The sequence below is a fragment of the Mesoplodon densirostris genome, chromosome 10, assembly GCF_025265405.1.
Source record: "Mesoplodon densirostris isolate mMesDen1 chromosome 10, mMesDen1 primary haplotype, whole genome shotgun sequence".
Lineage (NCBI taxonomy): Eukaryota > Metazoa > Chordata > Mammalia > Artiodactyla > Ziphiidae > Mesoplodon > Mesoplodon densirostris.
This window is the reverse complement of record NC_082670.1, coordinates 70,380,757-70,497,554: the sequence shown is the minus strand read 5'-3', so window position 1 is coordinate 70,497,554 and position 116,798 is coordinate 70,380,757. Positions and strand designations below refer to the sequence as shown.

General features: G+C 56.9%; 5 protein-coding genes across 12 annotated transcripts; all 5 read left to right on the top strand.

Annotated features, from left to right (window-relative positions):
* Positions 1 to 1,734: 1,734 nt before the first annotated feature.
* NCKIPSD (NCK interacting protein with SH3 domain) lies at positions 1,735 to 15,175 on the top strand. 3 transcript variants are annotated; one of them, XR_009533601.1, is made up of 14 exons: positions 1,735 to 1,990; positions 4,554 to 4,663; positions 4,890 to 5,094; positions 5,267 to 5,357; positions 5,612 to 6,102; positions 7,358 to 7,528; positions 7,672 to 7,758; positions 7,847 to 7,985; positions 8,069 to 8,149; positions 8,349 to 8,477; positions 8,584 to 8,676; positions 8,804 to 8,976; positions 11,527 to 13,470; positions 14,189 to 15,175. XR_009533601.1 is itself a non-coding variant. In XM_060110666.1 (13 exons), the coding sequence occupies exons 1-13, from the start codon at positions 1,820 to 1,822 to the stop codon at positions 11,728 to 11,730; spliced, it is 2,067 nt and encodes a 688-aa protein (XP_059966649.1). In that variant the 5' UTR covers positions 1,735 to 1,819; the 3' UTR covers positions 11,731 to 14,130. The 3 variants fall into 3 exon arrangements, 2 of the variants coding, with proteins under 2 accessions (XP_059966649.1, XP_059966648.1); XM_060110666.1 differs by lacking the exon at positions 14,189 to 15,175 and having other exon boundaries at positions 5,612 to 6,024; positions 11,527 to 14,130; XM_060110665.1 differs by lacking the exon at positions 14,189 to 15,175 and having other exon boundaries at positions 11,527 to 14,130.
* An 8,282-nt stretch (positions 15,176 to 23,457) lies between these two features.
* On the top strand, positions 23,458 to 63,543 carry LOC132497068 (cadherin EGF LAG seven-pass G-type receptor 3). Of its 5 annotated transcripts, XM_060109977.1 has the most exons (54): positions 23,458 to 27,457; positions 29,262 to 29,912; positions 30,343 to 30,568; positions 30,798 to 30,913; positions 31,254 to 31,342; positions 31,450 to 31,607; positions 32,120 to 32,283; positions 32,539 to 32,664; positions 32,755 to 32,924; positions 33,366 to 33,551; positions 34,108 to 34,224; positions 34,609 to 34,780; positions 34,934 to 35,075; positions 35,174 to 35,294; positions 35,611 to 35,794; positions 36,105 to 36,206; positions 37,545 to 37,639; positions 37,820 to 38,029; positions 38,263 to 38,458; positions 38,725 to 38,880; positions 39,205 to 39,379; positions 39,980 to 40,147; positions 40,373 to 40,499; positions 40,587 to 40,793; positions 41,000 to 41,174; positions 41,411 to 41,523; positions 42,254 to 42,333; positions 42,872 to 42,995; positions 43,431 to 43,547; positions 43,652 to 43,800; positions 44,056 to 44,171; positions 44,473 to 44,631; positions 45,125 to 45,325; positions 46,378 to 47,266; positions 53,342 to 53,500; positions 53,583 to 53,722; positions 53,963 to 54,073; positions 54,622 to 54,785; positions 54,983 to 55,147; positions 55,227 to 55,379; positions 55,688 to 55,770; positions 55,855 to 56,002; positions 56,275 to 56,388; positions 56,553 to 56,630; positions 56,964 to 57,059; positions 57,151 to 57,257; positions 57,426 to 57,495; positions 58,471 to 58,563; positions 58,649 to 58,753; positions 59,198 to 59,290; positions 60,100 to 60,279; positions 60,488 to 60,542; positions 60,798 to 60,934; positions 61,647 to 63,543. In XM_060109977.1, exons 1-54 carry the CDS (start codon positions 23,716 to 23,718, stop codon positions 61,782 to 61,784), a joined length of 12,312 nt encoding a protein of 4,103 aa, XP_059965960.1. In that variant the 5' UTR covers positions 23,458 to 23,715; the 3' UTR covers positions 61,785 to 63,543. The 5 variants fall into 5 exon arrangements, with proteins under 5 accessions (XP_059965960.1, XP_059965956.1, XP_059965959.1 ...); XM_060109973.1 differs by lacking the exons at positions 53,342 to 53,500; positions 53,583 to 53,722; positions 53,963 to 54,073; ... (15 more) ...; positions 60,798 to 60,934; positions 61,647 to 63,543 and adding an exon at positions 48,613 to 50,358; XM_060109976.1 differs by lacking the exons at positions 23,458 to 27,457; positions 29,262 to 29,912; positions 30,343 to 30,568; ... (30 more) ...; positions 46,378 to 47,266; positions 61,647 to 63,543 and adding exons at positions 51,407 to 51,479; positions 61,158 to 61,272 and having other exon boundaries at positions 60,103 to 60,279.
* Positions 63,544 to 63,551: 8 nt separating this feature from the next.
* TMEM89 (transmembrane protein 89) lies at positions 63,552 to 65,194 on the top strand. The gene is made up of 2 exons (XM_060109978.1): positions 63,552 to 64,185; positions 64,535 to 65,194. Exons 1-2 carry the CDS (start codon positions 63,892 to 63,894, stop codon positions 64,718 to 64,720), a joined length of 480 nt encoding a protein of 159 aa, XP_059965961.1. The 5' UTR covers positions 63,552 to 63,891; the 3' UTR covers positions 64,721 to 65,194.
* Positions 65,195 to 71,667: 6,473 nt separating this feature from the next.
* LOC132497313 (cytochrome b-c1 complex subunit 1, mitochondrial) lies at positions 71,668 to 80,283 on the top strand. 2 transcript variants are annotated; one of them, XM_060110405.1, is made up of 13 exons: positions 71,668 to 71,777; positions 72,028 to 72,171; positions 73,726 to 73,812; positions 74,920 to 75,049; positions 75,241 to 75,439; positions 76,017 to 76,096; positions 77,647 to 77,762; positions 78,005 to 78,148; positions 78,289 to 78,449; positions 78,571 to 78,656; positions 79,140 to 79,228; positions 79,575 to 79,650; positions 80,091 to 80,283. In XM_060110405.1, the coding sequence occupies exons 1-13, from the start codon at positions 71,709 to 71,711 to the stop codon at positions 80,153 to 80,155; spliced, it is 1,446 nt and encodes a 481-aa protein (XP_059966388.1). In that variant the 5' UTR covers positions 71,668 to 71,708; the 3' UTR covers positions 80,156 to 80,283. The 2 variants fall into 2 exon arrangements, with proteins under 2 accessions (XP_059966388.1, XP_059966389.1); XM_060110406.1 differs by having other exon boundaries at positions 71,672 to 71,777; positions 72,031 to 72,171.
* A 4,030-nt stretch (positions 80,284 to 84,313) lies between these two features.
* COL7A1 (collagen type VII alpha 1 chain) lies at positions 84,314 to 116,175 on the top strand. The gene is given in 120 exon segments (XM_060111165.1): positions 84,314 to 84,421; positions 84,424 to 84,446; positions 84,543 to 84,628; positions 85,096 to 85,276; positions 85,929 to 86,088; positions 86,174 to 86,267; positions 86,359 to 86,520; positions 86,686 to 86,849; positions 86,927 to 87,056; positions 87,159 to 87,275; positions 87,378 to 87,524; positions 87,610 to 87,726; positions 87,802 to 87,951; positions 88,034 to 88,162; positions 89,172 to 89,315; positions 89,404 to 89,529; positions 89,631 to 89,774; positions 90,370 to 90,489; positions 90,640 to 90,783; positions 91,145 to 91,270; positions 91,371 to 91,517; positions 91,776 to 91,901; positions 92,254 to 92,400; positions 92,629 to 92,763; positions 92,849 to 92,995; positions 93,077 to 93,213; positions 93,489 to 93,615; positions 93,701 to 93,847; positions 93,935 to 94,107; positions 94,205 to 94,240; positions 94,325 to 94,351; positions 94,446 to 94,490; positions 94,564 to 94,626; positions 95,067 to 95,138; positions 95,234 to 95,269; positions 95,414 to 95,449; positions 95,632 to 95,703; positions 95,806 to 95,883; positions 96,132 to 96,158; positions 96,241 to 96,294; positions 96,436 to 96,498; positions 96,590 to 96,649; positions 96,767 to 96,802; positions 97,002 to 97,046; positions 97,126 to 97,161; positions 97,519 to 97,563; positions 97,645 to 97,680; positions 97,802 to 97,834; positions 98,186 to 98,218; positions 98,377 to 98,430; positions 98,507 to 98,566; positions 98,662 to 98,697; positions 98,795 to 98,875; positions 98,976 to 99,011; positions 99,209 to 99,253; positions 99,490 to 99,561; positions 99,806 to 99,850; positions 100,099 to 100,125; positions 100,312 to 100,341; positions 100,472 to 100,552; positions 100,629 to 100,664; positions 100,740 to 100,775; positions 100,866 to 100,946; positions 101,205 to 101,240; positions 101,650 to 101,712; positions 101,981 to 102,025; positions 102,648 to 102,683; positions 102,759 to 102,794; positions 102,906 to 103,001; positions 103,110 to 103,145; positions 103,227 to 103,262; positions 103,379 to 103,426; positions 103,758 to 103,793; positions 103,925 to 104,047; positions 104,126 to 104,326; positions 104,417 to 104,452; positions 104,533 to 104,586; positions 104,770 to 104,838; positions 104,914 to 104,958; positions 105,094 to 105,156; positions 105,305 to 105,349; positions 105,683 to 105,718; positions 105,854 to 105,889; positions 106,036 to 106,080; positions 106,299 to 106,331; positions 106,409 to 106,471; positions 106,562 to 106,597; positions 106,676 to 106,756; positions 106,893 to 106,961; positions 107,094 to 107,129; positions 107,210 to 107,251; positions 107,407 to 107,451; positions 107,541 to 107,585; positions 108,115 to 108,150; positions 108,234 to 108,293; positions 108,435 to 108,542; positions 108,722 to 108,793; positions 108,948 to 108,983; positions 109,200 to 109,259; positions 109,382 to 109,426; positions 109,658 to 109,693; positions 109,806 to 109,841; positions 109,916 to 109,972; positions 110,109 to 110,180; positions 110,739 to 110,810; positions 111,037 to 111,072; positions 111,363 to 111,443; positions 111,694 to 111,747; positions 111,836 to 111,889; positions 111,964 to 112,026; positions 113,037 to 113,099; positions 113,204 to 113,320; positions 113,505 to 113,582; positions 113,680 to 113,733; positions 113,904 to 113,952; positions 114,647 to 114,679; positions 114,828 to 114,914; positions 115,142 to 115,231; positions 115,311 to 115,514; positions 115,827 to 116,175. Coding segments are annotated over 120 exon segments (8,961 nt in total). The 3' UTR covers positions 115,853 to 116,175.
* Positions 116,176 to 116,798: the final 623 nt, after the last annotated feature.

The following is a 116,798-nucleotide window of genomic DNA, read 5'->3' as shown; positions in this document are numbered from 1 at the left end:
TCCCTCTGGGATCTGTGCTGGTCTGTCCCAGCACCCCTTATGCAGAGAACTACACTTGACTCTTGATACAGGTCTTTCCCTACCCTCATGTAGCTTAAGCCAAAGTTGGACAGCAGGTGTGCCAAACCTTGGGTCCAGCTCCTGTGCCACTGGCAGCAGCTAATTGGCTGGACATTGTGATGTCAGACATCCTGGAGTCAATACTGGGGCCTCAGGTGGCTACCAGACCAGGCTTTGGTCTGTTGGCAGCCATTGGCTTTGTGGTCAGGGTCTTAGGAAGTCCAGAGGTGGGTGGCTTGATGGGAGGGGTTGTTCTGGGCAGTGTGGTCCTCTTGGCCACAGTACCTGTCACCACTCCTACCCAGCCCTGGACCCCACTGCAACCACGCCAGTGTCATCCTTCATGTGGCTCCAGCCACGGCAGCCCCTAAGAGAGCTACTTCTGCTCTGTGCTAGGAGGGTTTCAGGGAGAGGTGTGGCAGGAGGTGTTGAACTGCAGACCCAGACACCAGGGAGAAGGACACAGAACCAGTGCCAAGAAGGTAGGGTCTGGATGTCCAGTTTTAGCAGCCCCACACCTTGCCTTGCCTGAACCTCCTAGCACCTCCTCTCCAAGGTCCACTATGCCCGTATCCACTACGTCCAAAAACAGGCCAACTGCATACACTGGCCTGGTTGTGCCTACAGCCCCTGCTCCCTGGGCCCAGGCTTCCAGAGGGGAATGTGGCTGGACCAGCCCCTGGACAGGAATGAGAGGCCCCCAGGACCCTTAGGATATCTCCCCGGGTTTTCCCCCTTCCCTCCTAGGACTTCAAAGACCTCACCAGGTCAGGGCTGACCGGAAGGTGGGCCAAACAAGCTCTTAAGGCCACATGGTGCCCCACTCCCCATCCTCCACCAGCCCTTCTGTCTGCTCTCGGAAGGAAGCATGAGAAATAAGATAACCTGGAGTTGTAAGTCCCCAAAGACAACAGAACAGAGTGATGTGATAGCGATTGATAGGGGTGGGAGCCTGCGGACCTTACACCGTGAGGAAGGGAAGTGTGTCCCAGGCAGAGGAAACTATGCAAAGACCCATGTTACAGAGGACGAGAGAAGCTAGTGGCCGAAGAGAGGAGGTGGGGTGGGGAGCAAGGATGGGAGGACTTTGGACAGAGAAATGGCCCCCCGTGGTTTTTGTTTTTACCGTCCCCCCGCTCACTCTTGCTCCCCGTTGCCCACCACTGGGGCAGTAAGCGGGGGTCAGGAGGCCTAGAGACACCGAGCAGACCCGGGCCCCGCGGGCGCCTCCAAGTGTCTCAAGATCCAACAACGGGACTACCCTCACGGGTTCGCTGTCCTTATGTTAGTAGGTCAGGTCCCACTCCCCTGGGGTGGCAAGGACGCATGGGACTGTCAGCACAGGACAGAGGCTCTGTCTTTGGGCTGCGGGCGGAGCGCTCCTTCGGGAAGTAGGATGGGCCGCAGCACCAGGGCTTGGGCGGGTAAAGGGAGTGGAAGGCCGGGCGGGAAGGCTGGGTCTGGGGCTCTAGGGAGGGTGCTGGGGCCGGGAGTCGGGAGCTTGGAGACGCAAAAGTCCACGGAAGGGGCGGAAAGGGCAGCGGATTCTCGGGGGCTGCGCCGGGCCGCGCAGCCTGTGGACACTAGGGGGCGCCGCGCTTCTGCGCAGGAGCCGACACATCCCGGGGCGGGGCTGCGGCGCGCGCGCGCGCACGCGCTGTGTGTCACGGGGCAGGGCGAGCGCGGTGAGGCGCTCCCGGCCTGGCGTCCTGGTTCCGCAGACCCTGCCGTCTCTCCTGCCCCGGCCCGGCTCACCCTCATGTACCGCGCGCTGTACGCGTTCCGCTCGGCGGAGCCCAACGCGCTGGCGTTCGCCGCGGGCGAGACCTTCCTGGTTCTGGAGCGCAGCAGCGCGCACTGGTGGCTGGCGGCGCGGGCGCGCAGTGGCGAGACGGGCTACGTGCCACCCGCCTACCTGCGCCGCCTGCAGGTGAGTGTGCCCGTCCCCGGCCCGGCCTCAGCCGCCCCTAGACTGAGCTCTAACATAGGCTCGCAGGACAGACCCCGGCACCCCAGGCCCGCCGGGACCTCCAGCAGATAAGGAGTTTGAGAACCTGACCGTGAAACCCCAGGAGGACTGGGACCCTAAGAGCCCGCGCCCCCACCCAAGACCAGGGCCTTGACAGCCAACTCTGAGGATTCAGATCTACCAAAAGCCCAACTCTGGGACTGAGACTCCTCGGGATCCCAGAGCCATTTGGCCCCAACATCTGAACCCCCATCCGAATAGAATTCAAGAGTCAGTCTTGAGATTCCAGCACACCAAATTCTGAGCAGTTCCCCAGATCATTGAGACCCCAGAATTAATTAGCCCCTTCCCTGGATCACCAGGATCCCACACTTTTGCTTCCTTTTCCTCAGCTTCCACCACTGAGACCCGGGCAACCCTGGACACTGCCTGTTTCCCCACCATCTTCCATGCCTTTACACCCCCTCCCCCATTTGGACCTGAGAGCCATGGACACCCCCTTCCCCTAAATGACCCCCCAAGCCCTGAGACCTCAGTATCTTTTACTCTCCTGTACTCAGTCACCCGCTAAGCCTTTCCTAAGACACCTTCGTCAGTTCACTTTGAACCAGGGATCCCAGGCCCTGCCGACACTCCCTGGCACTACTCTCCCTAACCTCTTTCACAAGCCTCAGGCCCTGACTTTTCAGACTTCCTTTCTCTGAAGATGAGGGAGCTCCATCCCTCCTTGGCCCCCAGCCTGGGGTGGGGGCTGCTCCCATTGCAAGGAAGTGAGACCTCCCCATGGCGTCTCCTGGTCTGGCTTTGGCCCCATTTCCTTCCAGTGGAGTCTGCGGCCCCAGTTCCTGTTTCCCCAAGAATAGTCCTGGTGTGGGGGCTGGGATGTGTTGTCTCCAGCTGGTCTATTCTGATCACAGGGGGAAGGAGGGCCTGGAGCCTCCAGGTCTGCCCTGTGCCAGACACCCCCGCCCCATCCTAGTCCATAGCCTTTAGGAAACATCCTGTCCCAGCCCAGTTCAGGACAGAAATAACAGGATAAATTTGGAGATGTCATCTGGTCTTACCAGAGGGGATGGGCCCTGGTCCCTAAACCCTTGGCCTCAAGGCATCTAGGAGTGTCTGGGTAAGAGTGAGAGCCCTGGACACCAGGGCTGCTGCGTCCAGGGTGAGCACGTCAGACCCAGCCTCTCTGGAGCTGGGAACTTGTTGGAGGCCTCTGAGGAAAGTCCTGCCTCTTCCCCGAGGGCCCAAGAGGCCCCTCCCCTGCCTGGGCCACTGGGGCTGGGTGTTTGGGGAGGGCAGAGAGGCTACCATCTTGTCTATCTGTTGGTTTCTTGCTGCATATCTCCCTCTGCCTTCGTCTCCATGGCTCTCTCTGTGTCTCGGTGTCATTCTGACTCTCCGCTTGTGTGTTTCTTCCTCCGACTCTCTTCCCTTCTCTGTCTCCAAATCTCAATTTCTTTCTGCGTTGTCTCCCTCTGCTTCTCTCTCTCTCTCTCCCTCTCCCTCCCTCCCTCCCTCCCTCTCTCCATCTTTCTTGCTTTCTGTGTATCATCTGTCTTTCTCTCTCTGTCCCCCTTTCTGTCTGCTGTCTCCTGCACTCTGACACGCCCTGTGCTACCTGGAGGGCTTTGTTGACCTCTGAGTCCATCTGTCTGTCCCCATCAGAGAAGCTTCTCAAACCCACTCTGGTGTGATGTCACCTTAGTTCTGAGGCTCCTATGCCTGATGGACCATGTGTGCCCGGGGCAGCGAAGGGTGGGAGTGGCTGGTCCCACAGCTGCCACCCCCTACTCTGTACCCCATGCCAGCCAGGCTGGGTAGATTGGACCTCTGAGTTACTGCGGATGGCAATACAGAATCTGGGGCAGGGGCCAGGTCCTGCGCTCATGTCTGTCTTTTGCCACAGACACAGAACTGCTGCTTCCCGGTGCAGGTCTGGAGGATTCCTGGAACAGCTTGAGGGGATGGGGGCTGGCAGCAGGGGTGGAGAGAGGAGATCCCTTTGGCCTGTCCTCAGCTACCAGGGCCTGCAGAAGGCTCTCTGAGGACAGGGCCATTCTGGAGTGTGACCTTGGTTTTGTGAAGGATCAGCAAGATCCAGAGTGATTTGTTAAGACTTCAGACACTAGAGTCTCCCTGCTTGGCATCTCAGCCTGGGATCTGAGCCAAGCCTGGGGATAGACTAAGTGTGTACTCCTGGCCTCAAACTGAGGGTCCGTGGGCTGTGTTATTGCTCTAGACCCCAGGTTTTCAGCGACATCTTAGCTGAGAGCCTCACTTGAGGTAAAATCCTGAGCGGGGCCCCAATATATAAAGCAGCAACATGGGCCCTCCCCGTGGCCCAGCTCCCTGAGTGACGCAGTTTGAGAAGCCCATTTCATATTCTAGTTCAGCTTGCTGTGTTCACATCTGGCATTACAGGCTTTAGCTGTAGTGGTCCTTTGTCTGCCCCTGGCTCCATCCTGGGCTGGCTCTGGCTCACTTGGCCCCCAGGCCTAACTGCCCACCCCTGCCCCCACAGGGCCTGGAGCAGGATGTCCTCCAAGCCGTTGACAGGGCCATTGAGGCTGTGCACAATGCAGCCATGCGGGATGGTGGCAAGTACAGCCTGGAGCAGCGCGGGATCCTCCAGTGAGTGGGGCGGGAGAACCGCCCAGTAAGCACCATGGGGTGGGGTCCTTCAGTGAGTACTGGGGACGCCAGGGAGCAGTGTTGGTAGTGCAGAGTGGGGCGGAGCATGAGGGTGGTGGGAGGTTGGGGAGCCTGGGCTAGGGTGGGCCGCATCCCACGAGGAGCATGTGAGGACTTCGGGAGTCGTAAGGTAACTCCCCCAATAACCTCCCTGTCCCTCCCTCAGGAAGCTGATCCACCACCGGAAAGAGACCCTGTCCCGCAGAGGCCCCTCAGCCCCCAACCCTGCAGCTATGACCCCGTCCACCAGTGACCACCACCTGGATGCTGCTGCTGCCAGGCAGCCCAATGGGGTGTGTAGAGCTGGGTTCGAGCGGCAGCACAGCCTGCCCAGTTCTGAGTATCTTGGGGCAGATGGAGGCCTCTACCAGGTACATGGTGAGAACATCCTGGGGAAGGGAGGTGGGTGGAGCTTAAGGCTTTGTCCAGAGGCGCCAGGGGTCCACTGGGGTCAGCGATGCCACTCGGAACCATAGTCCTGCCCATGCCAAGCTCAGGGCGCTAGCCAGGTCGTACCCTCAGATCCCACTTCTGTCCTCCCAGATCCCACCACAGCCTCGCCGGGCAGCACCTGCCACGCCACCCCCACCTGTGAAGCGCCGAGACCGCGAGGCCCTAGTGGCCTCGGGGAGTGGTGAGAAGGCGGGGTTGGGGGACTGGGGGGGGCACCTTGTGCTCGGAATGGTTACTCTGCCTATGTCAGGGAACTGGGGGCTCCAGGCTTGCAGGGAAGACAGGGCACATGTCGGGGCAATTAGGGGCTCTGGGCTTGGTGGGAGGGTCTGACATAGGAACTAGGCCCTGTACTAGGGGGCGGGGGCTCTGGGCTTGGAGGGGTTGGGGCCCCCAGGGGGCTGCCCTAGCACAGCATCCCCTCTCTGCCCACAGGCGGCCGCAACACCACGCCCTCTGGGGGCAGTTCTGTGTCCAGCGGCTCCTCTGTCAGCAGCACCTCCCTTGACACACTCTATACCGGCTCCAGCTCATCGGAGCCAGGCCCCAGCTGCTCACCCACGCCCCAACCTGTGCCCCGCCGAGGCACGCATACCACTGTGTCCCAAGCTCAGCCCCCTCCCTCCAAGGTGCTAAACTCGGAGCCCCCTACAGAGGAGGTAGCAGTTGATGCAGCCCCAGCCCCTGATGAGCTGGAAGCCCTGGGTGCGCTGAGCCTGGGGACCACAGAAGAGAAGGCGCTGGCTGAGACTGCTGTGCCCAGGACCATCGGGGCAGAGCTGATGGAGCTCGTGCGGAGGAACACCGGCCTGAGCCACGAGCTGTGCCGAGTGGCCATTGGCGTCGTGGTGGGTCACATCCAGGCCTCCGTGCCGGCCAGCTCACCTATCATGGAGCAGGTCCTCCTCTCACTGGTAGAGGGCAAGGTGAGGGTGGGCAACAGGGCCAGGGGCCTCCCCATTCTGGGGCCACCATACAGCCCCTGCCCCTTCCCCACCCTCACACTGTGTCCAGCCTTTATCTGACAGGTCTTTGTTGAGCTCTAGCTCTTGGCTTCCTTGTGCTGGGTGCCGGGGACATTTGGGCTGATCCCTGAAGGAGAAAGGGAGGAAGAGTATTCCAGGCAGAGGCTCAGGCTGGACAAGGGCCATGAATCAGGACCGAGCTTGGCTCACAGGAAGAAGTGGAACAAGGCCAGCATGGTTGGAACACAGGGAGTGAGGGAGGGAGCAAGTGGTGTGGTTGGAGGTGAGACCTGGGGCAGGTGACAGATGAGACAGCCGTGGGTGGCCAGGAGTTCTCTCAGGCTGCAGGGAAGGAATGGACATAAGGCATGAGAGAGGGCAGTGCCATGCTGGCCTTGGCAGTGGAGAGCAGTGGGTGCTTCGAGAGCTATGATGGAGGCCTGAGTGCTGACTGAGATGTGAATGAGGTGTGTGTGCATCATGGGCGGGTGGGATCCTTTGCCAAGGTTGGGGCACTGGTCAGGGAGCAGGACTGGGGGGCATGAGCCCAGTCTACACGGTGGGGGCCAGATGGGCCAGAGGTCTGTCCTTAGGGCTCCATGGCTCCTGCAGCTCTGGTTTGGGGTGTGGGGAGCAGTGAGTCAGTGGGCTTGCCTGTGCTAGGACACTGGATCAAGAGGAACACGGGAGGTGTGTAGATGACAGGCCTGTCCCACTTTGTGTAGAATCAGGGGGTGGAGTCTCAGTCACATTCAGGCGGTGAGAAGTTGGTGGCCTTCCTCATGGAGGATGTTTATCCAGGTCTGGGGCAGGAGGCAAGTTGTTGGAAAACACCCCACAGATGTGTCTCATGCAGAATCCTGTCCCAGACAGTTGTTAAGACCTGGGGGCAGTGGAATTACTTGGGGAGGGGGTATAGAACTAGGTCAGTGCCCTTGGCGGCCTCGATGTTGGGGGATGGGCTGTGGGAGCAGATCTTTTGTGGGAGCTTGATGGGAGCAGCGGGGAGGAAGGAAGAGAACCGGGGGCTGGTCCCCTCACCCTTCCTGGGACGACGCTGGCTCCAGGCAGCTCTGGTAGGTGAGGCTGGGGCCCCCTGCCTGACACTGGCCTGGAGCTCATGCCATGACCTCAGGGTCTAGGTTGAACTCCAGGCCTTGTGGGCCTCCTGGAGATGGTGAGGGGCAAGTGTGCTGAGCCAGACCTCTTCCTCCAGGACCTGAGCACTGCTCTGCCCTCAGGGCAGGTCTGCCACGACCAGCAGCGGCTGGAGGTGATCTTTGCCGACCTGGCCCGGCGGAAGGATGACGCCCAGCAGCGCAGCTGGGCCCTGTATGAGGATGAGGGTGTCATCCGCTGCTACCTGGAGGAGCTGCTGCACATTCTGGTGCGGGCTGGGGGCCCCCAGGTGTCCCCCACCCCTGCCCCATCCCTCCCCAGTGCTTGGGAGTCTCCTCTGCTCGTCCTCAGCTCACTCACGTGTGGCCACCTCACACTGAGTGACTCCATCACACTTTGTCCTCCCCACAGACGGATGCAGACCCTGAAGTTTGCAAGAAAATGTGCAAGAGGAATGAGTTCGAGTCTGTCCTGGCCTTGGTGGCCTATTACCAAATGGTGTGTGGGAAACAGAGGGGAGGGGGCACAGAGGAACCTGGGTAGAGGTGGGGGTTCTGGGCACTGAGCACACAGGGTCCCCTGCCAGGAGCACCGGGTGTCACTGCGGCTGCTGCTCCTTAAGTGCTTCGGCGCCATGTGCAGCCTGGACGCAGCCATCATCTCCACACTGGTGTCATCTGTGCTGCCTGTGGAGCTGGCGCGGGACATGCAGACGGACACACAGGGTGAGTGAGGGGCAGCTTCCTGCCAGCTGGGGAGGTTCCCGCCATCTGGGGGGGCTCTGACCGCCTGCTTTGCTCCCCCGCAGACCATCAGAAACTCTGTTACTCCGCCCTCATTCTGGCCATGGTCTTCTCCATGGGGGAGGCAGTGCCCTATGCACACTATGGTAAGAAGGCAGGTCACTGACCAGCGGACCACAGGGAGCCCACAGCCCTCTGGAGGTGGGGCCCATGGCCCAAGGCGCTGGGCACCCACTGACCGTATGCTGACTGAATGTCTCCAGGGCTCACAGAAACCCAGGGAGCCTGGGCGGTGGGGGTGTGTGTGACGGGGGGCCTGCAGACTTCCACGTGCCCCTCTCCCAGAGCACCTGGGCACACCCTTCGCCCAGTTCCTGCTGAGCATCGTTGAGGACGGGCTGCCCTTGGACACCACCGAGCAACTGCCAGATCTCTGCATGAATCTACTTCTGGCTCTCGATTTGCACCTGCCAGGTGGGGGCAGGGCCTGACGGGGGTGGCTGACTCACCATAGAGGGGAGGAGGGGGGCTCTCCAGGCTTAGCACCTGTGCTGTTGTCTACCCCCGTGTCCTTCCTCAGCCCCTGACCAGAACTTCATCATGGCCGCCCTGAGCAAACACGCCAATGTCAAGATCTTCTCCGAGAAGCTACTGTTGCTCCTGAACAGAGGGGGTGAGGGCCCAGGAATCTGTGTGGGGCCCCTTCGATGTCCTGTGACTCCATGACCCCTGTAACTCGCTGGGGTGACTCTGGGCCCCCTCGAGGACTGCCCTGACCCCCTCTTCCTCCTGCCTTCTAGATGACCCCGTGCGCATCTTTAAGCATGAGCCTCAGCCACCACACTCCATCCTCAAGTTCCTGCAGGACGTGTTCGCCAGCCCCGCCACAGCTGCCATCTTCTACCACACAGATATGATGGCGCTCATCGACATAACCGTGCGGCACATCGCGGACCTGTCGCCTGGAGATAAGGTGCCTGGGGATGGCAGCTGTGTAGAAACTAACAAAAGGGGGGGACCTGACACTGAATGGAGACTAGGGCGAGGGGCACTGCTGGAGCCGGGTAAGTGTGGGAGGCCGGTCAACCATGAGAGGTGTGCCAAGACCCAAGGGAACCCACCATGAGGTGATCGGGGGTGGGCTGTCTGAAGAAAGCAGGAGTAGAGGGAGTGGTGGGAGGTGAGGAGGAGAAAGTAGAGTTTACACAAAGCCTTGGAGGCTGCAGCGGGAGGTTGTCACCTCTTCTCGGGGGCAGGGGAAGTGATCCGATTACCATCCTGAATGAAACGGAGACTGAAAGCACAGCAGAAGCGGGAGGCCGGTGAGGAGGCGGCTGCAGCCGTCCACGTGGCACGGATAGGGTGGGAGAGGAGGTCAGGCCGGGCTGTGTTGGTGGGTTGGCAGGGCTTGCTGCTGGATTGGTCTGGAGCAACAAGGTGGATGAAGTGCCGATTGCTCGGGTGGGGAAGAACTTTTGAATAGAGTTGTGTTTTGATGTGTCAAGACTGAAAGATACCTGTTGGACATCCAGGTACAGAGGACCTGGGGTGTGAGTTGGGACTGGAAAGAGACACTTTGGAGTTGGCTGTGCATAGATGTGCTGGGAAGCCTGTGACAGTGCGGTCACCTAGGGTGTGGGATGGATGGGACAGAGGGAAGCGCAGGCCTCAGCCCAGGGCACAGTCGGGGCATGTAGGGAGACACCCAGGAGGAAAACCAAGAGAGCAGGAGCCCAAAGCCACGTGTATGGAGGAGGAGGGGGATGAGCCGTCTCCACAGTTAGGAGCCCGAGTGAGATGAGGCCTGAGACTCATGAGCCACGGGATTCGCCACATGGCGATGAGGCGTGATTCACAAGCAGCGTCCATGGAGTGGAGGGAAGAGAGTCCGAGTGGGAAGTTGAAGAGAGGGTTTGAAGTTGGAGGGGAGTGGAAAGGGGGAAGGTGGGAGCAGTGAATGGAGACAACTTTCGTGTGTTTTTAAGTGAAGGGGAGCAGAAAAAGGTGGGGGATCACTGGAGGGAGACATGGGGTCAGGGAATGTCTTTTAAAGGTGGGGAAAAAAAAAAAAAAAAAGGTGGGAGATGCTGGTGCATGTCTGAGTCAGAGGGAATGATCCAGCAAGCCAATCGTGGAGAAACGGCTGATGTGTCGGGAGAGTCAGCCACCGTGGGTGTCAAGTAGGTCAGGCAGCGGGGTAGGGTCCAGGCCCCCGTGGAGGGATGGCCTCTGGCAGGAACCAGGACAGTTCATTCACTGGGGACAGGTGAGGTGTAGGTGCTGGGGGAAGACCAGGCGTTTCTGAAAGTTTGCTTGTTTTCTGCATGAAGCACAAAGCCAACTGATCAGGCAGTTTAGGTTTGGAAAATGGAGAGAAGGTGGGCAGTGGTCCTTTCAGGAGCAGTGAACGTGGCAGAGGAAAGTGGCAGGGGTGCCAGGCAGTGAGGTTTGTGGTGGGGAATGCTGTTCAAGCCTGTGCAAGGCTCTGTAATTGTCTGCTGCTTAGCTTCTAGGATTTGATTGGCAGGTGCTTTTTGGTCTGACCAGGGTTGGGAGTTAGCAGGGTGATGCTGCCTAAAGAAGGTTTGAGTATTGACTCCTCTAATCAGAGGTAAAGAGAAATGAGGGATGGTGAGGGGGGCAAATGGAGGAAAAAGTGCTGGTGCCAGGTCAATGGATCAGGGTCTCAGTGAGGATAAGGAGCAGCTGGGGTGTCAGATTGGAGTGGTTCTTGGAGCCATTAAAGCCAGAGGTGCTGGGAGGGTGGGTTGGCGGGGGGTGTTGGAGATGGATTCAGGGCACACGTAGAAGGTAAGACGGCCGGGTCTTACTGGGACGGATTGGATTCAGGGTGTGGGGAAAAAGGAACCGGAGGGGACATGTGCAGTTTTGGCTTGAGCACTTGAATGGACAACAGTGCTCTTTATTAAAATAAAGAACACGAGAAAGCCTGCAGCTTTGGGAAGATGGGGAAGATCACGAGTTTGATGGTTGTTATGTGAGTCTGAGTTCTCTCTGAGATAAGCAGGAGGTGACAAGTGGGCAGTTGGATTTTCTCATCTGCAGCTCACCGGAGAGTCTCTGCAAGAGGTTTGAGTGGGGGTCACTATTTGAAGCTGTGGGTGTGAATGATATCTTCCAGGGTGAGAGGATAGAGTGAGAAGCAGAGGGCCACCAATAGACAGACAGCAGCCCCACAGGGGCCCAGCATTACAGGAGGGATGGGGGCTCGCTCCTTCCCCTCGCCACCTCTCTGAGGCAGGACTTCCCTGGGCCGGCCGCGTTCTGAGACTGTGTGTGTCTCAGATGATTTATTTATTCACTTATTCAACGACTGTCAAAGACCAGTTCTGTGTCAGGTCCACTCTGGGTGCTGGGAATGCAACCCTGATCTTCAGTGGTGTGAGGTGGTCTACAGCCCTGGGGTCCATGTGGCTGCCAGGAGGCAGTAGTGGCCTGTCCCTGTCTGGTGGCAGTCTCAGTGCCTCCCTGGGGTCCCTGAGCTTGCCTGGTCTCCCCACAGCTTCGCATGGAGTACCTCTCCCTGATGCACGCTGTGGTCCGCTCCACACCCTACCTACAGCACCGCCACCGGCTCCCCGACCTGCAGGCCACACTGCGACGCATCCTAACCGAGGAGGAAGCCTCGCCCCAGTGCCAGATGGACCGCATGATTGTCCAAGAGATGTGCAAGGAATTCCCGGTGCTGGGCGAGGCCCCCAGCTAGCACCTTCTTTTCCTCCCTTCCCTGCAGCCTTGGGTAGGGTGCAGGGGACTCGGAGGCTTGGCCCTAAGAATGTTTTGCACTGACAGTGTGAGGGGAGGTGTTGGTGGAAGGGACCTAAGCAGGGGCCCCCACCTGAAATAGAGCTAATGAGAGGGGCCAAGCGCAGGATTAGGGACCATGCGCTGGGAGCTATGCTGGGGCAGGGGGAGTGTGAACTGAAGCCCCTCCATCTCCCGCTGGGCTGCCTATTCAGCATGCCTCCCCACGCCACACACATGCACACTCAGAGTCCTGCTGCTGCTCCAGGCTGGGCCAGAGCCCTCATCCCTTGCGCCCACCTGGTCTGTGTCCTGGGCTTCAGCAAGCTGTGTCCCTGGGGTGAGAGGAGGCACCTTCCGCCAGCTCCGTTCTTTGCCTTAGCTTCGCAGTGAGTGCTGCTCATGTGCTCTGTCCCCCCAGCTGCCACCCCGTGGGGGTCTCTGCCCCTCATTCCAACCCCAGAGGCCTTGGCCAAGCTGCTGCTTTGAAAGCAGAGTCTTAGAGACAGGCCATCCACCCTGGAGCCTCACAGAATGAGGTGATGGCACTGATAAAGTCAATGACAGAATATATTTTCTCTGTAAAAACGTAGACCGAAAAGCCATGTGTATTTTCCTATGTGCTGCAGCTCAGCTTGGAAATAAATCACAGGCATCTGGAAACAGGCTTCCTGTATGATCCTGAGTGGTGGTGGGAGAGGATGGTCAGGGGCACTGGGGCCTCAGGACCTGTCCTCTCCAGCCTGAGGAGGTGATGGTCCCTGACAGGCCTCTCCATTGAGGTCCCTTGAGCCCTGTTCCAGCCTCTCTTCCCTGGGTTCCCACTTCTCCTGGGCCACGGCCACAGCCACTGAGAGCCCCGTGGTCCATTTGCAGGTGACCTCTCCAGGCTTCACTTAATCTTTCTTTGCCTTGAATGCTGTGTCTGTCTCCCCTGTTGAAACCCTATATCCTTTACACCTGTTCTCAAATGAAGCGTCTCCTATCCAAGCCCTGGCCTCCCCGAACTCCTAGGCCTGCCCAGCTGTTTGCCTTCCTTATTTGCCTCCCCCTGGATCCAGCGATGTTCCCTCATTTTGCAGCCTTAGCGGTGATTTGGTAATTACGGTAGGACAAAAAGAATATCTCAACGAGTGTGGGGTTAGTTGTGCACTGTTTGAGGGGAATCAGAGGCCAAGGCTGGACAAAAAACTTTTTCCTCGTGGGCTCCGCAGTTAACGAAGCCTGTCACCATAACTTGGGGAAGAGAGTCAAAACCTGTAGGCAGACACCAGGCAGCAGTGGTTTCCATCAGATCCCTTCAGTTTGTTACCCAAGACGAGTTTCATCAGATTCCACACATCGAGAATCACTGATACTGCGACTTCTCGCCACGACTTTTCCTTTCTTAATGGGGTGCTGAAGGCAGAGGGCTGTTACTCTCCCAGCAGAACGCAATACAGCAAGAAGCCCAGCAAAGCCAGTCTAGGGGTGGGGTCCCAGGGAAACAGGTCCATGGGAGCAAAGCAGAGGAGGCCAGCAGGGAGATGTCCTTCCTGACCTGTTGACTCTTCCGGAAGTTTAAGTGCACAGGCTCACCTGGACCTGAGGAGGAGCTGACACAGTTGTCTGCAGGAAAGCTGTGTGTGGTACCACCTGGTCACTTCATCCTGGAGGCCTCTGCCTCCCTTCCACAGATGGAATCAACAATGCTGACTTCCAGGTACAGCTGCTTTCTCATTGGAGTGCTGAAGGCAGAGAACCATGGTTCTCCTCCTGAGAGCGAGTAACTCAGTGATAAGCACAGGTCCTCGGGAAGCTGAGGCAGGAACATTCGATAGCCTCTGCCTTGTTCTGTTTGCTGTTAGGCTGCACACGCTGACCTCGTGGGAAAAGCAGGGCAGTGCTGTGCCATCATTCCTAGTGCTGGCCCCCGTGAGAAAGAAAGTGCAGCCCCGTGGCTGGAAGATCAGAGCCCCTGCCCACTTCTGCGTAATTGTCCAAGAGGCCCTTGCATGTGTTTGTAAGGAGACACTCAGAGGGGCCAGGACTCCAGGACCGTCAATAAACACCTTGATGGTGTCTCACCGCACAGAATTAAAACTACCAAGGACAATGACTAGCCAGAGAATTCCTCAGGGAAGGAACTGTCTGAGAGAATACCTCTGACTGTTTGGAAGGATGGTAGACGTGGATGTGGTTAGGCAGGGGAAAGGGCAAAGAGGGAGAACTAAGGCACTCAAAGGAAGGGGAGTGATAGGGTGGGGTGCTGGAGTTCAACTCCAGCGAGTCCAGGGATACCCGAGGGATGGATAGCGTCGGCGAAGGAAATAATTCTATTACTTCAGCATTGCATGTTTCTTTCTCTCATGTCTTTTTTTTTTTTTTTTTGCGGTACGCGGGCCTCCCACTGTTGTGGCCTCTCCCGTTGTGGAGCACAGGCTCCAGACGCACAGGTTCAGCTGCCATGGCTCACGGGCACAGCCACTCCGCGGCATGTGGGATCTTCCTGGACTGGGGCACGAACCCATGTCCCCTGCATCGGCAGGCGGACTCCCAACCACTGCGCCACCAGGGAAGCCCCTCATGTCTTTATTCTTGATTCTCTTCTTCATTCTTCTTTTTTTGTTACAATCACAGGTTTATATATTGTAGTTGATTACGTTACCAGGTATGTGGCCAAACAATCTTAGCACAATCAAACCTCAAAATATTCTATAAAGATTTTTTAAAACAAATATCCCCTAGTTTCTAGATGTCCTATTAAAATATTTCCCCAAGTTCCCATTAATCACAGGTTGTTTCTTAGTAACCAAGTCAAGCAATTATATGATTATATCAATTGTAAAAGTTGGAGCTACTTGTTCCTATTTTTCTTCTTGCATGAGCAACCTTTTACAATGGTTCCATGAAAATATTTACAATGTACCTGCATGCTCTTTCTCGTTTCCTTCAACTGAGACAGTGTTTTCTCCCTATCCTGGCAATGAATTCTGCTCTAGTCATTTGTTTTTCTATAATTAATCTTCCTTTATAATAGAACCATAAATTTCCTATGTCGTCATCAGGAACTCCGGCCCATGGCCATAACTCCATACTAGAGGGTGTTTTTCATAAAAACATCCCCTTAGTTCCAGGGTCTTAATTCTTTACCTATTTCCCCGGGGCTTTAGTGGGTACTTCCCATTCTGTGGTAGTTTCAGGAGGGGGAGTCCTAGAGGAATTTTTCTTTCACGTGGAGCAACATCCCCCCAAAATTGCCCCTGTATGTAAATTTATCATCATAAAACATAACAACGGAGCTGTAGTCCACCTTCCTGGCACGACGCTGCCTTGCAGTTTCGCCTTCCGTTGCTCATGACTTTGTCATGGTGCAATGGCTCCAGGATGGCTTCCGACAGTGGGGCTGAGGATAACTCAAAATTTTTTTTTTTTTTTTTTTGCGGTACGTGGGCCTCTCACTGTTGTGGCCTCTCCCGTTGCGGAGCACAGGCTCCGGATGCGCAGGCTCAGCGGCCATGGCTCACGGGCCCAGCCGCTCCGCGGCATATGGGATCCTCCTGGACCGGGGCACGAACCCGTATCCCCTGCATCGGCAGGTGGACTCTCAACCACTGCGCCACCAGGGAGGCCGGAAAACTCAAATTTTGAGGGGCAGTGAGGGCTGGGTGTTTGGGCCAACCTCTGGGCTAGAAGTGGGTCCCTACAGGTGTGGCACCACTTCTGTGGGACATGACTGAGTACAACATGCTACACGTGCATAAGGCAACTCCAGGGTAAGGGGTTGGGTGAAGACCACCTGCCTGCTCAGTCCCCAAAAGATACAGACAGAGGCTCCAAGTATGTGAGGATAACCTTTTCTTTTTTTCTCTTATTTAATGGAAGAATAACATACTATGAAAACTACAGTATGCAAAGAGTACAGCTTAATGAATTATGACAGAAGATGCTAATGTAGTCACCACCCAGTGTCACTAGTTCCCAAAGCCCACTGTGTACCCCTCTCAATCACCAACTCCTTCCTTCTCCCCAGACCTCTTCCCTAGAGGTAATTACTGATAAATTTTGCCTGTTTTTGAACTTTATATAAATAGAATCATATAGACACTGGCTTCTTCACTCACCAAGTTTTTGAGGTTTGTCTATGTCATAGTATGTGGTTGCAGTTTGTTCATTCCCAGTGTCATGTGGGTTACACCCTCATTTATTCACAGTTAACGACTGGATAAATTTCAGTTTCCAATTTTTGTCTATTACGAATTGTGCTGTCAGGAGCACTGTTGTGCATATCTTCTTGTTGCTCATATGCCTTGCACCGGGAGGTATATCCTCAAGAGTGGAATTGCAGGATCACAGGCAGAAACTGCCAAATAGTTTCCCAAAGTAGTTGTACCAGTGTACTCTCCTCCACTGGTGCCTGAGTTCCAACTGCTCTATATCTTTCCCCAAACCTGGTATTGTCAGTCATTTTCATTTTAGTCATTCTGGTGCAGTATAGTAGTATTTACTTTTACACTTGCGTTTCCCTGATGACTAAAGAGGTTGAGCACCTTTTCATTAGTTTACTGGCTATTTGGATCTTCTCTTGTGAAGCACCTGTTCACATCTCTTGCATATTCATAGACTGGGTTGTCTCTCTTTTGTTGGTTTGTAGTATGTATTCAGGATATGAGTCCTTGGGTTGTATATCTTACTGTATCTTCTCTCAAAAGATTCTTAAACATCTTTTGATGAAAGGAAGTTCTTAATTGTAATGTAATCCAATTTTTCAGTATTTTCTTTTATGGTTAGTACATTTTGTATCCTATTTTAAAATATATATATTTGTGGGCTTCCCTGGTGGCGTGGTGGTTGAGAGCCCGCCTGCTGATGCAGGGGACACGGGTTCGTGCCCCGGTCCGGGAAGATCCCACATGCCGTGGAGCAGCTAGGCCCGTGAGCCATGGCCGCTGAGCCTGCGCGTCCGGAGCTTGTGCTCCGCAACGGGAGAGGCCACAACAGCGAGAGGCCCGCGAACCACCCCCCCCCCCACACACACACACAATATATATATATATATATATATATATATATATATATATATATTTGCTTAAAGTCATGAAGAACTTCTGTGTGCTCTTCTAAAAGCTGTATTGTCTTTCTTTTCATATTCACATGTCAAATCTGGAATTGATTATGAAGGTAGTATGAAGTAGGGGTCTCATGTAATTTTTTTCTGCATGGATGTCCAATTGACCCAGCACCATTTATTGGAAAGCCCATCCTTTGTGTTGGCTCTTAAGAGCCACCCTTGTCAAAATTCAAGTCTCCACACATCTTTAGGCCCCTCTCTGGATTTTGTTCCATTTATCTGTCTATTCCTGCACCAGTACCATACAGTCTTGGTTTCTGTAACTGTAGCTTTCTTGATCTCCTATAGACGAAGCTGTTCTCCTACTTGGGTTTTCTTTGGACTGTCTTGGGTATTCCTGGCCCTCATACGTTTTAGAATCCAGTTTGTCAGTTTACACACACACACACACACACACACACACACACACACACACACACACACACACACACACACTACACAGTATCTGCTGAGATTTCTATCGGAGTTGCATTGAATCCATTCTTTGGGAAGAATTAGCATGTGTGCAATACAGGCATACCTCATTTTGTTGCACTTCACAGATAAACTGCATCTGTTACAAATGGAAAGGTGTTGAAGGTTTGTGGCAAACCCTGTGTCAAGCAAGTCTAATTGTTGCCAATTTTCCAACAGCATTTGCTCACTTCATGTCTCTGTGTCACATTTTGGTAATTCTCATAATACTTCAGACTTTATCATTATTATATTTGTTATGATGATCTGTGATCAGTGATCTTTAATGTTGTTTTTCTTTTTTGGCCACGCCATGCAGCATGCGGGATCTTAGTTCCCCCACCAGGGATCGAACCCATACCCCCTGCTGTGGAAGTGCTGAGTCCTAACCACTGGACCACCAGGGAATTCCCTGGTGTTACTTTTCAAAAAGATTACAACTCGCTGAAGGCTCAGGTGATGGTTAGCATTTTTTAGCAATAAGGTATTTTTAAAAAAATTTTGTGCTCCCCCCGCCTTTTTAGGTTTTGATTTTCTCTTTCTTAAAAAAATATTTATTTATTTATTTATTTGGTTGCACTGGGTCTTAGTTGCGGCAGGTGGGCTCCTTAGTTGTGGCTCATGGGCTCCTTAATTGCGGCAGGCAGCCTCCTTAGTTGTGGCATGCGAACTCTTAGTTGCCGCACGCATGTGGGACCTCGTTCCCTGGCCAGGGATCGACCCCGGCCCCCCTGCACTGGGAGCACGGAGTCTTAACCACTGTGCCACCAGGGAAGTCCCAGCAATAAGGTATTTTTAATTAAGGTATGTACATTTTTTTTAGGCATAATGCTGTTATTGCACGCTTAATAGACTCTAGTCTAAACATAACTTTTATATGCCCTGGGAAACCAGAAAATTTGTGTAACTCACTTTATTGTGATATTTGCTTTATTGTAGTGGTCTGAAACTGAACCCACAGTATCTCCGAGGTATGCCTGTATTCAATCTTTCAGTCTTTGAACATAGTTTTCCACTCCATTTATGTCTTTATTTCTCTCAATAATGTTTTTTTCTTCCAGTGTTTCTTGAGATATAATTGACATATAGCACTATATAGGTTTAAGGTATACAGCCTAATGATTTGACTTACATACTTCATGAAATGATTATCACAGTGTTTAGTGTCAGTAATGTTTTATTGTGTGTGTGTGTATGTGTGTGTGAAGAGTCATTGCACATATTTCATTATATTTATTCCAGCATTTTATGTTACATGATGCTACTGTAAATCACATCATGAAAAAAAATTTTCTCACTTGTTGATATATAGAAGTTACAACTGATTTTTATATATTGACCTTGCATCCAATGACTGCTAAACTCTAACAACTTATCTATAAGTTCTTTTGGATTTTTTACATACACATTCCTGTTGCCTGTGAATAAGTTTTCTTTTTTCCTTTCCAATCCTTGTACCTTTTTACTGTTTTTCTTGCCTTACTGTGCTGGCAAAGCCCTTCAATATAATATTAAGGCTTGTTGTCAAGAATGTGAAATGTTTTCCTCTAGCAATGCTCTGCTGCTCCAGAGGTGAGGAATTCACAAGTAGTCTATTTTTTTTTCACAATTCACAACATTTTATTCAAGTTAATACATTTCATTCAGTAATCAGCCATATTATCCTTGGCACCATTAATAACCCCTTAATCACAAGAGAAACAGAGGGAAAGACTGAGATTTATGTGTAGAAGTTGATCTCCACCAAAACTAATTCATAGTCCATCATCTTTCATGGTTGTGCTTTTACTTGAGGCCTCTTTTTTGGGGCGAGGGGGCTGTTTCTCATAAGTGTTTGATTAAAACAAATAACATGACCTACATGGAAGGAAAATAAGGTCTAGTCCCTAGTGAACAAGCAGGGGGTCCTCCAGGAAAGGAGCCCTAAAGGCTCCTTGAGGTGACAGTAACCCTCCTGCCCCAACCAGTCAGTAGTAAGTTATAACCAGGTGAATGAGAGAGGTAGTAACTAGCTGGAGAACCCATGGTCTAGACTGTCTAGAACAGGAATGGCTGAGTGAGTCAGAACTGAAGGGAGACATCTACAGTGTCTGGAAAAAGTGACCAAGAATAGGAAAGTGTGAAAAAAAGATACAGGTTTCCCACCAGGGGACCCACAGAAGGATGGTGGTACCAGTCAAGGGCAGTCCTGTGCTTTTCTCTGACACAAGGTTACACTGAATGGGTTCTGCAGTTTTCAGATAAAAATTGGAATGATGCTGAACAAGTGCAAAGTGAAATCAGAGTTTCCCTCCTTTGTTCGGTAAACACTGATAGAACACCTGTGTGTGAGGCAATGGGACAGGTGCTAGAGGAAAAAAATGAAGCTGTCTTAAGATGTGGTCCTGACATGAAGGTGGCCATCAGACCCTGCACATACAGAGCACTATGTCAGAGGGTCCGAGTGGAGGGAAGCATCACTTCTGGCTGGCAGCAGCAGAGAAAGCATTCCCCAGTCGTTCCTTCTTGGTTCCCAGGATGTCCTCTGTGCCTCTGTGTCACTGCTTGGCCCGCCCCATTCCAGGCACTTGCTTGTCTTCCTTATCTTTCTCCATAATGTGAAATGCAAGCCTGGGAGGAGAAGAACCCGCCTCACAGGTGTCTAACAGATGTGGGTGGAGTTGATGTGTTACGGAAGTGTCACTCTATTTTGGTCCAGGTGGGTGGAAAGAAATTTGGGGAAAGGAGAGCTGAAAAGATGGTGGTGGTAAGGGTAAGGTGTTATAATCAGAAGGCGGCAGCAACGATATCCCAACAAGCAAACTTAGTGTGTGGCTTAAACCAGGTGATAGAACGCCAACACAGCCAAGGACCGCAAGAAGGTAGCTGGAAGCCCTCTGCCGAGGGCTAACCCTCGGCAGGATTCTAAAACGTATGAGGGCCAGAGACTAACCTCTGCAGGTTAGTCTGCAGAACTGGAAAGCTAAAATCTTTTCCTACTATCTACTCAAGTTTAACCAGAGCAGATGAAGAAATAATGAATAACTAGAGGGTCGTAACTTTCTAGAAAGATCAAGTAAACACAGCACCCCCCAAAAAAGGTGAGGCTGAATGTCAAAGTGTAGAGGAAGCTTTTGAACATCTTTTTTTTTTTTCTCCTAGGAACTTTATATGCTGTATTTTCTCTCTTTTTAAAATCGAAGTATAGTTGGTTTACAATATTAGTTTCAGGTGTACAAAATAGTGATTCAGTTTTTTTGGATATCTTTTTTTAAGTTTGTTTTTGGCGTCTTGGTCTGTAAGCAATCAAGTAATAGATGCCATCCCAAAAAGGAATTTGCAGGAACCAGAGTAGTTGAGTCCAACTATGCGTGATGCCTTTAGACTTGAACAATACAATGGCATACAAGGACTCTCCCACGTGAATCAGCCAGGCAAGCCAATACCAACTGTGCACGAGGGTGTGATGATGCTCCAGCAAGTATTGAGTGAAGGGGCCCAGTGGCCCTAGGCTCTGATAAGGAATAGTCTCAAGCTAGAAGATCATCCAGTTTTCAAGCAGAAACCTTAGGAGCCCACCAATCTTGCGCTTACGCCAATAACCTAGGCAAGCGCCAGGAGCGCAAGAGCAAGACCCCCCCCCCCGCCCCAAGTAATCTATTTTAAGGAGTTAGATTTTAGCCCAGTGAGTTTGTCTAAGAAGAGCAGGGCAGGAGAGTTGTTATAAGACTAGCTAATGGTTAAGGTAAGGAGCTGAGAGGAGGTGAGGAATGACAGATTGGAGGTCTTAGTGAGATGAAAGAACTGTTGGATAATTGAGCTGGATGGGTTGGCCAGGTCTTCTGGTCTGCTCTCCCAGCAAGGTACCCCTGACTTGACTGGGAGGAAGGAGGGGACAAACACAAGGTAGGGAGGAAAAGGCACGAGGAGAGGGGTTGAGATGTCCTAGAGGGAAGTGGAAAGAGGACTTGGAAAAAGGAACGACACTTGGTTTGTCTTTACGGGGAGCATTAGAAGCTGCCACTTGGGCTGGGGCACAGAGGTGAGTGCAGATGGAGAGGGAGAGGCTTCCATGGAACAGCAGCCACAAAGAGAGGACTACGGTGGAGGCAGAACAGCAGGGAGTGACACGGAGAGTCATCTGCAGTCAACAGAGGGGTCAAGGAGAGCCCTAGGTCTTGCTCTCCACAAGGAGCATCAGTTGAGGGCAGTGCTAACCCTAGTGGAGGGAGCTGGGCATGACTTCCTTTGGCCATGGTCCCTTTAAGCCTCAGCATATTTGTCCACACAGCCTCCATGACCTAGGGTGGCTCCTCCATCTCTTGGTTATTCAGAGCTCTGCACGGGCATCTTCTGCAGATAGCTTTCCCAGATCGCTACATTGGCTCAGGTGCCTCTTCTGGGACCCCAGCATCCCTCTCCGTAGCGTTCCACCTGTCTCCCTCCTTCGTTAAAGTTTTCTGCCCTCCATTCGCTAGATTGTGGACCCGGAGGGTGGGTGTGCGATCAGAACCATGTCTTTGGCTTCCCTCCTCCAGGCCCTACGCCGACTGAGCCCCCATCCAACCGAGTTCCGCCTTCGGCGCCTCTGCAGATGCTTCATCCTCACGCCCATAGGAACCCAGACCGTACATCCGGATCTGACCTTAGATGGTCCTCAGATTCAGAGAAACCAGAGGGCACCACTGGAGCCCACCCACCCGCTCTCCGTAGTCACTTGAGGCGCTTGAAGGAGGAACCCACGGGAACCCCGCCTCCTGGAAGCGAAGAAGTGGGGGGGGCTAGGAACGCGCCATTTGATTGGTTGGTGGTGATGTCATAGGTACCGTTTGGGGCGGGCCAGGAGCCTCAGCCGGGGGATCTCCGCTGGTTCCAAGCAGGAACCGCACCCCTTGGAGCGTTCCGTGTCCCAGCCCTAAACCCCTCCTCGGTCCAGGGACGCCTGCGTCCTCTGCTCGTGGCGCTGCAGCTCACTGTCGCTGCTGCCTTTGCAGGCTGGCCCGTAGAGCACTTCCTGGATTGTCTCTCCGGGTTATTCTGGAACCGGAGGAGCCTCCTTCCCCAGACAATGAGTCTGCCATGGGGGCGGAGCCACCCATTGTGCCAATAGAAACAGTGGCTTTCTGATTGGAACGCTCCTCGTTCACCACTCCCCCGCCCCCGCCCGTCCTCTGTAACGTCTGTTCCGCGGCGTCTGCCCATTGGCTAGCCTGGGTCTACTTGCGCCGAGTAGCATAACGCGGGCAAAACTGAGATTCCGTTAGTCCCTACAAGGGGTTAAGGGACGCAATCTTAGCGGTCGAGGGGCGGGGACCCTAGGAGGCCGGGCCGCAGCCGTGCATCAATGCCGGGTTCCACGTGGCATTCCAGAGCACTCCAGAGACCCGCGGCCTGGAGGCGGGAGTGTAGCTTCCAGTGGAGGAGCCCCCAACCCGGAGGACTGCTGGCGGCCAGCAAGGCAGGGAAGTTTGCTCCGTTGGGGCGCTCCAAACAAACAGATGGTCGCGACATGTTTCATGAGTTAAAACTCGCTGATCGGGACCTCCCTGGTGGTCCAGTGGTTAGTACTCCGCGCTTCCACTGCAGGGGGCACGAGTTCGATCCCTGGTCGGGGAACTAAGATCCCGCATGCCAGCGCAGCCAAAAAAACAAAAACAAAAAAGAAACAAAGCGAAGTTTTGCTCGAACAGTTAAGGCTGTTGTTTGGCCTGCTGGCACCCCAGGCCCCGTCCAGCCATCGTCCCCTCCGACCCCAGGATTCCACATGGTATCCCCGCCCAAGAGTCATGAGAACGCTTTCTCTGCACATCATGGGCACCAAATTTTCAGACCAAAATCCGGGACAGGGTTCGAAACTAGTGCTCAGGAAGGGAGACAAGAGATCCGCAAGCAGAAAGCTGGAAGACGGAGCTGAGACAGCGCCCTAGGGGGAGGGATGCTGGTGAGGGCGGTGGCCATGAGGAGGGTGGAACTAGGGGCAGTGAAGCACCAAGCCCGGTTCAGGACCGCGGGCAGCACTTATGCTCTGACCTCAATAAAGATGGCGGCAGTAACTTCGATATCCAGAGCTGCCATGCGCGACAGCCTGTACCATCGGATTTGGGGCTTCGGGGCGGAGGTGGAACGAACCATCGCAGCGGCCGGGAGCCATGTTGGAGCGGCGGGAGGCGGCAGCAGCGTCGGGGTTGCTGTGGTGGGGGCGGCAAAAGCCGGGGCCGCTCCCCAAAGGGACTCTGGCCGCGGAGTAAATGGTGCCCAGAGGGTGGCGGCGGCGCGGAGCGACAGGCCTAGAGGCGGGGACCAGGGCGGCGGCAGGGCCCCGGGTGGGGGCCCGAGCAGCGAGGCGGGCCCAAGGCCTGGACCAAGGCGGAGGACAGTGGAGGCCGTGTGGGGAAGTAAGGGGTGATGGCGAGGCGGCAGCCGTGGTGGGGTCTCAGGGGGCCGACCACCCGGCTACTCCTGCTCCTTCTCCTCCTCTCTTTGTTCCCTCCTAGCCGGGAGGAGCTGGGGGGCGGCGGGGGCCAAGGTTGGGACCCGGGGGTAGCTGCTGCTACGGGGCCAGGGGCGCGGATCGGCGGCGGAGCCTTAGCTCTTTGTCCCGAGTCGCCCGGGGTCCGAGAGGATGGAAAGCCTGGCCTGGGAGTCAGGGAACCTGTCTTCGTGGGGCTCCGAGGGGGAAGGCAAAGGGATCAAAGCGGTCGAGGGCCCCCTGAGCAGCCGGGGTTGGGAGCGGAATATGGAGTCAAGACATTTGGCAGCCGCGGGCAGGAGACAGGACAAGGACCAGGGTCTCTGTTATGCTGGCGTCCAGAGGTCTCCTCTTGCGGGCGGACAGGGCCGTTGCAAAGAGATAGTCTGTCGCCAGAACGTCTTTCCCCAGGGGTCCCGGGCCCAGAGAACAGCTCTCCCTTCCCTTCGGACCTTCGTATTCGGCCCCGTGGTTCCCACCCGGTGTTCTCCCAGAGGAATACTGGGACAGGCGCCCCCCAAAAAGTGGGAACCACGCGCTGCTGCGGGGAACTGTGGGCGCCGGGGCGCAGGGGTCAGAGCGAGAGAATCGCGACATCCCAAGCGAGGAGGACAGGGCCCCGGCTGGACCGCCCTCCCGGGGCCGTGGGATCCGGGCCCGGGCTGGATTCAGCACCTCGCAAGGAGAGGACAGCTTCCGCATCTGTTTCAGCACTGCGAGAGTCCCGGACAGCTCCCGAGCCAACGCCCGAGCGCATGCGCTCCCGCGTCCTCTTCCGCCCCCGCTTCCTCCCGCAGCGCCCGGGGCCGCGCCCTACTGGGGGCCTGACCGAGCATGGAGCCTGGAGAATACCCCCAACGAGCCGGGTTCGCCCCCGTCGCGCCGCGAACCGCCACCCACAGTTTCCGCAGTACAACTACCAGGCACTGGTGCCCGAGAATGAGGCGGCGGGGACCGCGGTGCTACGCGTAGTGGCGCAGGATCCGGACATCGGCGAGGCCGGACGCCTAGTCTACTCGCTGGCTGCGCTCATGAACAGCCGCTCGCTAGAACTGTTCAGCATCGACCCGCAGAGCGGCCTTATTCGCACAGAGGCTGCTCTGGACCGCGAGAGCATGGATCGCCACTACCTGCGCGTGACGGCGCAGGATCATGGCTCGCCGCGCCTCTCGGCCACCACCATGGTGGCCGTGACAGTGGCCGACCGCAACGACCACGCGCCGGTATTTGAGCAGGCGCAATACCGGGAGACGCTTCGCGAGAACGTGGAGGAGGGCTACCCCATCCTGCAGTTGCGTGCCACAGACGGTGACGCGCCCCCCAACGCCAACCTGCGTTACCGCTTTGTGGGGCCGCCAGCTGAGCGCGCCGCCGCCTCTGCCGCCTTTGAAATTGATCCGCGCTCAGGGCTCATCAGCACCAGCGGTCGCGTGGACCGCGAGCACATGGAAAGTTACGAGCTGGTGGTGGAGGCCAGCGACCAGGGACAAGAGCCCGGGCCGCGCTCTGCCACTGTGCGTGTGCACATAACCGTGCTGGACGAGAACGACAATGCGCCCCAGTTTAGCGAGAAACGCTACGTGGCGCAGGTGCGCGAGGATGTGCGCCCCCATACGGTGGTGCTACGCGTCTCGGCTACCGACAGGGACAAGGACGCCAACGGACTGGTGCACTACAACATCATCAGTGGCAACAGCCGCGGCCACTTTGCCATCGACAGCCTCACGGGCGAGATCCAGGTGGTGGCACCTCTGGACTTTGAGGCAGAGCGAGAGTATGCCTTGCGCATCCGGGCTCAGGATGCAGGCCGCCCACCACTGTCCAACAACACAGGCCTGGCCAGCATCCAGGTGGTCGACATCAATGACCATACTCCTATCTTCGTCAGCACGCCCTTCCAGGTCTCTGTCCTGGAAAACGCGCCCCTGGGCCACTCAGTCATCCACATTCAGGCAGTGGATGCAGACCATGGAGAGAATGCCAGATTGGAGTATTCCCTAACTGGTGTGGCATCTGATACACCCTTTGTGATAAACAGTGCCACTGGCTGGATCTCTGTGAGTGGTCCCCTGGACCGTGAGTCTGTGGAGCATTACTTCTTTGGTGTGGAGGCCCGAGACCATGGCTCACCCCCACTCTCAGCTTCAGCCAGCGTCACAGTGACTGTGCTCGATGTTAATGACAATCGCCCTGAGTTCACTATGAAGGAGTACCACCTACGACTGAATGAGGATGCGACCGTGGGCACCAGTGTGGTGAGTGTGACTGCTGTAGATCGTGATGCCAACAGTGCCATCAGCTACCAGATCACAGGAGGCAACACTCGGAATCGCTTTGCCATCAGCTCCCAGGGGGGTGTAGGTCTGGTGACACTGGCTCTGCCACTGGACTACAAGCAGGAACGCTATTTCAAGTTGGTGCTAACTGCATCTGACCGTGCCCTTCATGATCACTGCTACGTGCACATCAACATTACAGATGCCAACACTCACCGGCCTGTCTTTCAAAGTGCCCACTACTCAGTGAGTGTGAATGAGGATCGGCCAGTGGGTAGCACCGTGGTGGTCATCAGTGCCTCTGACGATGATGTGGGTGAGAATGCTCGTATTACTTATCTCCTGGAGGACAACCTGCCCCAGTTCCGCATTGATGCAGATTCAGGGGCCATTACACTGCAGGCCTCACTGGACTATGAGGACCAGATGACCTACACACTGGCTATTACAGCTCGGGACAATGGCATCCCACAGAAGGCAGACACTACTTATGTGGAGGTGATGGTCAATGATGTGAATGATAACCCTCCACAGTTTGTGGCCTCCCACTACACAGGGCTGGTTTCTGAGGATGCCCCACCTTTCACCAGTGTCCTGCAGATCTCAGCCACTGACCGGGATGCTCATGCCAATGGCCGGGTCCAGTACACTTTCCAGAATGGGGAAGATGGGGATGGAGATTTTACCATTGAGCCCACCTCTGGCATTGTCCGCACAGTGAGGCGGCTAGATCGGGAGGCGGTGCCAGTGTATGAACTGACTGCTTACGCAGTGGACCGAGGTGTGCCCCCGCTTCGGACTCCAGTCAGCATCCAGGTGACAGTGCAGGATGTTAATGACAATGCACCGGTCTTCCCAGCTGAGGAGTTTGAGGTGCGAGTGAAGGAGAACAGCATTGTGGGCTCGGTGGTAGCCCAGATCACTGCATTGGACCCTGATGAAGGCCCCAATGCTCATATAATGTACCAGATTGTGGAGGGGAACATCCCTGAGCTGTTCCAAATGGATATCTTCTCTGGAGAGTTGACAGCACTCATTGACCTGGACTATGAAGCTCGCCAGGAATATGTGATTGTTGTGCAGGCCACATCAGCCCCTCTGGTCAGTCGGGCCACTGTGCACGTCCGCCTGGTTGACCAGAATGACAACAGCCCTGTGCTCAACAACTTCCAGATCCTCTTCAACAACTATGTATCCAACCGCTCAGACACTTTCCCCTCAGGCATCATTGGGCGTATCCCTGCTTATGATCCTGATGTCTCTGACCACCTCTTCTACTCCTTTGAGCGGGGCAATGAGCTGCAGCTGCTGGTGGTCAACCAGACCAGCGGGGAGCTTCGACTCAGCCGCAAGCTAGACAACAACCGCCCACTGGTGGCCTCCATGTTGGTGACTGTCACAGGTGAGGGGCGGGGGTTAATCAAGTGAGCCAGTGACCTCAGCCTGTCAGGTCCTCAGGGGCCCCACAAGGCACTTCAAACCAACGAGGGATTTTCAAGCCTTCCAAGAATCCCTTAAGCTCTGGTTTCCTGCACCCCACAGGATCTGCTTCACAGGTTAGGGTCATATAGTCTCTGTTTAGGGTCTTGGGCAGTCTCCACAGAACCCCAAAGATTCTAGGGCATTAGCAGACCCCATAAAGACTGTAAAGAACTGTCTGCTGACTGTAAAGAAATGTCTGCTTGTTGGGCCTCCCTGGTGGCGCAAGTGGTTGAGAGTCCGCCTGCCGATGCAGGGGATACGGGTTCGTGCCCCGGTCTGGGAGGATCCCATATGCCGCGGAGCGGCTGGGCCCGTGAGCCATGGCCGCTGAGCCTGCGCGTCCGGAGCCTGTGCGTCCGGAGCCTGTGCTCCGCGACGGGGGAGGCCACAGCAGTGAGAGGCCCGCATACCGCAAAAAAAAAAAAAAAAAAAAAAAAAAAGAAATGTCTGCTTGTTAATCTAGGGATAGCTCCCCTCCCTCTGAAAGGCTAGAGGTCCTGGGGTAATGCTCTGGAGGTCCCAGGAGAAGCCAGCATAGGCCAGTCAGCCCACACCACATCCCTGTTCACATGAAGGGTTACTTTGGGTCTGGTATGACCCTCAGCCCATCTGTGGAGGAGAGGGAGGCCAGTAGTTTAGTGGTTGGGAACAGCAGTTTACTCTGGCAGCCTCAGGCAGAGAGCAGACCTGGCTGCTATTGAAGGGGCTGACTAAGGCCCTGCCCTTTGGGGAAATGTCCAGAGGTCCACCCACCTCTTTTCTGCAGCCATGTCCCCAGGCCTTCACAAGCTGTTCCCTCATAGGAGAGCACAGGCAGGAGAAGCTCTTGCAGTCCTGAATACTGGAGGCTGAAGGGATTGGGAGAGACTTTACCAGTGCTTATTTCCCAATTCTGGAGCATGGACTCCTGGCACTGCCAATGAAGGCACATTCATCCCTCAATTCACTGGACAACCATCGCTGTTGGCCACCCAGTGTGTACTAGGGTCTGGAGACAAGGCATATAAGCACCTCATGCTCATTTCTGGGGGTGGGCACTGAAATTGCAGGACCCAGGTCTGGGGTGATGGGCAGCTTGTGATTCAAGGATGCTGAGGAGGAGGCCAGAGTCCAAGGCCCTCCTGGAGAGAGGGAGCTTGCTGACCCAGGGTTCTGGGGGATGAGGTTGAGTGGTCACAGGGTTAGGGACCCTTCTAGTGCCCTGGGAAAGCAGGTGACTGACCAGAGATAGGGGATGGGTGATCCCTGACCTAGAGGGATATTTTTGGAGGGCATGTTTTGCTGGTTCTGCAATGCTGGGGATGAGAGGAAGGAAAGTCGGTGGTCAGTGGCCTTGGTTCCTCTTTCTGTCCTGATTGGCCTGCTGACCATGATAACGTGGGGAAGGGTGGGTTACTGATCACTTAGGGACCTTCTTGTGTGCTTTTGGAGGAATGACTTGCTGACCCATGGGCACTGTTGGGACAGAGAGGGGGTTGGTTGATCCCTGGCTCAGGCCCTTGCCTGTGTTGGAGGGAGGCAAGACGAAGCAGCAACTTGTTGACACCTTGATGCTGAGAGAGTTGGTGATCACAAGCTTCAGACCTCCTTGTGTCCTGGCATGGTCAGCCTGCTAACACAGAGGTGCTGGGGGACTGAGCAGTCACTGGTCCCAGCCCTCTTATGTCCCAGGGAGGAGCAGCCGCTGACCCCAGACTGACCACTTCCCCCACTTCCGCCTGCAGATGGGCTACATAGTGTAACGGCACAGTGTGTGCTGCGCGTGATCATCATCACGGAGGAGTTGCTGGCCAACAGCCTGACCGTTCGTCTTGAGAACATGTGGCAGGAACGCTTCCTTTCGCCACTGCTAGGCCACTTCCTGGAAGGCGTGGCCGCAGTACTTGCCACACCCGCCGAGGACGTCTTCATCTTCAACATCCAGAACGACACAGACGTGCGGGGCACCGTGCTCAACGTGAGCTTCTCAGCGCTGGCACCACGCGGGGCCGGGGCTGGATCTGCAGGTCCCTGGTTCAGCTCCGAGGAGCTGCAGGAGCAGCTGTACGTGCGCCGAGCCGCACTTGCCGCCCGCTCTCTCCTGGACGTGTTGCCCTTCGACGACAACGTATGCCTGCGCGAGCCCTGTGAGAACTACATGAAATGTGTGTCTGTGCTGCGCTTTGACTCCTCTGCGCCCTTCCTGGCCTCCGCCTCCACGCTCTTCAGACCCATCCAGCCCATCGCAGGCCTGCGCTGCCGCTGCCCCCCAGGCTTCACGGGAGACTTCTGCGAGACGGAACTCGATCTCTGCTACTCCAACCCTTGCCGCAATGGCGGCGCCTGCGCGCGGCGCGAGGGCGGCTACACCTGCGTCTGCCGCCCGCGCTTCACAGGTGAGCAGGGCGCGGGGCTGGGTGAACCTGCAGTGCAAGTGAGGATTGGGCACCACTCTTGAGCCAACCGGGGTCGATTTGGGCGCCGTTAGTCCAGAAGCGGTAGAACCTGGCCCAGAGGGAGCCTAAGACCGCGAAGAAATAGAGGCTTTGGTGGGGCCGAGGTAGCGAAGGAGGCGTGGCCCTGGGCAGAGGCGGGGCCCTGAGGTCCGCGGTAGTGGACAGGGCGGGACCATGGGAGGGGCGTGGTCGCAGCCAGGCGGGGAGGGAGGGCGGGGTCAGGTATAACTAGGGGCTGCCCACTTGAGGGAGCTGGACTTTTCAGAGGTCTTGGCGCTCGCCTGGAGCGCGTGGTCTTCGGAGGGGCGGGGCCCGCTGGCGCTTTGGCGGGCGCGGTCTTGACCGCCTCTGACCGCGGCTTGACCCCTAGGCGAAGACTGCGAGCTAGACACGGAGGCCGGACGCTGCGTGCCCGGCGTCTGCCGCAACGGGGGCACCTGCGCCAATGGGCCCGACGGCGGCTTTCGTTGCCAGTGCCCGGCGGGCGGTGCCTTCGAGGGTCCGCGCTGCGAAGTGGCGGCTCGCTCCTTCCCGCCCAGTTCTTTCGTCATGTTCCGCGGCCTGCGGCAGCGCTTCCACCTCACGCTGTCCCTCTCGTAGGTGCCCGCCCGCATCTGCGCGCCTGCACGCGGTCCCCACTACCTTCAAGACCCAGATTCCTGACGGCCCCACCCTGGCGTCCCATAGGACACCGCCCCCTCCCCTCCCTCTCTCACCACTTCCTCTCTCACCCTAGCCTGGGTGAGCTCCCTCAAACCTTCTTGTCACAGGGATGGTGGGTGTGAGGAGGGGTCCGGCTTGTGACGCGCCCCCCCACCCACCCAGGTTCGCCACGGTGCAGCCCAGTGGGCTGCTCTTCTACAACGGGCGCCTGAACGAGAAGCATGATTTCCTGGCCCTGGAGCTCGTGGCTGGGCAAGTGAGACTCACATATTCCACCGGTGGGTGCCCCCACGGACTAGTGTGGGCGCGAGTGCGTGCATGTATGGGTGAGATGGCTGAGGGGTGCAAGCCCCACGGGCACACCTGAACACACACCTCCACGCCCAACAGACAACAGTGAGGACCACTTTCCCTATGGGAAAGCCCATCTCTCCACGAAGTGTGTGCTTCTCCTACCTGTCCAAAGGCACTCTGGTCCAGCCAGCGTGGCCACCAGTGGGGGGAGTTATCTGATGCATCCAGGGTCACCCTGGGAGTAGCTGTGCCTTCACGACTGGGTGGGAGGAGAAGGGGGACTTAGCAGCTCCAGACAAGTCTCCATACACATCCACCCCACAGGTGAGTCCAATACAGTGGTCAGCCCCACAGTTCCAGGGGGCCTGAATGACGGGCAGTGGCACACAGTGCATCTGAGATACTACAACAAGGTGGGCACCACCCTTGGCATGGGAGTATGGGGGGAGCTGGGATGCCAGGTTCTGCCCCTCAGGGATCACCCTGGGGGTCCTGTTGAGTGGTGTGCCTGGGTCTCTAGCCCCGGACAGATGCCCTGGGGGGTGCTCAGGGCCCCTCCAAGGACAAGGTGGCTGTGCTGAGCGTGGATGACTGCGACATGGCTGTGGCTCTGCAGTTTGGTGCTGAGATTGGCAACTACTCATGCGCGGCTGCTGGCACACAAACAAGCTCCAAGAAGTGAGGCCCCCAGCCCCTGATCCTCAAGCCCTCTGCCTTCCAAAGCCCACTCCAAGCCTTCCAATACTGCCTACCAAAATCCCCATCCTTCCCCAAACCACCGTATTTCCCTCTCCCCACTAGGATGCTGAAACCCCACCTCACCTTAACCTCTCTCTCTGTGTTCTGCCCAGACTGCCCACTCCCACACAGTCCCCAGGCACCCACTCCCCCGGTCTCTCTAATGCCCCACAGCCCACCTGACCCCCAGCCACCCAAATGCCTCCCTTTTTCATCCTCATCCTCAACCCCAGCCTCTTCCACCTTTCCCCAGACCATCTGCCCATCATAAACTCTCCTTTGCACCCCCACAACTGAAGTAAGTCTCCAGTTCCTTCCTCAGCCTGATTTTACCCTCCCCACTCAATCACCATACTCTCTGAGTCCTACCCCCTCCATTTCCTATGCCCCCCACCAGGAGCAAACCTACCCTGGCCCCAGTCCCACCAATGACCTGGACCTCTGACCCCCAGGTCCCTGGACCTGACAGGCCCTCTGCTCCTGGGGGGTGTCCCCAACCTTCCCGAGAACTTCCCCGTGAACCACAAGGATTTTGTTGGCTGCATGCGGGACCTGCACATTGATGGCCGCCGAGTGGACATGGCATCCTTTGTCGCAAACAACGGCACCATGGCAGGTAGGCCATGTCCTCATCATAGGGAAAGGGTGGAAAGCTATGTGGATTAACTCAAAATCTGATCTCCTCCTTGTCTCCTTTCCTGGCAAGCAGAATGCTGCAGCCTAGCCTTTAGGACCTGAGTCCTACCAATTCTACCCGCTGAGAGAACATGGGGCTAAGATCATGGCCACTTTCAGCCCCCCTGGACCTCTGTGTTTTGCCCCCCACCACCACCTTGTGTTCTTACCTCCTCTATGTACCTTCCCCTCCCAGGCTGCCAGGCCAAGCTGCACTTTTGTGACTCAGGCCCCTGCAAGAACAGCGGCTTCTGCTCAGAGCGCTGGGGTGGCTTCAGCTGTGACTGCCCCGTGGGCTTCGGAGGCAAAGACTGTCGGCTCAGTGAGTGGGCAGCCTGGGGCAGGAGGAGCCTGCAGGGTAAATTCTGTTCTTGAGGTGAGGCCTGTGACCCTCCTCCTTTTATCCCACCAGCTATGGCCCATCCCCACCATTTCCGTGGCAACGGCACACTGAGCTGGGACTTTGGAAATGACATGGCTGTGTCTGTGCCTTGGTACCTGGGGCTGGCATTTCGGACACGGGCGAAGCAGGGGGTCCTGATGCAAGTCCAGGCTGGGCCACATAGCACACTCCTCTGTCAGGTGTGTCTGTCCTCCTGACCCCTCCCTAGACCCTCAGCTCTCAATCTCTAATGCACCAGCAACATTCCTGTGGTTTCAGGCCTGGTCACACAGCATACTTCTCTGCCAGGTGTACTGACTATACTTGACCCTGCTCTGGACCCGGGCCCTTGACCCTCTTCCCCACTATCATATCCTCTGCAGGTGCAGCACACCAGCATAGCTCTCTTGTGCCACCTGCACTAATCCATGACCCCTCGTCCTGACCTCTGCCCCCTAACTTCACTCTCTGCTGCATAGTGTCCCTGGGCACAGTGCTCTATGTGCCAAATATAACCTTGTCCCTGATGTACTGACCTCTGATATTCTTGACCTCTGAGCCCTCTGATCTCACCTCCTGATACTCCTAGCCCCAGCCAAACTTGGGGCTCTGACCCCAGGGCTGTGCCTCTCTACCTGCAGCTGGATCGGGGGTTGCTGTCTGTGACAGTGACCAGGGGCTCGGGCCGTGCTGCCCACCTCCTCCTGGACCAGGTGACTGTCAGTGATGGCCGATGGCATGATCTGCGGCTGGAGTTGCAGGAGGAGCCAGGTGGCCGGCGGGGCCACCATGTCCTCATGGTCTCATTGGACTTTAGCCTCTTCCAGGTCTGACCTCTAACCCTGGGGTGGTCCATTCTCAGCCTTCCGACTAGACCCACCTCATTTGACCCCACCTCTAGTCCTCTCACTTCCCTCCATTGCACATAGTCTGATATTCTCCCCCGAGTCCCCCTCCTCATGTCCTCGCTCTGAGCCCACCCTGCTACACCCTCCTCATGTCAGGGAGGCTACGCAGATTTCTGGCCTACTCTTGGGGTACCTCTGCAGCTAGCACTTTGCCAAACTTCTGGAAACCTCTTCTGGTCTCCTGATCTTCCCAGATCAAAGTCATGGAATTTTTGGGTCTGTTCTGGGTCCAGGAGAGAAGGGCCAGTCTGAGCCCAGCTCTGGACTGAAAACTTCCTGTCACCCGTCCGCCATGCTCCAGCAGGTCCTCCATACTCAGGAGCATCTCATTTCCAGACCAGTCCTCTGGGCCAGAGGGACAGAGCATGGTAGTGCAGGATAAGGTCTAGGATAAGGCCAAGACTGACACTGGGGTAGGGCAGGGGTCCATCAGGTCCCCACCACACCCCCAGTGCTGACTGTCCCCTTCCTCCAGGACACCTTGGCGGTGGGGAGTGAGCTGCAGGGCCTGAAGGTAAAGCGACTCCATGTGGGAGGCCTGCCCCCCAGCAGTGAAGAGGAGGCTCCTAAGGGTCTGGTTGGCTGTATCCAGGTGAGGGTCAGCATGCGAACATGATATGGGGCAGTAGGGTGAGTGGTCAGAGATCAGAGGTGCCTTGGGACCTGAAATGCTGCATTCACACGGGGGTTGGCATAGGGGTAGTGGTGACCCAGAGCCATCAGAGACAGGTCAAGCCTCTCTGTGCTGTTGGAGGTGAGAGTCTAGCTTAAATTATCAAGGGTCATTAGAGGCCTGTTTCAGGGACAGCATGATTAGGGGTCCCATGGGGCCACTGAATTGGGATCATTGGGTCAGGGTCTAGGGTTTGTAGGGAAATTGCATGTCAGGGGTCATCAGACCAGGTGGCTGGCTCTGCTGGACTTGGGGCTAAGGTGCTTTGGCATGGGTCTCACTCCTTGCTGGCTGTGTCCATAGGGAGTATGGCTTGGTTCCACACCTTCGGGCTCCCCAGCCCTGCTTCCCCCGAGCCACCGAGTGAACGTGGAACCTGGCTGTGTCGTGACCAACGCCTGTGCATCTGGGCCCTGCCCACCCCATGCTGACTGCCGAGACCTCTGGCAGACCTTTTCCTGTACCTGCTGGCCAGGTGGGGCCTGGGTTGGGGCAGGGTGATCTGGGGCTCGTGGTGAAGATTGGGGGACCTGGAGAGCCTGGAGGAGGCAGGGACTGAGAAGGACAGGTGCCTGCTTCCTCCCATGCTCTGTGGCCAGTGTCCTGAGCTCCCTGACCCAACCTGCAGGTTACTATGGCCCGGGCTGTGTGGACGCCTGCCTCTTGAACCCCTGTCAGAATCAGGGGTCATGCCGGCACCTCCCTGGGGCCCCCCATGGCTATACCTGCGACTGTGTAGGTGGCTATTTTGGGCACCACTGTGAACACAGGTAAGGGGCTGGGGGCTGAGATGATGGAAAGAGCTGGTGGGAGTTAGGGAGGGTCACTGAGATGTGGTGGAGGCGTCTCACGTGACTGTCCACCCCAGGATGGACCAACAGTGCCCACGGGGCTGGTGGGGGAGCCCAACGTGTGGCCCCTGCAACTGCGACGTTCATAAGGGCTTTGACCCCAACTGCAACAAGACAAATGGGCAGTGTCACTGCAAGGTGCGCCTGTCCCCATCCCCTGACCTTTTAACTCTTCTGTAGACATGTTTTGTGATTCTTATCCAGCTTGCTGACCTCTGCCACCTGATTCAGCCCCTGACCTCTTACCCCTATGCCGTGACCTAACTGCCATCTCTTGTCCTTGACATCTAACCCCTCTCTTACGTTTCATTTGAGGCCAGTCTTCCTTCTGGCTTGTGAGCACTGTTCTCCTGACCCTTTGCCCTTGATTCCACTCATTCCCCAAGCCCTGACCTGAGACCCCTACCTTAAGCCCTGACCTCTGACCTCAGGCCCCTGACCCATTCTCAAACAGGAATTCCATTACCGACCGCGGGGCAGCGACTCATGCCTCCCATGTGACTGCTACCCTGTGGGCTCCACCTCACGTTCATGCGCCCCCCACAGTGGGCAGTGCCCCTGTCGCCCAGGAGCCCTTGGCCGCCAGTGCAACAGCTGTGACAGTCCTTTTGCAGAGGTGACAGCCAGCGGCTGCCAGGGTGAGCAGGCTCCACCCAGCTCCATATATAGAGGGCTGGCTCTGGCACGCTGTCACCAAGTCCCATGGCATGCTTGGCTTCTTGGGTAGGGGCTCCGGGAGGCTTCTCTGAGGGAGACCACTTACACCCAGGCACTCCCACATTTGCCCCAAGTATTTTGAGGACCTGTCACAGAATCTAATGGGCCAGCTCCCATGAGGCCAGCAGCAGAGTGGTAGGCAGTGGGCCTGGGGTAGGTGGGGGGCAGTGGATGTAGCTTTCCCTTGCTCCAGCCCCTGGCTGCCTGGCTCAGTGCCTCCTTCCTCCCTAGTGCTCTATGACGCCTGCCCCAAGTCCCTGAGATCTGGTGTGTGGTGGCCTCAGACCAAGTTTGGTGTCTTGGCCTCAGTGCCCTGTCCTCGGGGGGCTCTGGGTGAGTACCTGGGGGACAGGCAAATAGCTGAGGGTCGGGGTAGGCCTGACCTCTGACTTGCTGGAGCCACCTCTTTTCTTGAGTTGGTTGGCCTTGTTCCTACAAAGAGGTGGGAGTTGGGTAGGGGTCGATGTGGCCCCCTCCCTACCTCTTAGGGGCTCTGGGTCCCTCCCCACATCCTCATTGAGCCTCCATCTGTTTCTCTTGGCTTCTGGGCAGGATTGCGGGGTGCAGGTAAGGGGTACGTGTTTGCTCAGGTGCGCTGCCCCCTCCCACTGCCAGAGCTTTTGCAGATCCCTCTTGCTGCCTGAAGTCCCTGCAGACCCCTCCTCACTGCCTGAGGTCTCTAAAAGCTACTCCCAACTTCTTGAAGCCCCTGGAGGCCTTCCTACTGTCTGAGGACCCTGGGGGCCCTTCTCTGATGCCTAAAGTCCTCAGAGACCACTCCCCACTGCCTGAGGACACCCCCTCCCCACACACACACTTCCTAAGGTCCTTGTAGACCCCTTCTCAGTTCCTGAGGTTCCTGCAGGCCTCTCCCTACTACCTGAGGTCCTGAAAGACCCCTGCCCTCTGTTTGAGGACCCCACAGACTCCTCTCTGTTGCCTGAGGTCCTCACAGAACCCTTCCCGCTGCTTGAGGTCTCTGCAGTGGCTGGACAGAGACTGTCTGCGTGTGCATGCTCTTGTGCGTGTCTTTCTGTGCCTGTGCACGCGTCTGTGTCTGTCTTTTGGGGAGGGGGTTCTATGTTTAAGTCAGGGGGCCTCTTGCTGGTGGCTACAAGCTCTCTTAAGGCCCAGGTCAATTCTCATTCAACTCTAATTCCAATCTCACAGATAAGGGAGAGATGGCAACAAAGTCACCACTGGGGCAGTTAAAATTTGTGTGAGAACGTTCACCCCCACCTCATTTTGGTCACAAAATTCTCCTGGGGGCGCACTGTGTATCTGTGTGTTTGTCCTGGGCCACACATCTACTCGTGTGAAGGTGTGAGCATTGGTTTGTGTGTTCTTGCCCTGGGCTACATGTCTGTGAAGCTGTCCTGGCCTGTGTGTGTGTGTCTGGGTGCACATGCACACACACAGTCCTGCCCTTGTGTTCTTCTTTATGTCATGGTGGTTCGAAATGGTCCATAGACCCCTCAGGAATTGACTGACAAGCTCCTGGGGCCCATCTGGGCTAGGGGCTGGGGCTTTTCTATCCAGGGGTCCAACCATGGATGCCTACTACCTGGTCTCTGCCTCAGAGCTCCCCCTGGGGTAGGGGAGGGTGCTGTGGTCACCTCCTCAATGAAGGTGTCCAGGCCCCAGGCCTGACAAGGGATCAAATGCCTTCAGGAGCTGCCGTGCGGCTATGCGACGAGGACCAGGGTTGGCTGGAGCCTGACCTCTTCAACTGTACCTCCCCTGCCTTTCGAGAACTCAATCTGCTGGTGAGACTGCCCAGACCTTGCCCTGCACTCAAGACCAGCCCTGGCTCTGGCCCTGGCCTCAGTCTCCCCAGGCCTGTGCTGGGCCCCAGACCTCATGCCCCAGCCCTTGACCTTCTTGTGAGGCTTTTGAGAAAGGCCTAAGGGACCACAGAGCGACCATCCCCATCTTTGTCCTGGCAGCTGGATGGCCTAGAGCTGAACAAGACAGTCCTGGATACTGTGGAGGCTAAGAAGCTGGCTCAGAGGCTACGGGAGGTGACTGGCCACACTGACCATTACTTCAGCCAAGATGTCCGAGTCACTGCACGCCTGCTGGCCCACCTGTTGGCCTTTGAGAGTCACCAGCAGGGCTTCGGGCTGACAGCCACACAAGACGCCCACTTCAATGAGGTGGGGTTACACCTTGGGCTCCCGATCCCCTGGCCCTGACCCCCACCTCTCTGCTCAGGCCCCTCCCGACCCCGGGGAAGTGAAGGCCCTGGATTCTCTCTCTCTCCCCTTGTTCCCTCCAGAGCCATACCCTACTGGGACCTCTCTGAGCACCTGGCCAGACCCCTCAGGCATGCCCTGTCCCCTCACACATCCTCACCTGGCTGGGCCCACTTTCACCTCCCTCCTCCCAGAACCTGCTGTGGGCCGGCTCTGCACTGCTTGCTCCAGAGACTGGGGACTTGTGGGCAGCGCTGGGGCAGCGGGCCCCCGGGTGTTCCCCAGGCAGCGCCGGGCTGGTGCAGCACCTGGAGGAGTACGCGGCCACGCTCGCGAGGAATATGGAACTCACGTACCTGAATCCCGTGGGGCTGGTGACACCCAACATCAGTATGTGGAGGGTAGGGTGGGGTGGGGCCGGGGGCCTTGAAAGGGCAAGGACCTGGAGGTCTGAGGGGCTGGGGGCTATTGATGTCAACATTAGTGGCAGGAGGCTGTGCTGCCACCCTCAGCGCTTTGCAGGGACAGGCTCTGCACTGGTAGCAAGGAGGCTGTGGGTTGTGGAACTTAGGTACAGGATGGGAGGAGGAGGGAGTGGGACCCTCAGCACAGGGGGGAGATCCTTGTTGGGTCTCACCCCTCTTCCTCCCGGGCAGTGCTCAGCATTGACCGCATGGAGCACCCCAGTCCCAGCCGGGGGACCCGTCGCTACCCTCGTTACCACAGCAACCTTTTCCGGGGCCAGGATGCCTGGGATCCTCACACGCACGTGCTGCTGCCTTCCCAGGCCCCACGGCCGTCCCCACCTGAAGGTAAGAGCCCTGGGGTGACCCATGGGCCAGATCCTGTTTCCTTGCCCCCCAAGCCAGATGCCATGTCGCCCTCCTGTCAATTCTCCCCTTGCCAGACCCTCCCCCTCACCATAAGTGATCTCGCCCAGGCCTTGATAGTCAGGATCCAGCACTGGGGGGACCCATGTGTCCTTCATGGGCTCCTGCTCTCTGCACCCACCCTGGTTCTGGACCTGCAAAGGGAAGAGATTCCCATGCTTGATGCTGGGTTGGGTTCAGAGCTGCGTTTGTGGGTGCTTGGGATCAGAGGTCACCGACAGTGACTCCTCCCCCCTCCTCTGGCAGCTCTGTCCACAAGTGGCAGCAGCATGGAGAACTCCACCACCTCGAGTGTGGCCCCCCCGCCGGCCCCCCCAGAGCCCGAGCCTGAGCCTGGGATCTCCATCATCATCCTCCTGGTTTACCGCACCTTAGGGGGGCTGCTCCCTGCCCAGTTCCAGGCCGAGCGCCGGGGTGCCAGGTATGAGTAGAGTTACTCCCAGGCTCCTCACCCTTGGGCTTCCCGCAAGCTTCTCCCCAGCCTAGCACCCCCTTTTTTGGTGGACAAATGAGCAGGTTCACAATCATACAGAGAGGCTCCTGCCCATGACTCTGGGAGCCTTGTCCATGCTCGGCTCTGTGTGAATCATGTTCTGGGCAGTTGTGCAAATGAGGAGATAGACACAGAGCCACAGCTGGGGTCAGGCACATAAAGGATACAGGAGCCAGACAGACAGGCAAACTGGCCGATGGAGATAGGCAAAGACTGGCTGACTGAAGGAGGTCAGCCAGGGGTGGAAGGGAAGGCACTGAGAGGCAAAGTCTGTAGCTGCTTGGGCTTCAGACTCCAGTGTGGGCAGCGGGTCCGAAGCCTCTCAGCTGCATTTCTGCAGAACCAAGCCATGGACCCCTGGTCTTGAAGCAGCCCAACAGAGGCTAAAAGGGTTCTCAGAAACAGCATCCACTCTAGGGCATCTCAGACTCTGGGTGGGCCATGGCAAGTGACATGAAGACAGTGAGGTGGGCAGCCAGAGCCTGGGGAGGTCAGCAGTGCCCAAGCCCAGGTGGGCTGTCTCCTCAGGCTTCCCCAGAACCCTGTTATGAACTCCCCGGTGGTCAGTGTGGCTGTGTTCCATGGACGCAACTTCCTAAGGGGTGTCCTAGAGTCCCCGATCAGCCTGGAGTTCCGCCTGCTACAGACAGCGAATCGCAGCAAGGCCATCTGCGTGCAGTGGGACCCGCCTGGCCCGTGAGGACCTCCACTCTGGAAACCCTTGGTCCCCCTGGTAGCCCCTGGGAGGCCCAGCCTTCCCCTGGGGCCCCCACCAATGCCCCTGTGCACCCAGACCCATGAGGAATGCTGCTCCCCAACTCCAGGCACCCTCGGCCCCTCCCACTGCCTCTCACAAACCCCTGCCTAGCGATGGGGCACTCCCCAGAGGGGATGGTAGGTCTGACTGCCCTGTGGCCACAGGGCGGACCAGCACGGCATATGGACAGCACGGGATTGTGAGCTGGTGCACAGGAACGGGTCCCACGCACGGTGTCGCTGCAGCCGGACGGGCACCTTCGGGGTCCTCATGGATGCCTCTCCCCGTGAGGTGGGGCTGTGTTCAGAGTCCCGAGGAAGTGGGAGGGTCAAAGGGCAGGAGTGCCCAATACCCCAGTGACCATCCCTGTCCCCACAGCGGCTGGAGGGTGACCTGGAGCTGCTGGCTGTGTTCACCCACGTGGTCATAGCAGTGTCTGTGGCCGCGCTGCTGCTGACCGCAGCCGTCTTGCTGAGCCTGCGCAGCCTCAAATCCAACATGCGTGGGATCCATGCCAATGTGGCTGCTGCCCTGGGAGTGGCAGAGCTCCTCTTCCTGCTGGGGATCCACAGGACCCAAAACCAGGTGCAGGGTCAGGGCCAGGGGACCTGTGTCCTGATGACCTCACCTGGCCCAGGAAGGCCTGGGGCCAGAGTTCAGGGTCAGAGATCAGGGGTGCTCAGGTTGGGGCCAGGGTTTGGGGCAGGATGCTGGGGTCAGGTGCAGTGGTTTAGGTGTCAGATGTGGGGCGTGGCAGGAGAGGTCCTGACGCCCCCCAACCCTGCCTTCAGCTGCTGTGCACCGCGGTTGCCATCCTCCTGCACTACTTCTTCCTCAGCACCTTCGCGTGGCTCCTCGTGCAGGGGCTGCACCTCTACCGCATGCAGGTCGAGCCACGCAATGTGGACCGCGGCGCCATGCGCTTCTACCACGCCCTGGGCTGGGGCGTCCCTGCTGTGCTGCTGGGTGAGGGCCCTGCTCACTGGCCTCAACCAGGCCTGTGACCCTTGACCTCCATCCATCACATGGCCTGACCCCTGCCCCTGCCCCTGCCCCCAATCCTGATCGTGACACCAACCTCAATCTCCCTTGCCATTTGCTCAGGGAGGAGCCTGCTCTGCCCCCACCCCAGCTTCTCCCCATACGTGAGAGTCAGCAGCTCTAGAATACATCCCCTCTGTCCTATCTCTTCTCCCCCACAGGCCTGGCTGTTGGTCTGGATCCCGAGGGCTACGGGAACCCTGACTTCTGCTGGATCTCGATCCACGAGCCCCTCATCTGGAGTTTTGCAGGCCCTGTCGTCCTCGTCATCATGGTGAGTGCCCTCCACTCAGTGCCACCTTGCACTCCCCTTGGTGGGGGGTCGCAGGAGGCGGCCCTGCAGCAGGTGTGGTGGTATCAGCTGAAGGGTGCCAGGTGGCAGTCTGCAGGCTTCCTGGGCTTAGCCTCCATTTCTGTTCCTGCCCAACTGGCATGGAGGTGGGAGGTGTGGGGTCAGAGACTCGGCTTCCTCTCCCTACCTCTGTCTCTCTCTCCACCTCCATCTTTCAGTCCCTCTCTCGTTCCCTATCTCTGACTTTTTCTATGATTCTAAGCTCCTCTGTTTCTCTCTCTCTCTCTTTTTTAAATATATTTGTTTATTTGGTTGCACTGGGTTTAGTTGCAGCAGGCGGGCTCCTTAGTTGCAGCTCACTGGCTCCTTTAGTTGTGGCTCTCCGGCTCCTTAGTTGCGGCTTGCTAACTCTTAGTTGTGGCATGCATGTGGGATCTAGTTCCCTGATCAGGGATCGAACCCAGGCCCCCTGCAATGGGAGCACAGAGTCTTAACCACTGCACCACCAGGGAAGTCCCCCTCTTCTGTTTCTCTTTGTTTTTGATCTATGTATTTTACGTGTGTGTGTGTGTGTCTGCCTGCATATGTTTCTCACTGGTTCTGCCTCTCTCTCTGAGTCTTAGTGTCTCTCTGTCCCTGTCTCTCTGTCTCTTTCACTACCTCTGTCTCTCTCTGCCCTGCCCCTGTTCCACATGTCTGGCCACGGGTCCAGATGAATGGGACCATGTTTCTCCTCGCTGCCCGAACATCCTGCTCCACTGGACAGAGGGAGGCCAAGAAGACCTCTGCGTTGTGAGTTGGCTGGCTGGAGGAAGTGGGGGATTCCCAGAATGGCAGTCCTCTCCTGGGTGGGGCTTGGGGGTTCCCAGAGCATCCCTGGTGCAGGCTGGGCTCCAGATTCTGGGTAGGGGGATGAAGTCACATCTGCCCTGGCCTGTAGTCCCTCTCTGGCACCCTTGCCTTACTCTGGCCCCACAGGTCTGGCTGTGCCCTGCTGTCTCTCCAGTATCTCCCAAGGCCTGGGTGGCTCACTTTGCCCTTTGCCCCGTGCATGTCCACCTACCTTCCATGCTTTCTCTTATGCCCCACCCCCCGCTTTCAGTCTGCTTTCCCCGTGTCCCCTCATGGTTCCCTGAGTACTCTCCTGGTTCTTTCTGTGACTTCCAGACTTCCCTAGTGCCCTCCTGAGACCTCCATGTTTCTGTGTGAGTTTCTTTCCCTCCACATCCCCTGTGTGTCCTCTTTGTGACCCTGCGTGTCCTCCCATGTCTCCCGTGTGAGCTCTGCGTGACCCTCACATGTCCTGTGTCCTTTCACGTTCCCGCGGCAGGACCCTTCGCAGCTCATTTCTGCTCCTTCTACTGGTCAGTGCCTCCTGGCTCTTTGGCCTCCTGGCGGTCAACCACAGCATCCTGGCCTTCCACTACCTCCACGCCGGACTCTGTGGGCTCCAGGTAACTCTGGCGCCCCTCCCTCACCCTGGACCAGATGGGGCTTCAATAGGGTGGGGCCCAGGGCCTTGACCCCAGGCCTAGAGCTGACTCCCACCTGATGACTGACACCAGACTACTGCTGATCCTGGATTGACCTTCACCAGTGCTGAGGCTCCTGGCCGCTTGCTGGTCCACATTGACCTTCACTGACCCCAGTCACTCATGCCACTCTGACCTCTCACTGCCTCTGCTGACTTTCCCGGATTCCCTTACTGGGTCCCCCCTTGAGCTTCTCACTGCCTCACTCTAATCTGCAATGACCAATCCCACTTGCTGACCCACAGTGACTTACACCAGCCCTAGCTGACCCCCTTGTGGCCCTACTCTGACTTCTGCCTCATTTCTGACCTCTCATTGACCTTTACTATCCCCTCAATGATCCTTGCTGACCCGCAGGGCCTGGCGGTGCTGCTGATCTTCTGTGTCCTGAATGCAGATGCTCGGGCTGCCTGGACACCAGCCTGTCTGGGCAGGAAGGCAGCGCCCGAGGAGGCCAGGCCAGCACCTGGGACGGTGAGGGGCTCTCAGGGCCAGGGAGTCAGGGTGGGGGCCCCGGGAGGCCCGGGTTTGAGGCTTCTCCAGGCTGGCTCACACTCCTGTCCTCACCACCTCCCCAGGGCCCCGGGGCCTACAACAACACAGCCCTCTTCGAGGAGAGCGGCCTTATCCGCATCACTCTGGGTGCCTCCACCATCTCCTCAGTGAGCAGTGCCCGCTCTGGCCGGACCCAGGACCAAGACAGCCAGCGGGGCCGCAGCTACCTCAGGTGAGGGGAGGGGCCTTCTCGTGAGGGGGGCACACAGCTCAGACCAGCCCCGCTTTACCAGGTCCTCGGGGTGGCTCCACCCATCTCGGCCATCTGGGCCTCTGCTGCTGCCTCTGCCCCAGATACCTCCTGCCACACACCCAGGGGTGCCTTCAGAGCCATACCACATGCACCTGACTGTTTACTCATGGACACACCTGCGTCCAAAGCACCCCATCACATCCCTCTTTGATGGGGGGGCTCCTGCATTTCCAGGGACAATGTCCTGGTTCGACATGGCTCGGCTGCTGACCACACTGACCACGGCCTCCAGGCTCACGCTGGCCCCACTGACCTGGATGTGGCCATATTCCATCGAGATGCTGGTGGAGGTGGGAGCCTGGCCCAGGGAGGAGGGAGGTAGAGGGTCTCTCCCCCATTCCTCATTTCTGCCCCAGATTGGGAGCAGCAGCTGACTATGCTGGGGTGAGCTCCCCCGAGGTCACGGCCCCAGGAAGCATCTACCCACCCAGGCCTGGTTCTCCTGGCAAGTCCCAGCCCTTCTGTCCCTACCCCCACTCCAAGCTCTCTCCCCAAGGCCCCAGCCCCCTTGCCATAGCCTTCCTTGAGACCCCCAAGTCCCTCACCTCCCCTGGCCACCACTGTGTCTTCCTCCTGATCTCCCAACTCCAGGTGCAGACTCTGACTCTGACAGTGACCTGTCCTTGGAGGAGGAGAGAAGCCTGTCCATCCCATCCTCAGAAAGTGAGGACAATGGCCGGACGCGGGGGCGTTTCCAGCGTCCACTCCGCCGGGCAGCCCAGAGTGAGAGGCTCCTTACACACCCCAAAGGTGATGGGGCCCTCTGACCCCATGGGCGACCAAGAGATACCCCATATTCCATTTGGTGTGACTCAGAAAGCCTGCTATCCCCTGAAGATTCCTGGAACCGACTTATTGGGAACCTGGGGTCATCACTGGTCCCCCACATACCTCTCCCCATCCAGCCTCCCAGCAGAGTTCTGCTGGCTAGAGACCCAGGAGTGGCCCAGGCAACAGAAGAACAAGGTCAGGGATGTTATAGGGTGACATGTCATCTCTCCAGCCCCTCCTCTTCCCCACCTCCAGGCTCTATCCACCTCCAGTCAAGAGTAGGGGGAGCTTACCAGTATCCCCCTCACTGGATGATTCCATTGATCTCTGAGACACACTCTCCTATTCCTACCTCTGCTCCATGAGAAAGACCCAGATTTCAGAAGTCATTAGGATTAGGGGGCCACTGAGTCTGGATCACAGGGGTTGTGAGTCACTGGGGTGACTCCTATTATCTGCCCTGGCTCCACAGATGTGGATGGCAATGATCTCTTGTCCTACTGGCCAGCCCTGGGGGGATGTGAGGCTGCTCCCTGTGCTCTGCAGACCTGGGGCTCTGAAAGGCGCCTGGGACTGGACACCAGCAAGGACGCAGCCAACAACAACCAGCCGGACCTGGCCCTGACCAGTGGAGATGAAACCTCCTTGGGTCGGGCCCAGCGCCAGAGAAAAGGTATGGATCCCTGACTTTGGCCTGTGCCTCAAGGACCCTGGGGACTGCCCATGCCCTGAGCCAGGGGATTTCATCCTCCTAATCCAGATAGCCTCACAGGGATCCTGAGAGCTTCTCTTGCTCTGATATGGGTGTTTCTGTTCCTCTAAGCTGCTTCACAGTCCCAGGGGACGGCCTCATCCTGACCTGAGAATTGCCTGCCCCGCATACCCTGGCCTGCACCACGGAGACCCCAGAGGCCACTCCTACCTCAACCCGGGGGATTCCTCCCCCTCCCCCAACCCTAGTCTGCTTTGCAGGGGCCATAGGGGCTGCTCTGCCCCAGATCTCAGAACTTTTTTTTTTTTTTTTTTTTTTTTTTTTTTTTTTTTTTGCGGTATGCGGGCCTCTCACTGTTGTGGCCTCCCCCGTCGCGGAGCACAGGCTCCGGACGCGCAGGCTCCGGACGCGCAGGCTCAGCGGCCATGGCTCACGGGCCCAGCCGCTCCGCGGCATATGGGATCCTCCCAGACCGGGGCACGAACCGGTATCCCCTGCATCGGCAGGCGGACTCTCAACCACTTGCGCCACCAGGGAGGCCCCAGATCTCAGAACTTTTGCTCTAACCTGGAAGGTTTCTGCCACCTTATCCTGCTTTACAGGGGCCCCAAGGGGTTGGCCCTGTCCCAACTCAAGGGGTTTCTCCCTTCACCCCTGCATCACAGGGACCCCAGGGACTGCTCTTGCCCCAACCCTGGGGATTCCTGCCTCTTTGACCCTGGCCTGCATTACCAGGACCTGTGGGCTGCACCTCCTCTGACCTTGGGGGGAGGTTTGCCCTGACCCCTTCACCACGGGGACTGCCTCTGTCCTGACCCCGGGGATTACTGCCTCACTCTTACCCCTATCCTGCAGCCTCTCTGGGATTCCCAGGAATGGCCTCTATACCCCCTCCCCAAAGGGTTTCTGCCCCCAACCCTGTGTCACAGGGATTCCAGAGGCTGCTGCATCCCTAGACCCAGGGAGTTCCTGGCCCCCATACACACACTGTCCCCGGTTTGTTCCTCCCACAGGCATCCTGAAGAACCGATTTCAGTACCCGCTGGTGCCACAGACCCGGGGCGCCCCTGAATTGTCCTGGTGCCGTGCAGCCACCTTGGGCCACCGTGCTGTGCCAGCTGCCTCCTATGGTCGCATCTATGCCGGAGCGGGCACTGGCAGCCTTTCGCAGCCAGCCAGCCGCTACTCCTCCCGAGAACAGCTGGACTTGCTCCTCAGGCGGCAGCTGAGCCGTGAACGACTGGAGGAGGCCCCTGCCCCTGTTTTGCGTCCCCTGAGTCGGCCAGGTTCCCAGGAACGCCTGGATGCCGTGCCAGGCCGTCTGGAGCCCAGGGATCGGGGCAGCACCCTACCACGGAGGCAGCCACCCAGGGACTACCCTGGTGCCGTGGCTGGCCGCTTTGGGTCACGGGATGCGCTGGACCTAGGGGCGCCCTGCGAGTGGTTGAGCACGTTGCCCCCGCCCCATGGTGCCCGGGACCTTGACCCACAGCCCCCACCTCTGCCCCTGTCTCCCCAGCGGCAACTCTCAAGGGACCCCCTCTTGCCATCCCGGCCCCTGGACTCTCTGTCCAGGAGCTCGAACTCAGGGGAGCGGCTGGACCACGTGCCTAGCCGGCACCCCTCGCGAGAAGGCCTTGGGCCACCCCCACAGCTGCTCAGAGTTAGGGGAGACCCAGCCAGTGGCCCTAGCCACGGCCCCTCCACAGAACAGCTGGACATTCTCTCCTCCATCCTCGCCTCCTTCAATTCCTCAGCTCTCTCCTCCGCCGTGCAGTCCTCAAGCACACCCTCGGGCCCTCACACCACTGCCACACCTTCCGCCACAGCCTCTGCGCTTGGGCCCTCCACGCCATGCTCTGCCACATCCCACAGCATCTCGGAGCTGTCACCCGACTCAGAGTAAGCAGGGTCCGGCCACCTGCTCAGACCCCCATCAGTTTAGGGCAACCTCCCACGCACCCTGCCCTGTATTCTGCCACAGAATGGGGTGGGGTTTGGCAGAGAGCATGGGCTACCCCAGGCGCTGCGCAGCCAGGGCGCCACAGCCTGAGGGCAGAAATCTGGCAGCGAATGGGGTGATTAGCAAGAACTTGCTGGCTGTATGACTGGGGCCTGCACCTCCTAGACTAAGGAGGAGAGTGAGGTGCCTTCCAAAGGGCTTGAGCTAGTGGAGGGGGGAAGGTAGGAGCCAAGGCCTAGAAGCGGGAGGTAGCCTGGTATGTGGAAGGAGCAGGGAGGCGAGGAGGCTTTGCTTGGGAGGCTTTGCTTAGGGTGTAGTATGGGATAAGGAGGGACCAGAAGTAGTGCCAGGATGTAGGTGCCTTACATGCCAGGCTGAAGAACTTACTTTGAGAGGAAATCATTCATTCACCTACACCTTCAGTCAATGTTAAGTTCCTCCTGCCTATGGGCACTGTGGGGTAGGACACACAGGAATTGAGTTGGGACCCGGTGCATCTCAGAGTAGGGGATGGCAGACATACCTGGGAAGCAGCTGGGTACAGGAGTCAGAGACGGAGTGGGGAGGAACCAGGAATTACCAGGTCTTGGAAGCCAAAAGCAGAGTTGAGTTTTAAGAAGGAGGAACAGCTAGGTCAGGCTCTGTGGAGGTCTGTAGGGTGAGAGGCTTTCTGTAGGTGGAGGGAAGGAGACCCTGGGTTTGGGGCAGGAGACCAACAAAAAACCTGAGCAGAGCTGGGGGAGAAGACAGGAAGGAGAGAGGGGCAGGAGATTTGGGGGCCTGGTGCCCAGGGCTCTGGAAGGATGCTGAGGTGGGGATGAGAGGGAGCTGTGAGCACCACCTGGGTCCTCCTGCAGCCCAGCCTTAGGGTCTGACTGTTGGGGGAGGGCTGGGGTAACTGAGCAGGGGTTCAGGCTCTGGACTCACACTTGACCTCTCTGAGCTTCAGTTTCCTCATCTGCAAGGTATGTCTGTGGTAGCAAACTCTTTGAGGTGTGGAGATTTTTGAGACAAAATCTGTTAGGTGCTTAACAGAGTCTGTACATAGTAGGTGCTCACTAAGTGCTTAGAGAAAAGATATAGGTGGCCAGCCAAGGGGCCTTGCTGGTGAGTCTGGGGGTCCAGAATAGGTGAAGTGCTCTGAGAACCCCAGAGTGGGCATAAGCACGCTAGGGACTGAGAGGCGAAGGTGATGGGGGAGGTTGCCCAGGTCCGGTTTGGTGGGGGAATCCAGAGGCACCTGACTCTCAGCAACCACCTTCGATCTCCACATTTATCTCTGCAGAGTTCCCAGAAGTGAGGGTCACTCCTGAGGGGCAGACGTGCAGGTGAGGACCAGCTGAGGGCGGTGGAGGATTTGGGCTAACAGAAGAGACTCCAGGGGTTGGGGGCTGACCCCATGGCAGCCTCCTATACCCCCGCCCCCCAGCTCTCTCTGCTGCTGCAGTGCTGACTGTCCATGCCCGTCTGTGAGCATGTGAGCAAGTGTGTAACAGGTGCACGGAATGAAGGAGCTGAAGGGAGGACTTTTATACGTTTTGTACCTTTGTAACCAGAGAAATATGCTTATGTTATTTTTCAGCTCTTCTGTCTCCCGGGGTTCTGAGGCTGGGCTGGGAGGGGGAGGGGGACAGAGGGAAAGAGATGCAGAGTTTCACCCCATTTGGGTCCCTGGCAATTTAATTGTTCTTTCATCTTATTCAGACAGGAGGGGTAAATGCTCCCTCCGCCCCATTCCCCGGTTGATCTGAATATTGTCAGGGCCCGAAGTGCAGAATTAGTCTTTGCTTTTTCTTGGATGTCCCACAGGCCAAACTTTTGGGACTGGGGGTTGGTCTTGGAAACAGGGGTCCTCTGACCTCCTCACAGGGGCTCGCTCATGCCGCCCCTCCCCGTGGATGTGTGTGTTTATTATGTGGAGTCCCTGCCACTTACTGCCTTATGACCCAGGACTGATGCTGTGGAGCGCTGGTGGAGCAGCAGATGTCATGTTTACAGATCAAGGCTTCCCTTTCTCCCATGGGGAGGGGCTCAGGCCTCTATTCAGACATTCCTGCAGCGGGTGGATGGAGGGGTCACAGCCCCTGCCCCTGCTGTGAACAAAAGTTGTCTGTGGTGCCATTTAATTCCCTGACACTGCCCCTGCTAGAATTTATTCTGAAGGGTGGGGTAGGAGGGGGAGCAAGGGGAGCAAAAACAAGGGAATTAAAGACTCAGAATGTAGGTGCCACTGCCTCCCATGTTTACAGGAGCCTCCCTGGCCCTAGGCACCCGGGCTGCAGGAAGTGACTCTTCCATCCCTCCTTTATTCCCTTGTAAAGGGAAAAATGACTGTTAGGACCCTGTTCACAAACTCTCACTTTTATTACTTTGTCTGATGTCCAGAACTGGGGACTTTTAAATTTTGTTACTTTGTTTACAGGTCAAGACTTAAAACATTCTTCAACTTTGTTTACAATTTAAAACTTTGAACTTTTACACTTTGTTTACAGTTGAGAATGTTTTTTTCCCTTCGTTTACAAGTGAAAGGTAGAGAAAGTGGGAGAGGGGCTTGGAGGACCCACCTGTGAGGACCCTGAGCCTGGCCATCTTGAGGGGGTTTCTAACCCCTAGCCCTAGCCCCAGGCCAAAGGTCAGCCCTGAGTCTCCTGCTGAACAGCAGGCCCAGAAGGCCTTGAGAGTAGGCATCCTCTTCCCACTGGGAACAGTGGCCATGCAGGGTTGTGGAGGGTCCCTGCAGACACCCACCTCCTTCATGCATACTCTTGGGAGGCAGTTTCCAAGGAGATTAAAAGTTCTACTTTACTGACTGGTGCCAAATCCCGCCAGCCAGGACCCCAGCTCTCCTTACCCAGAGTGACCCCAGCCCTTGAAGGGTTGAGGGGCCTGCTGTGGGGAGAGGGGGCTGTCCTTGCTATGTCCTAGGTTCTGTAGATGCCCCTCTCTGGGGGTACCCCCCCTCCAGCCCAGTGGCTCCTTTTCCTGTCTGTGTAAATTGTTCCGTGAAGCCGCGCTCTGTTTTGGGAATAAACTTCTATAGAAAATGGTTATTGCCTCATTCTGTTTGGGGGTGGGGGGTAGGAGAGTGGCTATGAATGATTCAGGCTGGGCTGACCTTTGGGAGAAATCTGAGCACTGCCCCCTCCCCCCTCCCCAAGAATATTCGGCTATTTTTAGCTCATTTCATTGGAGATTTGGACCCGGTTTCTATCTCTTTCATCCTGAATTCTGTCCCTTCGCCTTGAGGTTGGGCCTGAAGTGTGAGCACAGGTGCTGAGAGTAAGGCCTGGTCAAGGCAGCAACATGATGGCTTCCTCAGTCCGCAAGGCCTGCAGCCCTGACCTGGCATTTGCCCTGGCCTTCAAACCGACCCTAGGAACTGCCCTCAGCCCGTTGACAGCACTGACTCCCCGCCAGCCTCTCAGACTTGGAGCTGCCAGGACATCGCGTTCCTCAAGAACTCGGGCAGAACGGGCCTGTTGCCGGGCCAGTGTTATGTGCGGGGGAGGGGAACCTCGCAGCCTTTAAGGTCTGCGTGCCCAGCGTTGGAGGGAGGCTTTTGAGCCCCTTCGGTCTCAGAGACATCCCAGGTCTCGGGGGGAAAGCCTGAGTGAGGGTGCCGCCCTCAACTGGAGGCTTGAGAGGCCCCATGGACCTGGATACCCCACGGAGAGATAAGGCTCTGGTCACCAGCCGCAACCCTAGACATCCTGCTCCGCGTCCCGCGGGGACCCTCCGCAAAAAGCCGGGACCTGGTGGTATCGGCCCCACCCTACTCAGGGACCTGGGAACTTGGCTACGGCCAGGCCAGCTCGGGTCCTTAGTCCCACTTCTGCGGTAACAACCGGCTCAGGCAGGGGAACTAGGCGGGCCACGAGGGGGAGCACAAGCCAAGCCGCAGGGGGAGGAAGGGGTTAAATCTCCCTCCTCAGGGTTCGCAGCGCCGGGAGACCGCCCCTTAGGCTCCGCCCCGGAACGCTGACTGGCCCAAGCCTTCCCCGTCCTGCCCGGGGATTGGCCCCTGAGAGCGCGCCTCAGGCCTCGCCCCCGTCCCAGCCCCGCCTTTCGGGCCGCAGAGGCCGCTCGCTCGAGCTGTGGGGTGTACCGCCTCTCGGTTTGCCCACCCGCCATGGGGCTGTCGGAAGCGCCGGGGTGAGTGCAGGGCGCGGCCCTGGTTCCCAGTGTTCGAGTCCGCGAGGCGCGGGCCACCCCTTGGCCCCCGAGCAGGCGCCCGGCTTGCGTTAGCTCGGAAAGGGTACCGCCGAGTCCCGAGCAGGCATTTCCCGCCTGCCGCGCCTCGGTTTACCGCTTGGTCGATTTTCTGCAGGCGGCTGCCCAACCGTAGTGAGGGATGAGGCGGGAGCCGGCGCGACCCCAGCCCCTGCGGGCTGTGCGGAAAGCCGCTCGAGCGCCGTCCGAGGGCTAGCCGGGGGCCGCCTCCCGGCGGCTGTGTGCGGAGGAGCCCCGGCCCAGGAGGTGCGCCGGTGCGGCGCGTTGGGGCCCGGGACGTGGCTGCTAGAGTGTCCATAGCCGGGGCCTGGGTCCACCCAGGGATGCAACTGGTCCGGGAATGTGCGCTCCGGCCCTTCTGGCCTCTGGGCCCTCCTAGAGGGAGGGCTCAAAGATCTAAGCCCCTCCCTCCAAGCAAGGGTTCGACCGAGGGGAGGGGGAGGGGTGGCGGGAGTGGCAGCCCTTAAAGACCTCGAGTGACTCACAGAGGAGGGGCCCCGGGGCTCAAAGATCTCTGTGAGCTGGCAATGCCAAGAGTCTCTGAGGATCGTCCTTGCACCCACTCCACTCCACTCCACCCTCCAACGGAGACATCCAGGTTAGGGGTCCTTTCCAGGTGAGCTCCTGCCCCTCAGGTGGGAACCTCGCCGTAGGTCAGAGCTTCTCACAGATCAGAACTTTCCTGACAGGTGAAGCCTTTCCCAGCAGGGGAGAGCTTCCCTCCAGGTAAGATTCCCCCCTCTGAGATCCATTCCCAGGTGAGAGTTTTCTCCCATTACAGGTGGGAGCCTCCCCCAGGTCAGAGCTTCCCTTAGGTGAGAATACCCTCCAGATCAGAACTTTCCTGGCAAGTGAAAACTTTCCCTGCTAGTGAAAGCTTTCCCCCAGGTAAGTGCTCCCCCTCCAAGAGCTCCTATTCCCAAGTGATAACTATTTTGGGGACAGCTTCCCCCAGGTAAGAACTGCCCCCCCTTCCCCCCCAGATTTCCTATTCCCAAGTGAGATCGTTTCCCTTAATCAGGTGGTAGCCACTGGGCAGATCAGAGATTCTCCCCAGGACAGAACTTACCTAGCTGGTGAAAACTTTCCTGTCAGGTGAGAGCTTCTCCTTAGGCGAGATCCTCCCGGAGATCTATTCCCAGGTGAGATTGTCCCCCCTTGAAATGGGGGCTTCTCTTTCCAGGGGGAAAATTCTCCCTCCCAGCGAGAGCCATTCCCTGACTTTCCCAGATTAGGCCTGAGCTTGTCCAGGTCTACAACCTGGACCCTGTGGCTGGAGGCCCGGGGGCAATCTTAGCCCCAACATTTTCCTTCTCATAGAGCCTTCTCATATGAAGAGAGACTTGCCTGGTTTGCTGGATTCCTTCCTTGCGTGTGCTCTCCGACAGCATGCACTGGGCTCGTGGGGCAGCTGGATAAGGACTCGGACTGGACTGGGATTAGCTGGAGAAGAGTTGGGGCTGGGGGGAGGGGTCTGGAAGGGACAGTCAGCCTGGAACCTAGATTGGTGAACACTCAGGGCTGGACTGAAGTGTGGCTTGTGTTCATCCTGCTGCCTCTTTGTGGGAGACTTTGGCCCAGCAAGAGTCTTCCACCAGCCAAAGTTCAGGTCCCGCCCCTGCCTGGGCCTGGGCATAGGGCCTGCAGGAGCCAGCTGGGTGGCTGGACCTACCTAGATCTTGGGACCTAGAAAAGTCAGGTGGGTGACTCTGTGGTCCCAGGTGGAGGTCTAGGGGAGGTTGGGCCAGGAGTGCCCACACTGTGTCTCTGGCCTCACCACCCAGACAGAGGGACACACAGGCACTGCTGTCCACAACGCAGGCAATGGAGCTGAGGAGGCGAGATTACCATGTGGAGCGGCCACTGCTGAACCAAGAACAGCTGGAGGAGCTGGGGAGCCGGAGCTCAGCAACTGGGACCCTCCAGTGGCGAAGCTGGTTTCGGTAAGGCTGAGGTGGGAGGGACTGGGGGCACTGGCAGGACTCAGGTAGCCCCTGTCTGTGATACCTACCCTTGTGTCCCCAGGTGCTCCCATGCTCGGGCCCGAGCCCTTCTGTTCCAGTACTTCCCAGTTTTGGCCTGGCTACCCCAGTATCCTGTGCGTGACTGGCTTCTGGGTGACTTGTTGTCTGGCCTGAGTGTGGCCATTATGCAGCTACCACAGGGTGAGCCACCCTTGACCTGGAGACTGTACCCAAAACCCTTGGATGATGACCCCGACCCTGCAAGGCCCCGGCCTGTAATCTGTGAACCACTGCCTGCCCCTGCCTCCCCCAACCCCTCTGCTAAAAGCCAGAAGCATGACCCCTGCCCCTGGAACTATGGCCCATGACCCAGGGCTGGGATTTCCTCATCCTTTCAAGACCCTGGCCTCCAAGTCTACATTGCTACCATTCCACCTCCAGGCCTGGCCTATGCCCTCCTGGCTGGACTGCCCCCTGTGTTTGGCCTCTACAGCTCCTTCTATCCTGTCTTTATCTATTTCCTGTTCGGCACTTCCCGGCACATCTCCGTGGGTGAGTGGAGCCAGGAGGATGCCCACATTCCCCACGGAGGACAGGGTGAGGGAGGGCTGAGCAGGGCAAGGAAACGCAGGGAACAGGGAGGGAGGCATTGATGCCAGGCCAGTGGGAGACTGGCCCAAGAGTCATTCCAGGCAGGACAGGGCCTCTGACCATGGAGACAGATTCAGGTTACCTAGAGGCCCTGGCCCAGGAGGATACGGGTGGGTGAAGCAACTCAAGGGGCCCAGACTTGGCACAGACCTGAGAGCCTGAGGCAGGCCATGCCCCCTTCCCCATTCCACTTTTCACAGGGGGAGTGGTCCTGAGCCAGTGGACACAGGTGGGACAAGGTAGATGATGCAGGGCCAACATTTCTAGCCACACTCAAGAGCCTTTGAACTTAGAGTTCATACCTGACTGCCAGCGCTGCGTCTATTTGCACAACACGTCTGAGGATATTGGTCTAGAGCTGGGTGTCTCCTGGCCTCTCCCTTAAGACCAGGACTCCAGGGCAGGGCAGTGCCCCCTCCCCTTCAGACCACCCTGATCTGCCCCTGCAGGCACCTTTGCTGTCATGTCCGTGATGGTGGGCAGTGTGACAGAATCACTGGCTCCGGATGAAGCCTACCTGCAGGCCTCAAACTCCACTGTTGATGTGGCGGCCAGAGATGCTGATCGGGTGCAGCTGGCCTCCACACTCAGTGTCCTTGTTGGCCTCTTCCAGGTGCGGAGCAGTCAGGAGTACAGGCCCCTGACTGCCAGACCCACCCCTCACCCCATTTGCCAGGTCCCCTGAGTGTCTGGCCATCACCATCTTCCTCCTCCTCATCAGTCATCCCCCTCTGCTCCCACCTGCCCTGGGCTCTGCCCCAGCCACCCCTAGGACCCTCTCCTTCCCTGACTGCCCTGTGCACCCCACAGGTGGGGCTGGGCCTGGTCCATTTTGGCTTCGTGGTCACCTATCTGTCAGAGCCTCTGGTCCGAGCCTATACCACAGCCGCGTCTGTGCAGGTCTTCGTCTCGCAGCTCAAGTATGTGTTTGGCCTCCATCTGAGCAGCCGCTCTGGGCCACTGTCCCTCATCTATGTGAGTGAGGGTGGAAGGAGGGAAGGGTGGGTGGGCCCAGGACCTTGAGTGCTGGCTGTGACCCCCCACCTCCCCTCAGACAGTACTGGAGGTCTGCTGGAAGCTGCCCCAGACCGTGGTCGGCACCATGGTCACTGCAGTTGTGGCAGGGGTGTTTCTCGTGCTGGTGAAGCTGTTGAATGACAAGCTGCGGCGACAACTGCCCATGCCGCTCCCCGGGGAGCTGCTCATGGTTCGAATTCTGGTGGGGGGGGCAGGGGGAAGGGCAAGTGAGGAGTCCCTGCCGTGTGGGCGTCCCCCAGATAGTTAAAGACTAGTTGGCGTGGGCACTGAGGACTGGGGGGACCACAGCCGACAGTCCCTGACAGCATCTCTCTTTCCCCAAAATGGTGGTGTCCATCTCTTACCCTATCGCTGACTTCTGCCCACCCCTCTGAAGGTTTTGCTCCAGGCCTCTCTCTTTACGCCCAAAGTGATTTCTCCATCCCCCTCAACAGTGGTGCCAGCACCTACCTCCCCTGACTCTGTCCTCTCCCGCAGCTCATCGGGGCCACAGGCATCTCCTACGGTGTGGGACTGCAGCACAGATTTGGGGTGGATGTCGTGGGCAAAATCCCTGCAGGGTGAGCTCTGGCCCCTGTCAGGTCAGGGAGGGTTGGGTGGCCAGGGCCACAACGTTCCTTTGACCTCACAGATGCCCCTCACAGGCTGGTGCCCCCAGTGGCCCCCAGCCCCCAGCTGTTCGCAAGGCTTGTGGGAAATGCCTTTGCCATCGCTGTGGTTGGGTTCGCCATTGCCATCTCGCTGGGGAAGATCTTCGCCCTGAGGCATGGCTACCGGGTGGACAGCAACCAGGTCTGGGGAATGGGATGTGGGACACGGAGAGGGCAGGTGTACAGAGACCCCAGGGCCTGGGGGGTTGGAGTATCAGGTGGGAGACAGGGAAACAGCAAACAGATGTGCTGGGGCCACATGGGGGACTGAGGGTGGGAGAGCAGGACACATGGGACAGTGGCCAAGTTTTTGGGGGCTACTGAGTGCGGATGGAGGTTGGGGATGCATAGGCCTGGACACAGTGACCACGCACTGCTAGTGATGTGTCCTCACACTTGCACTATCCCTATCAGGAGCTGCTGGCACTTGGCCTCAGTAACCTCATCGGGGGCATCTTTCAGTGCTTCCCTGTGAGCTGCTCTATGTCTCGGAGCCTGATACAGGAGAGCACCGGGGGCAACACACAGGTGGGCTGCAGGTGTGGGCTTGGGTGTGCATCTACACGCACACTGCTTTGCCTGGGTGGTCCTATCCCCGGCTTCCCCCCCCCACCCCCCCTTTCCCCCTGCTCTCGCCTTCTTCTCCCCTACACTCCAGCCCACTCATCTGCCCGCTCACTCCCACTGTACAGCTGGCTGGAGCCATCTCCTCCCTCTTCATCCTCATTATCATCGTCAAACTTGGAGAACTCTTCCAAGACCTGCCCAAGGTGAGCCGCCATCCCGCACCCAGCCAGGCTTGAGGGCCTTGGCCAGGCCAGGGACTCAGATCAGTCAGTCAGGGCCTGGGTGAGGGGGAGGGATACAGGATCATGCCCTGTTTTTCAAGCTTGAGATCTCTGGGTTGAGATTTGGAGTCGACAGTCAGGGTTAAGAACCTTTGAGAGTCAGACCCAAGTTGTTAGGTTCGGGGGCAGGAGGTGGTTAGTGTCATTCGGGGTCATACCCAGGTGCTTGAGGACAGTCTGGCTCATGCCGGGTGGTCAGGGTTGTCAGCATCCCGCACCTCTCCGTAGCTCCTGGTGACCCTCCCCCTCCCCCAGGCAGTCCTGGCTGCTGCCATCATCGTGAACCTGAGGGGCATGTTGATGCAGTTCACCGACATACGCTCCCTCTGGAAGGCAAATCGAGTGGATCTGGTGAGAGGCCTGGGAGCCCAGGGGTGGGGTCAGGGCCTTCAGCCCCAGTGAACCTTCTAGACCCTGTTGACTACTACCCTTCTGTTTTTAGCTCATCTGGCTGGTGACCTTTGTGGCCACCATCCTGCTGAACCTGGACCTTGGCCTGGCAGTTGCGGTAGTCTTCTCCCTGCTGCTCGTGGTGGTCCGCACACAGCTGTGAGTCACCCCTTTGGTTCCCCCCTCATTCCAGCTGGTGAGGGAGTGAGGTCCATGCTGGTTTCCCCCAGCTTTCCCACATCTTGGGGGGTGACCCAAGGCTCCTTAGAACCCCCTCATTGCCCCCTCTCCTAATGCCCCCCTCTTCTCACACTCTCTCTTTCACAGGCCCCACTACTCTGTCCTGGGGCAGGTGCCAGACACAGATATTTACAGAGACGTGGCAGAGTACTCAGAAGTGAGTGGCAGGGGCTAAGCCAGAGGATGGCGTGGATGGGGTAGGACAGAGGCAGACGGGGCCGTCCCTTATCGGGTCCTTGCGTACTTGGCAAGGACACGGGGGTGGGGCGCTAAGGGTGCTTTGGCCCTTGGAATTTCAAGGGAGGAATTTGGGTCTCTGACCCCCATACTCCGAGTATGGGCCTTAGGGCCTGGGGGAGGAGTCTGTCTTAGAGGCAGGAGTACAAGCCCCATCCTGCAGAGTAGCCCTGGGTCAGGAATGTGGAGGGGCAGGATCTGGGGCACAGGACTAGGGGAGGCTGTTTGCTGACCCGATCAGTGGGGTTACTGAATCCCCGTCCTTTACCTCCTGAGAAGTCTCACGTCAAGCCCTGGGAACAAAAGTGGGGGCTCTGGAATAAAACAAGCTCATTTTCCCTGGTGGAGCCTTGAAGGCTGAGCATAGTATGATGAGGCAGAGTGAGGGAAGGACATGAGGGGAGAAGCTCAGCTGGATGGAAAGGAAGGTGGGGGGTGGCACAGGGACATCGTTCAGGCCCAGAGGCCGAGCAGAGACCTGGAGTGTCCTGAGCGGGGTGGGAGCCGGGGAAGGCTTGGCTGGGCTGGCAGTTGAGGAGGGTCTCTCTGTCCACATACAGAAAACAGACCCCAGTGCTGGGGTTGGAGACCCAAGCGGAAGCTAAGAGCCATTGAAACCTGGCCTGGGTATTGGCAGAAGGACAGGGGAGATGGGGTGGGAGAGGTTCAGGATGCCCTGGAGGAAGAAGCAGCAGCTCTGACAGGCCCAGCTGAGGGGTCAGGATGACCCCACCAGCTCCTGGGAGGGCATGGGCTGCAGGCCGGGCCTCTGTTAGCTGGGAAGCAGAGGGTTGATGATGTCAGGTACCGGGGTACACAGGGGAGGAAAGAAAGAGAGCAAGATGCAGCTAGGAGAGACGAGGGCTCAGCCACCCCCAACCTGACCCATCCCCAGGCCAGGGAGGTCCCGGGCGTGAAGGTCTTCCGCTCCTCGGCCACCATGTACTTTGCCAACGCTGAGCTCTACAGTGACACGCTGAAGCAGAGGGTGAGGCCTGGGGCCCACAGGGGGAGGGGCAGAGGGTCTCTCACCTCCCCAGTGTCCACATCCCCTGCCCTGCCCTTTGCTCTAGTGCGGTGTGAACGTGGACCACCTCATCTCCCAGAAGAAGAAACTGCTCAGGAAGCAGGAGCTAAAGCTGAAGCGACTTCAGAAAGAGAATAAGCTCCCGAAACAGGCAGGGGCCCTTCTGACCCCACCCGGCCTTTCTCCCAGCCTCCTGGCTTCTCACCCTCATTCTTCATCCCTCCTCCTGTCTCCCTGATGCCCCCAGTGACCCTGCAGGTCAGGGTTCTGTGGGCAGTTTTGTTTTTCTCCTGCCTCCTAAGCCAATGGTGGCGTGAACCATCACAGTCCTCTTCCCAAAGTAGGTCAAACCCCCACAGCCTTCTGATCCCACTGACCTGATCAGTGGGGTTACTGAATCTCCGTCCTTTACCTCCTGAGAAGCCTCACGTCAAGCCCTGAGAACAAAAGTCCCAGGACCCTGCCCTGGGTCCCAAGCTTCAGCTGCTAGTCCACCTGCCTGCCCAAAGCCAGGGGCGACACCAGGCCTGCCTGGCCTGGTTGTCATATGACAGCTGGGACACCTCTTTCCTGGTCCCCCTCTTTCCTGGCCTAGGCTGCCACCTCCAAGGGCACTTCCATTTCCATCAATGTCAACACCAGTGTCACAGACATCGAGAGCAACGATGTGGAGGGCTCCAAGGCCACGGTGAGGCTGGAGGTGGGAGAGGGGCTAACCATGAGCTGCAGGGATGAGAGTGCCCGTGTGTGGAGTGGAGTGATGGATCAGATGCTCTACAGGGAGACCTCTAGTGATACGCCATAGAATTCTGCTTGTGGCTCTCTGGTCTGTAATCTGAGGCCTAGCCAAAGACCTTGAATTTGTGAATTCTACAAGACCCTGCAGTCTGTGTTCATGGGCAGAGGGAAGGGACTGGGCATGTGGGAAAAATCTGGGATCAAAGGGGACATGAATCTCAATTAGAGTCTCAGGCAGGACTTCCCTGGCAGGCCAGTGGTTAAGACTCTACGCTCCCAGTGCAGGGGCCATGGGTTCCATCCCTGGTCAGGGAAGTTTCACATGCTGTGCAGCACCCCCCTCCCCCAAAAAATGACTCAGGCAGGGTGCCAGGATATCTGTGTGTGCGCGTGTGTCCATGTGTCTCTTTTGGTTTGTCCCCATCCTCAGTCAGTCACTCTGGCTGACTGAGGATGGGGTGTGGTCTCTGATGCCCTTCCTTCTTAAGTGTCCCTATTAAGTATGGGCCCAGGAGGTAACAGAGCAGTAGATGCATGTCTGTGTGTGCTCCCGGAGTCTGGGCACCCTCCCCTGTGTGTCCCCATGTTTCCCTCCTGTCTTTACCTACAGGCTCCCTGTCTCCATATCCTCATGTGTCCACTGCATGCCCCATATATGTGACCGTTTACACGTCTGATCCTGTGTGTCTCTGCACGTCTGTGTATATTCCCTGCCTTCACCCACCGTGGGCGGCCCTTGCAGTGTGTCTGGTTTCCCAGCAGGTGAGTGCAGGGACTGAGCTAGAGGATACAGCAGCCAGGGGTCAAGAAGATGCCAAGGCCCCAGACATGTCCTCACTGAAGACCCTGGGCCTGCCTCAGCCAGATTTCCACAGCCTCATCCTGGACCTGAGTTCCCTTTCCTTCGTGGACACTGTGTCTCTCAAGAGCCTGAAGAATGTAAGGGGCTGGGGGCACCCCTAAGAAGGGCCTTGGGGGAGGACGAGGCCCTTCAACCCTGACCCCATAACTAACTCCAAGAGCCCTCTGAGCCTAACCCCCAACCCTCTGAGCTCCCCCTCTGAACTCCCTTCCCCCCCAGCCTGCCCAAGTCCCCCTTCGGAGCCCCTGAGCCTCCCTCTGAGTCTGGCCCCCTTTTCTGCTGCAGATTTTCCATGACTTCCGGGAGATCGAGGTGGAGGTGTACATGGCCGCCTGCCACTGTGCGTGGGGTGGACACGGCAAGAGCCGTCCGGGGAGGGGGTGGGGATTCTGGCCAAGGAATCTGCCAGGCAGCACAAGGAAAAAGTCTTTCTCTGAAACTGGAGGTCAGAGGGGTCCTGGGAGGGAGGGGTCAAGGGTCAAGAGTTGGGGTTTAGCCATAAGCCTCAGGGGTGGTGGTCAGGGTGACATTCTGCCAGTGCCTGGGTGTTCCTGAGGGTTCTGCGGGTCAGGGGAGACCAACTCCTTGCCTACAGCTCCCGTGGTCACGCAGCTTGAGGCGGGGCACTTCTTCGATGCATCTATCACCAAGCAGCATCTCTTTGCCTCTGTCCACGATGCTGTCATCTTTGCACTCCAACACCCGAGGTCCAGCCCCGTCAACCCTGTTTTGGTGAGCTGACCTCTGTTGCTGAGCTGTTTTTGTTTATCTACTGTTTGTCCCATCCTGACCCCATTTCCAGGAAGTCCACCCTTCCTGGATGGCTCTGATTAGCTCTGCCCCCAGTGGATCCACTGCCTTCCCCTCCTGCCTTTAGAGGAAGCTGCTCCCGGGGGAGGGGGTAGTACGTGTCCTTCGGAAACTGACAGGAGCCTCTCCTCCTCTCCCTGCCCAGGTTACCAAACTCTGACCGTGCTGCCACCCTGCCTGAGACTGCCCACCTCTGGAGGTTGCGACCAGTTACCCGTGAGGACCCCCTACCCCTGGGCTGCCTCCACATGTCACCCAGGAGTCCCCTCCGTACGCACGCACATAACTCAGGGATGGAGGTCCTGGGACTCCACGTTCAGTGCTCTAGGCCTGGGATAAGGCACTGGCCAAGTTGGAGGAGCATGCATGTTTTTAGCCTCAGGAATAAAGATTTGTTTGCCCAATGCCAGGCTCTGCTGTGGCTTGGTGGGGGCTTGGCAGGGGCAAGGGTATAGTCCACAGCCCTGGCTCCTGACCCTTCTTATGCCCCAAAGTGGGAATTGGGGTTGGAAGTGGGGGGAAAGTTTGGGGAGGGCAGGGTCAGGCAAGGGGAGTGTGGAGCAGGAGGGAGAGCTACGGGGCTAGGCCCGGGGGGGCACGTCCCAGGTCCAAGTTCCTCCCCAGCCACATGCAGCCCTCGACACCTGTGTCCTCGGCTGTAAAATGGTTGGAATCAGAGCTGCTTCTCAGGAATGACCTGTTCTCAGGGACCCCTGATGAGGTGCAGGGCAGGCCTGGCACTACTGGGCAGCCCCTGGAGGGTGTGGTGTGAACACCTGAGCAACCAGCTAAGGAAGCACAGGGTATTCACAGGTGTTGCCGGTCTGCACTGAGAAGTAAGAATATGGGAATTCCCTGGCAGTCTAGTGGTTAGGACTCAACGCTTTCACTGTCAAGGGTGAGGGTTCGATCGATCCCTGGTTGGGGAACTAAGATCCCACAAGCAGCACAGTGCAGCCAAAAGAAAAAAAAAAGAAAAGAAAAGAAAGGAAAGAATGTGCATGATTGATTTACTTGGGAAAAATGCTTATTTGTATAATTAGATCACCTGGGCTTTGCAGGTCACTGTCAGCCAAGAACCACGTGTTGATTTCTACCATAAAACACCAACATCTGGGCATGTGGCCCAGTGGGCAGCAATGGGCCTTCAGGGCAGCTGATACTGAGTGACTGGGGGCCAGGGTGGGGAGGTCGAACCTTTCTGGGCCTCAGTATCCTCATCAGGAGAGTAGAAATGGTAATAGTACCCACTTCATGGGTTCCTCAATGAGTATTAAATGAGTAAATGCCACAAACAGCTTGCAACAGTGCTGGGCTCACGTCACCTGCCAAAACAAGTGAGCCTGCCATTCGCAGGTCCCGACCAGGTCCTGGGCTCTGTGCTGGACCAGTGGACAGAGGCTGCCCTGCCCTGCAAGTCACAGAGGCACCCCTTGCCTGGCTGTTTCTATCCTGGCCTGTGTCAGTTCCCTGCTCTGTGTTCACAAATCATCTGTCCTTTCCCCACCCCCAAAACCTTGCCCAGGAAATCAGGGCCCTTTGTCACACTGCCTCCAGGCACCAGGAACAGCACTGGGCACAAGCAAGTGCTTGGTAAATACTGGTTAAGTGAACCTATGTACTGGAGTGGAAGGTAAATCTCAAACATGAACTTGCAGATACAGGCAGACCTTGTTTTATTGCACTTCGCCGTACTGTGTTTTTTACAAATTGAAAGTTTATGGCAACCCTGAGTCAATCAAGTCTTTTGGTGCCATTTTTCCAACATCACTTGCTCACTGCATGTCGCTGTCACATTGTGGTAATTCTCAAAGTATTTCAAACTTTTTCATTATTATTTGTTAGGATCTGTGATCAGTGATCTTTGATGTTACTACTGTGACTTGCTGAAGGCTCAGATGATGGTTAGCAATTTTTAGCAATAAAGTGTTTTTTTAAATTAAGGTATGTACTTTTTTTTAGACATAATGCTACTGCACCCTTAATAGACTACAGTGTAGTGTAAACATTTATATGCACCGGGAAACTGAAAAATTTGTGCAGCTCGCTTTATTGTGGTGGTCTAGAACCGAAGCACAGTATCTCCAGGGTATACCTGTACTTGGAAATGCTTTGAAGAAAATGAAACAGGGTCAGGAATTCCCTGGCAGTCCAGTGGTTATGACTGCGCTTCCATTGCAGGGCGCACGGGTTCAGTCCCTGGTCGGGGAACTAAGATCCCACATGCCACAATGCGGCCAAATAAATAAATAAAACAGGGTCACGTGAAAGAGAAGGGACTGTGTTACCCGGGATGGTCATGGGAGGGAGACTCAGGGAGCAGGTGACACTTGGGCTGAAATCCAGCTGTGAGAGTTCTCTTTCTAGGACAGTGCTCCTAGTGTAGTGAACTGCAGGCGTGTTCAAGGAACACCAGGGAGGCCTACAGGAGGCAGCGGGGGAGACCAGAGCATAGAGCACCTCACAGGCCAGGGTGAGCCTTCAGGCTTTATTCAGAGAGTGCGCGCCCACATTTTTGAGTGCTCACTGTGCTGCGATGTGGACCATGGGGCTGAGTCTGGGCATGGGGGGGCAGGGAGCAGCTCTGTGTGCTTAGCTTGGTTGGCCTGTGGTTGATGCTGCCACTGGTGGAGAGCATGTTAGATGTATGTTAGATGATGAGGAGGGAGAGGGGGAAGGAGGCATTCTTTCATTGCTGGGCCCCAAGCCTGCCCTCCTCCCTGCCCTGGAATCCCACCCCGCCCCATATTTTCTGGCCAGGCCACCCCTCCTGAAAGCCATGGGCCCAGCTGGAACCTACTGCCTCACCTGCCCCTGGGGGAGGGGTGTTTGCCCGTTGCCAGGCGCCCAGGTTCCGGCCCCTAGTACTTGCAGCAGCCATGCTGCACACACAGTCCTTCCTGCCATGGCTGCTTCTGCTAGCAATGCCTGTCTGCGCCCACACCTGGTCACGGCCCCTGTGGTACCAGGTGGGGCTGGACTTACAGCCCTGGGGGTGCCAGCCAAACAGCCTGGAGGGTTGCAAGGACAGCCTGGGTTCTTCTGGCCATTGGATGGGCCTGGGGGTGAACTGCATCTACCCAGTGGCTGGGGTCACCGTTGCCACTACCATGGTGCTGATGCTCAGCCATGTGGTGATGCAATGGCGGCGCTCACAGGCCACTAAGAGTGAGGTGAGCATGGCACTGCTCTGTCCCCACAGCTCGTAATTCTCTACCCATCCTCCCACTCATGTCCTGTGGGCCTCCTGCTGCCCCTCCCCCTGCCCCTCCCCCATCACTCACACCCCAGGGCCCCTACATCTGTCCACACCCAACAGTCCCTGGCCATTTCCCATGGGTAGTACCCTGCCCCGTCCTCCCTCTTTAATATCCCTATTCCTCATCCAGCCTCCATGGGCCCCATGACCATACTAGGCCACAACAGACCCTCCACGATCCTCCATCACCCTAAGTCCCCCTTCCCACCACACCTCTGTCCTGTTCCTCTGTTCTCACTCCTGCCTCTTGGTCCTATCCTCAGCATCTGCAGGTGACGGCTAACCCCTGTGCACCCTGGAAACGACGGGCCCCGATCTCAGACCGTACTCTAGTCCTTGGGGTCCTGCATATGCTGGATGCCCTCCTGGTCCATATTGAGGGCTATCTGCAGCGTCTAGCCACCCAGCAGCGAACCCAAATAAAGGGGACTCCTGCCCAGAGCGGGTGACCCAACATACTCCTCTCTTTGCCTGGTGGCCTGTTGGGGTGGGGATGGCCTGAGGCTCTGGGCCAGGCTCAGGCCTGTGTGTCTTATTCTCTCCAGGCCTGTCTGGACCCTGTGCCCCTTTTCTACTTTTAGAGCCAGCACACCCATCGAGGCCTCGGTGCCCATTGATGGCTGGGCAGATGGGGCCCGGGCTGGCTCACACTGCTCCATTGCCCACACCAGCTGACCCCCTCCTCTCTAGGGATCCCACTCATAAATACAATTGCTCCTCTGGGGCTCCTCAGGGGCCCCCAGTGTGGTGGGAGAAGACTTGGCCAAAAGGGCAGATGTGGGTGGTCCAGAGAGGGCAGCCCAGAGGTGACCACCTGGCTGAGTCAGGAGCTAGAGCTCCTGGTTGAGCCTGTGGGGCCTGAGCTGGGGCTGGGGGTAGAGGGAGGGCCCTGGCTGCCTTCATCTTTGTGACATCTCAAACATGCTTTGGCACCTAAGTGGCCCTCGCTCTAAAGCCCCTGGAAGTGGGATGAGGGCTGAACCTCCTCAAGGGGGCCCTCACCTGCTTCCTCCCTTCCTTCTACCATAGGCATCAGGATCTGCTGATGAACAGAACAGTCTCCTCCCTCACCCACTCACAAATAGGGGAGGGTAGAGGTGGTGATGAAGCAGACTCAAAAACTCAATTCCTCTGCAGAGAGTTGTGCTGAGCCAGTTGGAGTAGGGCAGGTGTGGGCTGACTGCTGGTATCTGAAGGGTGAGTTGGGTGATGAGAGGAGGGGGAGAGTGCTCCAGTCAGAAGGATAAGCACATACAAGGGCCAGGTGGGGAAGGAGACCTTGACCTGTTCCATGAACTATAAGATGGTCAGGATTTCAGGGGAAAGAAGGAATTCTGGAGCACAGGAGAGGGCAGGCTGGGAAGGGACAGGAGTTAGTGTCTCCTAGGGAGTCTGTGGTAGGCAGGATAATGGCCCTCAAGATGTCCTTGGAGTCTGTGAATATTTTACAGTACATGGCAAAGAGGATTTTGCAGATGGAATTAAGTTAAAGACATTAAAATGGGAAGATGATTCTGGATTATTTTGGTAGGCCCAGTGTAATTTCATGAGCCCTTAAAAGTGGAAGAGGAGGGCAGGAGAGTTGGTCGGATTCAAAGTGTAAGAGGTACTAATAATACTCTGCTGCTGGCTTTGAAGGTGGTGGAAGAGATCTTCCACCACCCAAAGATCCAAGGAATTCAGATGGCCTCTAGAAGCTGGGAATGACCCTTGGGTGATAGCCAGCAAGAAAGCAGAAACCTCAGTCCTTCAACCACTGTGATCTAACTTCTGCCAATAACCTGAATGACCAAGGACACATTCTCCCCTAGAGCCTCCAGAAAGGAACACAGCCCTGCTAATGTCTTGATTTTAGCCCAATGACATCCGTGTTGGATTTTGGGCCTACAGAACTGTGAGATAATAAATTTGTTTTGTTCTAAGCCATTAAGTCTGTGGTGATTTGTTATGGCAGCAATAGAAAACTACTAAATATTGGTATCAAGAGTGAGAGGTACTGCTGTAACAAATCCTAAAAATGTGGAAATTGCTTTGGAATTGGGCAGTGAACAAAGGCTGGAAGAATGTCAGGGAGCATAATAGAAAAAGCCAAAACTACCTTCAAACAACTGTTAGCAGAAATTTGGACATTAAGAATGCTGCCATTGAGGGCTCAGAAGAAAATTAGGAACATGTTATTGGAAACCAGGAGTAAAAGGAATCTTTGTTAAATAGTTGTGGGAAGCTTAGTGGAATCATAACCCGTGTTTGGATGGAAAGCAGAACTTGTAAATGATGAACTTTAATGTTTAGCAGAAAAAATTTCCAAGTGAAGTGCTGAAGGTGCCACCTGATTTCTTCTTGCTGAAAAACATTGCTGAAAGAAATTTAAAAAGACCGAAATAAATAGAAAGACATTCCATATTCTTTGATTGGAGGACTTAATATTGTTAAAATGGCAATACTACCCAAAGTGGTCTACAGATTCAGTGTAATTAATCCCAGTGAAAATCCCAATGGTGTTTTATAAGAGAAATAGAAAAACCCATCCTAAAATTTATATGGAATCTCAAGGGACCCTGAATAGCCAAAACAATCTTGGAAAAAGAACAAAGTTGGAGGACTCAAACTTTCTGATTTCCAAAATGTACTACAAAGGCACTGTAATCAAAACAGTGTGGTGCTGGCATAAGAATAGACATATAGACCAATGAAATAGAATAGAAAGCCCAGAAATAAACCTTCACATATATATTCAGTTGATTTTCAACAAGAGTGCAAAGACCATTTAATGGGGAAAAGATAGTCTTTTCAAAAAATGGTGCTGAGAAAACAATATCCACATGCAAAAGAATGAAGTTGGACCCTTACCTTACATCATATACAAAATTAAGTTAAAAGTATCAAAGATTTAAATTTAAAAGTTAAAACTATAAAACTTTTAGAAGAAAACATAGATGGAAATCTTCATAATTTTGGAGAAGGCAATGATTTCTTTCTTTTTTTTTTTTTTTTTTTTTGCGGTATGTGGGCCTCTCACTGTTGTGGCCTCTCCCATTGCAGAGCACAGGCTCCGGACGCACAGGCTCAACGGCCATGGCTCACGGGCCTAGCCGCTCCGCGGCATGTGGGATCTTCCCAGACCGGGGCACGAACCCGTGTCCCCTGCGTCGGCAGGCGGACTCTCAACCACTGCACCACCAGGGAAGCCCGGCAATGATTTCTTAAGTATGACATTAAAAGAACAGGTAACAAAAGAAAAAATAGATAAATTGGACTTCATCAAAATAAAAAATTTGTGCATCAAAGAACACTATTAAGAGAGTAAAAAGACAGCTCACAAAATGGGAGAAAATATTTGCAAATCATATATCTAAGGAGGGACTAATATCCAGAATACCTAAAGAATTCCTACAACTCAACAACAACAAAAAAACAAACATTCAAAAATGGGCAAAGGACTTGAATAGACATTGTCTAAAGAAGATATACAAATGGCCAATAACCACATGAAAAGATGCTTAACATCACTAGTCATATGGAAATACAAATCAAAACCACGAGATATAATGTCAACCCCATTAGGATGGCTATTGGAGAATAACAAATATTGGTGAGAATGTAGAGAAATTAGAACACTTTTGCATTGCTGGCAGGAATGTAAAATGGTACAGCCACTACAGAAAACTGCTTGGTGGTTCCTCAAAAAGCTAAAAATATAATTACCGTATGATCCAGCAATTCCCCTCCTAGGTAAATACCAAAATAATTGAAAGCAGCATCTCAAACAGATGCTTGTATGCCAGTGAGTGTTCATTGTAGCATTATTCACAATAGCCAAAAGGTAAGAACAGCCCATGTCCACCAACAGATAAATAGATAAACATCATGCTAAGTGAAATAAACCAATGATAAAAGGCCAATGTTGAAAGATAAACTGAGGCATGTTTAAAAATTTTAAGTTTATTTGAGCAAAAATTGATTCAAATCAGGCACATCCAATCTAGCAGGTAGAAAAGAGCTCCAAGGTGCTGAACAAAAATGAAAGATTTTGGGCTTCCCTGGTGGTGCAGTGGTTGAGAGTCTGCCTGCCGATGCAGGGAACACGGGTTCGTGCCCCGGTCCGGGAGGATCCCACATGCCGTGGAGCGGCTAGGCCTGTGAGCCATGGCTGCTGAGCCTGCGCGTCCAGAGCCTGTGCTCCGCAATGGGAGAGGCCACAGCAGTGAGAGGCCCACGTACCGCAAAAAAAAAAAAGATTTTGATAGGCAAAAGGGAGTGGGAACAAGGATACTATAGTAGGCAAAAAAAAGCAGGTTGGTTATTGCAAAGTTACTTTCCTTTAGGGGATGTCACAGTATAACAGGCAGATGACCTGATCAAATAGTGTTGATCAGGAGATTCCTGATTGACTGGTTTAAGATTCCATTTCTGGGAAAGCCCAACTAAAATTAAGACTTGGTTTGGTGGCATGGGGCTTAGCATAAGTGACTCTATTTTGGGCCTGTTATTTTTTTTAACAACAAAACTCTATGATCCCAGTTATATGAGGTACCTAGAACTGTCAAGTTCATAGAGACAGAAAGTAGAACAGAAGTTGTCAGAGATTTGAGGAAGGGGGAAATGGCAAGTGATTGCTTAATGGATATAGAATTTCTGTTTGGGATGAGGAAAAAGTTTTGAAAGTAGACTAGATACTGATAATGGTTGCACAACTTTTTTTTTTTTTTTGGCTGCCCTATGAGGCTTGCGGGATCTTAGTTCCCTGGCCAGGGATCGAACCCGGGCCCGAGCAGTGAAAGTGCTGAGTCCTAACCACTGGACTGCCAGGGAATTCCCTGCACAACATTTTGAATGTAATTAATACCACCGAACTGTATAATGTTAAGATGTAATAATGGTTAAGGTGCTAAATGTTATGTATATGTTAGCACAATTTAAAAACTAAAATTAAAAGAAAAAGAAAAAATCTATAAGAATAAACTGAAGTGTATATCAAATATTGAGTGAGGAGAGTAAGGTGAGTGCCAGAGCCCTCTCAGGCAGCCCGCATGGACCTGCTTTTACAGTTTTGAGACTCTCTGGGGGGAATAAAGGGAGTCTCAGAGATGGATAGAGAAATGAGGCCTGGTCAAGAATTGTTACAAAATTCAGTGTGCAATTTAGGGGGAAAATGGGTATTTTGGTCTCACCTCACCCCATAGGCCAAGTAAATTCCAGAAGATCAATGAGTCATCAAAGACTCTTGCCAAATCATTGCAATGACCACTGCTTGTACTTGACCTTTTAGCAGCATTTCCTTTTTGACCACTCTCTTGAAACATATCCTTCCCTGGGCATCTACCACATCACACTTCCTGGTTGTCTCATTGTCCTTCCCTTCTCACCCCAGGGTAGCAGTGGGGGTGGGGAAAGGGGGGGTAGGTAACTGGATTAGAAATTATTGGATTTGCTAAAAGATTGGGTGTGGATTTTGAGAGAGAAGAGTCAAGGATGACTCCTAGATTTTTAGCCTGAGCAACTTGGTTAATGGAAGTGTCATTTACTGAGATGAAGACAATTATGGGAGGAACAGGTTTGGCAGCAGAAGTAAAGAGTTCAAGTTTAGCTTTTTTTTTTTTCCAGCCGTGCTGCACAGCATGCAGTATCTTAGTTCCCCAACCAGGGATCGAACCCACGCCCCCTGCAGTTGAAGTGCGGAGTGCAAACCACTGGACCGCCAGGGAAGTCCCAGCTTTAGCATGTTTAATTGAGATGTACAGGGAGGTAGAACAAGAACAGGAGAGCATGGGAAACTAAAGGTGGAGAAGGGATGAGGCTCTAAAGAGGAAAAAGTAGCCAATCACTTTAAACAGGACCGAGCACTGGCCATTAGATTTAGCAACATGGAGCTCATTGATTACCTTTACAGGTGTGGTTTTGGAGGAATGAATTGGGGGTGGGATTGGAGTGGGTTTGGGAAAGAGTGGGAGGAGAGGAATTGGAGGCAGTGAGCTCTTTGGGGGAGCTCTGCTAACAGGAAGGTGCACAATGCACTGGTCAGTGGAAGAGGTGTCACAGGCAAGAGGAGTCTTAAGGAGACATGACAACGAAATGGAATGTGGTATCCTGGATAGGATCCTAGAACGAAAAAGGATATTAGGTAAAAACTAAAACTAAGGGAATCTGAATGAACTATGGACTTTAGTTAATAATAATATGTCAACATTGGTTCATTAATTGTAACAAATGTATCACAATAAGGTAAGCTATTAATAGGAATAACTGTGCATGCCTGTATGTGGGCAGGGATATATGGGAAATTCTGTACCATCTGCTCAATTCTTCTGTAAATATAAAACGGTTCTAAAAACTAGTTTTTAAAAAACTAATTAGGAGATTCTATTTCACTTTATTTTTTCACGTCAAGATCACAACATAATTTTAGCTCACAAAATATTTGTCAGTGCACACTTAAGCATCTTCTGTCTGATTTTTATAAAAGAAAGTTCTGAGTGATAGTTTGAAAGATCACAGAAAACGTCATATACCTGTAAAAGGAAGTACAGTTCAGAAATATGCTATTATTTCAAAAGCAACAAACACTTTTTGTAAAAAAAATTATTTTTATTTTACTTTTTAATTTTTGGCTGAGACCCGCGGCTTGCAGGATCTTAGTTCCCCAACCAGGGATTGAAACCGGGCCACTGCAGTGAAAGCGCAGAGTCCTAACCACTGGACCGCCAAGGAATTCCCTAAAAATTTTAAATTATGTATTAAAATAATACAGAAGTGTAAAAATGGTAGCCTCTTTTCCCTTCCCCTGAATTCATTTTCTATAAGTCACCTGAATGAGAGTTTAGAGTGAGTTCCTCTGGATTTTTTTCTATGTAGCCTATTAGAAAAAGCACTTCGTTTTGTTTCGTGTGTTTTGTTTTCCAAACAAGGAATCCTTTTCACAAATTAGTCTCTAAAACTGTTCCTTTTTTCTTAGCAATATATTGCTAAATTCTTTCCATGTCAACCGCCTGAACTTTCTCCATTCCTTTAAAGAGAAAACCGTGACTTTCAGCAGCAGCCTCGTAGTCCCAGGTTTAGCCCTGGGGTTGCGATTCGCAAACATGCTGTGGCTGCGCTCCCCGCCCGCCCGGCCGCTCTGAGCACTCAGTGGAGTCGAGGCGCCCACTGTTCGCGAGAAACATCGCGCACTCTGCCCCCACGCCACCACCACGGGTGAAGAGGGAAGATGGACTGGATCCAGAACAGACCCGCGCAGGACGATGACTAGCCAGATGGATTAATGCGCACTGGTACCCAGGGACGCGAAGAACTCACGACCAGCAGAGAATGAATATCCGCGGCGTCCTCCGCCAGGGAGCAGCCGAGTGCCAAGTCTGCGGTACTGCGCCTGCGCCTCGCGCGCCGCTGCGTCCACTCTCCGCATGCGTGGCGCGGCTCAGCGTCCACTGGAGCTAGAAGATGGCGGCTTCTGCGGTTTGCCGGGCGGCCAACGCCGGGACGCGAGTGCTGGTGCGCAGCCGCTGCTCGGTGAGGTGTCAGCGAGAGCGCAGAGCTATGGGGAGCGGGTCTTTGGAACGCAGGCCGGGAGCGGGCTGTTAGCGGTGGCGGGTCGAGAATGGGGAGGTCGCGGGGTCAGAGCCGTGGGAAGGTCACGGCCGAGGGCACGCATGGGAGTCTCGCGGCTGGCCTGGGGGCGGGGACGGGGATCTCACTGCAGGCCTGAGAGCTAAGGAGCGATCCTCCAATCTAGTCCTCGGTACTGGTCGCCCCTTTCCAGCAGCCGGCCCTGCTCAGGTCGCCTGTCTTGCGGGGCATCGCCACCTACGCGCAGGCCCTGCAGAGCGTGCCGGAGACGCAGGTCAGCCAGCTGGACAACGGGCTGCGAGTGGCCTCGGAGCAGTCCTCCCAGCCTACCTGTACGGTGAGTGGGTCCGCTGTCGGGAGTGCATCTCCATATTGGGCATGGTCTCTTTTCCCAAGTCGGGGTGTGACCTTGGGCTCAAGTGTTCTGTGGTTTGGATCAGGCTCCTCTCAGCCACCTCGGGATTGACCCTCCTACCCCAATCCCTACCCTAGCCACGCCTTGACTTCTTGGGGGCAGTCCTCACCGTAACCAACACTTACTTAGCGTGTGATGCTTGCCAGTCAGGAGGCCAAGTCTTTTTTCAGCCTTTTCTTCAGCAGCCCATATGAGAGAAGTGATCCTTCAATGAGGAAAATGGGGTTCAGAGACATTAGGTGACTGCCAGCCTCACGGCCCAAAGTCATAATCCGTTGCCTAGAGTGGAAATGTATTGCAGAAGAAATCAACTAGAAAATTCCAGTTAAATGGATAATTTTCCTCAAAATTCACTCAAAGATAGAAATCTTGGCTAGATAAACAGAGAAGATTCTCAAGAAGCGAACCGTCTCCTCCCCACCCCAAACTTAACGTGATTTTATTGGTAAATTCTTTCAGTTTTCCAGGAACAAATAATGTCCTGTGATCTAAGTTGTTACTGAACACAGCAAAAGGTGATGGGCAACTTCCTTATTACGTGGCACTTGTATAAGCCGACCCACAGCCTGTGAAGAAAGCTTGGTAGAGAATGCTGTATTTCATGGACACTAAGATGCTCTAGATTATAAGGAGCATCACTGTGCTCTAGTGGCAGGAAAAGAATGCTGCCAATTATAATCAAAGGATACCATGGATTGTAAAATGTATCTTTCAAAGATGTTAGATGTGTAATAGATGTTCATGTAAAGAATTTATGGCATATAGTACGTATATCAACATCTCTTAGGAAAGTAGATGTGAACATTTTAAGTCAGCTGTGAAACAAATAGTAAATTAAAAGATTAGGTCTGTGTCACCATGGGGGTGAGTAGTGTGGTTTGTGTTTCACAGCACACCAGGAGGCTGTTAAGAAAATTATAAGATTCTCTCGTTGGGTGCCAAGGGGACACTTGGCAGTGTTAGGTGTCCAGCTCTGTTTAAAACTTTTTTTTAAGTGTGAACGAAGGCTACTTATGATGATAAAATGTTCAGTGTTTAAGGCAATAGCCTCTCCTTTAATGGCGAAAGGACACAATCACCAGAACAAAGGCAGGATATAATTTTTAGGAAGGAGAAAAGAAGTTATTTTCAAATGATTAGTTGCTTGCCTAGAAGAAACAAAGAATCAACTGAAAAGTGAGGTTGTATTTAAGAATTTCCTGTGGTGATGGGACAGGTGAACGTGCCTCGTTTGAAGCTTCCCTGTGAGTCTTGATAACCAGTCAGGAAATAGAGCAGGGAGGAGAGGTGATGCAGTGTGACTAGTCATTCAGCTGATGCCCTGTGCCTCTAAGCACAGGGGTCCTGCTGAGAAGTTCTTCCCCAGCGTGGGACTGTGAGCCCCTGTCTGGGGCTTGTGCTGGGTCATGCAGGGTGGGGTGTAAGGCGGGGCTGAGGTGGTTTGTTTGTTACCTTTGTTGGTGGTTTCTTGTCCAGGTGGGGTTGTGGATTGATGCTGGCAGCCGTTATGAGACTGAGAAGAACAACGGGGCAGGCTACTTTGTGGAGCATCTGGCTTTCAAGGTGAGGCTCCTAAAGTCCTGCATCTCCCCTGGGCTTAGGGCTTCCTGCTGTCCCTCCTGAGGATGCAGGTCAGAAAAGTCAGCCTCCTCAATTATGGGTTTTAGCAGGGTAGCGGGGGAAAGAGATCTCTGGATGGCTTTTCTGGGAGGAGTCATGTGGACTTGGCCTCTTCTGAGTGAGCGCCTATTTGGTGAACCCCTGCACAAGGCCCCCAGAGCCAGAAAAACCCCAGGGAGCCATAGGAACCCTGCTCTTCACCAGAGGCCAGGCCTGTGTTGTGTGCATGCATGGATGTAGAATTGTGGATGTACACGTGCACTGTAACAAACCCACAGATTTAGTTTTTGTAAAACGCTGTGCATCTCTTGTTTGTAGAAGTGAGTAGGAGCTTTCTTGAGGATGGGAACAGCTCCTAAGCCACCTCCTGTTCGCATGGAGTAGAGACTGAGTTCTTAAATGAATGAAAAAAATGGAGAAGATACGGGATAGGTGGTGTTGCGGAGCAGGAATGGGCAGCCAGCGAGGTCCAGCATCATAGTTGTGTGTGTCAGTCTCAACAACATAGATACGTGTGTGTGTCATTGGACAGCAGCACTGCCATACACGCACACGCATACATACACACACACTGGACTAAGGTTGAGTCCTACAGAGGCCATAGCACATACACAGAGTCATATAAATGGTATGAGGGAGAGTGGGTAGTGGTAGCATCACCTGAACACAGGTGTGAGCTTACCTGACCATGACTGTCAGTAAGAGGAGAGGGAGTGCTGGTAAGGTCAGGCTGGTATGGAAGGTCTCAGTCAAATGCTATACCCCCTCTTGGTATGGGAGCTCTGGATTTCAGGTAACACTTGCTTTGGCCATGCCCTTCTTTCCTGACCCCTGGATATCTTCATTCTCTTGGTCCACGATGCTGTGACGTTGATTGGCTTAAGGCCTGCTAAGCACTTGGTGAGCACAGCCTCTGGGCTGTATAACCCCAGAGTCTTTGCTGAGGGAGATATCTGTGGACCAGTGGTCCTGCTGGGACTTTAGCCTGTCAGGATGGGGTCCTGGGCTCCCATGTGGCTCCTGATTTGTCCTGTTGATGTGTGGTTCCAGGGAACAAAGAATCGGCCTGGCAGTGCCTTGGAGAAGGAGGTGGAGAGCATGGGGGCCCATCTTAATGCCTACAGCACCCGGGAGCACACGGCTTACTACATCAAGGCACTGTCTAAGGACCTGCCAAAAGGTACTCTGGAGGATGGGACCGGGACACCAGTAGGGCTCCAGGAGTGCAGAGGACAGGCACTCAGGACCCCCTGGCCTGGCTGAAGAATGGGGTTACCCTTAGAGTATGGCCTTGCAGCAAAGCAACCAGTGGCGTCAGGCCTGGGGTTCTGTCCTGTTACTGGTCTCCAAACCTGTCCTTCTTGCATCCAGCTGTGGAGCTCCTGGCCGACATTGTGCAGAACTGCAGCCTAGAAGACTCCCAGGTTGAGAAGGAGCGTGATGTGATCCTGCAGGAGCTGCAGGAGAACGATGCATCTATGCGGGACGTGGTCTTTGACTACCTGCATGCCACAGCATTCCAGGGCACACCTCTAGCCCAGGCCGTGGAGGGGTCCAGTGAGAATGTCAGGTGAGTGTTGGCTGGTCTGGGGTGGAATTCGTCCCCTCATTCCGGCATGGCCAGGCCATGTCCACATGAGTTTGTTTTTAGTTGATCTGCTGTCTGTGCTGTTTATTTTCCTACTTCACACAACTGGAGACATCTTCTATGTTGCCACGTGGTCCCTGTGAGTCTTTTTTAACACCTGTGTGGTTTTCACTTGACGGGCTTTGCTTTAGGGTACGTTTCCATGCATGTCCTGCCAGCCTGAGGGAGGGTGCTCTGGGTATCCCTCCACACGGCTTCTTGTCCTCTGGTAGGATGAGCTCTGCTGTTGCCCCTCAAGAGCCCCCACCGTCAGTTCTTACCCTCCTCAGAGGGGACTACAAGGCTGTCCTGAGGTGGGATGTGAAGGGGGCCCCAATGAGGGCTGCCCTCTGGGCCCCAGAGTGGTGGGTGGCAGAAATGGGGCAAGGACCAATTGGTGTGTGGGGTCCTGCTTTCAGAGAAGCCATGTCTCCTGGTCTGTCTCCTCAGCCCCTTTTTGTGTGACCCAGATCATTCTGGTTTGGGAGCGGTGTTGACCAATTGGCTGTATGTCTTGCAGGAAGCTGTCTCGGGCAGACCTGACTGAGTACCTCAGCCGGCATTACAAGGCCTCTCGAATGGTTTTAGCAGCAGCTGGAGGTGAGCGATGGGCTCGTTGAAGCCCTGTGGTAATAGGGGGGTGGGCTGTGGCCTTGGTTACCAGGGCCAAGTCTCCCGGTTCTGACCATAGGGATCTTCCACTCCTGGGGACACTGTTCCCACCCTGTCCTTGAGGGGAATGACCTCTCTTCCATACTCTTTGAGGTCGGGTGGGATTCTCCTCTGCTACCACCACTGAAACTGGCCACCCAGGGATGCTACTCCCCTCTTTAGTACAGGCCTCAGTTAGGCTGTTGGCCCCTCTAGGCCTCAGGGTTTTCTCAGCCCCACCTGGTCATAGGAGATCCAGGTTGTAGGCTGGTGGGAGATTCAAGCCCTCAGGCTTGTTTCTCTTGGCCTTGTCAGTGGGCAAACCAGATGTTGCATGACAGATGGGAAGTGCCTTGAAAGGAAGGCATAGAGTGGTAGGGGGACTTTAATGGGGGACTCAGAGTTAGAGGGTAGGGAGGTGCTTTTGAAGCATGTGTCGTTTAAACAGAGGCTTAAAGAGAGGTGGGATTTAATTCGGTGGGGAGTGGGAGGTCTGTGCAGAGGGGAAGAGCAGTGTCACGGGCTGGTGTGTTTTGAGGCTCGCTCTGCTGCCATGTAGGGGCCAGAGCGGAAGTGGGCAGGCGCAGGGAGTGCTTGTGGCAGGTGCCTGGTGGGGGACGGTAGGAGCCGGGAGAGAAGCGCGGGGACTCAGGGTGGCTTTTTAGGTAGACACCTGACAGAGGAGGGGATGTGGCGGGGAGGGGACGGGAGCAGGGCCAGGGTGCTTTCCCAACTTAGGTCGTGACAGCTGACTGGGCAAGAAAGATTGATAGGAAGAACATGATTGGTGACTTTGGGGCCAGTGAACCTCGGGACCAAGAGCAGCCTGAGCTACTGACACATCAGACTTTGTTGAGTCGAACAGGATCTGAGCTCAGGGAAGGAAAGAATAAAAGGCGGAGGCACCTAGCAGGCTGTACCTGGGGGAGGCTGCTTACTACCACAGCGCCCACTGGTCAAGGCGCTAGGGCAGCAAAGGCCTCCTCTTGCAGAGGTGAGGTCCAGCAGGGGTCCTGAGGCGTGAGTTTGTAACGTTACTGGTAAACGTCCCCAGCTCTCAGGGGACCCCGAAGCTAGTCACAGCCCTGCATAGCACCTCTTTGTGTCCTCTCACCTGCCAGCCCCCACAGGATCTGCTTGAGGAAGGGCCTCAAGCAGAGGGAGAAGGAAGGGCAGGTGGCCTTATGCCCAGGGAGCACCAGTCTTGTCCTTGGTGCTGGTGGGAATGTGTCACATGGGAACCCATTTTGAAGCTGAGCATGCTGCTGCTTCCCTGTGGCTGAGGTGATGGAAGCTGTTAGACCCTGAGGTGCCTGCCCTGCCCATGAAATAGGGTGTGTCTGTGAAGGGTCCTCTTCCCTCACCTTGTCCTGATGTCACGTCTTCCTTTTGGTGTTTCCCACCAAGGCAGGACATGGGGTCCTCTGCGTGTGTGTGATCTCCCCTACCCTGTGCCTTGGGCCCTGGCTGGCCAGTAACTCTGCTGTCTGTCTTGGCAGGGGTGGAGCACCGGCAGCTGCTAGACCTCGCCCAGAAGCACTTCTGCAGCCTCTCTGGGACATACGCTGAAGACGCTGTGCCCACTCTCACTCCCTGCCGCTTCACTGGCAGTGAGGTGGGCTGCTTGGTGGGCGGGGGTAGTGCCCTCAGCCGGGACCTCTTGGGGGCACCCTCATGTGCATGGGTATCTTCATGACTCCAGAGTTGCCTCGAGTTGGGCAGGTGTCCTGTGGCTGCTGCCTCACAGGCACACGTGTTCACACTTGCATGCACACTCTCCACCCACACTTGGTTGGCACCTTCGCTGGTCGCCTGGGAAGTCTGGCTGTCCCTCAGCTTTGCCATGTACTGTTTCAGATCCGCCACCGTGATGATGCCCTGCCTTTGGCCCATGTGGCCATTGCAGTAGAGGGGCCTGGCTGGGCCAACCCGGACAATGTGGCCCTCCAGGTGGCCAATGCCATTATTGGCCACTATGACTGCACTTACGGTGGTGGCACGGTGAGTGCCAGGGGTGCGCATGGGATGGGACCTTGTCTTCAGGGAAGAGAGGGAGCTGGGCTGTGGGCGCTTGTACTGTGGGGTTTGGGGTGTGGACCACAGACAGGAGGGTGGGTGCTGACGACCCTCATCCCTGGTAGCACCTGTCCAGCCCACTGGCTGCAGTTGCTGCAACCAAGAAGCTGTGCCAGAGTTTTCAGACCTTCAACATCTGCTACTCAGAGACAGGGTTGCTGGGCGCACACTTTGTCTGCGACCACATGAGCATCGACGACATGGTGTTCTTCCTACAGGGCCAGTGGTGAGTGGCGGCCTAGTGCTGCCAGGGAGGTGGGGAGGGAATAGGGCCCTTTGAGCAGGACGTGGGAGGCTCAGAGACAGCACCGTCTCTCAGGATGAATCCCACCCCACCCCTGCTCTAGGATGCGCCTTTGCACCAGTGCCACAGAGAGCGAGGTGGTCCGGGGCAAAAACATTCTCAGAAATGCTCTGGTGTCTCATCTGGATGGTGAGTCCTGCAGCCCTGTGGCAAGGGGTAGAGTGCATACTGGCAGTGACAGTCCCAGTGTTCCAAACCAAGATTGGAAACGAAAACTTTGAAGGTCACACCATACCCCACCACTACCCCTCTCACAGGGGCCTGGGGTTTTAGGTACAGGTGTGGGTAGGCTAGATCAACAGCCCATGGATACAGTGACAGGTGGTTGTACAAGTGAGGGTTGTGGTCTAGGTCAGACCAAGGTCCAGGTCAGCCCAGAACGCTGAAGGTTCTGTGTGTACCGTGAAGCACTTTGGCAGCATCTCTGGGACATATGCCGAGGACGCTGCACCCACTCTCACTCAGTGCCGCTTCACTGGCAGCGAGGTGGGCTGCTTGGTGGGCAGGGGTAGTGCTCTCAGCTGGGGCCTCTTGGGGGCACCCTTGCATGCATGGCTTGTACCCACGTGGATTGGACCAAGTGGACCTGTAAACTTCCCCCAACCCTTGCAGCCACCACTCCTGTGTGTGAGGACATTGGACGTAGTCTTCTGACGTATGGCCGCCGCATCCCTCTGGCTGAGTGGGAAAGCCGGATTGCGGTAACAAGGGTCCCTGGGAGAGGTTCTGGAGTCTTGGCCTGGCAGACTCCCAGAGGGTGGAGAGTTGAGGCAGTGCAGACTGCTCCTGTAGGCAACCCTGGTGTCCTAGGCAGCGTCACCTGCCTCGGTGATGTAACTGGAGGGCAGGGCCGAGGTACTGGTGGCTGTAGGGATGGGTGGGGCCCGTGGAAGTCTACAGTAGGGAGAGCCCTGCTGCATTTCCCCTTTTGGTTGAGGGGCAGCTCCGTGGTACGTGTGGAAGATCTTGGTCACCTGGATAATGCTGACTGGCAGAGGTGGTCCCCAGGTGCCCGTCACTCAGTGTGCCCTCTGCTTCATCTTGCAGGAGGTGGATGCCAGGATCGTGCGTGAGGTCTGCTCCAAGTACTTCTATGACCAGTGTCCAGCAGTGGCTGGATTGGGTGAGTGGCCTAGAAAGTCTGCTTTTTGTCCTTCTCAGGCTGTTGTCTTGGTCTCCCCTCTGCCTCTGCTCCCCCGTCCCCTAGCTTTCACGGGGAGCAGCACGTTGAGGCCCCTAAGAGACTCTGCCCAATAGCCTGGCTGGCAGGGAGTTCCTGCTCAGAAAACCTGTCCTAGCAGCTCCCTGACTCCCTGCCAAGGTGCCTCCATCAGTACCCCACAACCGCCAGGTAACGGACACCTCCACGTGTGGGGTGGGGCTCCAAAGGCCAGAGCATGAAGGGACAGGCTCAGCACCCCTTGGAGGAATGTTCTCTTCCCTCTTTCCACTCCAAGCCTGTCTTGTGCTGCTCTGGGCAGCTCTGGATGGGGTGCGGCGCAGGGCCAGGTGTCCCTGTACAGGCCAGGTACCTCACCCTGACGCCCCGCCCTATCCCCACAGGCCCCATTGAACAGCTTCCAGATTATAACCGGATCCGTAGCGGCATGTTCTGGCTGCGCTTCTAGGCAGGAAGCCTGTGCAGGCAAGAGGGCGGGGCCGGGGTCTGTGGTGCCCCCAACCACAAACATACCACCTCAGTCCTTCAAACCTGTGCTGCACATAACCACCAACCAATAAAGTCCTGTTTTGAGAACTGCCTCGTCCCTCTCTTGGCCTTGGCATGGAGTCCACTGGGCAGTGGATTGGGGAGCAGGGACTTCCTCCCGGTTCTGCATCTCCTAGATCCTTCTGCCTTCCCACGGGCTGATGTGTCCTTAGCGAGGGGCAAGCGTGGGGCTGCAGCACAGAGGCCGGAAGCCTTTGATGCCTGCAGGGAGCTGAGGCCAGCTGTTTCCACTTAGCCACATGGGCGATGCTCGTAGCCAGTCTGTCCCAAGAGTGAGGTGTGGGAGGCCATGGGAACTGCAGGCCCAGACTTTGCCCTGGTAGAGGTCCCAGCGTGGGAACTCAGGGGGCTCAGGTGGGAAGCCCCTTGCTGTGGGTCCTTTGCGGTCACCCTCCGGCGGACCCTGGTCCCCCAGACGGACCAGGAGAGGCCAAGGAATGTCCCTGAGGGAGCCTCCTTCATATGTTTACTCTGGATTCTGGGAGGAGGATAGCCTGGGGCATAGTGTTCCCATTTGGTTTCTAACTGCTGCCTAGACAGGCAAGGCAAGAATCCTTTGCCTTGATTTGCCGCTGACTCAGGCTCCAAGAATATCCCTGAGCTCAGTGGGGCCTGAGCCCCCTCCCTAGACTTGGTCTGTCCCAGGCAAGTTCTGAGCTGCTGGCCCGGCAGTCCCCTCCCCATCTCCCTGAGGACCTGTTGGAGCTCTCAACTGTCTAGTCCCCCTGCCACCTTTGGGCTCTGGTCCCCAAGGCAGGTGGGCAGGTAGGCCCCTCTTCCTGTGCCCCCCAACCCTTCCACAGTCAGGTTCCCTGGGATTCCAGTGGGGGAATGGAAGTGTGGGGCCCAATTTTGCTGTGAGGGAGGTGCTGCTGGCACTTGTGGACAGGGCTCTGGGACAAGGTTTCTTGAGAAGATGGCTGTTCAGACGTGCCCTAGCATCCCAGCCTTGCAGTGGCCAAAACAGCCCTCCGTTCGCTCCCACTCCACCCCAGTGCTTTTCCCTTCAGCCCTGTTTGTTGCCACAAGTTGTCAATTAGGAAATAACTGTCAAGTGCTTTCTAGAACCCAAGGCTGGGGGACTCAGGTCATCCTACTTTGTGAACAGCTGGAGAGAAGCTGCTGGACAGTGCAGAACCCTGACAGGCCCACCCCTGGATGGTTATAGACACAGCATATCCAGGCTGGGGAACAACAAGTGCCAAGTTTGAGCTCCTGGAGGATGGGGCTTGATTTCTCTGCTAAGGCCAGGCCTGACTCTCAAAGGCTACAGGTGTGCTGGACACAGAGTGCTCGAGCGGGTGATCTGGTCCTAACGGACCTTGCATGCCTAGCCAGGGAATCTTTACTTTGGAGGCATGCTGGGGGAGGTGTATTGGAAGTTAATGGGAAGAGAAGTGACTTGGTCAGCTGAGAGTTAGCCTGGGAACTCAGGGTGGGTTTCTGTGCAGTCCTGGTGAGCAGCTCTGTGGCAGAGCAGATACCGCAGCTATAGTAAGAGCTGGAGTGGGCTTCAGGGGACGCAAGCAGGGCAGCATCCCCAGCAGGGCTGGGGTACCACAGGGGAGGGGCAGGTTGGAGGAGGATGGCCTGCCCAGCTTTGGCCACGGTTCTGAGAAATTTGGAGGTGTTCAAGACAGTGGGATGTGTGGGGCTGGAATCCCCAAAAGAGGACCCAGTTGGAGACATGGTGCCATCCAGCAGAGGTGGTGACCGAAGCCAGAGGAGGAAATGTCCAGGGGAGTGTGGGAGGGAGAAAGAAAACTCTAGGGCCCCAGTGTGTTTATGGAGGGAGCTGGTGTCTGGGGTTGGGCCCTAGCTGTGCCTGCCAGGAGGCCACACCCCTGCTCATGAGCCTCCCCTGAGCGCCAGACCTGTGCTCAACCTCAACCTTGCTTCTGCCTCCAACGGCCTCTCCAAGCACGCTTTGAGTGACCCCCTCACAGCAGGCAGCCCTTTCTTTTGGGGGACTCCCTCATGGTTCTGAAGAGGTTTGCCTGAACACCCTCTCAGCTGGGCCTCCAGTCTCCCCTAAAGGACCCAAATGTGTATGTATGTCTGCACTGTATGTGCCAGCTCTGCCCTGCTCTCACCCACCCTTGCTGTACAAGAAGAGGTGAGGCTCTTGCAGGCAGGGGCTGCCTCTGTAATGAGAGCACGACTGGTTCTCTGTAGCCCTCACCTGAAGGACAGATTTCAAAGGGTTGGAGGGTCCTGGGAAATGGCTGAAGAGACCTTGACCTAGGGGAAAGGTTCTGGGCCCTATGGATCACAGTGCTGTACCTCATGATCATTTGGGGCTGTCCCTGTAGCTCAAGCCTTATGGACAATAGGAAAACAGGCAGTGTGGATGGTTCTCACTGCCCCCAGCTCTGGCCATACCAGAGGCCTCAGGCCCTAGAAGAGGACAAGGCAGACAAGTTTAACAGAAGTGCTGTCCCCTTTTGTCCCCCATTAGCCTATGGAGCCCCAGGAGAGGCTGGGGGGCCAGGCACGTTGGAAGGGGCCCTATGGCAGTGGTGAGTCTAGAAGTATTATCCAGGCTTAAAAAAATAACGGGACCTGGAGTATCTCTGCCTCGGTATCAACCCCTATAATGAACATATATGTATATACAAAGAGTGTCCCTGGCCTGCAGGTGTGTTGAGGGGACTGTCCATAATCACAGAAACCAGCTGAGGGAGACGGGCGGGAATTCAGCCTGGTTAAGGGAAGAGGAGTGAGGAAGGAGTAGTTATGAAGGTGGACACCACAGGTGGATCTTGAGGGGAGTGAGGAAGGAGTAGTTATGAAGGTGGACACCACAGGTGGATCTTGAGGGCCGTGAGGAAGGGAGGGAGGAGCCCAGGGTGACCTCTGGGCCTGGCAGAGATGATGGGTGGAAGGGGGTCTTCAAGAAGAGTAGGTTGGGGACTTCCCTGATGGCACAGTGGTTAAGAATCTGCCTGCTGATGCAGGGGACACAGGTTCGAGCCCTGGTCCGGGAAGATCCCACATGCCATGGGGCAACTAAGCCCGTGTGCCACAACTACTGAGCCTGCGCTCTAGAGCCCGCGAGCTGCAACTACTGAGCCCGCATGCCACAACTACTGAAGCCCGCGCACCTAGAGCCCGAGCTCTGCAACAAGAGAAGCCACCACAATGAGAAGCCTACGCACTGCAACAAAGAGTAGCCCCTGCTCACCACAAGTAGAGAAAGCCTGCGCGCAGCAACGAAGACCCAATGCAGAATAAGAGTAGGTTGGAGGAGGGGACTCTGAGGGGCCAAAATGAGAATGTGTGGGTAGGGGAGCCTGGCTGGAGGAGGACAGGCGTACCAGTGGGGGCATAGGCAGGAGGGGGTGGATTCCTGAGAGATGAGCTGTCACTGTGGGTGGTCCACTCTCCACACATGGATAACCCCTCCCTGCAGGCACAGCGGGATGGCATCTGCCTGGGGCTGGTTCAGAGCACAGCAGGGGGTCCAGGACACTGGGATGGACATGTATGCATAAGTACAATACAGATTTTCTCCCGGCTTCCCCTTCCAAAGTAGGGGTGGGCATTACTTGGATGCAGCCCAGTGGTGCCTTGCTTTCCCTGGCATGAGCCTAGAGCCCCTCATTTGCTGGGAGCTGGTCTGCCTGTTGAGGGGATTGGGGTGGGACACAGGAGACCCAACAGACAGAGGAAGGGCTGAATCACAGGAGAGGCCAGCGGGACTCATGGCCTGAGGGCTTGTCTGGATAGCCCTGTCGGAGGTGGGGGTGGGGTGGGGGGAGGGGGGTGGTGAGTCACCTCCAGCTGCACTTTCTACCCCACCAACATCCTGCTGCGTCTTTCATCCCCAGGAACCTGTCTGAAGTCTGGTCTCCAGCAGTCACTTCTAGTCTGTTTGACCTAAAGCAGCCAAGATCTCTGACCCTAGATGGGGTTGGAGAGGGATCCCTCAACATCCATCTGTAGAGAACCTCCTGGGGAAATCCCAGAAGCCATGGGAGGTGGGGGTCTTTACACTTAAGTGGAGTCAGATCATCTGTCCAGGGTAGGGGTGGCAGGGGCGGCGACTTCTGGGACGATGGGTGGGGGCGGGCCGCCTGGGTCCCCGCCCACTGCTCCGCCCCTGGGATCAGGGACTTTTCTCTGCTGTGGCTGCGGGACTGCGGCAGCGGCTGGCGATTGGAGCCCGATCGGAGCCGGTGGACCGGCAGGCAAGACCGGGACTGGGGGTGGGAGAGCGCTGGGCTCGGACCCGCTAAGGCCGAGGGACAGAGGCGGGGTCCTGGCTGACCGTTTCCCTCACCCAGGATGAGGCTGCGGCTCCTGGTGGCTGCGCTCTGCGCGGGGATCCTGGCAGGGGCTCCTCGAGTGTGGGCCCAGCACAGGGAGAGAGGTGGGTACGGCAGGGAAGGACCCCATCCAGGGCACTGCACCCTGCCACCCGCGGCTCCACTCGACCTTCATCCTGGATCCCGCCTCCCACCCTCCTCAACTCATGCATTTCTCCTAACTCTCCCTGGACTCCCCAAACCCTCCACGACCCACACTGCGTCTCCCAAACTGCATCCAGTTGTGCGTGGGTCCCCTACCCTATGTCACTCCGCGCTGGTCCCCAGACGCCAACCTCAGTCCCAGATCCACACCCGCTCCGGCGACTCTCCCTCCCCACTAGTCCTCCGCGGGAGAGTCCGCTCCGGGCCCCACCTCTGCTGCCTCCACCGCTCCCAGGCCCAAGCCAGCCTGGGCTGGTTTGCACAGTGGATGAGGCCAACTCCCCCTCCCCAGCCCCAGGGGACCACAGTGAGGGTAGAGGGTGGGTGGGCCCCAAGAAAAAATCGTGATCGCTCTTCCCTGCCCCAGTGAGCTGCACGCGCCTTTACGCCGCTGACATCGTGTTCCTACTCGATGGCTCCTCGTCCATTGGCCGAAGCAACTTCCGCGAAGTGAGGGGTTTCCTTGAGGGGCTGGTGCTGCCCTTCTCTGGGGCAGCCGGTGCACAGGGTGTGCGCTTCGCTGCCGTGCAGTACAGCGATGACCCACGGTGAGTGGTTCCCCACAGCTGGACCCACCAGGACCCCACCCCCAGAAAGAAGCAGAGAGCCCCCAAACCCCTAGGTCAGGCTTTAGGGAACCCAGAGGATCCCCCCTCCCACCAGCCAGGACATCTTCTTAAGACAGAAGCAGGGATCTCCTAGGTACAGCCCTCACATCTGAGACCCCTCCTGAATAGTGCCTTGCCAAAGATAGGAGCTGTGTTTTCTGATCTAGAGATGGAGAGGCCTAGAAGGGGACCCAGTGGCTTGAGATGCCCTGTGCCTGCTGGACTCTCCATGTTCTAGCCTCCTGATACCTTCAGCCTCTCTCACTCAGCAGAGGGCCTCCCTGTCTGGCCAGTGTCCACCTGCTTATAACTGGGCCCTTCCTCCTACCATTATTTAATTAACCAGACATCCTGGTACCTGAGCCTGGGAGCCCCAAGGGGTCCAGGCCTGCCCAGGCCCAGCCATAGGTGCGACACAGTTGGGTACCTAAGGAGTTTGTTAGCTTGGGAGCTTCAGAGATGGAAGGTAGGAATCGCAGAACCAAGTGGACCCTCAAGGGGGCCTGATACAACCCTCATTCTAGAGGCCTCGTAGAGGCCAGGACCGGAAAAAGTCCTTGCTCCTAGCCTGCTGCCACCCCCCTCCCCACAGGACAGAATTTGGCCTGGATGCGCTTGGCTCAGGAGGTGATGTGATCCGTGCCATCCGAGAGCTCAGCTACAAGGGAGGCAACACGCGCACAGGAGCTGCAATTCTCCACGTGGCTGACCGTGTCTTTCTGCCCCAGCTGGCCCGACCTGGTGTTCCCAAGGTGATCTCTCACCCTACCATGCCTTCCAAGGTGACCCCAAGTAAGTGTCTGAGGCAGTCCTGACTCGACCCTGCACCTGCCCCAGGTCTGCATCCTCATCACAGATGGGAAGTCCCAGGACCTGGTGGACACAGCTGCCCAGAGGCTGAAGGCGCAGGGAGTCAAGCTGTTTGCTGTGGGTGAGTACCAAGCTGGGGTGACAGGTCAGCTGGGGCAGGGATGAGTCAGAGGGCATGTGGTCAGCTGAGCCCTGATTGGGCATCACCTCAGGGATCAAGAATGCCGACCCTGAGGAGCTGAAGCGAATCGCCTCGCAGCCGACCAGCGATTTCTTCTTCTTCGTCAACGACTTCAACATCTTGAGGACGTTACTGCCTCTTGTTTCCCGGAGGGTGTGCACAACTGCAGGTGGCGTGCCTGTGGCCCTGCCCTGTGAGTTCCTGCCCACCCTGTGTGCCCTGACCTGGACCCTGACCCGAACCCCAACCTGGGAGTGCTGATTCCATCCCATGTGCTCCTGACCCTTGAGCCCAGCGCTGTACCATAAGTGCTGACCCCTGATCCTCTTGCCTGGTTGCCTGACTGCCCCTTTCCCAGCTGATGACTCAACCTCTGGTCCACAAGACCTGGTGCTGTCTGAGCCAGGCAGTCAATCCTTGAGAGTACAGTGGACAGCGGCCAGTGGCCCTGTGACTGGCTACAAGGTCCAGTACACGCCACTGACGGGGCTGGGACAGCCACTGTCGAGTGAACGGCAGGAGGTAAGGATGTCAGCAGTGGTAGGTGGAGGGCTGGGGACTTAGCTGGCCAAGATGAAGTGACCTCTGACCCTGGGCAGGTGAGCATCCCAGCGGGTGAGACCAGCGTGAGGCTGCAGGGTCTCCGGCCACTGACTGAGTACCAAGTGACGGTGGTTGCCCTCTACGCCAACAGCATCGGGGAGGCCGTGAGCGGGACAGCTCGGACAAGTGAGCAGTTCTGCTAACCTCTGACCCTGCTCACCTAACCACCCATCCCAGTAACCCCTCCCCACTCTGGACTTACTAATCCCTGGTGGGACCTTCCCCTAGCTGCTCTGGAGGGACCGGAGCTGACCATCCAGAACACCACAGCCCACAGCCTCCTGGTGGCCTGGCGGAGTGTGCCAGGTGCCACTGGCTACCGCGTGACATGGCGGGTCTTCAGTGGTGAGTGAGAGGTGTGGGCTGAAGGAAGTCCCTGCACCTCAGACAGGACTGTAGGGTGCTGAGTCTGCAAGACCCACTGACCCCTCTGTGCCCCCTGTGCAGGTGGGGCCACGCAGCAGCAGGAGCTGGGCCCTGGGCAGGGGTCAGTGTTGCTGCGTGACCTGGAGCCTGGCACAGACTATGAGGTGACTGTGAGCACCCTGCTTGGCCGGAGCGTGGGGCCTGCCACCTCCCTGACTGCCCGCACCGGTGAGAGGGCTGGGTGCTTTCTTCAGGCTGGGTGGGCAGGCTGGCAGGGCACAGAGGCCACTGACCTCCCATGTGCCCTGGGCAGACACTTCAGTTGAGCAGACCCTGCGTCCCATCATCCTGGGCCCCACATCCATCCTTCTTTCCTGGAACTTGGTGCCTGAGGCCCGTGGCTACCGGCTGGAGTGGCGGCGTGAGAGTGGTCCGTGTGTGGGGTGGGGGTGGGCAGGCTGGGTCTGGACCTGGCCTCAGCTGGCCTGACCCTGTCATCTTGCAGGCTTGGAGGTGCCACAGAAGGTGGTGCTGCCCTCTGATGTGACCCGCTACCAGTTGGATGGGCTGCAGCCAGGCACTGAGTATCGCCTCACACTCTACACGCTGCTAGAGGGCCGCGAGGTGGCCACGCCTGCAACCGTGGTCCCCCCTGGTGAGGGCTCTGTGGGCCCTGCCAAGTGAGAGGGGTAGGTACAGGGGCCCCAGGCTGCCTCTCAGGCTGTGCTGTCCAACAGGGCCAGAGCTGCCCGTGGGCCCTGTGACAGACCTACAGGCCACCAAGCTGCCTGGGCAGCGGGTGCGAGTGTCCTGGAGCCCAGTTCCCAGCGCCAACGAGTATCGGATCACCGTGCACAGCATCCAGGGTGAGGGGGACGCAGCCAGACCCGTACACACACTAAAGTTCCAGCCTTTCCAACCATTCCAGCCTTTCCAGCCCTTCTCCACTCTGGGGTCTCTACAGCCTCCTCCTCTCTCCTTGTCCATCCACCTCCCAAGATGGCACTGAACCAGACCCTGTCACAGGGTCTGTCTGCTCCCTGCCCTGACCCTGCCTGTCTCTTCATCTGGATCTGTCTCCACTCCCTGCCCCACCTCCCTGGCCATGGCTTTCACCCTTCTCCACAACCACAAGCTCAACCCCCGCCCTTCTATAACCTTAGCTGTGACCACTGTTCTCCCATGTCCCCATCCAATACTGACTCCACCTCACTGTCTGTCGATGACATGTTAACTCATGTCGCTGTCCGCTGACTTCTGACATCCTACATCTTATGTCCTTCTCCACTGACTCCTGTCATTATGTGTCCCCATTCATCACTGGCCCATTATCCTGTGTCGCTGTCCATCACTGACTCCTTTTACCCCTTGTCCTTAAATCTCACACCTTTCCGTCCCATGTCCCATCCCTCACTGACCCTTTTCTTTTTTTTTGTTTTACCATCTTTATTGGGGTTTAATTGCTTTACAATGGTGCGTTAGTTTCTGCTTTATAACAAAGTGAATCAGCTATACATATACATATGTCCCCATATCTCCTCCCTCTTGCGTCTCCCTCCCTCCCACCCCCCCATCCCACCCCCTAGGTGGTCACAAAGCACCGAGCTGATCTCCCTGTGCTATACAGCTGCTTCCCACTAGCTATCTATTTTATGTTTGGTACTGTATATATGTCCATGCCACTCTCTCACTTTGTCCCAGCTTACCCTTCCCCCTCCTCGTGTCCTTAAGTCCATTCTCTATGTCTGCGTCTTTATTTCTGTCCTGCCCCCACTGATCCTTTTCATCTTGTATCTCTGTCCATCACTGAGCACCTTCATCCCACATTCCCATCTCTCACTGACCCCTGCCTGCCTATCCTGCCTTCTCCCTTAGGGATCGAGCGGAGCATGGTGCTTCCCGGGAGTCAGACAGCTTTTGACTTGGATGACGTCCGGGCTGGGCTGAGCTACACAGTGTGGGTGTCAGCTCGAGTAGGCACCCGAGAGGGTGGTGCCAGCGTCCTCACTGTTCGCCGGGGTGAGCACTGCAGGAGGGCTGTGGGGCACAGCTGCCTGACTCACTCTGGTCCTGGTTTTGATCCCTGACCTCTATCTTTAATCCCCAGAGCCAGAGACCACACTTGCCATCCCAGGGCTGCAGGTAGTGGCGTCAGACACAACGCGAGTGAGGGTGGCCTGGGGACCTGTGCCTGGAGCCAGTGGATTTCGGGTTAGCTGGAGGACAGACAATGGTCAGTGTGGGATGTGCGGGAGGGTTGCTGAGGGGAACGATCAGGGTATGGGGGACCAAGGGGCAGGCAGGAGCCATGCCAACATTTCTCTCTGACGTTAGGTCTGGAGTCCAGCCAGACATTGCCCTCAGAGTCTACTGCCACAGATATCATGGGGCTGAGACCTGGAACCTCCTACCAGGTGGCTGTGTCGGCATTGCGAGGGAGAGAGGAGGGCCCACCTGCGATCACCATGGCTCGAACTGGTCAGGGCCTGACCCAGCCCCTTGGCTCTCTCTCTCCAGTGGCCCTTCAGACCCTCATGCCTTCCCTTTCAGACCCTTGCTTCTCCACAGAACTCCAGTCTCCCCCTTTAGATCCCCACTGCCTCCTCCCTCAGAGGCCCTGCTTCCCCCTTCAGTCTCCCTTGCCTCCTTTTAAGCCCCTGCCTTCTTCAGATTCCTCTGCCTGTCCCCTAACACCCCGCTCTTCTTGCCCTCAGGTTTCCACCACCTCATCTCTCAGACCCCATTGCCTTTTCTGCCGGACTTGACCATCCTCTGAGACTTACACTTTTCTTCTTTGTCAGACCCCCTCACTGCCTCCTAGTGCCTCCGTCGGAACCCTATTACCTTCTCTGGTCTCCCAGATTCCTGTCACCTGCCACCTCAGATTTCTACTATCCTCTCTGTCAGAACCCCCACTCCTTCCCCATCTGACCCATTCACTGCATCCGCTATCAAATCCTTGCCTCCCATTAGACTCCCATTGCCTTCCTCTATTAGATGTCCCCCCAACCCCTCCCCCATCAGACCCTCCACTGCCTCTTCCATCAGACTCCCCACTGCCTCTCCCCAGCAGACCCACTGGGCCCAATGAAGACAGTCCGTGTGACTCAAGTCAGCAGCTCATCTGTCACCATCACCTGGAACAGAGTTCCTGGTGCCACAGGATACAGGGTCTCCTGGCACTCAGGCCACGGTGGGCACCAGAGGTTTGGGAAGGGACCAGAGGTTTTGGAGGTTGTCGGGGGCAGGTCTGGGTGGAATGGGAGCAGGGGTTTCTTCGGGGTCCAGGTGGGACATTGGGGGCAGAGTCTGGCTAGTCCTAGAGCTACCTTCATCCTCCTAGGCCCAGAGAAATCCCAGTTGGTTTCTGGGGAGGCCACAGTGGCTGAGCTGGATGGGCTGAAGCCAGATACCGAGTACACAGTGCATGTGTGGGCCCGTGTGGCTGGTATGGATGGGACCCCTGCCTCTGTGGTTGTAAGGACTGGTAAGTGGACCCTGGCCATCTGCCAACCACATCTCATTGGCTACCCTGTCCTGCTGCGTATTCCTGACTGCTCCAGCTGCCCGCTCCATCACAGCTCTTCTCATGACTTCTCTCCCCACACTGACGTACCCCACATTGACTAGGAGTCCACCCACAGTGACCTCCTGGCTGCTCCACACTGCCCACTCTGAGGCACTGATCTTTTCCCACTCAGGAGTTGCGTACACTGACCCGTCCACAGTAACCTCATACTGACCTTCAGATAGACCTCCCTGCGTTGAACATGCCTGTTCTGCCACCTTGTTCTCTGCCCTGTTCTCTGCCAGTGGCCCCTGATCCTTTTCCCTGTGTCTTCCCCCAGACCCTCAGCCCGTGGGCAGTGTCTCGAAGCTGCAGATCCTCAATGCTTCCAGTGATGTTCTGCGGGTCACCTGGGTGGGGGTCACTGGAGCCACAGCTTACAGACTGGCCTGGGGCCGGAGCGAGGGTATGGTTCCCTGACCCTGCCCTTGCCCTTCCTGGCTGGGATTGGCCCCTTTGGTCAGCCACCCCTATCCCTGACCGTTGCCCTATGCTCGCCTGACCAGGTGGCCCCACGAGACAGGAGGTGCTCCCAGGAAACACGGACTCCACAGAGATACGGGGCCTCGAAGGCGGAGTCAGCTACTCAGTGAGAGTGACTGCACTTGTGGGGGACCGTGAGGGCGCACCTGTCTCCATTGTCGTCACCACGCGTAGGCAGAGCTCGGGCTGGCGCGAGCCTTGGATTGGTGCCCTGGACGGTTTGGGGGCGGGGTTTGTTCTCACGAATGGAAAAGGGTCCAGGGATTGGTAGTGAACCTGTGGGGGCGGGGTCTTCGGGGGAGGCGGATGTAGCCTGGAAGAAGGCAGTGGGGCCTGTTGGGGGCGGTGCGTGTTCCAGGGTTGGTCTGGGATTGGCACAGAGATCAGTGGGGGGCGGAGCCTCCCTGATTCTTGTGCTTTCTCTCTAGCACCTGAGGAGGCTCCACCAGCCCTGGAGACGCTTCGTGTAGTGCAGCGAGGGGAGCACTCGCTGAGGCTGCGCTGGCAGCCAGTGCCCGGGGCACGCGGCTTCCGCCTGCGTTGGCGACCTGAGGGTGAGAGGTGCTCCCGGTAGGGAGGTTAGGGACCAATGGGGCGGGGTTGGGGGTGGGGTCGGTGAAATCAGTGAGAGTGGGCAGGGTCTGTCAGTGGGGGTCTGCGGGATTGCTGAAGGTACCTGGTATCAGTCACCTAGGTGCGTGGGATCAATGAGGGTCAGTCGGGCAGGGTCAGCGAGAATGAGGAGATCAGTCAGGAGGGTGGGCCCCATCAGCAGGATCAGTCAGTGAGGCTGGCGGGGTCCTTGTCAGTAAGGTACGTGGGGCGTCAGTGAGGTGGGCGTGTCCATTAATGCCGGTCTGTAGCATCCTCCTACGTGCCCCTGCCCCCCTCTCATGCCTGCCCCAGGTGGCCAGGAACAGTCCCGGGTCCTGGGGCCGGAACTCAGCAGCTACGAACTGGACGGGCTGGAACCAGCGACCCACTACCGTATATGGCTGAGTGTCTTGGGGACAGCTGGAGAAGGGCCCCCCTCAGAAGTAACTGCATACACTGGTGTGCTCTTACCCCTACCGATGACCCACCCTGATTTCCTGTACCCCATGACCCTGAGTGACTCCTCCTGTAGCCCCCCCTACCACTCCTGACCCGGGGTGATCCCAGCATGACCTCTGGTGACACTTCCTTCACTAAGATGAATCTGCCCCAAGATCTCCTTAGATCTCTCTCCTCTGGGTTCTCGGGACACATACTCGGATCCCTAGTCCTTGATTCCTCTTTCAGAGTCACCTCGTGTCCCAAGCACTGAACTGCGTGTTGTAGACACCTCAGTCGACTCAGTGACCCTGGCCTGGACCCCGGTGTCTGGGGTATCCAGCTACATCCTATCCTGGCAGCCACTCAGAGGCCCTGGCCAAGGTGACGGGGAGGCCAGTGTTCGGGTGGGCTGGCAGTGGGGGCTCCATGGAGGGCCTCCTGTTTAACTGAGCTCTGTCCTCTGCAGAATTGCCTGGGGCCTCACAGACACTTCCGGGGATCTCAAGCTCCCAGCGGGTGACAGGGCTAGAGCCTGGCATCTCCTACATATTCTCCCTGACACCTGTACAGGAGGGTGTACAGGGTCCTGAGGCCTCGGTCACACAGACCCCAGGTATGGTGGGCCCAGTGGGAGGGGCCCAAGAGAGTAGCTAGATGGGCTGACTGCTTCAGTAACTCAGCCCCCTTCCTGCAGTGTGTCCCCATGGCCTGATGGACGTGGTGTTCCTGCTGCATACCACTCGAGACAATGCTCATCGCGCAGAGGCTGTGAAGCGAGCCCTGGAGCATCTGGTGTCTGCACTTGGGCCTCTTGGGCCACAGGCCATCCAGGTTTGGCCCCAGAGGCAGCCAGACTGCTACCTGTCCCTGCCCACCCCTGGTCCCACACCATTTCCCTGTCCCACCACTGGTCCAGGCTTTCTCCCTGCCCTTCCCCAGGCTCCAGATCACCTCACTTGCTGGGGCTCTGTATCCTACCATCACTGCTGACCCCCTAATAGATCAGGTTTAGTTACACACCTTGGGCTCTGTGTCTCCCACCAGGCTCTGTGTCCCCTGTCCCTGCTGTGTCATCCTCCCCAGGCTCTGTGGTCTCCCCACCCTAGGTTGGCCTCCTGTCCTACAGTCACCGGCCCTCCCCACTGTTCTCGCTGAACAGCTCCCATGACCTTGGTGTTATCCGGCAGAAGATCCGCAACATCCCCTACACAGACCCAAGTGGGAACAACCTGGGTAAGGACTACAGTGGACATGGATTCTTGGGGCTTTCCCATTGGGAGCTTGGTGCCCCTGGGTTCTGACATGACCTTTCTCCCAGGCACAGCTGTGGTTACAGCTCACAGATACCTGTTGGCACCAGATGCCCCTGGACGACGCCGGCATGTGCCGGGGGTGATGGTTCTACTGGTGGATGAGCCCTTGAGAGGTGACCTCTTCAGCTCTATCCGTGAGGCCCAGGCTGCTGGTAAGGAGCAGGGCTGGTGGGAATGGGGCCTGGGAATAGGGTTGGCCCCAGAAGGGTCGTCATGCAAGCTGATGGACCCCTTCTTAGGGCTCAAAGTGATGATGCTGGGCCTGGCAGGAGCTGACCCAGAACAGCTGCGTCGCTTGGTGCCGGGCATGGACTCTGCCCAGACCTTCTTCGCCGTGGATGATGGTCCAAGCTTGGACCAGGCAGTCGGTAGTCTGGCAACAGCCCTGTGTCAGACGGCTTTGACCACCCAGGTTTGGAAGGGGCCTCTGGGGGACTAGGTGGTGAAAAACAGTGGGTCTGGGGGCTCTTGGTAGAACGGCTGACCTCAAGGAGACCTTGTGTCCACAGCTACAGCCAGAGCCTTGCTCGGTGCATTGTCCAAAGGTAAGTGTCCAGGGTTGAGAGGGTGGGTGAGGGCCACTCTTGGAACTTGCCACTCTGACCGTCGCCCAACACATCTTTCCCCAGGGCCAGAAGGGGGAACCTGGAGAGATGGTGAGTGGCTCTGGTGGGGGGTAGAGAATGGCTTGGGGGCTCAGTGGGTCAGGGGGAGGTCAGCAGCACAGGGCTCACCAATCATCCTTCCTAGGGGCTGAAAGGACAAGCCGGGCCTCCTGGCCCCCCCGGCCTCCCGGTGAGTGCCTCCCCATACCTGTCCTCTGTCCCCTGACCGGCGTACTGCCTCCTCACCTGCTCTCTCCTCTCAGGGCAGGATGGGTGTTCCTGGCCCCCAGGGACCTCCTGGAAGTACCATTGTGAAGGGTGAGAGGGTGAGTGGAGAGACCATTGAGGTTCCCCTAAGACAATCCTCGAAGCTTCTTCAGGGTTTTTACAAGAGGGAATGAAAAAACAGAGTTAGAAACACAGAGTATTCCTAGAAGCCTAAGTGGACATTATCAACCACAGCAGAGATTTTGGGGAAGGATCTGAATTAGGGGGGACCAATGGGGTTTTGAGATCCCCTGGAGAGCCTGGGTGGAAGTTCCAAGTCCAAGAGGCAGGGAAGGCCCTGGCCTTATCACTGCCCTTGTGCCTGGGGTTCGGCTCCATTCAGCTCAGAGGGTACATACATCACTGCTGTACCCCCAGCAACGCTCAGGGGCCTGTGGGGTGAGGGCTTCAGGTGAAGAATAGTCAGTCGGGGCTCCTCCAGCGAACCAGGGGCACTGAGGGAGGGTCCCTTCCTGCCCTAACCTCTTTGCCTCCTTAGGGCTTCCCTGGGGCAGATGGGCCTCCAGGCAGCCCTGGCCGCCCTGGGACTCCTGGAACCCCCGGCCCGAAGGTGAGCAAGCCTTGCCCTCGCAGTTCACATGGTGGGACACTTTGCTTGAGCCGGTGGGGTGGTCTGACTGGTCTGACTCTGGCCTCCATTTACAGGGCTCCCCAGGGTGGCCCAGTCCTCGTGGAGAACCAGTAAGTTGCTCTGCCCCACAGTGTCTTCCCAGAGCCCTTTCTGCAGGGTGGGGAGCTGGGGTGGTGGAGCGGGGTTGGCTTGTAGGGGACCACCCTGAAATGTGCTGAGACCAAGCATCACCCTTTGCTCTGTTTTGTCCTCAGGGAGAGCGAGGGCCTCGAGGCCCAAAGGGGGAGCCGGTAGGTGAAGGAGGGAGGGGAGGGAACCAAGCCGGGATGTCCCAGGGAGGAACAGGGTTGCCCCAGGACAGACACTGTGTGAGGCCTAAAGCATGATGAGGAATAGCTGGGGACCTCTAGGGGCTTCTCCTACCTCAAGGCTCCTATACCCTGAATCCTTCCTGCTGTTCTCTGTCCTGCAGGGAGAGCCTGGACGAGTCATTGGAGGCGAGGGCCCAGGGCTTCCTGGGCAGAAAGGGGACCCTGGACCTCCAGTAAGTTCTAGAGTATGGTGTGTGGGGGGGAGTGATGTGTGATGGGGGAACCAATGGGGTGGGTCTATGGGGTTGTACTTTATATTTTGTCTCTTCCATCAGGGTCCCCCTGGATCTCGTGGCCCATTGGGAGACCCAGGACCCCGTGGTCCCCCAGGATTTTCTGGAACAGCTGTGAAGGTGAGGGCATGACCGCCATGTGGTCTCATCATCTCCATGTGATCCAGTGACCTGGTGACCTCATTCAAACCCACACAACCCCTGCTGGTGACTCTGAGCTCATGTGACCTCTTGACCACCCCCACCCATGACTCCTCAGTTCCTCCATGAACTTTGTAATCCAGTTTGACCCCAAGACTCTCATTCCTCCTGGTATCTTGGGGTGTGGAGGTGTAGTCCAGGGTCATGTGTCATGATCTCTCTTCTAGGGTGAGAAAGGTGATCGTGGGGAGCGGGTAAGTGAGGGGCAAGTTATGCTGGGGGTGGCTTGGAGTCTGATTCCCCCCAGCCATCCCCTGACCTGCTGTTCTTTCCCAGGGCCCCCCTGGACCAGGTGATGGCAGCGTTGCTTTAGGGGAGCCTGGGCTGCCGGTGAGGGAGCCTTGAGGCTCTGCTGGGGACCCTTTGGGCCATGCTCTGGGGTGTGGATAGAGGAGCTGGGGGCTCTGCTGGGGCAGTGGGTGGGTGCTGGACCTCAGTTTGCGGCTCACATTTTTACTCACTTCCTCCTAGGGTCTTCCTGGAAGCCGTGGACCCCAAGGCTCAGTTGGCCCCCCTGGAGAAAAAGGAGAAAAGGTGGGAGACCTGACCTTTTGGTGTCCCAATTCTGGGGTGAGGCCTCTGGGTGCTGGGAGCAGGGTCTTCTACCCACCTGTTTCTCCTTCAGGGTGATTGTGAATATGGAGCCCCAGGCCTCCCAGGACAACCTGGGACCCCGGGTGAGCCGGTGAGTGTGGAGGCCAGGGATTCTGAGCGTGGTGGGCATAGCTCCAGCCCCCACCCTCAGCCATCAACCCTCTACTCCATCCTTACTCCCAAACCGAAATCTCTGAACCCCTTTCAGGGCCTACAGGGACTTCCTGGAGACACTGGCCCCAAAGTAAGTACCATTTTGTGAGGGGTCAAGTATGAGAGGTGACACACTGGGACCCCTATAGGATCAGGGGAGGCAGGAGGATCAGGAGATAAGGGTTCTCCCCAGGTCAGAGGCTGTGATTTCAGAGACAGATGATAGGAGTTTGAGACATTTTGTCTGGGGTTTGACAGTAAAGGCCCCTCTCCTATCTCTCTCCCCTCAGGGTGACCGAGGACTAACAGGGGCCATGGGTGAGACTGGAGAAAAGGTAAGTGCAGCCTGGGGAGCTCTCAGGGCCCCGGAGGATCTGGGGCCAGACTCAGCTCTGACCCATTCTGCTCCATCAGGGTGAACGTGGATCCCCTGGCCCAGCGGGACCACAGGTGAGCCCACTGACTCCACTGCCAGTGCCAGCAGACCTTGGTTCCGTACCCCTCCTGGTTCTGACTTCTTGCCCTTGATCTCCACTGCCCCTGGCCCTCCACCCCTCCTCACATGACTCCTAATCTCTGCTGATGCAGGCTCTAACCCTCAACTCCAGGGACCCGCTTTTAGCTTTCTGACCCTGCTGAACTGACCTTGACTTCCACTGACCTGGTCTCTGTCTTCCTGCTGAGTTTGACCCCTGCTGACCTAAATCCTGATCTTCTGTGACCCCCATCCTGAACCTCTATCCCTTATCTGCCATAATCCCTCTGCCCCCACCCACCTGGGTCAACATTTCTTCTCCTCTTCCCCAGGGTCCACCAGGAGTTGCTGGACGTCCTGGACCTGAGGGTCCTGAAGTAAGTATGTGACTGTGGGATCAGGAGTAGGGCTTTCATGTGTTCCTCCCCATCCTGGGCTCATGCTTTCTCCATGTGCAGGGGCCACCAGGACCCACTGGCCGCCGAGGAGAGAAGGTGGGTCATGGGCTGGGAGTCAAGTGCCCCCGATACCAGGGACTGTGGCAGGTGGGGTACTGGGGCCTTGAGTTCCTAGGTGGGTCCCTGACCCATCCCTGTCCCTATCCTTTCTCTACAGGGGGAGCCTGGTCGCCCTGGGGACCCCGCAGTGGTGAGTGAAGGAAGGGTGTGTTTCCGATCACCGCACAGGCCCTTGAGCAGTGTGACCCGCCTGGAAACCAGCGTTCCAGGCTGTGACCCCATAACCTTGGGACCCTGGACTGGCTCAGAGCTCTGTGACTCTAATGCTGTAACACGCCTTCCAACTCCTGGCTGTGATCCTGTGACCCCATGACCACCATACAGATCGTGAGCCCTGTGTAACCCCTGCCCTGCTCCCAGCAGGTGTCCCTGTGACCTCTGGGTAGAGACTTCTGATTCTATATAACCCCAACTCCAATCAAGGCTGTAGTACTGTGATCCCTAGGCAGGGCCAAGCCGTGTCTGTCCTGTTTGTTTTCAGGGACCTGGGGGTGCTGGAGCTAAAGGAGAGAAGGTAAGGCTGGAAAGAGTGAAGGGAAGCTGTTACAGGGTGGAGGTCAAGGTCATAGGGCCTGCCTGGAGGCCCCTGGAGGTCATGACAGTTGTGGCATGATCGCTGGGTGGTGGTTCATGGAGCCTGTGGCTGACGCTGATGGTCTTTGTCACCTCCAGGGAGACATGGGGCTCCCTGGGCCCAAAGGAGCTACCGGAGTCAAAGGGGAACGGGTAAGTGTGGGGAAGTGTTTAGGGGTTAGGGCAGGTGACGGTTGTGTCCCCTGACCTCTGATCCTTCCTCCCCCAGGGCCCACCTGGCTTGGTTCTTCCTGGGGACCCTGGCCCCAAGGGAGACCCTGGAGTCCGGGTGAGTAAATGTGGGGATGGGGAGTGTGACAGAAGGAGATGAGGTGGTGCCTGGGAGCCCCAACTGAGTCGTACCTCCCTCCCTATGCCCTGCAGGGTCCCATTGGCCTCACTGGCAGAGCAGGACCCCCGGTGAGTGCCTGTGACCTTGGGTGGCATCAAGGTTTCTGGGGTCACCTCCCCTCAAGGGCTAGCTATACGTGCTGCATCACTCTTGCCTCCTCCACAGGGTGACTCAGGGCCTCCCGGAGAGACGGGGGACCCTGGGCGTCCTGGTTCTCCAGGACCCATCGGCCCCCGAGGACGAGATGTAAGAGGACTGGACTGGGGGAGTGCTGGGGGATGGGGAGTAGGGTACTGCTGGCCTCCCTGGGGGTTTGGGGACCAAGGCTGACTCTCATGTCTCACAGGGTGAAGTTGGAGAGAAAGGTGACGAGGGTCCCCCGGTGAGATTCCTTCCCACTGTGGTTTCTGATCCTTTATCCTTGAACTGTGATCACTGGGGGGCTGGGGCTCCACCAGGTTATCCAGTCCACCCCCCTGCCTCTGGTCCAGTTGGTTCCCAGGCCCTTCTCTGTCGCCACTCCCTGAGTTAGTTTGAGCCTAACTCACCTGTTTGATGTGGCGTTCTCTCCACCACCAGGGTGAACCAGGTTTGCCTGGAAAAGCTGGCGAGCGTGGCCTTCGGGTGAGGCTTTGCGGGGAGAAGTAAGGGGGGTTGATGAGAGAACTTACAGGAGGTGGGCATGAAGCTGTGGGAAACTCAGGGGAGAAAGGGTGATGGGAGAGTCTGGAGGGAGGCACATGGTGATGGGAAACTCTGACATGGTTTTCAGGGTGATGGAGAACCGCGACAGTATGGGGGTCATGGGGGAATCTGCAAAATGCTGGGAGGGTCTGTCTCACACCAGCTGCTCTTCTCAGGGGTCACCTGGAACTCGGGGGCCCGTGGGTGAGAAGGGAGACCAGGGAGATCCTGGAGAGGATGGACGAAACGTGAGTCTTGACCTCTGATCCCTGAACTCTAACCTCAGCTTCAATCTCCAACTATCCAGCTCCCAGCCTCTGACCCTGCCACCCTGACCTTGCAGTGCTAAACCCTCACAATCCTCATTTCCTTTGACCCCTTCATCACAACCCCCAAAGGCCACCAGGATCCCCATGAATCCTTAGGGTGTTTCCAAAGCTCCCCCAAACTGCTGCCTCTCCTCACTGACCCTGACCCCCTGACCTTCTGCAGGGGAGCCCTGGACCATCTGGACCCAAGGGTGACCGTGGGGAGCCAGTGAGTAGTGCTGGTGTTCTGGGCTCGGGAGGGATACAGGGTTCTGGTGCTCAGTCTGGTCAGCACCTCCATTAAGGGCCTGGAGGTCAAGGTCAGGAGCCCTGGTGGCCACCTCCAGGCCTGACCTGGCTCCTGGGGTTTGGCGCTGGGGTGCAGGGAATCTGGGAGCAGAGCTGAGCTCGAGGCAAACCTGAGCCATACTGTGGGGCCGCAGGACTCCTGTTGACTACAATTCTTTCCTTTCCTAGGGTCCCCCAGGACCCCCTGGACGGCTGGTAAGGGTTGACTGGGTCTGATTCTCTGTCATTTCCCTCATCTGCCCCTGTTGGCCCCACACAGTGTCCCTTCATCCCTTCCACTGACTCCCACTTCCCCCACTACCCCCTGATGTCTTCATTGATCCTCACCAACTCCTCTTCCCCTACTTGAACTATTTTTCTCACTGGCCATTCCCTCCACAGGTGGACACAGGACTTGGAGTCAGAGAGAAGGTATCATGTTCCGTGGGTGGAGTGAAGCTCTGAGCATGAGAAAGCATCCCAGCACTCCCATGAGAGGTTCTGCTTCGGGCATCCCTGTGACCCTAGCGCTATTCCCTCAACACGTTTGTCTCTACCATAGGGAGAGTCTGGGGACCGTGGACAGGAGGGTCCTCGAGGACCCAAGGGTGACCCCGGCCCCCCTGGAGCTTCTGGGGAGAGAGTGAGTATGGCTTATCCCGTGGGAACATGTGGGCCTGGGAAAGCCTGCTCTGATTTCTTCCTCCCCCTGTCCTCAGGGCATCAGTGGACTTCGGGGGCCCCCAGGCCCACAGGTGAGTGACACACTTTGCCCCATCAGCCTAAGTTCCCATCTTGCCCTCACCTCTCACTGACCTTGTTCCCTTCAGGGGGACCCAGGTGTTCGAGGCCCAGCAGGAGAAAAGGTGAGAAGGCATGGAGGCTTTCCGACTGTGAGCCTGGGCTCTCAGATCCATCTCATCCTTTGAGGCCTCTTACCACTCTGTTTTCCTCAGGGTGACCGGGGCCCCCCTGGCCTGGATGGCCGCAGTGGACTGGATGGGAAACCAGGAACCCCTGGTCCCCCTGGGCTGCCTGTGAGTCGTGACGGTCACTGCCTGGTCAACGCCCCTTCCCTTGCCCCTTTGTATGGCTCCAGACTCACTGAAGTCTTCTGGGTCTTGATGAGCTCTGGGGCCAGATGGGTTATCTGTGTCTTCCCCTAGTACCCTGCCTGGGTGGGGCATGTTACTGCCTGACAGGCCTTGGGTTCACAGGAACTAGTGGCCCTGTCAGTGGGCAGTGCCCCTGACCCCGTGACCACTGCGGACTCCCTGACTTGAGTCTCTCCTCAGGGTGCTATAGGCAAGGCTGGGGACCCAGGGAGAGACGTAAGTAAGGGGAGATATTAGGGTGGAGGGCGGCTCAGGGGTCCAGCATGAACTGTGTAGCCCAGTCTTCATAGTCACAGCACCAGCGGGAGTAGGGGGAGTTGGTCCAGCCCTGTCCTTGGGAGGGTCCCAGTCCCTGGCAGGCAGGTTTGAGCACAGTCCTGCTTTCTGATCTTCTCTGCCTTGGGCACTATAGTAGGACCCCCAAATCCTGAGGGTTCTTGCCTTGGGAGTTACAACAGGGGGCCCCCTACCCTATCGGGTCTCAGCCTCGGGACCTCAATGGCTGCTCCCAATTCTGGGGGGACTCTACACGGGAGGAGGTTCTTAGTGGGGTTCTCCAAGTCCATGGATGTGCCCCAGGAGATATATCAGTGGCCCTCTCAATCCTAGCAAAGATTTTTTCCAGGGACTTCCTGGCCTTCGAGGAGAACAGGGCCCCCCTGGCCCCTCTGGTCCCCTTGGAGCACCGGTGAGTCCCACTTTCAGGGTACCCTTTTAAAATTTTTATTTATTTATTTGTTTGGTTGCACTGGGTCTTAGTTGCAGCAGGCGGGCTCCTTAGTTGTGGCATGCATGTGGGATCTAGTTCCCTGACCAGGGATCAAACCCGGGCCCCCTGCATTGGGAGCTCGGAGTCTTATCCACTGTGCACCAGGGAAGTCCCCTCGTGGTACCCTTTTGCCCCCTTACTGCCCTCACCCCAACCCTGACTTCTGACCAATGATCTGTTCCCACAGGGAAAGCCAGGCAAGGATGGCAAGCCTGGCCTGAATGGGAAAAACGTGAGTGTCCAGGGTAGACACAGTGAAACCTCCAAAAAATGCTAGCACATGGACATGGCCCAGATGTGCCATGCACATGGGGCACACACACAGATACATGCTGACACGTGCCGACACCCGAGTACGTAGCCCACACATACAGATACATCCTGAAGCACACGTCCATGTGCACACACAGGCAGCCTCACAGACACAGTGAGTTAAGTGGACGTGCCGACCTGTGCCTGGATGGGCCAACACAAGCTAAAATAACCACAGCCACAGGCACAGGCAAAGAGCCTCAGACACAGATGGAGAGGTGCCAACACACAGGTGTGAAGCCCATATTCAGGGATACTGAAGACATGTTGACACACAAACACTTCCACCCATACACGTACTATGACTTGGCCCCAGGGCTGCACGTGCACCTCTGTGGAGGTGTGGTGAGACACACATCCAAGGCTCTGACGTGTGATACATGTGGGGACAGACCGACATGTGCATTTGTATCCACAGTCACTCATATACATATGGCCACACATAGTGAGGTAGACACAGGACTTGCAGACAGTTACCAAGACACACAGACAGTTCTTAATTCTTAATTCTGTTGGGTCTGATGTGAGTCCTCTGCCTGCAGGGAGGACCTGGGGACCCTGGAGAAGATGGGAGGAAGGTGAGTCCCCTCACTTGGAGTCTGCTCTGGTTCAGATTGGGGCCATGTCTGAAGCACCCTCCTTGTCTTCCTTAGGGAGAGAAGGGAGATTCGGGCGCTCCTGGGAGAGAAGTGAGTGTTGGAGTCTTCTGCAACCTCTGACCCCTGACCCTGACCCTGTGATATGTGGCTCCACTCCTTTCTGGGGTCTCAGGGTCCTGATGCTGGCTGCATCCTCCACAGGGTCATGATGGCCCCAAGGGTGAGCGAGGAGCTCCTGGTAGCCCTGGACTCCAGGGCCCCCCGGGCATCCCAGGGCAGATCGGCCCTCCTGGCCAGGTGAGTGTCCAGGGTAGTTCCAGGACTTGGGAGCAACACGGGCCATTATGTTGTCGCTCTGGGAGGCCATGATCCTGTGTGATTTCTTTGTGTTCTGACATATCTCAGGGTTTCCCTGGTGTTCCGGGAGGTTCGGGCTCCAAGGTGAGTGTGCAGATGCTGGGTGGGGGCTATGGTCAGGGGCTGCCCAGAGTGGGGGCACTTTCTGGTCATTCTTTTTCTCAGGGTGACCGTGGGGAGACTGGACCCAAAGGGGAACAGGTGAGGCCCCCATCTTTTTCACTTGCCACGGTAGCCGTAGCACCCGCGCATGCGCGCACATGCCCCCAGCCCCAACCCCAAACTGGGTCCTGCAGCTTGTCTCTTGGTGTCTCCAGGGCCTCCCAGGAGAGCGTGGTCTGAGAGGAGATCCTGCGAGCATGGCGGTGAGTGAAGCCTGGGACCTGGCCCTTGACTGTTACGTGCACGCCTGTAGCGGCCACCTCTGTCCCCTTCCACTTGCCGTGAGGCCCCACCGGAGCTGTGCTGTGTGCTCAGCCCCCTGCCCTGTTGGGATTCCTGTAGCCTACACTGAGGGGAACCTGGGCAGCGGGCACATGTCAGGCCGGGGCTTCCAGTGACCTCGAGCCACCTCAACCAAGGGCTAAAGGGTCCTCTGGGCAAGAGGCCTGGGGAAGAGGGTATGGAGGCTGTTTTGGGGGGCAGTGTGGGGCCTTTTCCTCTGTGGGCAGCCCATCACCCAGTTTGTGTCCCCAGAACGTGGAGCGGTTGCTGGAAAATATTGGCATCAAGGTAGGTTGTTTGGGGGCTGGGCATGGGGGCTGGTGGGAACCCCACGGGACAAGTAATGCCCACAGGGCCAGGCCAGGGCGTGGGAGGCTGCAGGAATGGCCCTGCTCTCCTGACCCCTCACTGTCACTCAGATGTCTGCCCTGCGGGAGATCGTGGAGAGCTGGGAAGAGAGCTCTGGCAGTTTCCTGCCTGTGCCTGAACGGCGTCGTGGCCCCAAGGGGGACCCAGGAGAGCGGGGCCCCCCAGGCAAAGAGGTATGTGTTGGCTGCTCAGGGGGGCGTGTCCTGTGGAGGGTGTGGTTGACACCAGCATTTACTCTTCTGTTCCTCTAGGGCCCCACTGGCTTTTCTGGAGAACGCGGGCTGAAGGGAGATCGTGGAGACCCCGGCCCTCAGGGGCCACCTGGCCTGGCCCTTGGGGAGAGGGGCCCCCCTGGACCTCCTGGCCTTGCTGGGGAACCTGGAAAGCCTGGTATCCCTGGGCTCCCAGGCCCAGCTGGGAGTGTGGGAGAGGCAGGGAGACCAGGAGAGAGGGTGAGCCTGGCTGGGATGGCCGGGGAGGTGGGCTCAGGAGGAGCTGGACTCCCCACGGGCATAGCCCTCACCTTGCGGTTTGCACCTCAGGGAGAATGGGGAGAGAAAGGAGAACGTGGAGAACAGGTGAGCTGGAGGGGGCTTTACCGGGCGGGACTGCCTATGGGCTGTGTTGGGGTGGCCATCCATTTTCTTCTTTTCTTCAGGGCAGAGACGGCCCTCCTGGCCTCCCTGGACCCCCTGGCCCGCCTGGCCCCAAGGTGATCACCCCAGCTCCGCCCAAGCCTGTGACTGCTGTCACCAAGAGGCCACCATTGGTTTGAGCCCCAGAAATTCCATGTGGTGGCTCTGACCTTACAACCCTCTGACACCCTGTGATCTGGGATGACTCCTCCATGCCTCTGTGACAGACACATCTCTCCCCTGTGACCTTGTGCTTGTAGGTGGCCATGGACGAGCCAGGTTCTGGACTCTCTAGAGAACCAGGACCCCCTGGACTCAAGGGTGCTAAGGTCAGTGTGTGGGATCAACCTGGGGGCCACCCTTGCCATGGCGCCAGCGCCTGGCTTGACATGTCATCCCCACAGGGGGAGCCAGGCAGTGACGGCAACCGAGGCCCCAAAGGAGACAGGGTGAGGCCTCCCACCCCACCATGTTTCCCCTCCCCTGCCGTATGCACGTGTCACCTGCGGGAGGGCATGCCGGGGTGGCATGTCTGTGGGCACCTGGCAGTGATGGGGGCTCAGGGCATGACACTCTGCTTGTAGGGTGAGCCAGGCATCAAGGGAGACTGGGGAGAGCCTGGACAGAGGGGTCAAAATGGCAGCCCGGTGAGTCCTTGCCCCACGGGCCATGTGTGCACAAGTACACCGCTCTCACTTGTGTTGTCTGGGCTGGAGTCTGCTCTGCCTGGGACTGTCTAGGGGGAAGCTGGGATGGGGAACAAGGACAGTGTGGCCTTACACGTGTTCTCTCTAGGGTCTACCAGGAGAGCGTGGTGTGGCTGGGCCTGAGGGGAAGCCGGTGAGTGATGGCAGGAACAGCCTGGCCGAGATTCTGGGCAACAGCTGCCCTTTGCTGTGTGCTGGTCGCCGTATGCACGTGTCACCAGTGACCAGTGACCAGTGCCAGGGTGTGGTGACTGGGTGCCCAGGTCTGAGTGCAGATGCATGATGTCTGTGTACGCGTACAGGCCCATGTGTATTGTCCATGTGGGGCAGTCTGTGGGTATGGGGTGATTTGTGCCTGGGAGGGGTAGAGGTGCAGAAGTGGGGCCCCCAGGCAAAGGTCTCCAGAGGGCAGGAACAGGCCCAAGTGAGGCCAGACTGAGGCTCAGCAGCCCCCTTCTCTATCCAGGGTCTGCAAGGTCCGAGGGGGACCCCTGGCCCAATGGTGAGTACCCCAGAATCCCGCTCCCTCCTGCTCCCATCCTACAGTGGGTAACCCCCACAATGGGCAGTACTGCCTCAGTTTCCCTGGGAGGGTGGGATCGGCTCCCACTCATCTGGCTCTTTCTCTCTCCAACAGGGTGGCCATGGAGACCCTGGACCACCCGGTGCCCCGGTGGGTGACGGGGCAGCACTGCCTGGTGGGGGTGGGACAGGCATCAGCCCCCCTGACGACTCAGTTGGATAACTTGTTTGTGTTAGTCCATGAGTCCAGGTGGATAACTCTGACCCCAGTTTCCTGCCCTTGATACTTTTTTCTAGGGTCTTGCTGGCCCTGCGGGACCCCAGGGACCTTCTGGCCTGAAGGTGAGTATAGGCATGTGTGGGTTTGTGGCTGGAAGGAGGTGGTGGCTTGGAGCAGCCTGTCTGCACCAGGATAACATCTGCCAACCTCTGGGAATGTCACTGCCCTGTAATGCGACTGAGCACCAAGGTGCCCCGTCCATGTGGGCTTTGCTTGTGGATGGGGGCTGAAGGGCCTCTCGTTCATCTGTGGGGTCATGCGGTCTCTGGGGTTTTGGCAGGGGGAGCCCGGAGAGACAGGACCACCAGGACGGGTGAGTGACCCAGCCCATGGGTTAGTCACAGGGAGCTGGGTGGGGTTGGCACTGCCCTGAACTTTTTCTTCCTCCAGGGCCTGCCTGGACCCACTGGAGCTGTGGGACTTCCTGGCCCCCCTGGCACTTCAGGCCTTGTGGTGAGTGAGGCCCCTGCAGGGATAACATGTCCCTGCCCTCTGGGTCCCGTGCTCTCCATGTCCCTCTCACATCTGACTTGTTTCCTTCAGGGTCCTCAGGGGGCACCAGGTTTGCCTGGACAAGTGGTGAGTCCTGGGGATCAGGGCTAGACTCCGGGGGTCAGGAGTCAGGGGCAGTCCCCTGACAGAGCTCTCCTTTCTCAGGGGGAGACGGGGAAGCCGGGAGTGCCAGGTCGTGATGGTGCCAGTGGGAAGGACGGAGACAGAGGAGCCCCTGGCGTGCCGGTGTGTGTTCTGAGGGGAGCTCGCTGTGGGCATGTGATGGGGCCTGTGCCAGCTGTGTGCCTGGAGGAAGAGGAGGGCTGGGCAGCTGGGGTAGGGGGTGGAGAGGCACTGAGTTCCACCCGCCATTCTGCCATAGGGGTCACCAGGTCTGCCTGGACCTGTCGGACCTAAAGGAGAGCCTGGACCCATGGGCACCCCTGGACAGGTGATCTTTGATCCTGACCGCCACCTTCTGCATCAGCTCCTCTGCCTCACCCCAAGCCTAGTTCGTCCCTTCCATATGGATGGCGGGGTGGGGTGGCAGGAGGCGAGGTAACTCACCAGGAGTTCCCTGCAGGCTGTGGTCGGGCCCCCTGGAGCAAAGGGAGAGAAGGTGAGTGTGTGGGAGGCCCCGGTTTGGGGGGCACAAGGGTTAAGGGCTGAGGAACCCCACTGACCCCTTTCCCTCATCAGGGCGCCCCTGGAGGCCTTGCTGAAGACCTGGTGGGAGAGCCGGTGAGTGTGGAACCTCCACAGCATAGTTCCTCCACCCCTGTGACCCTCACCTTCCATAATATGCCCCACGTGGTCCGGGCCTCATGCTCCCTCTCTGAGTCTCAGCTGTCTGTGCCCCTGACACCCATGTGTCCTCCTGACCCCTGCATCCACAGGGAGCCAAAGGTGACCGAGGACTGCCAGGGCCGCGAGGCGAGAAGGTGAGGTGGGCCTGGCCCCAGGGCCTGTGCATTGGGCAGGGAGGGGTACGGTTGGGTGGCTAGACACCCTCACCACCCTTTCTATGCAGGGTGAAGCCGGCCGTGCTGGGGAGCCTGGAGATCCTGGTGAAGATGTGAGTCTGGGGTCTGGGCGAGTCTGAGTCTGGGTTGAGGAGTGCAGTCGTGGATGTGAGGGACCGTTCCTGGGCCTGGGCACATCTGAACCCGAGCCTGGCTGAACATTCCAGCATTCAGGGTCCTGCTCTGGGAGCATGCGGGGGTCACGCCTCTTGGCTTCCACGTGCCTGTCCTAGGTCTTCTGTTCCTCCCTGTGTCTGAGCACACGTGCTCCTGTCTGATCTCCCAGGTCTCAGGACACGTGGGGGTTTTTGTGGGCCTCTCCTTGGTCATGTATTGGCGCTGCCCCTTTCCCCATCCTGTCTGTGCTCCTGTATCTGAGCTCATGTCTGTGGTCATGTCTAAGCTCCCTGGGATGGGACATGTCTGAGTTCCTGCTCCTGTCTGCACTCCCACATACCTGCACTCACATCCTTGGTCCCAAATGTCTGTGGTCACCTCTGAACTCCCCTGGGAATGTTTTGGGGCCATACCTGAGCTCTGGGTTCATGTTCCTACTTTCAAATGCTGTTTACTTTGTTTTAGGGTCAGAAAGGGGCTCCAGGGCTCAAAGGTCACAAGGTATGTGTGCCCTAAAGCATCCCTGCTGGGGGTCATGGTCCTGAGGCTCCCTGAGCCTGATCTGACTCTTCTTTCCCTTGAAGGGTGACCCAGGAGTTGGGGTCCAGGGACCCCCTGGGCCAATTGGTCCTCCAGGTCTAAAGGTAAAGCAATGCCCCATCACTAGTAGTGGGGGCAGTAGGTGGGGCGGGGGGCCTGGAGGTGGGAGGAAGAGGATATTCTGGGGCTAGTCCTGGGAAGGGGTCCTGCTGGAGCCATTCCTCCCTTTGCTATTTTTGTTCCAGGGAGACTTGGGCCCCCCCGGCACCCCTGGTTCTCCTGGTATTGTGGGGTTCCCCGGTCAGACAGGCCCTCGAGGAGAGATGGGTCAGCCGGGCCCCAGTGGAGAGCGGGTAAGGGTGCTGAGGGCTGCATGTGGGGACTTGGTGACTTCAGGACCTCTGAATCTGGTACTGGGTGAGGAGGAGAAGGGGGCCCAACCCTGTCGAGGGGGCTCCTGGTTTTGGGGGGACAGCACGGGAGGAAGGTTCCTAAGTCACCCTTCGCCTCTCTTGCCTCATTTTCACTGTAGGGTCTGGCAGGCCCCCCAGGGAGAGAGGGAGCCCCAGGTCCCTTGGGGCCACCTGGACCCCTTGGGTTAGCGGTGAGTAGAAGTGCCCCAATGCCCCATGTCTCTGATTGCTGTGTGTTGGAGTCTGTCCATGTGGGGACTTAGGCTGGGGACTATGCCACACTGTGTGGCTAGATGTGTGTGTGCCTTTGAGGGGCACAGAAGCCTCACCTCACTCTGCCCACAGGGAGCACCTGGGGCCCGTGGACTCAAAGGAGACAAGGTAGATGGGACAATGCTGCTGGCTCTCTCTTGCACCCCTGTCACCCCCTCCAGCTTCCACTAACCCCTGTCACCCCCTCTAATCTCCACTGACCCCTGTCACCTCCTCCAATCTCCACTGACCCCTGTCACTCCCTCCAACCTCCACCGACCTCCCATGACCCTCTGTCCTCCACCAGTTCCCCTCACTGATCCCTGGTGTCCTGTTGATCTCCAGGGAGACCCTGGAGCAGGGCCGCCTGGGACCCGAGGCGAGCGTGGGGAGCCAGGTGTCCGGGTACGTATGTCCTGCTCTGCAGCCATGGCCATTCCAGGGAGCCACCCTGGGACTCCCTTCATCACAGCTCTCGCCTCTGATTTCCAACTTACCGAGTCACTGAATCTATTGTCACCATTCAGGGTGAAGATGGCCGCCCCGGCCTGGAGGGACCCCGAGGACTCATGGTGGGTCCCCCTGGGGAAAGAGCCAGTGGTGTGACTCAGTCCCCTGTCTGTGCCCTCTGTGTCCTTGTGACACTCTGCAGCCTTCTGTAGGCCTCTGGTTCTCCTTGGCTACTCTCTGGTCCTTTGTCTCCCCCATTCCCCCAGGCCCCCCGGTCCTCCCCTGCCCCCTGAGCTCTTTCCCCAGTAGTCCCCACAAATTCCCTTAGCTCACCATTTTCTTCTCTCATACAGGGTCCCCCAGGCAGCCGGGGGGAGCGTGGGGAGAAGGTAAGGATATGGGGAAGAGGCCCCTGGGGTCAGTGTGGGTGGGGATGGATCTTGCAACTCAGGATTTGGGGCTTCTCTATTTGGGTGAGACTCACACTCTTCCACCCAATAGGGTGACACTGGAACCTCAGGGCTAAAGGGTGACAAGGTGAGTGTGCGCATGGGGGAGGGCAGGGGACTAAGGGTGCTTCTGACTCCTCTGACTGGCCCCTGTCCACTCAGGGTGACTCAGCTGTGATTATGGGGCCTCCGGGGCCACGGGGTGCCAAGGGGGACATGGTGAGTGGATCTGGTCCATGTGCAGATGGGTGTGGGAGGGGCTTCTGTGTGGGTTGGGCCAGGGGATCTGAGAGCTCAAACCCTCAGAGAGTAAGGGACTTTTAGCCCCTGACCCTGATTTCTGACCCTGACCCAGGGTGAACGAGGGCCTCAGGGCATAGATGGTGACAAAGGACCTCGGGGAGACAGTGGGGACCCTGGAGAAAAGGTATGGGGATGAGGTTGGGATATTCTATACAGGGTGAGGAGGGGGGTCCTACAGGCTGGGGGGCTCCATGGAGGGTCTGTGAGGACAGGAGGGGAGGATGGGAGGGGGCTTTCTGGGGGTCAGAGGGGAGGGGGTTCTGTCAGCTGTAGCAACTCTGTGGGGTGGCTGAGGGGATGGGGGCTCTATGGGAGGGGCTCAAGGGCCTGGATATGAGGTGAGAAGGGGAGTGTGTGGACTGTGGCTCTATGAGAGTGCCCGTGGGAATGGGAAGGGGGCTCCTTGGCTGTTAGGGGTGCTCCAGGTAGGGGTAAGAGTAGGGGCCCAGTGGTAAGAGGAGTGGCAGGAATCTGGGGGTCCTGGGGTGAGAAATGAGCCACCCCATGAGCCACAGTCCCCAGCTCCACCCTGCTGGGGCATGGGCTGGAAGGGAAGGGGCCATGGGGAAGTGCGTGGGAGCAGCACTGGCCAGCTCCGCCCCAGCCAGCAGGTTCCAGTCATTCTCTGAGCATGCAGCCTGGTCTGGTCCTGATTGTGTCCCTCTCCTGGTCACTCCCGCAGGGCGCCAAGGGACAGCCTGGAGACAAGGGCTCAGCCGGGTTGCTGGGAGTGCGTGGACTCACAGGACCCAAGGCAAGTCCCGCCCCAGGTACAGACCCAGAGCCATACATCACACACCCCTATCCCAGGGGTGTCCTCTGAGCATTGGAGGGTTTCCTGCCTCCCTCGCTGTTGGCCCCATATGTGCTCACACGGGCTCCTTGTGCAGCCTGGGCTGTGGCTGCATGTGCAGCAGAGAGGCCAGCATAGGGGACAGTCACACTGAAGGGCTGCCCTCCCCCATCTGTGTTTCCCACAGGGTGAGCCTGGTGCTGCAGGGATCCCTGGTGAGCCGGTAAGATGCCGCCATGCCCATGTAGTGGCCTTTGACCTTACAGTGAACCAGTGCTCTCATGTTGTCCAGGGACCCCTATCTTCACAGTAGTCCCCGTGATGGTTCCACCCACATAGTGACCCCTGCCCATGGTGACCCTCATCCCCATGGAAAACCCTGCCCTTCCAGTGGCTCTGGCCCCTGATGATGATTCTCACCCCTATGGTGTTCCCTGTCCATTACATCCAAAGTGATTCCCTTTGATCCCTCACTGACTTCCCCTGGCCTCACATTGACCCCTTTCCCCCCAGGGATCCCAAGGAAAAGACGGAGCCCCTGGTGTCCGAGGAGACAAAGGAGATGTTGGCTTCATGGGTCCCCGGGGCCTCAAGGTGGGAAGGGGACTGTTTTTTTCCCCCTAATCAGGAGGACCTGATGTTGGAGGGTGAGGTATCTTGGGTCAGAGGTCAGGTATCTGGGGTCAGATGTGGGGGTATCCGGGGTTGAATGTGAGGTGTTAGGTTAGAGGTTGGAAGGTCAGAGGTTGGAGTATCTAAGGCCAGTTTGGAGAGTAGTTTCAGCGTCAAGGGGTTACAGGGTGAGGTATCTGGAAGTCATTTTTCAACTTCTTTTCTCCCGCAGGGCGAACGGGGGGTTAAGGGAGCCTGTGGCCTTGATGGAGAGAAGGGAGATAAGGTACAGGGGTGATGGGGCATATGCGTGGGGACGTGGGGGGCTGTGAGGCCTGGGGCCTAAGGCTGATCCCTCCACCTGATCCCTGCAGGGAGAAGCTGGTCCCCCGGGCCGCCCAGGGCTGGCAGGACGCAAAGGAGAGTTGGTGAGAGTGGGGCACCCCCAGAATGAGGAGTGGATGGGTGGGCCAGGGCCTGGCTAATGTCTTCTCTTCTCCAGGGGGAGCCAGGTGTTCCAGGCCAGTCAGGGAGCCCTGGGAAGGAGGGCCTGATTGGTCCCAAGGTATGGGGTCTCTCTCAACAGTGCACATTGGGGGTTTAGGATTGGGTAGGGAAGGGCATGGTTGGGTCGTGAAGGTTTTGGGTCAAGGAAGGTTTTGGGTCGTGAAAGGTTGGGACATTGGGGGGTGGAGTGGGGCTGGTCTTAAGATTTCAGGGTGGGTTGGGGTCACAATGTGCTTTTTAATTTTTTCTTTGGCCGCACCGTGTGGCATGCAGGATCTTAGTTCCCCGACCAAGGATTGAATCCGTGCCCCCTCAGTGGCAGCACAGAGTCTTTTTTTTTTTTAAGATTGATTTATTATTTATTTATTTTATTTTTATTTCTCTTTGGATGCGTCGGGTCTTAGCTGCGGCACGTGGGATCTTCATTGAGGCATGCAGGATCTTGCGTTGCAGTGTGTGGGCTCTTTGTTGCGGCGCACGGGCTTCTCTCTAGCTGTGTCATGCGGGTTTTCTCTTCTCTAGTTGTGGCACGCAGGCTCCAGGACGCGTGGGCTCTGTAGTTTGTGGCATGCAGTCTCTCTAGTTGAGGCGCGCAAGCTCAGTAGTTGTGGCGCATGGGCTTAGTTGCCCTGTGGCATGTGGGATCTTAGTTCCCTGACCAGGGATCAAACCCACATCCCTTGCATCATAAGGCGGATCCTTTACCACTGGACCACCAGGGAAATTCCGAAGTGCAGAGTCTTAACCACTGGACTGCCAGGGAAGTCCCCACAATGCACATTTAGGATTAAGGGATGGGAGTTGGAGCAGCACATGCCTCAGGGCTAAGGGGTTACGGTGGCTGGAGGTCAGTGGGGAGGCTGGAGTGTCAGTGTAGGGGAAAAAGGTGGAGTCAGGGCAAGGGGCATCACAGTGGGGTCAGGGTCATGGGGATCATGGCAGATTGAGAGTCTCTGGCTGGTAGGGCCACAGGCACTTGAGGTTATGGCCATTGGGCCTGGGGGCTTATGGGGGTTGAGCTGAGGTAGACCAAGGCAGAGGGACTCTCATGCTTCTTTCTGTTCCCAGGGTGACCGCGGTTTTGATGGGCAGCCAGGACCCAAGGGTGACCAGGGTGAGAAAGGGGAGCGGGTAAGTCGAGGCTAAGGTCATGGTGAATTGAGGAGATTGTACTCTCTGGAAGTGGGTCCATCTTTGGAAGCTCTTGTCACTGACCCTAACCTATCTCTCCTCAGGGGCCTCCAGGAACTGGGGGCTTCCCAGGTCCTAGGGGCAGTGATGGCTCTAGTGGTCCCCCCGGGCCACCTGGCAGTATTGGTCCCAAAGGCCCCGAAGGACTTCAGGGCCAGAAGGTGAGGGGCCCTGACTCTGATTCCAGACCCCTGAGCCTCACTGACCCTTCAAACCTCATTGACCTCTGGCTCTGCAACCCTTTCCCCCAATATCTTTGCCCCAACCTCTGAACTTATGATCCCAATTTGTCCTACTTCTGACCCCCACTGCCTCTGACCCTGCTTACTTGGTCCTGTCTAACAGGGTGAACGAGGTCCCCCTGGAGAGAGTGTGGTGGGGGCCCCTGGGGTCCCTGGAACCCCAGGAGAGAGAGGGGAGCAGGTGAGTGGGGATTCCTGGGCTTGGGGTCAAAGGTTGGGGTGACCTCTGGTGTCCGTGAGATCAGAGATCACAGCCTGGTCCTATCCATTGCACATAGGGGCGGCCAGGACCTGCGGGGCCCCGCGGTGAGAAAGGAGAAGCTGCACTGACAGTGAGTGTGGGGTCTGGGGGTGGTGGGCTCTGCCTCCTGCACCCAACCCCCGACCCCCTGGACCCTGGACCCTGACTCAGCGCTGTCCCTCCATGATCCCTGCATCATGTACCCTTTGTCCTTCTGTGATCCATTGGTTCTTCATGACCCTTGTGGTCTTGGGCTCCTAGGAGGATGACATTCGGGGCCTTGTGCGTCAGGAGATGAGTCAGCATTGCGGTGAGTGGAGCCCAGCCCACAGTCTCTTGGGTACCACCCCACTCCATCCCCGTACCCCTAGACAGGGCCAGGCAGCATCCCCAGAACTTCCAAGGGGCAAGCAGTCAAGGAGATGGGTGGAGACAGATGGATACAAAAAGCACACAGGTGTTTCAGGACAGACATGCTGACAGGACTTCCCCAAATGGAGACCCAGGCAGAGGTGGAGGGACACATAGTGTTCCTGGGTGCCCAGGATGGTGGCGTGTGGAGGGGGTAGAGGTGTGAGCAGAGCCGGTTCCTCAGGGCCTGACGTGGAGCCAGGGTGTGGGTGGAGGGCTCTGGTGGCCTTGGGGGGCATCAGAGAGTGAAGCTCGTCTCCTTCCGCCTCTCTCTCTGGCTGCTTTCCCTCTGTCTCCATGCCTGCCGGCTCCTGACTGGCTGTCTCTCCCTCTCTCTCTTGCCCTTTGTTGGCCTGTTCCCAACTTCACTCTCACCCTTTGTCTGCTTCTCCCCTTCCTTTCTTTCTCTTTCTATCTCTCTGCATCTGCTTCCCTTCCTCTCCTGTCTGTCACTCTCTCCTGCCTGTCACTCTCTTCTGCTGTCCCCCTCTGTATGTCTCTGCCCCCCTGTGTGTCTCTCTCCCTGCCTCTTTCCATCTTTGTCTCCTGCTCTGTTATTGTCTCTCTCCCTGCCCCCTCTCTGCCCCCTCCAGCCTGCCAGAGCCAGTTTATCACATCTGGATCACGTGAGTAGTTTTCTGGTATTTTCTGCTCCCGGAACTTTTCTCACCCCAGGCCCTGCTGTGCCCATCACCTGGGTCCTCTCAGCAGGGGCTTGGCTGGGGTGGCCACCATGCTGACCCCAGGGCCCTGTGCCCCTGCTTCTGGCTCTAGGACCCCTCCCTAGTTACGCTGCAGACACCGCTGGCCCCCAGCTCCACGCTGTGCCCGTTCTCCGCGTCTCCCATGCAGAGGAGGAAGGTGAGGACGGCTGGAGCCGTGGGGCGTGTGGGGTGGGAGCACAGGCACACACAGGGCTGCTCATGTGTGCAGGGCCCACGCCACGCGTGTAGGGTCCACATGCAGGGAGCACTCTTGTGTACATGTGGGAGACCAGTGCTGCCCACCCCATCCAAGGGCCAGGGTTGGGCAGCATGAACCCGGGCCTACTGGGGCCCTGCTCACAGCACACCCCACCATGCGTGCAGGCCAGGTGCCCCCCGAGGACGATGAGTACGACTACTCTGAGTATTCTGTGGAGGAATACCAGGACCCTGAGGCTCCTTGGGATGGCAATGGTGAGAAAGGCTGGGCCCAGAGAGATTTGGGGAGGGGCAGACAGAGCCCATCCCTGCTGACCTCTCTGACCTCCATCAGCCCCGGACCCCTGCTCGCTTCCACTGGACGAGGGCTCCTGTACTGCCTACACCCTGCGCTGGTATCATCGGGCTGTGGCAGGTGGTACGGAGGCCTGTCACCCCTTTGTCTATGGTGGCTGCGGAGGGAATGCCAACCGTTTTGGGACCCGTGAGGCCTGTGAGCGCCGCTGCCCGCCCCGGGTGGCTCAGAGCCAGGGGACAGGTATGGGCGTACCTCCCATCCCATTAGGGGCCTACCCAGATCATGTCCAGGGTCAGGGTCCTGGGTCAGAAGCCCCCTCAGACTGGGGAACCTGGGACAGACCTCCCCCCAGACCAAAGAGCTGAGTAGAGAACCCCAGCTCTATGTGGAGTCCCCAGTATGGCCCCCCTCAGTGCTCCCTCCCTTAAAGACCTGAGTGAGCATCCCTCTCTGCGGGCAGAGCCTCCACACCCTATGCCCCCAGCTTCCCCATTCTCTGTGGCCGATGTGATGGGTAAGGTCAGGTGGCTGAACCCAACCTGCCCCACCCAGGTGCTGCCCGGAGCTTAGGCAGATGATGAGCTGAAGTTCAGCATCCCCTGGAGGAGTCGGTGTCTCAGCTGGACCCTGCTGTCCCTCCCCTTGGTGCTAGAGGCCTGCGTGCACGTGAGCGTGCATGAGTGTGTCCGTTAATTTCAGTGACTTGTTCCATGGGTCTAGCCTTCCCCGCTGTGGACAAACCCCCATTGTGGCTCCTGCCTCCCCGGCAGATGACTCATTGTGGGGATGGCTGTGGGCATTGAGCGGATGTGACTGAATCTGACCGCATCTGACCTGCCCCTTGACCCAAGCCTGTGATGACATGGTGCTGATTCTGGGGGGCATTAAAGCTGCTGTTTAAAGGCCCCTGTTGTGACTGTTTGGGGAGGTGTGGGTGTCAGGGGGGCAGGTTTTCCCTGGGAGGGCAGTACCATCCTGAGTGGGTACAGAGTCCCTCTCTCCAGCCCTGGTCACTGTCCTGTGACCCTCAGTCCCCAACTTGTCCCCAGAAAGAAGACAGGGTAGGGGCCGAGGATATGTCCTCACTGCTCCCCAGGAAGGGATGAATCATAGGTGGGGGGCTGCCTCAAGCCAGGAGACAGGCCCCAGCTGTCAGCCCAGGGGCTGAGGGAGATAAATGGGCCCTGAAGGGGGCAGAGAGGCAGACCACAGCACAGCACTGCCTGGCCCCGGCTTACCCTAGAGGAGGCTGCTACTGGTAGGACTGGGGTCAAGGGGGATGGGCAGGGCCTTTGGGGTTGAATGGATCTGGGATTTGAGCCAGTGGAGGTCTCTGAACCTGAGGTGCCCTGGGATCTCTGGCTGCTTCTCGGCCTCAAGGACCCCCATTCCTGCCTTTCTTTGCCCTGGATCTACTACAAGCTTTCTCGCTCAGACCTCAGGCTCCCCTTTGGTCCCTCTGGGTTTCTCTCTCTTTGCATCCTTATTTCCATCACACTGTCTCTGGGGCAGTTTCTGTCTCTT

What these genes read in the sequence shown, in the direction of transcription:
- TMEM89 (XM_060109978.1), top strand. Translation starts at nt 63,892, where the DNA reads ATGCTGCACACACAGTCCTTCCTGCCATGGCTGCTTCTGCTAGCAATG. An exon ending in CACAGGCCACTAAGAGTGAG is followed by an intron (nt 64,186 to 64,534) that starts GTGAGCATGGCA and finishes TCCTATCCTCAG; the next exon opens with CATCTGCAGGTGACGGCTAA.
- LOC132497313 (XM_060110405.1), top strand. Translation starts at nt 71,709, where the DNA reads ATGGCGGCTTCTGCGGTTTGCCGGGCGGCCAACGCCGGGACGCGAGTG. An exon ending in GCACTTACGGTGGTGGCACG is followed by an intron (nt 78,149 to 78,288) that starts GTGAGTGCCAGG and finishes CATCCCTGGTAG; the next exon opens with CACCTGTCCAGCCCACTGGC. An exon ending in TCCAGCAGTGGCTGGATTGG is followed by an intron (nt 79,651 to 80,090) that starts GTGAGTGGCCTA and finishes CTATCCCCACAG; the next exon opens with GCCCCATTGAACAGCTTCCA.
- NCKIPSD (XM_060110665.1), top strand. Translation starts at nt 1,820, where the DNA reads ATGTACCGCGCGCTGTACGCGTTCCGCTCGGCGGAGCCCAACGCGCTG. An exon ending in AGGAGCTGCTGCACATTCTG is followed by an intron (nt 7,529 to 7,671) that starts GTGCGGGCTGGG and finishes TCCTCCCCACAG; the next exon opens with ACGGATGCAGACCCTGAAGT. An exon ending in GTTGCTCCTGAACAGAGGGG is followed by an intron (nt 8,677 to 8,803) that starts GTGAGGGCCCAG and finishes CCTGCCTTCTAG; the next exon opens with ATGACCCCGTGCGCATCTTT.
- LOC132497068 (XM_060109977.1), top strand. Translation starts at nt 23,716, where the DNA reads ATGGCGAGGCGGCAGCCGTGGTGGGGTCTCAGGGGGCCGACCACCCGG. An exon ending in GCCAAGAAGACCTCTGCGTT is followed by an intron (nt 42,334 to 42,871) that starts GTGAGTTGGCTG and finishes TTCCCGCGGCAG; the next exon opens with GACCCTTCGCAGCTCATTTC. An exon ending in TTCCCGGCACATCTCCGTGG is followed by an intron (nt 54,074 to 54,621) that starts GTGAGTGGAGCC and finishes CTGCCCCTGCAG; the next exon opens with GCACCTTTGCTGTCATGTCC.